This window comes from Geotrypetes seraphini, chromosome 13 (genome assembly GCF_902459505.1).
Source record: "Geotrypetes seraphini chromosome 13, aGeoSer1.1, whole genome shotgun sequence".
NCBI lineage: Eukaryota > Metazoa > Chordata > Amphibia > Gymnophiona > Dermophiidae > Geotrypetes > Geotrypetes seraphini.
The window spans coordinates 63,274,944-63,389,762 of NC_047096.1; the positions used below are offsets into that span (position 1 = coordinate 63,274,944).

Consider the following 114,819-nt stretch of genomic DNA (forward strand, 5'->3'; position numbering starts at 1 on the left):
GGTTTTTGCTCTTTATCTACATTAGGAAGGCCTGCCATGGACTGGAAACTATATTGGTGATGGGACTGTACGACTATCCGCGCTCTTCAATCTCTCCCTTAGTATGGGTATAGTCCCGTTGGACTGGAAAACGGCTAACGTCATTCCACTCTACAAAAAAGGTTGCAGAATGGAGGCTGCGAACTACAGACCTGTGAGTCTCACATCAATAGTGAGCAAGCTGATGGAAACTCTAATCAAACGTCAATTGGATACGATCCTGAACGAGGAGAATCTACGGGATCCCCGTCAACATGGATTTACTATGGGGAGATCCTGCCAATCCAACCTGATCAGCTTCTTTGACTGGGTGACGCGGAAGCTGGATGTTGGGGAGCCCCTGGACATCGTATACTTAGACTTCAGCAAAGCTTTCGATAGTGTACCACACCGCAGGTTGTTGAGCAAAATGAGTTCTATAGGATTGGGTGTCACTTTGACAAAATGGGTTGAGAACTGGCTTGGAGGTAGGCTTCAGCGGGTGGTGGTGAACGGCACCCTCTCTGAAACAACGGAGGTGATCAGTGGAGTGCCGTAGGGCTCGGTCTTGGGCCCGATCCTGTTCAACATCTTTATAAGAGACTTGGCTGAAGGGCTTCGAGGTCAAATAACGTTATTCGCAGATGACGCCAAACTATGCAATGTAGTAGAAAGGAGTGCAACGGTCAATAACTCAATGTCCGACAATATGACGCACGACCTACTCCTACTGGAGCGCTGGTCTAGGATCTGGCAACTAGGATTCAATGCCAAAAATTGCAAAGTCATGCACCTTGGCAGCCAAAATCCATGCAAAAGTTACACCCTTAATGGTGAGATCCTAGCAAGGACTGTAGCAGAACGGGACTTAGGGGTGATCATCAGTGAAGACATGAAGACTGCCAATCAAGAGGAGCAGGCTTCATCTAAGGCTAGACAAATCATAGGATGTATACGAAGGGGTTTCGTCAATCGTAAGCCTGAAGTCATTATGCCATTGTATAGATCCATGATGAGACCCCATCTGGAATACTGTGTACAATTCTGGAGGCCTCATTACCGCAAAGATGTGCTGAGACTGAAGTCGGTCCAGCAAATGGCCACCTGGATGGTCTCGGGACTCAGGGACCTCCCGTACGAGGAACGGCTGGATAAGTTGCGGCTATACTCACTCGAGGAACGCAGAGAGAGGGGAGACATGATCGAGACGTTCAAATATCTCACAGGCCGTATCGAGGTGGAAGAAGATATCTTCTGTTTTAAAGGTCCCATGGCTACAAGAGGGCATCCGTGGAAAATCAGGGGAGGGAAGCTGCACGGTGACACCAGAAAGTACTTTTTCACCGAGAGAGTGGTTGATCGCTGGAATAGTCTTCCACTTCAGGTGATCGAGGCCAGCAGAGTGCCTGATTTTAAGACAAAATGGGATCGTCACGTGTGATCTCTTCACAGAGAAAGGTAGGGGAGGGCCATTAAGGTGGGCAGACTAGATGGGCCGTGGCCCTTATCTGCCGTCTATTTCTATGTTTCTATGTTTCTATGACTATTAGCTCTATTTCGTGTATTTACTCCTTGTATCCCTGCTTGTTTCTTTATTTTCTTGTTCATTTGCATTTTGTTCTTTGGCTTTCCTTTAATAAAAATCGTTTGAAACAAAATTTATACTTCAAATGTCACGTTAGAAGAACAAGTGATTTTGATGTAATGGAGAGTTGGGCACAGAACGGCAAACCCGATGTGAAGACTTCTAAGTCAAGTTTCAGTTCTAGTTTGCTTGCTGTTTGTGATTGCATATAATGGGACTCTTCATATTGAATTTTTGGACTGAAACAACACGTGTGCATGGATTTGTTTTTCTTGGAGTAACAGTGGCGGGGTTTTTTGTTGTTTTTTTTTTTAAATAACCAATGAAAGAAAATAGAGCTGCTCTAGCTTGGTTCAGAGCATTGCTGTTGTTCACTGAGGTCTTTTTTTCTTCACTTATTGTTGAATAGTTCTAACCTTATTTTAAGGTTCATTCTTTGCACACTTTGTTTCAAACCAAGGAGAATGCATGATAATATTTATTCTTATGTTTCCCTATGTCTATCTCAATAGCAGACTAGGGGCTTTTTCTTTAGGAACTATTTCATTCCTTTTTTAAATCCAGAAATGCTAACCACAACCTCCGGCAACGAGTTCCAGAGCTCAACTATTTGTTGAGTGAAGAAACATTTGTTAGTCTTTAACAACATAAACAGCACAGATGCCGGGTCAACTTATAGATTAACCACTGAAGTGCACAGTTACCCACAAAAGCTGATGCAGGAATGACTCAGGCCCGCTTCTCATGCCATAAAGCTATCTGGTCACCTTCTGTGCAATTCCACAAACAATTGCATCCTTCTCTGTGCCTTGCAGCTAAGACACATTGGGATTGTGTAGCTTTGCGGTTCAACCCGCTATTGTTTTCACACCAAACACTGCAGCTTTCCTTGCCATAGAGATCTCTCATTGGAGTTGTATACAGTGTACACAGAGGCCTGGAAGATGGTGACAGACACAAGCCGTGATACCAGTCTTTGTTGCTATACAAACATGGAGAGAGGACACACCAGACTCCTAAGCATAGACTGCTGCCTACAGCACCCTGATTACATAACAGCACAGAGCTGGATCAGCCCCAGAACACTGAGGAAACACAGAAACACCATCTTACACCAAATCTTTCTCCAGATTCAGTTAAGAGATCCAGTGTTTAAAAAAGCCCAATGCTCCTCACTCCTGCCTATTTAATATGAAGAACTCTCCCCACACACAGCTCTGCTAGTACAACTCACTCATACCCTGTCATTCCAGGACTGTAACCAACACACAACTCTGACCCCTCTCAGTAGGCCTATAAAATGTATTTCTGGAGATTCATAATTTCTCCAGGCGCAGCTGTACACGTCATCCCAGGAAGCTGTTACTCTTCCAGAAGATTATTATACCAATTCTAAGCCAAATAAAGGATTCTTCACAAAGCCTGGTGTAACCCATGCTCACCACTTGAACCTCAAAACCTGGGGGTTCATTTTCCTGGTACCTGGTACTTTAGCAAAAGCCTTGGGGCTCTGGTCAACGCCAAACACCTTTCTCTTTCCTGCTCTTGTCTCTGTTTTCACAACAAATATATACAAGTTTCAAGAATATGAGCTAGCTGCATTTACTGCCATATCTTGCTGTGTTTGTAGACAACAGAGTGTAATGAAAGGGGGTGTGCAGAGCTCATAGCACAGAAAAAAGAAAGTTTAGCCAGAAACAGTCTGCAATTGAATCAGAGATACCAAGACAGGGTGGGGACTTGGTAGCAGCTGGCTAGGGCTCTTACTGTAGTGTAGAGTTACCATATAGCTCCAGAAAAAAAGATGGATTAAGACATCCAGGTTTTACTTCCAGTGCTTTCAATGGAAGTAAAACCCGGATGGCTCAATCCATCCTCCATACTTCCATTGCTTTCAATGGAAGTAAAACCCAAATGTCTCTCAATCTATCCTCCTTTTACTGCATTGACTCATTTGCCAACTTACCCACTTCCTGGATTTAAATTCTGACAACCCCATCATAATGCATTAAGGGGCTTGCAGCACTGATATCAATGGACAGAAAAGGACTACATATCCCACACTACTTTGGGATATAAGGTCAAAACAGGACTGGCCAAAACGTCTCTAGCTTAGAAAGGGATAATTTGGCAATTCTGCAGACTTGAAGTAATCATGAGCCTCTAAGCCAGGGGTGTCAAAGTCCCTCCTCGAGGGCCGCAATCCAGTCGGGTTTTCAGGATTTCCTCAATGAATATGCATGAGATCTATTTGCATACACTGCTTTCAATGCATATTCATTGGGGAAATCCTGAAAACCCGACTGGATTGCGGCCCTCAAGAAGGGACTTTGACACCTCTGCTCTAAGCTCTTAACCTCTGTTCATCTGGTCCCCTCCATCACTGCATACAGGCCATGTTTGGCAAATGTTACGAATAAGCTCACACTTGGTGTATGCAGTGTTTGATGTCACCTCGGAGCTGAGGGCAGAATATTTAAGCTGTCTAAGTAATTTGCAGGTCTCTATCTGCTGGATGAGCCTTACAGATAGGCCTTCCCTTTGAAAACTCAGGCTGGCGCAGAACATGGTTAGGCTTTGCACCAGTTTTACCACAAACAGAATGTTATATGAATTTATACTTTAGTTTTAACCAGTGGTTCTCAACCCAGTTCTCAAGGCACACTAAGCCACTTGGGTTTACTGGATATCCACTGCCTCCCTGGTATACAAATCTATTTCATATATATTCATTGTGGATATCCTGAAAGCTTGACTGACTGGGCTGCATTGAGCACCATTGTTCTTTATGAATTAATTTGAAAACACTTCTGACAGTGTACAAATGACAACAAACTTTGTCACACTGAGTCAGTGGTTCCCAAACCTGGTCCTGAAAGCACCCCAGCTATTCAGATTCTCAGGATATCCACAACAAATATTCACAATGACGTAGTAAGGGGGGTGTGGGGAGTTCGGACTGCCCCAGGCGCCAGGTTGGTGTGGGCACTGGCACCTCTCCACCCTGCCCTGCCACACCATCCCACCCTTGCACCATCCCTCTCCCCACCCTATACTGCTGTATTATCTTCACTTGCGTGAGCAACTTCTGCATGTTGCTTGCGGCAGCCTGGTTCCCCTCTGAATCACTTCCAGGTCATGGGGCCAGGAAGTGACGTCAGAGGGAATCCAACACTGGTGCAAGGAGCATGCTTACAGAAGCCACTTGCGCTGGTGAAGATTAGGTACGGGGGGAGGGAAAGTGCAAATGTGGAATGGGGGGTTGCGGAAGGAGCAGGGTATGGAGAGGAGGGTGCGGGGGTGCAGGGGGCGCCTCCTACCCTTACTGCGCCACTGAATATTCATGACAGCAATTTGCTTGCAGTGGAGGCAATGCAGACAAATCTCTCTCATGAATACTCATTGTGGATATCCTAAAAACCTGATTGGCTAGGGTGCCACCAAGACCAGGTTTGGGAATCACTGCTGTGAGTGGAAAGCAGGACTTCACTACTTTAGGAGAAAAAGTAGACATCTAGTAATAGGCCTTAATGTGGAGCAGGACAGTAAAACAGACCAGAATACAAGGATATGCTCAGGCTGGGGCGATAACCTGCTAACTCTGGCTCTTTCTTCCTCCTACTGTTAGGAGCTCAGAAGGTGTGCAGAGAAGCAAAGAACAGTAGTCAGAGCTAGGCAGGTGTAGGGCTGCATTTCACAGAATTTCAGCTTGTCCCCATATAAGGCATTTATCAGTACAGGGCGTAGTTTTGGGCTCCTGTCCTTTTAAAAGCCCAAAAATGTTACATACAGAAAATCTACTAAGCTAACAAAGATGGATGGAGGAGGCAGTGTTCCACCAAGGCTATCACTAAGGCCTAGATGCACTAAGAGGATTGGTAAGACCGTGTGGGTCTGCACTGATCCGATTTTTGGCCGATCCAGAAAGATCTATTAATACATTAAAAGGCCTGCATGCAAATGATTTGCGCAAATGTTCGTTGTAATCCCCAAGTCTGCCGTCTGATGATCACTGCGACAGTGACTCTCACCCATGTGTACAGCCAGCAGGGGAAGCCTGAAAGCTGAAAGGCAGGAGAAGCCCCCAAAAGCAGCCTTCTGTCACTCAACTGTTCGGGGCAGGAGACCATTTTTTTCTCTTTTTTTTTTTTAAATAATGGGCACAATGCTGTGTGTGTTATACAAGCACAATATCTGTCCCATAAAAAAAAAAAAAAACAACCATCCCCCCTGCCAATGACAGCTCTCCCTGCCAAACCGGCACCACAAACTGGCCCCCCTGCGTCAGCAAAAATGGCAGGAGGAATGCCCACTTCCTCCCACCATGCCAATTTCACCCATCCGCACAGGAAAATTAGCAGGAGGGATGCCCACTCCCTCCTGCATGCCTGCCACCCCCTACCACGGCAGTGAAACAGCAGGAGGGTGCTCACTCCATCCTGCTACCAAAGGCCCACTCCCATGCCACGTGCCCCCCAAACATCCCCTACCCTCCCCTTTCCCCCTGGAAAAAATGTTAGGAGGAATACCCACTCCTTCCTGCCAGCGGAGGTCCCCCAAAACCCACCCTCTGAAAAAAGCCCGTATCTTTTTAGAGAAGTTGGAGAAGGAGGCAGTGGGCATACTGCCTGCCTTTTTGGGGGGAGTGAATAGCAGGGGGGTGGAAAGGGGAAGGGTAGGGAATATTTGGGGGGGCACCTGGTGTGGGAGTGGGCATCCCTCCCACACCAGGCATTTCACTGCCATGGGGGGAAAGAGTCACCATGGCAAGAGGGAGTGGGCATCTCTTCTGCCATTTTTTCTCATGTGGGGAGGTGGGGTCTGCATGGCAGTAAGAAGTGGGTATTCCTCATGCTGTTTTTGCTGGTATTGGGGGGGTCAGTTCCCAGTGCTGGTTCTATGGGGAGGGCCGTCATCAGCTGGGGGTAGCTTTTTTTCTTTTCTTTTCTTTTCTATTGGGGTAGATATTGTGCAAGTGTAACATGCACATCTGTACCCATTTTTAAAAAAAAGGTTAGACAGGTAAGCGACTGGTCTTGACCAGTCGCTTTTTTTTGGATCGCTAAAAGCATCACTTTTTTTACTGCATCAGGAAGCTATGTTAGAGCATCAATCACTCTACTAGTTTACATAACATTATAATATTAATCAGCTTATTTGCATGGTCGGATTGGGGAATGAGTGATCAAGCAGAAAACCAGGCGGTGAGCCATTTTCTGTATTGGGTCGGCAAATACAATCGTCACTAAAGCTGTTAAAACAGGTTTAGCAATAATCGCTGGCTTTAGTGCATTTGGACCTAAGACTACTGTATTTATTTATTTGGATTTATTAACCGCCTTTTTCATGAAGAGATTCACCCAAAGTGGTTTACAGTACACTGCATAATAATCAGGTACACTTCTTCCTCCGTATTCACAGGGCTTAGGGGCAGAGCCGGCCTGCGAATATGGAAAATTCACAAATAACTTTTGGGCTGACTCTGATTCACCCCCAGACCTTACCTGGTGGTCTAGTGGTGATGCGGGGCAGGAACGATCTTCCTAAACTCCTGCCCCGTGCTGTGCACTCGTGCTGCGAGTTCCTGTGGTCTCATGAGACTACAACAGGAGTTCCCGTTGTAGTCTCGTGAGACCACGGGAACTCACAGCACGGCTCTGCACCGCTAGACCACCGTGCATGAAGTTGCCACCGGAGTTGCGTCCACGGCTGAGGGCTGTGCGCCTGCTCGCTTCCAATTGCCTCCTCCTCCTCGCCCTGAACAAATCCTGGTCGATGCGGGTTGTCTCCAAGCGATTCTGTAGGGGGGGGGGGGCCCGAGCATAAAATCGAAAATATTCGAAACCGCGAATAGGGAGGGAGAAGTGTATCCATAAGCATTTTCCCTAGGTATGCAGAGCAACTGTTTTGGATGTCAATTTAGAGTGAATGCCAATCACTCTTTTAAGGATGAGTCTGCAATCCAGTAAAGCTAATAAAAGAATGGAAGATCACTATTTACCTTGGGTGCTGCGGGCCTGCATCCACCCAATAAAAAGATTCTCAGACTTGAGGCTATTAAATTAAAAAAAGACATTTAGAGGGAGATTTCATTCTCCTATATAAATACATTAAAGCAGTGGTATTCAACCCAGTCCTTAGGAACCACCTAGCCAGTTGGGTTTTCAGGATATCCACAATGAATATGGATGACTGAGACTTTGAAAACCCGACAAGCCAGGTGGTTCCTAAGGACTGGGTTGAATACCACTGCATTAAAAGACCCTAGCGGGATCTCACAGGCCATCTTTTCACCTGCTATAAACTAATCAAGATTAAGGGTGATCCGTTTCACCTCCAGAGTGGGGTAAGGAATCCATAAGAACTGCCACTGCTGGGTCAGACCAGTGGTCCATCGTGCCCAGCAGTCCGCTCTCGCGGCTACCTCTAGGTCAAGGACCAGTGCCCTGAGACCAGCCCTACCTGTGTACGCTCCAGTTCAGCAGGAACTTGTCTAACTTTGCCCTGAATCCCTGGAGGGTGTTTCCCCCTATAACAGCCTCCGGAAGAGCATTCCAGTTTTCCACCACTCTGAGTGAAGAAGAACTTCCTTACGTTTGTATGGAATCTATCTCTATAATAAGTTAGCCAAGTTTTCAGAGGAATAACTACAGGTAGGTGTGGCAAAAGAGCTACACACTTAGAAGTGTCAGACCAGTGCATGGATGTTCACTGGCTAGCCTTTGCTAGCAGCCTCTATTTCAGTGTCAATCAAATTGTGTGCCCCAAAGAGATTACAGAATTTTACTTTATTTTTAAAAATTCTCTTCATACGTATACACTAGAATAGATGACATGCACATCACGTACGCAAGAGTCTGTCAATATTATGAGTGTCGGTGTGCATAAGAATACAACCGCCCAAACATCATTCTTTGATGTGATTGGACCTTGAAAACAAAGGCAAGTAATTTTAGTTTTATTTTTTTATGCAGTTGTTATCCTAACTTGAGCAACAAAGCAATCGTGGCTTTGTTACAGCTTGGAGCTTCTTATCTTTACCATCTTTGATTTTCAGCTCTGACAGAAATTAAATTAAAAAAAAAAAAAAAAAGAGAACGACTGCAGATGGTGGATGATGAAATGCATGTTTGCTTGTTGACTATCGAGCTGCATTTTGAGTTAATTTGCACTCAAAACCAAGAACATCCATCGCATCGATTAGCAATTCTATTCTATCGACTTTAGTTTCATCATTGTTACATTACCCATACATATATTAAAGAACTTTAAATAAATAACTCTCAGATTTAATTTCTTGTTGATTTGCAATTTTATAATTTCAGCCATATTGTGCAACGCAAAAACATTCGCTCCATTTAGTGTGCCAGAGCTAAAAAGGTTTGAGAGACACTACTCTATTGATTAAGAATGTCCCCCTGTCTTTCACTTGTTGAACTGTACCTGCAGGTTCTTCAGTTTTGTCTGTGATTAGGAAATGTGACCTTGCGTCCCACCTTTACAGGAGATCATCTTTCAGAAGTACAACAGCCAATCCGGAAGCATCACCTCTGTCTGTGTCCAGCCCTTCATCTGAGAACAGGTGAGCTGATGGTATAAAAATGAAAGTGGCACTGTCTGTGCACTTTTAGCCTCAAAGATAGGGAAACTGGGAGCTTAATGAGAGGACTACACCATCAGCCTCAGACAGTAGTGAAGATTGCCTAGACAAGGGATCTACTCCAGCAGTGGTGTGTGACTTTTGTTCTGATTGGAACAACCCTTCAGCCTGGGGTTCTTGCAACATGCTTTTTTGGCACAGCCAACCAGAGCACTACTGGCCTTCCCCGTCTGAGCACTACCAGGGTCCCACAAGCAGCATTTTCAGGTAACAGCTCTGCCTCTTTTATTCAAGTAGTACAATGCTTTTAGAAGATTTCTAGCATGAGAGAATCATTTGTTAAAAAATCTATCTTGCCATCAGTTTATGTTTGCATCAGAGCCTACGAGAGCCAAGAGGCTGGAAGTCCAACTGAGAAAACATAGTAACATAGTAGATGACGGCAGATAACGACCCGAATGGTCCATCCAGTCTGCCCAACCTGATTCAATTTAAATTTTTAAATTTTTTCTTCTTAGCTATTTCTGGGCAAGAATCCAAAGCTTTACTCTGTACTGTGCTTGGGTTCAAACTGCCGAAATCTCTGTTCAGACTTACTCCAGCCCATCTACACCCTTCCAGCCATTGAAGCCCTCCCCAGCCCATCCTCCACCAAACGGCCATGTACAGACACAAACCGTGCAAGTCTGCCCAGTACTGGCCTTAGTTCAATATTTAATATTGTTTTCTGATTCTAAATCCTCTGTGTTCATCCCACGCTTCTTTGAACTCAGTCACAGTTTTACTCTCCACCACCTCTCTCGGGAGCACATTCCAGGCATCCACTACCCTCTCCGTAAAGTATAATTTCCTAACATTGCCCCTGAATCTACCACCCCTCAACCTCAAATTATGTCCTCTGGTTTTACCATTTTCCTTTCTCTGGAAAAGATTTTGTTCTACGTTAATACCCTTCAAGTATTTGAACGTCTGAATCAAAGATCCAGGATAATTATATGTACCTGAAGATGAATCTCTGCCCCCTCCAAGGAGCTCACAGAACATTAAAGGGTGTCTTGCTCCCTCTTTTGCTGGAATTCCTTTCATGGATGAGGAGTGATGTGTCTGTGCTGGGGAGAATGGGAGTGCCAGTCATAGGAGTAAGGTCTTTGGGTACTTCAGCACCGCCAATATTGGGGGGAAAAAACCCCTTCACTATGTCCATGGAGGGGTTTTCCAATCATTTTGAAAAGTTGGCTTTAAGGTGCCAGTGATTGGGGCAGGGGGCCCAAGTGCTAGTGAGTGCTATTGCAGGTGGCAGATACTCACCCCCTCTGTACCCATCAATGTGTCTCAAGCTTGCTTGGCTAGGGAGGTTCCTTTCTGGGGCTGTGCATGGGCTGAGGTGGATTATTCTGGTTCCTGCTGCAAAAAGGATCAAAGTGAGCTTTGCTATCTGTCAGCCAAATCTAATTGCCACTTGGCAGGTAGTCTGAAAGTCAGGGGTGAGCTGTTGTTTTACTATAAACACAAGATTATCTTGTAATGAGGTATAAGGTAAAATGAATCATGTACCATGGCACTACTTTTGCTAACAGGCAGTGATGTAGCAGCGCTGTTTTGGTGGGAACGCCGGGACCCATCCTCCTTCACCCCACCCCATACCTGCACGCACGCCACTTTCCTATTTCTTTAACGGCATGAGCAGTAACCCCAACCTGCAGCTCATGCCAGCGTCGGCTCTTCCTCTGATGTCACTTCCTGGACCCGTGCCTAGGAAGTGACTTCAGAGGAAGAGCCGACGCTGGCATGAGCTGCAGGTTGGGGTTGCTGCTCATGCCAGGAACGTTAAATCCTAATCCTAATCCTATCCTTGGGCTTACATACCGATCTGGTTCACAAAATTAACCAAAGAGGCAAAGAAAACAATGATAGGACAAAAAATTCATCTGTTGCAGTCCCTTATTTATCAGTTACGAATTTCTGAAAAAGATACGTCTTCAAAGTTTTTCTAGAAAGTGTCAAAGAAGAAAGGAGTCTAATTTCTGAAGGAAGGTCATTCCAAGTTTTTACCAAAGCAAATGCCATACTTAAGATTTGAATACCCCTAGTGGAAGGGAATACTAATTTAAATTTGTGTATTCCTCTAGAAGAAAGGGGTTGTTGAGAATTAAAAGAAAGAATAAGTAATGGGGAAAAGATCCCATATAAATAGCACTGGCACATATTAATTTGGCAGCCGTGTTCTGAACAAGCTGCAGTCTCTTTAAATTGTACTTATTTAAACTGATATAAAGAGAGTTAACATAATCCAGATGAGCCAATATAATAGCCTGGACCAACATGGTAAAATGTTGCTGATGGAAAAAACGACGGACCCTCCTCAACATCCGAAGACTAAAGAAGCATTTTTTCAATATATTGTTAATTTGATTAGTCAAAGAAAGAGTAGAATCCAAAACAAACCTGAGGATTTGGGGGGAAGGATGTGCACGTGGCAGGAGGAGGAGGGGAAGAAGTGGATGGGGGTGGGAGGGTGCCACCACCCCAGGTGCCTTTCACCCTGGCTATGCCACTGTTAATAGGGAATCTTGGTGTGGAGGAGTAACCTAATGGTTAGTGCAATGTACTGAGAACCAGAGAAACTGGGTTTAATTCCCATCTCAGCTCCTTGTGACACTTAATCCTCTATTGCCCAGGTACAAAATAAGTACCTGTATATACTGGTAATATGTAAACAGCTTTGATTGTAACCATAGAATGGTGGTATATCAAGTCTCAACTAGAGTTCTGCACGGGAACGGGGATTGCGGGAATCCCGCGGGTCCCGTGGGACTCCCGCAGGGATCCCCCCAGGTCTACAGGACTCCCACGGGGATCCCCCCAGGCTCATGGGACTCCCATGGGGATGGAACCGGGGTTCCTGAGGTCTGGAAAGAGAATTAGTAGAAGATAGACAAAAGCAGAAATTGGGACTAAGATGATGAAAAAACAAAATGTTCTACCAGCTTCAGCAAGGGAGATGTTCATTTTGAGGGGGGTTAAGCTCAAAGTGGGAGGTCCAGCCCCCTGTCATGGTTATGCCACCAATGGTGTTTAGTACAAAATGAAGTACTTACCGAGTTTGTTTTGGCACATTTTTCTTATGCAACCATAGTCCTCAAAAGTGTGTCTCGCAATTCTGCTTTAAATGATTTTGATACTGTATTGTTTGATTCTTTACTCATTTCTGAATTAAAAAACATTTGTGGATCTTGGAAGGACCGCTCACAAGTTACCTAAACCAGATGGTGGAACCAGATTTGTTTGATATACAGATATGAGCTTTATATTGCCAAAAAATTCAACTCTTTATTTCTTTTAACAAGAAATGATTGACCCTACAGTCACATGACCTAATGTCTATTCTAATTCTTTCCGGTGATGTATGCATCTCTTATTTCTCTTCACTGTTATTTGTTTATATTGTACTAGTGTTTAAACCCGTTACATTAACGGGTGCTAGAATATATGTGTAGACTTAGGCATTTCTTTCTTTCTTTCTTTATGCCTTTCTTTCTCTCTTCCTGCCCCCTTTCTTTCTGTCCCTCTCCCTGGCCCCCTGTCTGTCTGTCTTTCTTTATTTCTGTCTCCTTGGCCGCTGTCTGTCTGTCTTTCTTTCTTTCTCTCTCCTTGGCCACTGCCTATGTGACTGTCTTTCTTTCTTTCTTTCTCCTTGGCCGCTGTCTGTCTTTCTTTCTGTCTCTCTCCTTGACCATTGCCTATCTGTCTGTCTTTCTGTCTTTCTCCTTGGCCGCTGTCTGTCTGTCTTTCTTTCTGTCTCTCTCCCTGGCCGCTGTTTGTCTTTCTTTCTCCTTAGCCGCTTTCTTTCTTTCTGTCTCTCTCCTTAGCCGTCTGTCTGTCTTTCTTTCTGTCTCTCTCCTTGGCCACTGTCTGTGTGCCTTTCTGTCTCTCTTCCTGGCCACTGTCTGTCTGTGTGTCTTTCTTTCTTTCTGTCTGTCTGTCTGTCTCTCTCTCCTTAGCCACTGTCTGTGTGCCTTTCTGTCTCTCTCCTTGGCTATCTGTCTTTCTTTTTTTCTGTCTCTCTCTCTCTCCCTGGCCACTGTCTGTGTGCCTTTCTTTCTGTCTCTCTCCTTGGCCTCTGTCTGTCTTTCTTTCTATTTCCCTGGCCGCTGTCTGTCTTTTTTTCTTTGTCTCTCTCCCTGGCCGCTGTCTGTCTGTGTGTCTTTCTTTCTTTCTGTCTGTCTGTCTCTCTCTCCTTGGCCACTGTCTGTGTGCCTTTCTTTCTGTCTCTCACCTTGGCCACTGTCTATCTTTCTTTCTCTCTCTCTCTCTCTCTCCATGGCTGCTGTCTGTCCCTCTCCTTGGCCGCTGTCTTTCTTTCTTTCTGTCTCTCTCCTTGGCCGCTGTCTGTCTGTCTTTCTTTCTATCTCCCTGGCCGCTGTCTTTCTTTCTTTCTGTCTCTCTCCCTGGCTGCTGTCTGTCTGTGTGTCTTTCTTTCATTTTTTCTGTCTGTCTCTCTCTCTTTCCTTGGCCACTGTCTGTGTACCTTTCTTTCTATCTCTCTCCTTGGCCGCTGTCTGTCTTTCTTTCTCTCTCTCCTTGGCCACTGTCTGTCTCTCTCCTTGGCTGCTGTCTTTCTTTCTTTCTGTCTCTCACCATGGCCCCCTGTCTTTCTGTGTGTGTGTCTCTTTCTTTCTGTCTGTCTCTCTCCCCATAATAACCTATCATACTGCCCTCCTTCTCCCCCATCTCAAATTACAAAAACACTTTATTATGCCACTCGGTCACTCTGGTGCTAACTGAGTGCCCTGATGCCGGTAAGCAGCGCTGTTGCCTGCAGGGCCCCTAAAGTTTTAGTGGCTTTCCTACCAATGTCGTACACATTGAGGACCACAGGCTGGTTGGCCATCCTCCTTCCCCGTGGCTCCTTGGTTCAGTGCACAGTCCTCATCAGCGGATACCTTTAGTATTAGATGGAGTGAGGGCGGGAGCTACGGATCATGGACGCAGGGATCATGGAGTCTGAAGTGCACATGCGCGCTAAGGGTTTTATTATGATAGATTTTATTGTTGGTTTAAACAAACTAAGACTTAAAAAAAAATCAAAACTGTCAGAAGTAATTGCTGCTTTTTATGGGGACAGGGGTCGGGCAGGGACAGGGGTCGGGCGGGGAAGGAGGGGATTCCTCGCGGGGTCGGGCAGGGACAAAGGGGATTCTGGTGGGGACAGAGGGGATACTGGTGGGGACGGGTGAGGACAGGTGGGATTTCTGTCCCCGCGCAACTCTCTAGTCCCAACCCTTTGACACAGATTCCTTGCACATCTGGCACTCTCACAGATTCTTGGCACTGCTTTCACTATTGGGAGTCATTACATATATTGACTCTGCTTTCACTATCAAGGGGGTTCCTGGCACACCATGGCGCTACTTTTGCATTCATGGCACTGCTATCACTATCAGAGGGATTCTTGGCAACCCTGTCACTGCTTTTGCTATCAGGGGGTTCCTTGAACGCTATAGCACTCTTTCTACTGGTGGGGAAGGGGAGGAATGTTCCTGGCAAATGTTAGCACTGCTTTCACTATTGGGGGAGGGAGAGGTCCTTGCACTGCTTCTACTATCAGGAGGAGGTGGGAGAGGGAATGTTCCTGGCAAACCCTGGCACTGGTTTCACTGTCGGGGAAGTCCTGGCACACTCTGGTGTTGATTTTGCTCTTAGGTGTTCATGGCACTTCTTGGCAACTCTTATCTTAACTGTTTTTCAAGTTTATTAGGTGTTTATATACTGCCTATCAAGGTTTATCTAAGCAGTTTTACAATTAGGTACTCAAGTGTTTTCCATATCTGTCCCGGTGGGCTCACAATCTATCTAACATACCTGGGGCTATGGAGGATTGAGGGTCACAAGGAGCAGTGCGGGATTTGAACCCACAACCCCAGGGTGCTGAGGCTGTAGATCCAACCACTGCGACTTGCATACACTCTGCCAAGGCTTTCAGACAGACAGACAGAGGCCAAGGAGACAGACCAGCGGCCAAGAAAATAGATAGCAAGAGACAGACAGCAAAAAAAGAAAGACAGACAGCGGCCAAGGAGACAGACCAAAATAAAGAAAGACAGACAGTGGCGAAGGAGACAGACAGCAAAAAATAGAGACAGACAGCAGCCAAGGAGACAGACAGCAAAAAAAGACAGACAGACAGCGGCCAAGGAGACAGACATACAGCAGCCAAGGAGACAGACAGACAGCAGCCAAGGAGACAGACAGCAAAAAAGAGAGACAGACAGAGGCCAAGGAGACAGACCAAAATAAAGAAAGACAGACAGCGGCCAAGAAAATAGATAGCAAGAGACAGACAGCAGCCAAGGAGACAGACAGCAAAAAAAGAAAGACAGACAGCAGCCAAGGAGACAGACAGCAAAAAAAGACAGACAGACATACAGCAGCCAAAGAGACAGACAGACATACAGCAGCAAAAAGGAGAGCGAGAGAGACAGAAAGAAAGACAGACAGACACATCTATTCTAGCACCTGTTAATATAACGGGCTTAAAGACTAGTGTAATATAAGTAATGCTGGACTGAAAACCTGGGATTTTAACTGTTTCTACTTCAGTTCCAACGTACATCCCTAATGAAAATACGAGGGTAAATCAAAAAGTAAAGGCAAAATAAATTTAATGGCTTTAATAGAAGTAACTGTGAGCAACTGAACATATCACTTTTCCACATAGTTTCCATGCATGACAAAGTATTTGCTGTATCGTTCAACTAGCTTCTGAATTCCTGCAGAGGTTTTTCGGCTGCTCCCGATGCCAGGTGCTTCCTTTACTTCATCATGCTTTGTCTTTTGCTCTCTGGGTCACAGTGATGCACCCATGTCTCGTCGCCGGTGACAGTTCTCTCCAGAATACTCGGAACTTCTTCATACTGTCTCAGGAACCGGGTCACAACCTCCACACACTGTTGCTTGTGCAGCTCAATAAGCTGTTTGGGAACCCATCGTGCGCAGACTTTCACGTATCCCTAGTCAAGATGCATTATGGCATATGCAGATCCATAGCTGACATCCAAATTTTCAGCCAGTTGAGACACCATTATCTGTCAATCTTTTTTAATCAAGGCGTCCACCCTGTTAATGTGATGTTAATGGGCAACCAAAACGACCTTCATCAGTTACACCTGTTCTTCCCACTTTAAATTTTTTTACCCACTCATAAACCTTTTGTAGATTCATGGTGCTATGTCCATACTGAGTCAATATCAGATGATTAATTTCCATAGGTTTCACTCCCTCTGCCCAAAGAAAGCGCACTACTGCATGTTGTTTTTTGATGGTGCAATCTAGCAATGGAGCGTCCATGTTTCTGATCTCGTGGCTGCCGCACGACTAAAGGCCGAGCGCTGCACTGTGCGTGGACGAATTATCCAACAGGCAAAATCCGAGTATATATCTTGCATTTCACTAGCTCTGTTCCAGTTACTGTGTAATTTAACAATTGCCTTTAATTTCTGATTCACCCTCGCATGTTCCGAGATGAAGCCATGCAGGAAAAGGCTCAACAAGTTACAACTGTTTCAAAGAGTGGCATGATTAGTGGTAGGCAACAGTGCAGCAAAGAGTGCATTTTAAAGTCTGGCCAATAATACATTAGATTTTGTACCATGTATCTCCTGCTATTTTGAAAGAATTTTTTAAAATCTATCAACCAATATGCTTGGCTGGGAGGATGGTAGTTTCTCATTCCAGAATCGGTGTGGCTGTTATCAGTGGGAGGAGCAAAACTTTGCTAGGTGTTCTGCGATTTTGCACGGCCAGATTGGGTTTTAAGAAAATGTTGAAGAGACAATTGTTTGTAAGTGCCTTTTTGTATTGAGATTTTACATAATGTAAGTACCTGCTAATGTGTTACCTGATTAATGATCAAATTTTATGGTATAGTCTTCTGTAACTATTTAAGATGTCTGTTTGTTAACTTTTATAACTGTGATTATGTAAACCATATACAGTATATAAATTTTTAAATAAAATCCATCTAGCTGAATATGCAGGAGTAAGCCATTTAAATAGAATGGGTCATTTTCTTTCATTTTTACCTACTTTTCAAGGACTGGTGTAATGCTCGCTCACTGTTTACAACTTGAAATCACATGTGGCCGACCATCTGAATTACAAATGCAGACATGTGGCTCCTGGTACAGAACAACAAAGCTTTCAGGCTCTGGCCCACTGTGGTACAACTTTCTCTTTCAGGGAATCTTTGCCAGTGCCATTTTTAAAGCAGGAGGAACAAAGTGTTTCTGCGACCCCCGAGTTGCACTGCCCCACGTTTCAGTGTGTCTTATGTGCTGCCACGTCACCAGCCATAAAACTTCAGGATGAGACCCTGACGTATTTGAACCAAGGTAAGAGTCTTCTATCCCCCATCCAAACCGAGGATATGTTATCACACAGATACTCCCAGCTATGGCTATGGACCTTTACCAGAGTCAGCCCAACCATTAGGCAGAACTAGGCGACCTACCTAGGGTAGCAGCCTCTCAGGGACAGCAAAGAGCAGCAGCAGTCAAAGCAAAACTATAGATCCAGACAGCTACATAAACTCAAAAGAACCATCAATGCATACCTTTCCCTACATTTTTGTTATGACCATGATTGTTGAGTTTAAATGATCAAATTTTATTGGAGGGAGGTGGGGGGGGGGGGGAATGGCAACCTAGGAGCCTGAAAGTTAATGGTGGGGAGGAGGTGTAAGGCTGAAGGTTTGTCTAGGACACCTACCCTTGCACTGCCTCTGGTCATTACTAACTCCTCTTCCTTCTAGCTTAAACTCAAGTCAGAAGCAATGGCTACCACCATGTATCTCAAAGTTAGGGGCCATTTACCATATGAGGGGCTATGTCTAGTACCAGTGGTCTCCAAAGCACAGCCCCAGGACCACATGTGGCTTCCAAATTTCACCATTGTGGCCCTCAACAGTTGGCCAGATCCTGTAAATACATTAATTTCAATCTTGCCTACTTGATATAGTAACTGCAAACAATCTCTGAAGTGTATTACGCAGGTGTTTCATGTATGGAATTTTCTACTGTTGACAATCCAAAATAAAGCGAGTTTTTAAAATACAGCCTTACTAAGCTGTAGAATCAATATTAGTATTCCTTTTTAATGTTTAATACCCAGTCTGAACAAGCAGGTCAAGGTGGTTTACAAAATTAGTAGAATGTGTAAGGATGAAATCTTTTGGTGGCCCTCAAGAGCTTTCTCATATTCACTGCAGCCCTTTACATGGAAAAGGTTGGAGACCACTGTCTTGTACCATATACACACCTCAGCCACTGATCGGGGGGGGGGGGGGTCACTGCTAAACCCCCTACATTTAGGGGCCTACAGCTACTCTCTCACACCTTAGTGTAGGGTTATCAGATTTTCCAGAACGAAAATCCAGATTCATGGCCCTGCCCCCAGACTCACCTGAGTCACACTCTGTTCCGCACCCCCCTCCTTCAACCTGTTTGCTTATCGGGAAGACATCTGCACATGTGCTGGTGTGATGCGATAACATCGCACGTATGCGCATGACGTCACCACGTTGCATCTGTCGCTGGAAGCTTTTCAAAATCCGGACAAAGTGCCGTGTTTTGAAAAGCTGTCCAGACCCCTGGACATGTTCGGGGAAATCCAGACGTCTGGTAACCCAACCTTAGTGGAAGCAGTGATGTGTGTAAAATGCTTTGCAGATGTGTGTGACCCCTCCCTATATGAAAACAGGTCATAGGTGCCTTTGGCAAAAATGTTCTTGAGTCACATGGGAGAGATTTAAGCAGTCTTGTCATGCCCTCTTATGTGGGATATCTTGTATTTTCAGGGCAGTCCTATGAGATCCGGATGCTGAGCAACTGGAGGCAGAGTGGAGAGTCAGTGGGATGCAAAAAGCTACTGAAGGTGAGAGGTTGCTAGACAGTGGTGGAGCTCGACAGCAATGTCACGATTACATTACCATAATTAATAGCCATTTTTAATTATGGGAGTGCTGGACAAATCTATTGATTCTGGGTTTACATTTTTTTTGGGGGGGGGATAATATCAATAGTGCCCCCCCTTGCTTTCTTCTCTACATTTGGAGTTCATCCCCCTTCATCGTGTCTTGTCTAACTGTGCTTTCACCACTGTTTTTTCTTCATTTGAATTGTTGGCTCGGCTATTGGGTGGGATAGAAAGTTCAAAATAAATTTGAAAACACATGAACTTTCAAATAACATGAAACCAAGGAAATGTAATTTCAAATGAATGCAGAGCCCTAGTTCTTATCAAGAAATAGATCATGAAAATCTAAGGTCTGATGTGTATTTTTGTTTTTTTGCTGTTACTGTGGTGTCAGGGATTTCATTAGAACTGAAATTGTCACGTTTGCCTGTTGCTTTTGCCTTTTTACCTAGCTCTCACACACTGCCCCCTTTAAAAGATATTTTCTGTCATTTTGAACACAACTGTAGCAGGAAAGGCTCCAGATAAGGCCATGACACTATGTGGAGGATTAGGCCTTAATACATATAAGGGTGAATCTGAGCTGTGCACAAATCAGTGACTGGTGTGTCAAAGTTTTGTTATCAGTAATATTCTGGAAGACTGTCGGTAAAACCATTAGCATAAATTTGGAGCCCTGGTTAGGGAGGATGGGCTAATTGACTGTGCTTCTGCTGCTCCTTCCCTTAGAGTATGATCAGAGTGGGCTTCCATGACAGGCGACTTCAATATACAGAGCGACAGCAGCTGGAGGGTTGGCAATGGAGCCGTCCTGGAGACCGCATATTGGACATTGGTGAGTCTCCACATGCTCTTCAGAGATGATACAGTAAAAGCTAGTTAAGCTATGAACTACAAGTCGGTGGCTAGGAGTTGTATACTCTGTTCAACCTTGGGCTAATCACGTCTCCCTCTCAGGCTATCCCTTCTGTAGTCATATAGTTTTAAAAAGTCACCATGTCTAATGCTGGACACTTCTGTGTAGCCTGGCCATGCACCTTAGAGGAGGCTGCATGTCTCTGAGGCTACTGGAGTCCTATTATGATGAATAGCTCTTTGGAAATGCCAGTAATGATCCCTTTCTTTACCTTGCATGCTTTGGTGCAATGTTTCAGACATCCCATTATCTGTGGGGGTGATGGAACCCCACATACACCCCACCATGCTGAATACTGCTGAGTTTCTCTGGGATCCCACCAGGAGGACGTCTGTCTTTATCCAGGTGAGCATAACAATAAAGACACGAGTAAGAGTCCGAGGCCCTTCAAAGCTGAATATCATGTGTGCAAGAAGTAGCCCTGGACCCCTGAACTGAAAGTAGGGTATGTTTAGGAGGATGCCCAAGCCCCGTTCCCCCAGAACCAAGTTCTAAATGTGTTCAGGAGGCCCCCTTTTCATGATAGGGTGCAAAATAGCTTCATTTTGCTTTTCTGTCTAGTCCTTCACTACCCCAGCAAGCTCAGGAAACACCTGTACATCCCAGTGTGTGTTAGAGCCTGACAAAGTTTCGCCATGTCCCTCTGCAAGAAAGTACACTCGACACATGAGATAAGGTACTTATGCTAGACAATCTAGACAACCTGATTAAGTGACCTGCTGCACTACAGGGTGGACATAAGCATTGCCATACTGGGACAGATCCATCAACCCAGTATCCTATTTCTAACGGTGACCAATCCAGGTCACAAATACTCATTCTCAAATTGGAAATATCTTAAAACAATTTTTGAAATATTATAAAGCTTTTTATTCTCCTGAGCTTTATTCAAATAAAGAATTTGAAGGCCACATCTTTAAAATGGAGCGTATGATAGCCGTGCAGCAGGGGCATTTCAAAAAATGTAGGGATGTTTGGGAGCCATTAACAAAACATTGTAATGATTGAATGTGACTTTTTCCCTTTGCACATACACATCCAAGTGGGTGGGGTGGGGAGGGATATTTGATGTAAAATAGACTTTGATAGAATATTGTGATGTTTAAAGTGTAAATTGATTTTATCTTATATTGCACTTATTGAAAGTTTAGAAATGAATAAAGAATTAAAAAAAAAAAAAAACCAAATATCTTGCAAGATCCCAAAAGTAGGCCAAGACCAATCTTTTGAGGTAAATAATACTGTAGTTTTAATAATACAGAGTTAAAGAGAATCACTGTCATACATGTGTCCACTGTTGGCCCTCCTTCCTTGGCTATCCTGCTCTTGTAGAGAGAAGGACCACTCCTTCTGCATCTAATACCACACCCCATCTTGGCTACTTTGCTCCCACTGCTAACCTCTATTCTCTGCTGCCAGGTTCACTGCATCAGCACAGAATTTACCCTACGGAAAAATGGCGGAGAGAAGGGCGTCCCCTTCCGCATCCAGATTGACACATTCAAAGCGGATGAGAGTGGAGTTCACACAGAACCCCTGTATTCTGCCAGCTGCCAAATCAAAGTATTCAAGGTGATTCCTCTGCCTTCCATCTCTGCCTTGCAGTGCTCTGCTTGTCCAAACTTCTGCATCTTATCCCACTTACCCAGCCATCACTTCACTCCTATTCCCAGCCTGTCCTCTAAGACTCCTGTAATGCTCTGCCCTAAACCTGTCTCAAGCCCTTTTCCCTACTTTCATCTAAATGCCCTGATTTCTCCCCTCCCCTATAAGTGCATACCTTGTTTCTTAACTGACAATTGCCCTAGACTTGCTTACCTTGACTCATCTGCTCCCTGCTTGGCTCTTAGCTGCAAACATCACCCAATTCCTCATGAGAATTTATTTCAGCCTAAAGGAGCTGACAGAAAGCAAAAAACAGACCGGGAAAAGATTGAGAAACGGTCTCTGCAAGAGAGAGAGAAATACCAGCTTTCATATGAAACCACGCTACTGACAGGGGTAAGTGGGGGGAAGGAATGGAATACAAGACCTTTCTAAGCCCACAGTCCTGAGCAGGAAAAGTACACTGATGGAGGGATGAGTACACTGGTTTTGAGTGGTGCATATGGAGGAGATGATGGTCTGTTTTCTGGTGGGGGAGATGACGCTTGCTGGTTGATGCCATGTGTACCATCCTTGTTGTTTTTCTCTTGCTCCTTTGCAGAAGGGTTGTAATGACTTTCTTTTCCTTTTCAGTGTGCCCCATGGCCAGACTCTGAGGTCTCCAGCAGCCAACACAGCCCCCCCAGCACCCCTGGACTCAATTCTTCAACTCCAGAAAGGTGAGTATACGAGAAACAAGGACGGAAAACATTGCAGCTTTGGTGCAGGACTCTCCTAGTGCCACACAATACAGTAGAAGGGCTCCAGTAAAAGCAGTGTCAGTGAGTACAGCATTGCAGATGTTGTCTTTGTCCCAGCCTCCTTCAGCATGTCACCTATCTGCCCTTGTCTTCTCAGGATCTGCCCATCCCCAGCCTGTCCATCTGCCAGCTCTCCAGAGAGCACTGTGGAGGTAAGACACCAGCATATTCCCACCTTAGGGATAGAGGGGCACAGAAGTCTTTTATGCTACCAGCAAAAAATTATAGCTATTTTGTAGACCGTGAAATCAAAGAATTATTCTTTCTGAAAATTCCTTTGGCTCTTATGGTCTCAATATTATGATTCTAAATAAATTGGGATATGGCTGCGGTGATTTAATTGAGGAATATAATCCCAAGAGGAGCTAATATTCAAAAGGATTTGTGCTGTTAAAACTGAAGTTAACTGCATACTAAAATTCAGAGACAATACACAACTTTTGTTTGGGAGGAGCTCTTGGGGAGGGGATTTTGCCAATATTAAGGACATAAGAAGGTGCCTCCGCTGAGGCAGACCAAAGGTCCATCCTGCCCAGCGGTCCGCTCTCGCAGCGGCCCATCAGGACTAATTGCCTGAACAGTGTCCCTGACTAATTTTGTAACTGCCTCTAATCCTATCCCTAATACCTACCTCTACTCCTATCTGTACCCCTCAATTCAGTTGCTATCCAGATAACCTCCAATTTTCTAGGGCTATGACTGCTGACTTATTCATTTATATGTAACACCATATATTCTAAGGGAGGGGAGGAGTGGCTAGAGCTGCTGCCTCAGAATCCTGAGGTTGTGAGTTCAATCCCTGCGACTCTGGGCAAGTCACTTAACCCTCCACCGCCCCAGGTACCACAGTCAGATTATGAGCCTGCCAGGACAGGGAAAATACTTACAAGTACCTGATTACTATTCAATGCATTGTAAACCACTTCATGGTTATAAATCACAATAAATAAATAAGGACCTACTTAGACAGGGCCACTGAATATCTGAAATAAAATAAATAAAAAGGATAAGGGCACAAGTCAGCTCCTGAACATTACTCCCCACCCCAAGCAGCAGTAAGTCAGGTGTTATCCAAATTAGTATGGTAGGACAGTGCCCTCTGTGGTCAAAGCAGGACAATGTACGATTCATTTAATTTCTTGAATGCTTGCATGATCTATTGTTTGAAACAGATACAAATAAACTGTGTGACAGGCCTGCCCTGGTCTTGGGCCCCTAGGGCTAAGTTACACTCTAGGAGAGAGTTAAGACTGCCAGCCCTGGCTTGAAAAGCATTTTGGTACTTGTAATTGTATTCCGTCTCTGTTACTATGCAAATCCCCATTCATTCAAACTTCTCACTCTCTAAGGAACCAGTGTGATCCCATACATTTTTTTTTTTTTTTTTGCCCAAATAAGGTAGGGATTTTTAGAATCAATAATAAAAGAAGAAGCTGGCACACAGCAAAATGCTGGAGTAATATTTGATTCCAGAGTTCTGCTGCTATGACCAAGCGGCAATGTGGGGAGCCATGGACTGGAGGGAGGTCAGGTGTGGTAGATATGTCTAGAAAAGGATTGTGATGGTTCTCCTCCTCCCCAGCAGGCCCTCACTCTCTCTGCAACCCTTCAGGACACCCAGCAGTGGCTTATCAAGAATCGCTTCTCTAGTTACTGCAGAACACTGGGAAATTTCACAGGTAATGCTACCAAGCCTACACTAGGTTTCACTGTATGTGGGGATGGGGGTTTTAATGCCTCTTCTAGAGATGATGCTGATCAGCCCCTGCCTAAAGGACTGTTTCCTGGTGGTGGTGGAACAGGATTATGGTGCTTCTCCAGAGACTATTCCCAGGAGAAGGGTCATGGTGCCTGCCTTTTTAAGACAATGGAGGGAAGGCTCACAGTAGTAACAATCGTGCTCTTCAGATTGCCCCTTTGTAGAAAATTCATCTGAAAAGGGCACTTTGTATCCTGTCCATAGGAGCAGACCTGATGAAACTGTCCCGCTCTGACCTTATTCAGATCTGTGGTGCAGCTGATGGAATCCGCCTCTCCAATGTGCTGAAGGCCAGGTACAGTTTGAGGGGATGGTAGCAGGCATAGGTTCCTTTGCAGTGGTGGTAGCATGCAAATGAAAAAGCTTGTGATTGAACTACACATTCTTTAGCGGTGGTCAGTGAAACGCCTACAATCTGAGCACATAATCATGCAGGACATTTCTCTACTTCAGGTCTGTGAGACCACGCCTCACTCTCTACATCTGCATAGAGTCCACAGAGCAAGATGATGAAACCTCCGAGAATGCACAGACAGGTAAAGGAAAGGCCTTCACCCCCCACCATAATCCAGATTAGGGGCCCACAATGTGCTCAGCCCCATTTTTAATCCACTTCTATTAAGGGCACTCCTTCCAGTTCTAAGGATGCCCAACTCTTGCTTCTCCTTTCACTGCAGGCCCAGACTCAGAGCACCTAGCTCTTCTTTGATACCAGTGCTGACAGTGTTCATTGCTGAGCTGAAGTAGGTTACTGTTACATCTGCTAATACCAAATTTTTTCCCATCTTTTCAGCACTTTACCGGGAAATTCACCTCCAGGAGCTCACGGCCATTGAACTGACTACACAACTAGCGGATGCCACCAGTTTGCCAGCCAATCAGATCCACTGGGTTTCCAGGCAAGGGCCCAGCGGGATCCAGATTCTCATCAGTGATGCGGTAGGGCTCCTGGATTCAGCAATCCTAGGGACCAGTAGAGAGGGGAGGACTCAGGCTGATACCAAAAGGAAAGAGCCTCCATCTAACCTCTTCACTATGAATTACAAGAGAGGGTTATATTGCCAGCCTGGTAGCGCCCCCACATTAGCAGGGCAAGCGGCAGCAGTACTGAAGCCAGAAACATAAATTTATTTTATAAGCGTAACATACACTTTCAAAGTTTTTGCTAGGAAGTTCAGCTTCCTTAACTCTGCACCAATATGTTCCTCTCTGCCCTGCAGATGGTGAAAAACCTGCCTGATGAATCCTCATTCAGGGCAACCATTAAGAAAGGTGAGTGTTCTCCATGAAAGACTTCCAAAAACCATCCCCAAAAAGATGGCTTATGTGAAAGAAAGAGGGTGGGACAGACATTCCAGTACGACAAAGTATAGTTGGGGCACGCTGAAGTTGGGCAAACGTATGTTTGGGATTTGGCTGGATGATGGGTTGTGAAAGCAAAATAACTGTCCATCCAAAATTTCAGCTGCTACTCACCTAGAAGCTTTGGCAGTAGTCATGGAGGCAGCTGCAGCCTTAAGCTCCTGCCCTATTTGACCCATATGTTAGAGAAAACAGGAAACAGAGAAAGGCCCCTGCCCGCCCCTTCTGCATGTAAGAGGAATGATAAAACAAATCCTGCTTCTGTTTGTATATCCCAGTCCAGAACCCTGACGGACACCACATCATGCTAAGATAAGATTTGAGTGCAGCTAGTCCTTGGACAGAAGAGATGTACGATCACCTTCCACATCCAAAAGGGCTGGACCTTCTACTGAGCAACGTGCAAGGAGATGACAAGTGTCAGAATGTTCCAACCTTTCTCAAACTCAATCCAGCAGTATTACTGAGGAGGCCTCAGCAAAGGCAAGCTGGCATGGTGTGAACAGAACCTCAACCAACAGTGGTCATAAGAGAACAATGTGGTTCAAACTCAAATAAACTGCTTGCACTCTTAACACCACCTTCTTCCCTCAGGCTGGACCAGGACGGGGAGCAAAGACATTCATTCACTGTAAATCTGCAAAGAGACGTATTTCTTCTTTCTTTACAGGACCTACACAGCCTCTCACAATACATAGCCATCGCTCTAGGGCAAAAAGCCAGGCTTTTCACTTATGCATCTGTATGCACTTCCTCTCATATTGGGTTCTTTATATTCTAAGAACACCCCTGCTTTGCTATCTGCTTGGCCCCATTTAAACAAGGGGGCCACAGACCAGGAATAACCTAACCCAGGCAACTAGCTTGAAAGAGAGAGCGCTAAAAACACCAACTTCTACAAGGTACAAGAAGAATGAGCAGTGGCTTGCAACCAACCAGAAAGTGGTACTCTTGCCAGATGAGAGAGATACATAGCTACGGCCGATCCTTCCATACTATTGCATCATGACCAGCACCTCCGGAGGTCTTTTTTTTTTTTTTTAAGCCAATTTTGTTTTCAGTTTTTCAATAAATTTGGAGTTGCCACTTTAGCTAAGCTTAATCTGAATGCCACTAGCTACAGTCAACTGGAGTTCTAACAAACATTGCACCAGCCTATTCCCAATCACGCACTGGGCTGTCAGTTTAGGCCACAGCCATGTAAAATACTCAACAGCATTTTCTATGGGCAACTGCTATGTGTTTCTTCTAGACTTTTAAGGCTGTCATCATCTTTATATACACTCTGTATGAAGATGGACTGTTCAATAAAGTGGTTGTGTTTGGTGTTGAATTTTTCTCCTTTTTAATAACTAGCATCCATTTCTCAGGGTGGGAGGGAATTAATTTCTTCATATCAAGAGCTAAAAAGGAGGATACATAAGGTGCCTTTCTGTACTTTAATCAGCTAAATAATGACAGCAAGTCCCCCCCCCCCCCCCAGGAAACACAGTGTTATGCTGCTCTTGTATCTGGCACTCTGCTATTAGGAATACCCAAATTAGGGCCCTGTGCCAGCCTCATATCAGACATATAGCACAGCTTAGAGGCAGACAGGAGAATAAACCACATGATACAATGGAGAGCAGTGATCAATCCACTTGGAAGAAAAAGTGAAGACACAAATCCAGGAGGTGGATTGTGCTGAAGTTTATCTACATGGAATCTGGGGCCCTCTAGTGGAGCAGTTCAAGAAGTGTTAGTATCACACCTAGATATTAAAAGTACCAGGCTGAGAACAAGGGAAGCCAGTGTTCCAAGCCCCATTGTTCCTACTGACACTTGGCCCAAGCATTTCATGCTCCATTGCCTCTGCCAGATTGTAAGCCCTCTGGGGAAGGAAGCAATGTACTTGAATGTAACTTGCCTTGAGCTTTGCTTTGAAAGGTGAGAAATTAAAGTGCAAAATCCACATCCAAACTCAATAAAGCTCAGCCACATCTTGGTTTTTTTCTCATATTAGGAGTCACTGTGAACAAGGCAGTGAAATCGTCAACTTGCAGTGCAGTCAGGAATTATTAGGAAAGGAATGGAGATTAAAAGTTTATGACTCCATGGTGCAACCATGTTATATATTATGTGCGATTCAGGTCATCTCTGAAAAAATATACATGAATTAGAAAAGATACAGGGAGGGGCAATCAAAATGATTCAGAGGATGGACTGGCTTCCCTGTGGCTAAACAGTCTAGGGCTCTTCAGCTGGAAGCTGGCTGAGATAGCATAGGATAGAAGTCTATAAAATCACGAGTGGGATGGAATACCTGAATAGGGATCAGTTTTTTACCCTTTCAAATACTACTAAGACAAAGGGACACTCCATGAAACTGATAGTAGATTTAGAACATAAAATATGTTTTCACTCAACATACAATTAAGCTGTGGAATTTGTTCCTGGAAGATATGGTCAAGCTACTTAGCACAGCTGGGTTAAAAAGGGGGGTTATAAAAGTTCCTGAAGGAAAGGTCCATAATCCAATGTTAGCCATATAGATGGGGAATCCACCACTTATTTCTGGGTATAAACAATAAGGAATAAACATACTTTGTGGAATTCTGCCAGGTATTTGGATTGGTCACTGGAGGTGACAAGATGCTTGATGCAGTTGTGGTCTGGCCCAGTACTGCACATCGTATGTTCATCTAGGGCAGGGGTGTCAGTCCCTCCTGGAGGGCCGCAATCCAGTCGGGTTTTCAGGATTTCCCCAATGAATATGCATGAGATCTATTTGCATGCACTGCTTTCATTGTATGCTAATAGATCTCATGCATATTCATTGAGGAAATCCTGAAAACCCGACTGGATTGCGGCCCTCGAGGAAGGACTTTGACACCCCTGATCTAGGGATTTCTAATTGCTCTAGAAAACACAAAACTTGGATGGGTCTGATAGGTGCTTTCAAGACCATGCAGGATAGCTGAATAAAAGACCTACCTGGTCTCCAAAGCTTGTGCAGTACCTTATTTTATCGAAGTCCACTAGAAGGTTTTGTTTAGACCAGTGGTTCCCAACCCTGTCCTGGAGGACCACCAGGGCAATCGGGTTTTCAGGCTAGCCCTAATATGCATTGAGCGGATTTGCATGTCTGTCACTTCCATTATATGCAAAACTCTCTCATGCATATTCATTAGGGCTAGCCTGAAAACCCGATTGGCCTGGTGGTCCTCTAGGACAGGATTGGGAACCACTGGTTTAGACCATCAAGGGTGGAAGGCTATAGTCCAGCGGAGAATCAAGACAGAAGGTAAATGGGATACAGTGTAAGAAAGAAAGTGGGTGTTTATTCTTAAGTACTGATTATTTATACAAAACACCTTCATATATTGAAGGCATCCCCATCAAACCTCAATCTTCCCCACATTTCAAGATTCAAGCAGAAGAGAAGATTTACCTCTTACTTTCATGTGTAAGTAATTCATACTAGGCCATGCAAAGGGTCAGTTCACCCTTAGTAGGCTATGTTCCACCCTCTGATCACCCAGTCCCCACCAAGGGTCACATACTGTCAACAGAGGAGCACAGAGATTAATTTGAGTGCTTGAAATCTGAGATGTCTTTAATAAAGTTGGTGTTTTCGAAGGCTGACATGTGCATGTAATTGCTACATTGATGAAGTTTGCTGCTGTAGCCCTGGTTAGTCCAAACTCAGCCTGCTTGTGTAGAATACTGGCATGTCACCTCATTCATTCAAACAAGGCCAAGCTGCTTCATGGCATGGCCCCAGAGGTGTGGCATGCTCACAAAGATTTACCCTCCCCCTACAAAAAAAAATCAAAATAAAAAAAGACCCCTTCAACAGAAAAATGCCTCATTATAAATCAATAAAGAACACTTTCAATAAATGAATAAAGTGCTTCACACATAGAGGGAATAGGAATGCTTAAGGGCAGCGCCAGGACTGAGCAAGGAGAAAACACCAATGCAAAAGCTAAGAGAACGCAAAGGGTTCAAGCTGTGGGGTCATTTCCAGTTCCACAAGCCCTACACATCCGCTAGTCTCAGTTGTTGTCAGGGTTCCAAGCTCTGCCTGACCTCTAGCCCCCAAGCCTTCATCTGTCAGCAGGAGTATTTACTATCATCTTACACTTATTTTTAATCTGGGGGGTGGATTAGAGGTCATAGGCCCAACTCATTGGAATACTAGACTAACAGTCCACTATTCTAGAAACTAGGAAGAGAATGAAGAGCTTGACTCACACAGGCAGGCAGAAAACAGAGGGTAGGAGTATTGATTGCAGTTTAGTTTCTCTCTTTAGTGTACATCCTTGACCACAGTGGGATTTCCAGCCCTCCCTGGAAGTAAGAAGCCTGGGTGGCGAGGTGCCCATGAAGCAGATATCCCTTTGGATTTACTTACACAAAGTCCTTTCTCCACGAGTCTGCTGCAGCTTCATACCAGCTCCTAATACATAAACACATCCAGTTCCACAATTCCTTTGGCTCTAGCCCTGTTATTTCTATGGAACGGGACTAGCAGTAGCAGAATGCACTGGGTTCGGATTAAAGACAAATCAGGCTTGAATCCATAATCCAGGGAGATGTAGCAGCAAGTTCGTACCACACTGTGTCTTTCACAGTTGGCCAGTGCTGAGCTGTGAGGGACAGGAGACAGGCTGCACCCCAAATGAACAGATCACACGTGTACATACAAATTTCAAGTGGCTATGCCCTACCTCCCCACAGCAATAAAATGGGACATCTGTAGATTCCTCCACTTTCCTCTGAGGAGGAGGTGTGGATGCCTGACAGACTGAATGGTAGCTCTGAAAATTCAACAGTCTCAAAAAAAAAAAAGTGCAAGTTACATATTTGAAGAAAGTAAATTTAAATAAAAAAAATTGATAAAGCAAATCTGGGCTGTTACAAAACACTATCATTACAAGGATGTAGAAATTGGTGAGCACAAGTACCAGGGAAACATAGACAAGGAGGGGGAGAGCCTTCCAGAGGAGCACAGCACAGGACTGCTCATTTCCTGCCCCTCCATTACACAGTGTTTATTCACAGCGCCTGCCCTCCCCCCCTTTCCCCATCAGCAGAACAACCCAGCAAGGGGGCTCACTGCGCTTTTAAAGGACAGTAACAGTGTAAGGGCTGCAGTTCACACATCCTGCAGCCCTCACCCAAGTGCTGTCTTCTGAGCATGCTCGGTAGGAATGGTTCAGCGTTTAGACCAATCCACTTGCAGAAAAAAAGTCAATTCACACCAGCCTCCCCCCCCTCCCCCATCACTTACACAATTCTCCAGGATTGGCTTGAACATATGTGTCTGTGTATGTCTGGGGTATCCAAGGAGGGGCAAGTGAGGGCAGAAACATCATCATGCCCCTCCTCCCAATCTTTAACTGGTGCTTACGAATGACACTGGGGTGATGGGCGTGTCAGCTGTGGTCCAAGCAGCCATCTGACAGACTCCGAGTGCAAGAAGGTGAGTGGGTCCCAAGGTCATAGAATGATGCAGCACCGGCAAAAACGCTGCCTGCTACCACCAACAGAGGGTGGCGGAGTCACAGGAGCAAAGTAGGCATGCACTTTAATATTAGGTAAGTGGGTCTGAAAGACAAAAGGTAATTTAACTGTCAACAATCAGGACAGAGCAGGTAACCTTCTTCTATCATACAGTTCAGTTTAACCCTTTAATTGGCAGATGGTGAAACAGCTGCTTTATGTAACGAGGGCAACAGTGCTAAGTAAACACGCATTTGGAGATGCAGATCTCCCATAAGAACCACAGAAGACACATGTTGCTTCTGAACAGCAATGTCAAATAAAGGGTTAAGAGTATAGTGCACATATACAAAACAAACACTATAAGATAAGCAGAAAGTCCACAGCCAGCTTCCTCACACAACCTTCATTAAGCAGAAGAGAGGAACACAGTTCTACAACACCTTATAGAAACTGGGAGGAACATCTGGTTCTCACGCATACAGGCCTCTGATCATTAATTAAATTCATCAGTATTCTAGCTTTTGACAGACAGTGTAAGCAAATATACTTTGGCTTAGAAGGTAGTTGGGAATATCCTAGACCCTCCAGAATGCTCATCTCACTCCTTACCCGCAGTCTCTTGATCCCAGCGCGAGTGATCTGCTGGCAGTCATACAGTTCTATCCTTTCCAGGCTATGACAGCTCTTCAAATGCTCTAAGGAGGCATCTGTGATCAGGGGGCAGTTATCAAGTTCAATCACTTCCAGACGGTCATGGGCACAGGCGCCATTTCCTAGGTGACGGATCCCATCATCTGTAATCAGCTCACAGTGTGATAAACTCTGCAGCCAAACATAAGCAGTACTAAGGCAGTGCAGGGCACAGGCCAAAATTTGGAGGACAGGGTGAGGGGACATCGGTAACTTCTGCTTGCATCAATATGGGAGATGGAGGAGGAAGGGTATGAGGTTAAAGATCAGGTGAAAATTATCGGTGCTGCCCACCCTTATGACAGAGAAGAACAGTAGCCCAGAGGAGACACAACTCACCAAAACCTGCAGGTGTGGACAGTGTATGGAGAGCTGGATGAGGGTGCTATCTGTGATCTGCAAGAAAAGGAACCAGACTGGATAAATAGAAAGAAAGCATCAATTTCTTCGCACTTTAATCTGCAAGAGCAGGTAGAGAAAGTGACAGCTTACGGTCTATTCAGTTTGCCCATCCACACCAACTGCTCGGCTCCACTATCCCTTACACTTTCTCAGTGTTCATCCCATGCTTTCTTGAATTCAGACACAGTCCTCCTCGCCACTATTTTCACTTAGAGGCTCTTCCATGCATCCACCACCCTTTCCTTAAAGAAATATTTCTTTAGATTAGTGCTTTTCAACCCTATACTCAGGGCATACCCAACCAGTTGGATTTTCAGGATATTCACAAGGAATATGCACGAGACGGATTTGTATACAGGAGGCAATGTATTCCTTGCAGATATCCTGAAAATCTGACTGGCTGGGTGTGCCCAAAAGACAACGTTGAGAACCACTGCCTGGAATTACTCCTACCCCTTTTTACCTTCATCCCATGTCCCTCGTTCTAGAACCTCCTTTCAACTGAAAAAGACTCATTTTCTGTGCGTTTATAACATGGAGGTCTCTATCATGTCTCCTTGCTCTTGTCTTTTTTCCAAAGTACAGTGGTGCCTCACATAACGAACGCCTCGCACAACGAACGCTGCACACAACGAACTTCATGTCTTGATTCACACAACGAACTTCGTTTCACACAACGAACTTCACACAACGAACTTCGTTTCACACAACGAACTTCGTTTCACACAACGAAGTCGCCCGAGCTGCCGATGTATGGCATCCTTCCGCGCAGGCACTGCAGGCAGTCGTTAGTCACTGCGCTTAACTGCCCTCTCTCACTGTATACAGTCGTCCTTTTAAGATAAACTCAATATTTTTTATATATCATGGCTTCTAAAAAAAGCAGGAAGGTGATTTCTGTTGAAATGAAACGGGAAATAATTAGAAGGAGTGAATGTGGGGTAAAACAGTGTGACCTCGTCACAGAGTTTGGCCTCAGCAAGACCACCATTTTCACCATTTTGACAAATTTATCTTTTTTTATGTCATCTTAGCATATTTTATGCTGCAGAACGAATTATTTTTTTTAACATGTATTGTTATGGGAAAACGCGTTTCACATAACGAACTTTTCGCATAACAAACTTGCTCCTGGAACCAATTAAGTTCGTTGTGTGAGGCACCACTGTATATATATTTAGATCTTGAAATCTAAATATTTGTCTCCATATGCTTTTTGATGAAGAACACTGACCATTTTAGGATGGAGTCGGCTCAGAACGCAGCCTTTGAAGGTGTGATCTCCAGAACTGCACTGTACTCCATATAACGTCTTACCCACTGGCCTAGCTGGGACTCAGTGAGGCCCTGGGCGGGAAGACCGAGATGGATCTCTCCCTCACATCCCCTTCACACTCAGCTACTTACTCATCCATGGGGGATCTCCACAGCTAAAGCATCAGAGAGAGTAGTAAAAGTTGCCTCTTTGGTCAGTAGTACCTTTCCTCAGCCACATCCTGCCCATTGGAAGCTACATTAGTGTGGCAAAATTCAGCAGAGGAAAAGGCCAGCCAGCTAGAGAGGCAGCCTTTAGTGGTCTCTGACGCTGTACCTGTGGAGGACCTAAGTAAGTAGCTGAGTCCAAGTGTGAGGGGGAAGAGGTGTTGGACCTTGGCACACTTAAGGGAGAGTCCAGCTGCAGGCAGCCCATACCATGAGGCAGCCCTGAGCTTATGCTAGGCTCACTCAATGGTAACTATGCCCCTGATCTCACCAGAGACTTGTAGAGAGGCACTATTGCCATCTTCTTCCTGCTGGCCATTCCTCTCCCTGTGCACACAAGTATCCTTTCTGGCTTTTGCCAACACCTTTTCTATCTGTTTGGTCATCTTAAGATCATCAGATATGATCACCCCTGGTCCCATTCTTTTTTTTTTATTTACTGAAGAAATTTACCCCCTACATCACCACCTCTTTGACCTATTAGACATTCCTCACTTGTTATTCCTGTTTCCAGCTCATTTATAAGTAAATATGATAAGAAGCAGCTGGTCCCAACAGATATCACTGGGGAACCCCACTGTCTAGCCTTCTATTTTCTATCTTTAAACCAGTTCTTAATTCACAGTAGGCCACTGCCCCTATCCTATGACGGTCTAATTTCCTCAGGAGGTGTTGAAGAGATATTTAGGCATCTGCAAAAAAGCAAACCTTTCCCTTTTGCTGTATTGGTTACAAAAATATTGAAAAGAATCAAACCAAAGAGCGATCCCTGTGGCTCACCACTAGTAATGTCCCTTTTCTCAGAGTGAACTCCGTTTACCATTTCATATACATGGGATGAAACAGGATGCAATGAAATGTAGATGGCAATTTAGAGAATTCTCACTGACAGGATCATGCAAACAGACATCAGGTGTGCTTACACACCTGCAAACACTCCTCCAAGTCCATCTTCTGCAGCTCATGACAGTTCTGTGAAGGGGAAGAGCAGAGGGGAACTGGTAAGCACTGAATACTGTCAGCTAAAGGGCAGTAACTTACAACTTAAACACCACAGGACTAGAAACAGAAGCCTCACTGCCTGTATGCTCAGGATCTGGACGCCCAGCAAAGTGCAGGAGATGTTATTGTCCAATCTGAGATTCCTCAATCAGCTTGAAGATTTCAACAACATGTAAGGCTGTTTTGCACCAAAGCGAGTACTGGCATGTATTCTGCTCATTATAGAAACATGATGGTAGATAAAGACCAAATGGCCTATCCAGTCTGCCCATCTACAGTAACCATTATCTCTTCCTCTCCCAGGCTATCTTGAATTCAGGCACAGTCTCTGTCTCCATCACCTCTTCCAGGAGACTGTTTCATGCATCTATCACCCTTTCTGTAAAAAAGTATTTCCTTAAATTATGTGGCAAATAGACATTTCTAACTTATTCTACGGAATATGTCTGGCATATGTAAGACCTGTACAGCTGGAAACAAAAAATAAAGGTTTTCTTCAGTCTTCCAACTGATGTTTCAACATAGAATTTTTTTTTTGAGACTTTCAGTTAACCTTAGACAAAGCAATAAAGGCTGGTGATGAAGTGAGCTGAAATACTCACTCTGGCCAGGGTGGTGAAACCCACATCTGTAAGCTGTGAACATCGGGCAACCTCTAATATCCTGAATGAGAAAGAAAGGGAGAGGGAGAAGCAGATTAGGGCTGGGATGGTCGGGCTAGCCATGGCTCCTCTGGGCTATTAGCAGGAAATCACAAGACTAGAAAGTGGATATACTCCTACAACGCGTGACCTCCAGGAACTACCCATTAAGACGAAAGGTACACACAGTTTCTTGAATCATCAAAGGACAGAATAACCAAACGGGCAACACTCCTGCTGGTTTTCAAAACAAAGATAGAGAAACAGGCTATTTTGAAGTTATATTTTGTGAAAAAGCAAGATCTGTTTTGTGACCAACGGGTAATAATTTTCCCTGTCTCTAGACAGACTCAGTTCAAGAGGAGGCAGTTCCTATTGCTTAAGCCAAAAGTCTTAGCAGTGGGTGTGACCCTTTTCTTAAAATTTCCTTTCAAGTGTCTTATCACATAAGCAAATGATATATGTGTTCTTAGATTCGGCCCAGATGGAAGATTTTATTAAAGATAAACCTTTGTTGAAAGTTTACAGCTTTTATTTTTTTCATTGTAGGAGGGAGTTTAGTGACAAAGTAAAGTAAGCCACAAATTATGCCTGCCAATGATGGTAATAATAGATTTAAATTTCCTAGACTGGGGCCTGGCAATCAGAGTGTGGCGCAGTGGTTAAAGCTACAGCCTCAGCACCCTCAAACCAACGCTGCTCCTTGTGACCCTGGGCAAGTCACTTAATCCCCCCATTGTCCCAGGTATATTAGACAGATTGTGAGCCCACCGGGACAGACAATGAAAACTGCTTGAGTACCTGAATAAATGCATGTAAACCGTTCTGAGCTCTCCAGGGAGAACGGTATAGAAAATTGAATAAATAAATAGATCATTGATGATGGTTATTTTTCCTTATTTGCTTTAAGTGTATTTGCTGTAAGTGTATTTGTTGATATTCATGAATATTTGTTATTTAATTGTAACAAATAAGATAAATAAAGAATTTAAAGAAGAAAGGTACAAAGATACACCTTTTCTATACTCCAGGAGGTAAGTTTCACATCCTTGTGGCTATACTCAAAAGAGCCTTAAGAACATAAGAACTGCCGCTGCTGGGTCAGACTGGTGGTCCATCCCGCCCAGCAGTCCGCTCACACGGCAGCCCTAAGTAAAAGACTGCCATCACTGTCACAGCATTAATGGCCTAGTATCTGAGCAGGATACTCCGCTCTCCCCTCATATTCTTTTTTTTTTTTTACTCTCTTGGGTCTACCAGCAGATACGCACAAACATAGACTGAAGACCTCACCTGAGCCGTGGACAGTTCTGTCCCAGGGCATTCAAGATTGCATCAGTTATGTTAGAGCACCCAGATGCACAGAGGGATTGTAATTTGTGACATCCTCGGCATATTGTGATCAGACCATCATCCGTTATTTGCTGCAGAAACAAAGCCCACCATAACAAATTAAGAAACAGCACAGTGGAGGAAAACACACATGATGACAGAGACCCTCTGGAATCACAGAATCTGAGAGATTCTTTACAACAGTGCACATGTGTTGGGATGCAGTACCTCAGTGGTTAGTGCTGCATAAACAAATCATGGGGGGGGGGGGCAGACAGAAATTAGCACCACTACTAACTGAGTCCAGAGATTCCCCAGGAAGGTGACAGGGCAAAGGGCAGGAAGTCTCATGGATACATCTACAAAGTTAAGCGGAAGCTAAACGTATACTGCAAAATGCAGCTGGAAACCAGAAATCCCCTACAACAGACTGACCAGCAATTACTAGAACAGGCCTGCGCATAAGAAGGTACTAGCTTAGAACTCACCGAGCAAGTCTGAAGGTTTAATGTCACTAATTCAGGGCACTGTCCTCCAATGTACTTTAGTGCATCATCCTCCAGCTAAGAGAGAGATAAAACAGCCACATGTAGTAATAAACAAAGGCACAGGAAGGAAGGAAAAACTGCATGGAGGAAAAGGACCAACACTGTATGTGACCATAATTTTTTTTTTTTTTCAGAGCTTAGGGAGACAAAAGCTGGAGTTGTGCAGTGAACAGGTTAAGACTAACACATCAAGCCCATGTAGGAATAAGCAGCAGTTGCTTTAGTAATTTCAAAGCTAAAAAAAAAAACTTGAAGAATTTCCAATGAGGGCAAAAGGTCATGAGGCATGACATTGCAAAGAGCTGAGTGAAACAATAATGTGAGAGATCTCAGTGGTCCCAGCTCCCTCTGGCACTGCCAGAAACTCATCTCATACACTCCTTGGCAAGGCAGCTGGCATTTAAAATACAACTGACTGTAATTCATAAAATTAATGCTGACAGGAGGAGAGAGGCAAGGGGCAGCAGGTGCCTCCTGGTGTACACAGTGCTTAATTTCAGCAAAATATGCACCTAATGAAATAAAAGAATTCTGCTGATGGGCCTAAATCAGAAGCCAGAGCTGTTCCTGGAATTCCTCTCACCTTAGGATCCAAATCAGTGCACTGCATGTAGGAGCAGACATCATTGCTCATCCTACATGGGAGCACTGGGAAAAACAGCTGGCAAGGAGCTAGCTGGCCATGTGTTCCAGTCAATAGTGCTTCATGTACATACAAAGCAAGGGTAGCATGGGTTGGAAAAGAGAGGAGTTGGCTTTAAACCCTGGTATTTCACTCTGGGTACCTACCTTTCTGTTGCTATCTTCTCTGTTATCTTTCATATATTAAGGTATCCTTCCATACAGCATCTGGATGAGGATCCCACTGGGGACTGCAACAGGCAATTTCCCTTTCATCCCCCATTTTATTTCTTTATTGGAGAAGTTTATAAAAAGGCAGAAGTCACCAGGAACTCTCCTGGTTTGGTCAGCAAGAGGGTACAAGAGTTATTCTCACATTCTTTTTTTTTTTTTTCATACCTGTGTGCATCCTTTAAGGAAGAGAGCTTTCAGCCCCCCACAGCCCTTCACCAGTGCTTGGATGCCATCCTTTGTCACTTGGTCACACCAGGAGATATTCAGCTGTTCCAGCAGCGGACAACCCTCACTGCCAGGATGAAATGAAAAAGAATGTGGACAATGAATCAAAATGTCTTCTGCAAGAGGAAGAATTCAGTCCATAGGTCACTCTGCTGCTCTCCTGTTAGAGAGGCCAGAGGATACTGGCCCAGTGCAAAGATAATGGGGGAAAAGCATCAATTATCATATTTACTTCTTACCTGCACCTTCATTTCTCATACATGGCCCCCTCCTGATACCTTCTCAATCATGTTACAGTCTTTCCAACACAACATATGCATGTGGGTTGTGTCAGTCACAGCATATTCCTACCTCAGGGCTTTCAAGGACAGGTTGGTAATGGATGTGCAGGAAGCCAGGTCCAGTTGCCGAAGCTTGGAGCAAAACTTACTGAGACTGGCACATGTCCTGAAAGGGAGGAGAATGACAATGATATGTAATGAACTGTAGTGTGGCACAGTACTCAATCCACAAAACCAAAAGCATATTCCTGCTCCAGGCTGTGCAGTGAAACAACACTAAATCGCCAACACTCACAAAGTAAAATCAGAAGCCATCCAGTGCCATGAATTGAAGCTTGAGGGCTCACGGATTTTGGCCAGGATTTGATGTTTCTCAGAATGCATTTTGCACAATTTCAATGTTACTCTGTAATGTTACTGCAGTCACCCACCTGCAGCCAAATCACCGTGCAATGAATTATTCATTCGCTATTTATTTGTATTGTTTTTATGATTGTTTGGGGTTTGTTTGTTTTTTTAGGATTCTGTAGGATTTCAGCTCCATTACGTTTTTAGTTTCATTTGTTCAACTCATTTCTGATGTTTGTTGTTCCCAGCTTAATATTTTATAACTTTCTCAATTGTTGTGCTTATAAGTAAGCACAGCTTACTTATAAGCACAACAATTGAGTGATTTCTGCATTTCAATACACGTCTCTTTATCGCTCATTCTTGTGAATTGTTTCAAGCGCTACCCCTTGTTTATATAAGATTTTATAACAGCATAGGATATAAAGGTTTTTTAAAACAAAACTACTGGTACTTTGGAACTACGCATATTGTCCTATTCCAAAACACTTCCACAGTATAATGATATTGAAGGTGCCTTAAGACATGCAGCATTCTCTCAGTTGTTCGTTCTTACTTCGGGTTTCCATAGCACTGAATCATTACACAGCCATTACCCTACATCTTTATGAGCAATCAGACTTCCACAGAATTACCACAGCCACATTTAGAAATGTTCTCAGATGCCCTTCAATTATTTATTCCTATTGGATTCATCCAACCCATCACTGCAGGGTCAAACAATTAGCAACAATCCCATAACTAAAGATGCATATCCAGTGTGCACAGTAAGTACTTAGAACCCAGGCATTCACACCAGAGGACTATCAAATAGTACAATTTTGCTCCTAGGCTAGGTACATGCTTTGCTGCCTTCTTTGCCTACTCCTGCCCATACAGCAGCCAACTTACTCGTTAGTGATCTTGGTACAACCATTGAGGCTCAGCACTTCAATGTTCCTGCAGTTCTGTGCAAAGGTTCTTCGTGATGAGTGCACAAGAAAGAGAGAAAAAGACAACAGAAAGATTACAGCAAGGCCAAAAGATGAACCATGCAAGCGGTGTGTAAAGGCATGCAACCCACCAGCCATACCTTAGAGCACTGTCTCCCACACCAAGGCATCCACGCAGGCTCAGCTTCCTTAGGAAGCCCCCACATCGCTTAGAAATATTTTCCACCACTCGGCCCTGGGGAAAGAAGAAAAAAAGACTTTCTTAAACGGATATCCTGCTCTCTCAGTCAAGCACTGGGTTCTCCCAGCAGTAATTGGTATTTGTCCCCAGTTCTTTCAAATAATATTTAGAATTTTGCCTCATGTGTTACAAAATTTTTATACACTGAGATTCATGTTCTATTCCTACAATCGCTTTTCATGCCAAGATGGCTGCTGGGAATGGTACACATGAAATGATTTCACACAGTGTATGCCTGAAGAGACTTCAAAGTGATCCAGGCTGGAAATATTCAAAGCTTTGGGCTCTGCTTTTCACAGAACACACTGAAATGTTTCTAAGAGAAAAAGAGAGGCTTAACATGTCACAAAGGGAGAACAAGACTCATTGATCTCAATGTGGTATGTGACATGGAGACTCATTTTCAAAGTACTTAGACACACAAAGTACCATTAGCATCCAATGACAGTTCTTTGAAAATAAGCCCCATAATTAACCCACCTCATTCATGGAAGACTCATAAAAACATGACACAGGCTCCATATTCTCCTGGGTGAGGCAGCTCTAGCTGAGCAATTTCTCTCTACCAGGCTGCAATTATATTTTTACAAGATAAACAGGTCTGTGTGTCACCTATCATACCTCGATGTCCCGTTGGAAATCAAATAGGTCAATCCTCTGCCAGTTACTGCCATCCAGAGCCAGAACGTTCCAGGCCTTCACAGGAGTAAAGAAAGCAATGAGTTTCAGTGGAAGTGATGTGAGCCCACTCCAGCCTTAGCCCTGGATATAAGCACTAAGAAACCAAAACACAGTGGAGAGAGAGCAAGCAGGTCCAGGGGTTTCTATCCCAGCCCTTCTGGTTGACTCCATGAGAATACAATCAATATCAATGTGATTTTAGAATAGAGGAAACCACTAATGCTTTAGGGCAGGGGTGTCCAATGTCGGTCCTCGAGGGCCGCAATCCAGTCGGGTTTTCAGGATTTCCCCAATGAATATGCATGAGATCTATTTGCATGCACTGCTTTCATTGTATGCTAATAGATCTCATACATATTCATTGGGGAAATCCTGAAAACCCGACTGGATTGCGGCCCTCGAGGACCGACATTGAACACCCCTGCTTTAGGGGAACTGAATGAATTAAGCACCCTAATCCCCCCCCAACAAGCCATGGTCTTTACCCTGGAGACTTGAGCGCATCGGCATAGAGTAACCACATCCAGGAAGGAGAAGATTCTGTGAAAACACAAAACACACATGAGAAATACACTGTGCTTCATGAAGCCATAGACTGTGGGGCTTGGGAGGACTTCCAAGCGTAGAAGATTCATGATGAGATAGCTGGCCCCATAGTGAGCATCACTTCTACTTTCTACACCACCGACAATACAAACCCTGCCCTGGCAGGGGCATTACCCATGCCCACCAGACTTCTGCATCAGCTGTTCAGCTAGGATCAAAACTCACTGCCATTTGTAAAATTGAGCAAACTCTACACCTGCCCTTGCGTTGTTCTTGTGCACAGAAGGGCAATCTGGAACAAAATGACCATAAATTTACTTCCAGCACTAAGTCTGAAGAAAGAGGTGAAGCACAGCGAACGCACTGCAGATAATAAAGGTGGGAAATGGAGAAGATGGGCATTGGAACCTTAGTACCAATATTACCTCTGCATTGAGGGAAAGAGGGTAGGTGGTGTATGTTGACGAAGGCACCCTCTTCCTCCCAGGCCAGCTGTGCTCCTCCTCTGCGAGCAACTTCCCTGGCATCCCACCTTCCCCCTTACTCAGTGTATTTCCTTACCTGAGCAGCAATTCCTTAGGAAGTTTTTTGTTGATCAGAGCCTCATCATTGTTTGAGAACATCTGCAAAACAACAGAAAAGAGGAAAGCTTTGACCTTCCTGTCCATATGTATTGTGTCTCATTTATAAAACAAGAAATTGGGGGAACCACAGGGATGACAGCCAAACATAGTGGAGTCAGCTTTCAGCTGTGCAGGAACCAAATCAAATCCATCCTAAATACCAGATTTTACCACAATAGTAGTTTCTGCCAAATGTGGTCTCTGAATTCTGTCCCAACCAGTCCATTGTTTTGTCTGTTTTCTTTCAAAAACCACATGCTCATCCTGGAGAGTCAACTTTCCACACCCTGGACTGTAAAAGAGCTCTTGCCTGCTACCTAAATTTCACCAAATCACATAGTACTACAGTATAATCTCGTTATAACAGACTTCAAGGGACCTGGAAAAACGGTCCGTTATATCCAGAATTGCATTTTAAAAAAACTTAATAACGTAAGAATTGCCGCTGCTGGGTCAGACCAGTGGTCCATCCTGCCGGGCAGTCTGCTCACACAGCGGCCCCCAGGTCAAAGACCAGTGCTCTAAATGAGTCCAGCCTCACCTGCGTACATTTCAGTTTAGCAGGAACTTGTCCAACATTATCTTGAAACCCTGGAGGGTGTTTTCCCCTATAACAGATTCTGGAAGAGCGTTCCAGTTTTCCACCACTCTCTGGGGTGAAGAAGAATTTCCTTATATTTGTACGGAATCTATCCCCTTTCAATTTTAGAGAGTGCCCTCTTGTTCTCCCTTCCTTGAAGAGGGTGAACAACCTGTCTTTATCTACTAAGTCTATTCCCTTTAGTATTTTGAACGTTTCGATCAAGTCCCCTCTCAGTCTCCTCTTTTCAAGGGAGAAGAGGCCCAGTTAACATAGAAACATAGAAATAGACAGCAGATAAGGGCCACGGCCCATCAAGTCTGCGCACTCCAATGACCCTCCCTATCTATCTTTGCGGATAGATCCCACATGTCTGTCCCATCTGGCCTTAAAATCTGACATGCTGCTGGCCTCAATAACCTGAAGTGGAAGACTATTCCAGCGATCAACCACCCTTTCGGTGAAGAAGAACTTCCTAGTGTCACCGTGCAGTTTCCCGCCCCTGATTTTCCACTGATGCCCCCTTGTTGCCGCGGGACCCTTGAAAAAGAAGATATCCTCTTCCACCTCGATGCGACCTGTGAGGTACTTGAATGTCTTGATCATATCTCCCCTCTCTCTACGTTCCTCGAGTGAATAGAGCTGCAACTTCCCTAACCGCTCCTCGTATGGGAGCTCCTTGAGTCCCGAGACCATCCTGGTGGCCATTCTCTCATTGTATGGCAATTCCTCCAGCCCCTTAACCATTTTAGTCGCTCTTCTCTGGACCCTTTCGAGTAGTACCGTGTCCTTCTTCATGGATGGCGACCAGTGCCGGACGAGGTACTCCAGGTGAGGGCACACCATGGCCCAGTATAGTGGCATGATAACCCTCTCCGATCTGTTCGTGATCCCCTATTTAGGTCAACTTGAAACAACGTTCAATCAATGAACAAAAGTCACTGCACAACCATATCAGCAACATCAAGAACAAAACTCAGCAAAACATTGGTATGGCACGAAATGATTGCAAAACCAGAACACTAAAAGATGTTCTAAAGCAGTGGTTCCCAACCCTGTCCCGGAGGACCACCAGGTCAATCAGGTTTTCAGGATAGCCCTAATGATTATGCATGAAGCAGATTTGCATACCTGTTACTTCTATTATATGCAAATCTCTGATGCATATTCATTAGGGGTATCCTGAAAACCCAATTGGCCTGGTGGTCCTCCAGGACAGGGTTGGGAACCACTGCTTTAGAACATCTTTTAGTGTTCTGGTTTTACAGCATTACATCATACTGTACTGGAAAGAAAAATACTCTTGTCATTTTCTTCTGGGCTGCATTTTGATACTATATCACCTGTATGCCACACGCCTTGTAGGTGGAGCCTGCATATCCGTTACAGCTGAAGAAAATTACAGCTAAAAGAGGCTCTCGGGACCAAAATAGTTGTCCGTTATATCCGAAAGTCTGTTATATGCGAGTCCGCTATATCCAATGATTTTCTGTATTTTATAATGGCCTCGTCCGCTATAGGCAAGGTTCCGTTATAAGCGAGTCCGTTAAAACAAGATTATATTGTACAACTCAACCATTTGTCTCCTTTGTCCCTAAGCAGACTATCTGTTGCTGACTAATGGACTGTATATTCTTTGCATATTCTCAGGCTAGGCTGATGCTGGATGGCCATGTCACTGCTCATGTACGAGCTATGGCCACTTCTATTGCCCATTTGCACACCCCACTTCCACTGCAGGACATCTGCAAAGTGGCCACTTGGTCCTCATTCAACACATTTATTTATTTATTATTATTGCTTAGATCAGCATTCAAGAAAGGACAGTCAGTTTGGTCAGGCAATTTGTGAATATTTGTATTTTTCCCTCTCCCCCTTTTTGTCTCTGGTCATTGTTTCTTTTTGTTTATGCATTCCTGTAATGATTCTTTTTTTTTTTTTTTTTTTTTGTTCCCTGTTTTAATAAATATGCTTTTTGTAAATTTATTGTAAACCACTTAGACCTTATGATAGGCGGCATATCAAATAAATAAATAAACTTGAAACCACTGAAGGATAGTTTCTAATGCGAGGACACAGCCAAGGAGGCACTTTTGAAGACTAAAACAGATCAAGCCCTTGAGATGTGGAGGTGTCTCTGCTAGGCAGAATTATGGCCTCATTCAATACTACAGTCAGCACTAAAACCTAGTTATACGTTAATAAATGTAGCACAACACTGTTAGTAAGTAAACATTTCTAATGAATGCTCTCATGTAAAAACAATAGGTTAGAAAGTGACACAGATTATTTAATTACTTTTACAGCTCTGTGAAGATTCAAGCAAGGTCATATTAGCCCTGAAGAAACGGCTTAGTGCTGTGCAAAGTTGGCATTTTAACAGACTGCTTTAAACACTCACAGTGGTTTCAGTTGCAAAATATCTCAGCCCTCAATTATTTTAAACTTCAACAGCGAGTTGTCACTCTATGGAAGTTTTTTAGCCAATGATGTGGAGGTGCTGGTTTGAGCTTGAGCTCTGCCAATAAAACCTGAGGCTTTTTCTTCCATTTGAGCAGACTCTCTGCTACCTTTAAGTGGAGGGTTGGTTTTGTGGTGTGTTTTTTTTGCACTACTTTATTTATATTTCCTCATTCACCTTTTGCAATATTGTAGTTAGCTCCTTTAACCCTGCCACCAGCAGGGGAGAAGGAGCAAATTCCTGCTAATGCAGCAAGTAGCATGTTGATACGTTTTCTTAAGTAAGGGACATTGGGGACTTGTATACCGCCTTTTGTGGCTTTGACATTCAAAGCGGTAGGCACTGGAGGATTAAGTGACTTGTCCAGGGTCACAAGGACCAGCACTGGGATTTGATCTCACAACCTCTGGGTGCAGAGGCAGCAGCTCTACCAGTGAGCCACACCTTCAGTCTGTCTTAGTATTGCAATTCTTATATTCTTATGTGAGCCAAGCATACACCAATCAAGCCATTGTGACATCACTGATGAAGCTGGCTCTTAGGCATTGGTGGAATGAGGCATTATGACATCACAGTCTTAGCTCTGGAATGTTGCTACTCTTTGGGTTTCTGCCAGGTACTTGTGGCCTGGGTTGGCCACAGAATACTGGGCTTGATGAAAGGGAATGGGGATTTGTATACTGCCTTTTTGTGGCTTTGGCATTTCAAAGCTGACATTCAAAGTGGTGGGCACTGGAGGATTAAGTGACTTGCCCAGGGTGACAAGGAGCATTTGATCTCACAACCTCTGGGGCAGAGGCAGCAGCTCTACCAGTGAGCCACGCCTTCCTCATGGCTGACACCTTGGAGTTCTTATTGCATGTTGTCCAATGCCTATACTCGCATCAAATCTAGGCTAAATGGCTACTTTTTTGGAGGACTGCTTTTAACTCTAAACCAGGGATAGGGAACTCCGGTCCTTGAGAGCCGTATTCCAGTCGGGTTTTCAGGATTTCCCCAATGAATATGCATGAGATCTATTTGCATGCACTTCTTTCAATGCATATTCATTGGGGAAATCCTGAAAACCCGACTGGAATACAGCTCTCGAGGACCGGAGTTCCCTACCCCTGCTCTAAACCCTTTATTCACCTGCTGAATACCTACATTCTTTTAATTATTCCCATAATAAATTTAATTCCCTATGTGTCCTGTTTGCCTGTCTTATATAGATTGTAAACTCTCTCAAGGACTGTCTTTTATATGTTTGTGTACAGTGCTGCATATATCTAAAGACATTATTGAAATGGATTCCTTGGGCATGTTTCTAGACTGCTATGGTAAGACATAATGGGTACTTTCTTTTTCATCCATGATAGACTGACCAGATGTATACGAGCAATCTTTCCTTAGCAACAGCAGCAGATTAATCCAGAGACCAATGGGATAGCACATATCTACCAGCAGGTGGAGATAGAGAAACTGATTAACAGGTGGTCCTATTGGATGGCACTCCTCCTGTATTTCCAGTATGCTCTATCTCCCAGCAGGTGATAGTCGCTATTCGAAGAAATCCACTGTGGTAGCTAGGATTGCGTTTTGGCCCCAGGTCCAATCTAGTGTCATGAAAAGGGATGAAGATAACTGTTCAAAATATATTTTTCAGTGGAACTGACCTATACTCCACCCAGGAATCTGCTTGCCCTCTGGTCAAATGTGCCTTTTGGCATAGAGAGCTGCATGAGAATAGGGGTGGTATAAATTAATTTCTTAATTCTTGAATAAAAAACCCAAAAATAGTCTTAGAGATATTTGGAGCACTGAGATAAAGCAGTATATTTCTGCATCTCGATGGCCACGAATTTGGACTTGGAGGTTGAAATGTACAGCTTCAGCATCTATGAGACAAACCTGGTTTATCTTGTTGCATAGGATTTTTTGGACCCCCTGTTCGTTTGCAAAAGTTAGACAGTTCTAAATCTAATAGATGCTGGCATTGTCATCTTGATATAGGGACATTGGATCATCTGTTATTCTATTGTCCTTTGATACTTAATTTTTGGAAGTCGATATGGGATCAAATTAATGTTGTACTTGAGTCATCAATCCCATTGATTTATGAAGTCATAATATGTGGAACACTACTATGTTAAACCCCCTATAGACCATTATAAATGCCGGCTTTTCTTAATTATGACGGGAATAGCCATACAGATGATAACATGTAATTGGAAGAACTATGATCGACTTAACTTTCCTTTCTGGTGGGTGAACTTATGCTCCAGCTACAAATATGAAAAAATGAATGCTGAAATTTTGGAGTATTGTAATGTATTTAACTTGGTGTGGGGCCCATTGTCATATTTTATTGCTTCTATATAGTTATCATTTCTCTTTTATTTTTATCTGTTTTCCTTACACATCCAGGGTGGGAGGGAGGGGGCTAGGAATGGGGTATTATTTTAAATAAGAATGGGTTATTGGAAGAAAAATTGCATTTTTATTATTGATTAAATAAAGGGGTGGGGGAAAATATTACTTTCAATTATATGTAAGTTCAAAGTGCTTTTCTTGATTTGTTATATGTTGAGCTTCATATGTAATGCACTGTTACTACTTGAAAATCAATAAAGATTTATTTAAAAAAAAAAAAAGGAGTTGCGAGAATCCCACGAAATCTGAAGGATTACCATGGGGATGGAAGACATTGCCCTGGGATACCCATGAGAGTGTAGTCAACATCTCTGGTGACACCAGAATGAGGCTTGGAATGCACTTACAAAGGCATTTGGAGCAACAGAATGAAGCTTGGAATGCTCATAGAAGAAGCCAGAACAGCAGACTGAGGCTTGGTTAAATAGTGAATACCACTCAAAACATCACGAGAGTCTGTTGAGGTCAGGATGAAATGGAGAACTGCAAGAGAGCAAGTAATACCGTATATACTCAAATATAAACTGAGATTTTGGGCCCAAAAATGGGAGCCTTGGTTTATATTCGAGCTTCCTTTTTGATGATAGTGCTTTTTTTCCTCCCCTCCCCCTCCCCACCCAATGACTAACGATGCTATTTCCACCCCACCCCACCCTCTGATGACTGGCACTGCAGTCTCCCACCCCCCTCCGATGACCGGTACAGTTATCCCCCCTGATGACTGGCATTGCTAGCTTCCTTCCTGACCAACACTCCTATCCTCCACTACTTGTTTCCCCCACCCCAGACCAACATCGCACTTAAAGTTCTGGGACTGAGGAAGCCGACGCTCTGTGCTAATGAAGGGCCTCGAACATCTGTGCATGCTCAAGGCTTGCTGGACTCCCTTTGAGAATCCCAGATAGGGCTGGAGACAGCAGGCCTTGAGCATGAGCAGACATTCAAGGCCTTTCGTCAGCTTCCTGAGTCCCGGAACGGTCTGAGACAGGGGGAAGCGGATAGTGCAGGACAATAATGCCTAAGCCACTGTTCCTCAATTCTCCAGCGCTGCCCTTGCCTTCTCTGTACTGTTCTTTTGCCACAGTCCACCCCCTTTTGAACCAACTTCCTGTTTCCGCTTGGGCAGACTGCAGCAAAGGAACAGTGCAGAGGAGGCCGCGAGCATGCAGTTTTCGTGGTGAGGGGAGCTTTGGAACCGGGTGGGGAGAATATTTGGTGGAACCTGGGGTAGGGAGGAAGAAGGGAGAGATGCTCAATGGGAGGGGCAGATGGGAGAGGAAGGAGATGGTGCCACATGGATGGAGGGAAGAGATGGTGTACATGGATGGAGGAGAGGGGAAGAACTGGAAAGATAGATTTGAGATGCAGGCAGAAAAATGAAAAGAAAAAATCCTCCTGAATATGAAAATCAGTGCCAAAGATGGGTGTAGTGCAAGATGTGAAGAAGGAGAGGAAAGAAACAGCAAATGCATAAGGAGGACTTGGAAACAGAATTAAGAGCAACGAGGGAGCAAGATGATCAGAAAAATAAAATCACCAGATAACAAAGGTAAGAAAAATGTTTTTTATTTTCAATTTATGATTGAAATAATCAATTTTGAAAATTTACATCTGTTTTTATAATTTGAACTGTTCAGGAAGAAATGCATTTCTTGCTATTTCTTTTGTGGTGTACTGTGTGCAGAGTCTGACTTATTAGGGTTTCATTTGTGTACAATAGTACTTTTAATTTGTGCTTTTGTATTTGAAAAGGGTTTTTCTGTTTTCTGCATGTGTGACTGAGGCCAGGTGTTCTGGTGGGGATAGAAGTTCAGAAACCTTGGTTGGTGTCATGGCCTCAAGTAGAAAGTTATTTGTTGGTTCTCCGTCAGCTTTTTTGGACTTGAAAACAGCCCCAACTGAAAAATTAGTGATTACTTACGACACTCACATACCCAGATTTCTAATCTTGATTTATATTAGAGTCAACCTTTTTTTTTTCTCATTTTGGGAGAAAAAGGTTACCTCGGTTTATATTTGGATCAGTTTATATTTGAGTATATACGGCAGTGTTGAGTCTTGCAGCAAGTATAGCATGGCATAGAGGGAGATATACAAAGATGGATAGGCAAATGGCTAGAAAACCGAAAGCAGAGAGTGGGCATAAATGGGAAGTTCTCCGACTGGGAGAGAGTGACTAGTGGTGTGCCCCAGGGCTCGGTACTTGGGCCGATCCTTTTTAATATTTATATCAATGACCTGGAAAACGGAACATCCAGTGAGATCATCAAGTTTGCAGACGACACAAAACTCTGCCGGGCAATCAGATCGCAGGAGGACAGTGAGGAACTCCAGAGCGATTTGTGTCGGTTAGAAAAATGGGCGGAGAAATGGCAGATGAAGTTCAACGTGGAGAAATGCAAGGTAATGCATTTAGGCAGTAAAAATAAGGAATACGAGTACAGAATGTCAGGTGCAACTCTGGGGAAAAGTGAACAAGAAAGAGATCTGGGTGTACTGATAGATAGGACCCTGAAGCCGTCGGCACAATGCGTGGCAGCGGCAAATAAGGCAAATAGAATGTTGGGCATGATAAAGAAAGGAATCTCGAGTAGATCGGAGAAAGTTATAATGCCGCTTTATAGGGCAATGGTCAGACCCCACTTGGAATACTGCGTCCAACATTGGTCTCCCTACCTAAAGAAGGATATAAAACTGCTGGAGAGGGTGCAGAGACGAGCAACTAAACTAGTGAAGGGTATGGAGAAACTGGAATATGAGGATCGACTTAAAACACTGGGATTGTTCTCCCTTGAGAAAAGGAGACTGCGTGGGGATATGATCGAGACCTTCAAAATACTGAAAGGAATTGACAAAATAGAGCAGAGAAGATTATTTACAATGTCCAATTTGACACGGACAAGAGGACATGAAATGAAGCTAAGGGGGGGCAAGTTCAGGACTAATGTCAGGAAGTTCTGCTTCACACAGAGAGTGGTTGACATCTGGAATACTCTCCCAGGGGAGATTATTGCGGAATTGACAGTCCTAGGTTTCAAAAGCAAACTAGATGCATATCTCCTTGAGATAGGCATATAAAGATATGGTTGGCTATAAAATAAGCCAGGTGAATACCTAGCAGGGCCTCCGCGTGTGCGGATCGCCGGACTTGATGGACCGAAGGTCTGATCCGGAGATGGCGCTTCTTATGTTCTTATGTTCTTATGTTATAGGTGGGAATGGAGGAGGATAATTGTGGGGATAGAATAGATCTTAGCAAGGACAGGTGTGTATGGGTTAAATTCCAGTGGGGATGGACAGGGATGGGTGAAATTTCTGTCCCTGAGCAATTTTTGACTTTGGAGTAGAACATCCATCTGGCCAATGTGGCTTTCAAAAGACAGTCAGATATCTGTGGAGTGTCCTACCAATATCCATAAAGTGTAGCATCATGTTAATCTGTTCATTCTTGTGCTTCATGGGACTAGTCAACTCAGTTGTCTAGCTGAGATAAAAAAGTGAAAATACTTTTGGCAAGAAAGATGGTACCATGAGCAACATCACCTTATCCTTAGCCATTGTTAGATAAGGCTCTCTAATGGCAAAGGTCTGGAGTTCCAATATTCTCCTAATTGATGTAATAGCTAACATTAAGACAGCCTCTCTAAAGCCATATCCCAGAGATGCTGCCCTGAAGGGCTTGAAATGAGGCTTTCCTACAGCACTGAGGACCAAATTCTTCAGTGGCATCACCCAATTCAGAAGAGACCTGATATGCTTGGCCCCCAGAAAATTCATCACCTGCTTGTGCTGAGAAAGGCCACCATGTCGTAGACTAAGATTTTCTAGCTATTGGTCCAGCACTGCGAATTCTCCAACATTATGAAAGGTCTATTAGCAGCCAAGTGAACTTTGATCAGTGGCTCTGCAGCCAGACATGAATTTGACATTTGTGTGTCTGGAAAAATGCACTTCTCCATATTCCTTTATGGGCTGGCTCATGAAAGAGCAAGGCTAAGTGCTACCAGACGCATATAGTGCTGTACATCAACACACAAGAGACAGTCCCTGCTCGAGAGAGCTTACAATTGTGACAGACAAACTGGACAAAAAGGGTGAATCTACATATACATGCTGCTCAGGTAGGCAATTAGAGGAAATGATAAGGCAGATAAGGTAGGGAACTATAGAGGGAATGCCAATATATATGGATGCTTTACAAGTGGATTGGAGTTAGGACTTAAAAGCAGCTTCAAAAAAACTAGGCTTTTAGCATGGATTTGAATACTGCTAGAGAAGGAGTCCGACATACTCATTCAGACAGTTTGTTCCAGGCATATGGTGCAGCAAAGTTGAAAGGACGGCGTCAGGAGTTGGCAGTAGAGGAGAAGGGCACAGACAAAAGAGACTAACCCAATGAATGGAGTCCCCAGGAAAGGATATAGGGAAAGACAAGAGAGTAGAGATACTGAGGAGCTGCAAAGTGAATATACTTGTAGGTCTAGACACTGAATGAGTCGGATGACACGCTGCACCTCGGGAGACCCTTGACACAATGCCTGTATGGTGCGAAACATGTTGGGTTAAACTCCCCGGCGTTGGCTGGATTTAGCTATGCTACTTAAAGCTAAGTACAATTAAGTACACTTGATTCTTACAGCTAAGATGGTTTTATAGGTACACATAAAAAAGATATATATAAAAAAAGAATTAAAAAACAAGACTAGCAGATTTAAAATGACTATGAGCGGCCAATGATGAAGTGCCACATAAATCTCGCCGCAGTTAAGAGCTAGCACAGCGGTGGAGTGGTGGGGCTGAGGCATACTCATAATTCATTGAAACCATTTGAAAATACTCCATACCGGTTTCTTTATATGATTATAGTACATTTAGAGATTTGATCCCGGTAAATTAATATAAGAAGATAGCCATTTTCTCAGAGGCTAATATTAATAATAATAACATAATAACTTTATTTTTCTATACCGCCAACACCCAAAGAGTTCTAGGCGGTTCACAAAATAAGAGAACTGAACAATTCAGTGATGAAATACAGAACATATGAGAAGCAACAGTTTTATACAGTTTTATACTATTATAGCGTGAATACTATGATGTAGTCACTAATCAAGTAACAAATTTCTTGAACAAACAGGTCTTTACTAATTTCCTGAAAGTGCACTAGGATGCAGTTTGTTCTGCTTCACGCAACGAGTGGTGGACACCTCGAATGCTCTCCCAGAGGAGGTTATTGTGGAATCCACCGTTCTAGGATTTAAAAGCAAACTAGATGCACATCTCCTTACGAGAGGCATAGAGGGATATGGGTGACTAAAAGCGGAATTTAAGAAACAAGCTCATATTTTAAGTGAAAAGTTTCAGTCTCGTGGTTATCCATCTACTTGCATTAAGAAAGCATACATGAGAGCTCTGCACAACCGAAGAGACCTACTTTTAGAGTATAAAACACCTGAATTGGAAGCAGAAAAATTGGTGTGTTAAGGCACTCCCAACAATCCAGACATTTTTCTAAAATTGTAAAAAAACATTGGAATTGTTTGTCTATCCACCCATGCTTTCAAAATATCCAAGTAACGACTGCTTACTCTAGAAATAGAAATTTGCAAGAGCTGATAAGTCCCACCAGTAAGGGGGCTGTTCAATATCAGATAGAGAGATCATCTCAAGGCAGTCAAGTTGGGCACCTGAAATGTGGGCATTGCTCAGTATGTGACAATATGCAAGAGGGTCGATCTTTTATCAATCCTTATGATAAAAGGGAATATCTGTTGACTTCAATGACATCGTGTGATACTAGTGGGATTGTTTATGCCATTAGTTGCCCTTGTAACCTACTATATATAGGTCAGACTTCTAGACAGTTCAGAACCAGAATCATCGAGCACAGGTCTTGTTTGACCTGTTGCAAAACAGAGGCACCGATGGTGCAGCACTGCTTAGAGACCAATCATAAATTTTCTGAAATGCGTTGCTGGGTTATAGAAAAGCTATATCCCTCAAATAAAGGGGGTGATTTCAAATTATACCTGAGACAAAAAGAACAAAAATGGGTATTTAGACTAAAGACCTATACTCCATATGGCTTAAATGTCAGGATTGAATGGCGCGCGTTTTTTTAAGAGAAACCCGGAAGTCATGGTGATTGGCTGTGTGTCCGTGTTTCTCAGTTGCTGATTGGTGTGGTGCTGTCCCTTATTTTTCTTTATAAACCCGGTAGTTTCGCTGGGAGAAAATCATTGAATTAGTAGCTCATAATGAAAAGTAGGTAGCCTTGAAATTAAGGCAGTTTTTATGAGAAATATGTATGTGTGTAAACTAACAGTACATTTTGTTTTATAGATAATCCCCTGATGCAGCCGTAGGGCGAAACAGGGCCTGTTGGGATATTTCTGAATTGATCAAATTTGAAACTGTTTATGAGCGGCATACTGATACCGCTAAAACTGCAGCTGCGGTGATTTTGTGCTATCAGAAAGAAACAAGATAAGTGCTTACTTCTTTATAAAACTATAAAAGCTAGTAAAAAGTATAAAAGCCAGTAAAAAGTTATAAAGCTAAAAATAAGAGTAAGTGTAACGGTAGAATATAAGACCAAGGATGTATTTCTCTATGTCAATATTATTATTGGCATAGTTAGTTTCACAGGTTTTATCCTGGGAAACACTGAGGTCTTTACCGTTTTCACAAACTAAATAGTTTATAGCACTTGGTTTCTGACAGCATTAGTATATGAATATCATTTAGTGTGGCTATTAATTTTGAAGATATTCTACTTGTATCGTGCATAGTAATTGTGACTAAAATTACACCAGGTGCACACCTGGCTGGGCCTCCACATGTGCGGATCGCCGGACTTGATGGACCGAAGGTCTGATCCGGAGAGGGCAGTTCTTATGAATCATATCATCTAACCAAGCTTGGACTTTACTTGCTTGATAGACCAAGGTTCTATCAAAAAACTTTTTGGGATTGGGAAAAGTAAATAAACTAGAACAAGAAGACTTAATCGGACTATACAATTCGAAGTGAGAAAAAAGATAGACTGGAGATAATCCAGATAACAATTTATAGCAAATGCAAGCGAATTTGAAAAGTATTCTAGATTCTATTGGTAACCAGTGCAATTGTCGGCAATAAGGGCTGATGTGTTCCTGTTTTTTCAACCCGAAGATTAAACGGACAGCTGCATTTTGAATTAACCTTAGTCTTATTATTAATGATAACAGTATTTATATTCAGAATCTATGGGGCTCTGAGACCACACTGACCATTGCCATAAGGCGGCCCAGATTCTGTATCTCAGGCCAGCGATTTTATGCAGAATACTGCAACCCGGTGGTCTAACTTCAGGTGCATATATACTGGAGGGTCCTGCAGCAGATTAGAATGCAGAGGAGAGATCTCCAGCTGTGAATAAAGGTTCAAAAATAAGTTCTCAAGAACAGGTCAAAGAATAAAATAAATAGGACAGCATAATTTCTCCTGAAGAAGCCTAGTGTACAAACTCTGATCCTTTTGCTTACACTGCATTTATTAAGTGATGCTGTACTTGTGCTTTTAAGAGCACATAAGCCTTCTTCAAAAGATTCCAAGGGCTATTTGGATGGTCTGGAAATTGCCCTCTTCCGCCAAACTTCCATGTGTGCTTTTAGCTAGGTTAAAAAGAGGCGGGGCGGAGGGGGGGTTGAATTGGTGCAGGATCAGGTGTTGGGGTGTACTTGGGCAAAGAGAAAGAGTAGCAGATGCTGGAATAGGGAGGGGGAGAGTTGCAGTACCATGGGGAAGGGCAGGGGAGAGAGCAGATAGAAACTGGTCCTGGGGTGGAGGGTACAGGAGAAAGGGTAAAGAAGGAAGAGAAGCTGGGCGGGCGTGGAATATGGGGACAGAGATAGAAGAATGGCCTTGAAGGGAAGAGAAGAAAGGATAGATACGAATAGGGCTGGGACTGAAAGGTTGATGAGATGCAGTGGCGAATAGATGAGGACCAAGGAAATGGTGAAAGATGGGGGTGGGAGTGGGATTGGTGAGAGGCAAGGGCAGGGTCATGTGTCCTCTTTTATTGTCTTCACAAATATGGTAACCCTACTCTTAGAACACCCTACTGAACACCCCCACCCCCAGCTCTCAAATGGCCAAAACAATAAACAGTACGCATATGACTGCTGGGCACGATGGACCACTGGTCTAACCCAGCAGTGGCAATTCTAATGTAGAGAATGACACGGTGGCAGTTGGCTACCCGCCGAAACAGTGAGGGGGAAAAAGTGCTCAATGCGGGCACAGGGACAAGGTCATCCACCGCCCCATGGAGCGGTGAATGGCCTTGTCCCCGCAGTTAAGGGAGGGGAAGGCGCACAGTCACCGATCGCACGCGGCCCCCTCCCTACCTCTGGCTAAATCTATCTCCCTCCCCTTTACCTTCGCGGTGCTTTAGAAAAGAAACTGAAGCCGGCGAAGCCTGCCTGTGCCGCCCTGCAGTCGTGTGTGTATGGGCGGAAGCTTCTCCTCTGACACAACGTCTGGTTGCGTCAGAGAAAAAGCTTCCACCCACACACGCGCGACCGCAAGGCGGCACAGACAGGCTTCGCCGGCTTCAGTTTCTTTTCTAAAGCGCCGGAAAGGTAAGGGGAAGGGAGGGAGATAGATTTGGCCGGAGGTAGGGAAGTGACCGCGCGCCTTCCCTCACTTAAATTTCTTTACGCCGCGAAGGTGGAGGGAGATTCTCAGGCCGCTGAAGGGCGGTGAGGTGGCGAGAGGAAAGGGTGGATGCTGCGGGGACGGGGTGGTGAAGGAGACGGCGGGTTGGGGGACGGGGTGGTGGAGGGGACGGCGGGGACGGGGCGGTGAAAGGGATGGTGGTCTGGTGACAGGGCAGTGACGGGGACAGATTTTTTCCCTGTGTCATTCTCTATTCTTATGTTCTTATGCATTCATTCATGCAAACCCCATCCTGGTTATATTCTACCATGAAACGTTATATCATTTACTAGGCTCTTTACCTCAACCCTCTAAGAATGTCAGTACAAGACAGCAGATATAGAGCAACTGATCTAAATCTACAATGTTAGGTACATGAGCCTATAGATTTCCATCATCCTGTTCTCCACCATGCTTTACCCCCCGTCTTTCGCCCTCTTCCTAGCACTGTCTCAGCATGTCTGAATTCTGTTACAGTGACAGAATCCATCTCCTCCAATGACATATTACTGCTATATTCATTTTATGGCTTTTACTAGACCCATCTTGCATCTAATACTCAGGCTCCTTCCTATGTCTTATCCTGAAGTTTTATAATAATCCACATAGCCATGAACAGAGTAGCAGCAGAAAGCTGAGGTTCAAGGCCACTGATGCTCTTGTGACCTTGAGCAAGCCATGTATCCTCCTTTGCCTCAGGTATAAAACCAGATTGTAAATCCACTGGGGACAGAGAAATGTTTACCACACCTGAATATAACGTGCCTTGACATATCAATAAAAAAGGCATGAGCTAAACTGAAAAAGTCAAAATTGCCTGCTTACTAGCTAAACAAACCAAACCAAACCAGACTACAGTAAAAACACACACAACATATAATACATTTCAACTGAGCAGGATGATTAAAGTCTAATGGAATCTCCTTAACCTAATTCCAATAGCATATGGCCTTGATGAAGCCAATCAGGCTAAATATTCAGCTAGCCCAGGCTTACTGGTGCCAGATTTCTGACTGCTTCATGCCGGTTACTCCAGTTTAGGGAAGTCTGAATGTGAAGAATGGCAGAATAAGAGTAACTGGGTCTTCTAGACTGTCCATTCTTCCTGTGTCTGTTAGGGATACAGTAATGTAATGTAATGTAATTTATTTCTTATATACCGCTAAACTCCGTTAGTATTCTAAGCGGTTTACAGAAAAATAGACAATACTGGAAGCCCTTATGAACATTCAAATATTAAGGAGGGAGGGGAGGAGAGACTAAGGGGAAAAAATGGCTATATTTACACTGTATATCCTAGCTGCTAGCTATAAAGCCTGATTGTCTGTAGATCTCTCTCCTAACAAAGACGTTTTTTAACATCTGACTTTGTACTTTACCTTCATGGGTCGGTAATTATGGAAACATTCCTGGCTAGTTCATGCCCAGTACACATTCCTTCCCACACAATAACAGTAAACAACAGCAGATAAAGAGCAACATGGTCCGTCTGGGTCTGCCAGCTGAGATTCATCCACAGGTGTAGACTAATGGTTACAATGGTAGAACAGACAGGGAAAAATGCTTGAGTACCTGAATAAATTCATATAAACCATTCTGGGCTCCCCTGGGAGAATTGAATAAATAAATAGGCTAAAAACTCAATGGCCATGCACTGGCCCAGCTAACCTGCACTTATATCTGTCAAAGGTAATCTGGCAGAAATCAATGACATTCTGAGTAAACTACAGTGGTGCCTCACACAACGAACTTAATTGGTTCCAGGAGCAAGTTTGTTATGCGAAAAGTTCGTTATGTGAAACGCGTTTTCCCATAACAATACATGTTAAAAAAAATAATTCGTTCTGTAGCATAAAATATGCTAAGATGACATAAAAAAAGATAAATTTTTGGTTATTATTTTTATTTAGATACATCTAAAAACATAATTGTTTTTTAAAACAACACACATTTTTTAAATTTAAAGACAGACTAAGTAGTCTAATTTTACAGTGAGAGAGGGCAGAGTCTCAGCGGCAAAAACTGGGACTGTTCATTTTTTTTTTTTTTTTTCTAGCATCGGGGAAGCGGCGAGAGTAGCTCCGCCCCCCCCAACGCATCAGCAGTAGGCGCCGGGCCCCTGCGAGCCGACGGTCCGCCACTGCACAGGGAGCCAGGCGGAGAGAGGGCAGTTAAGCGCAGTGCCTGCGCGGAAGGATGCAGCTCGGGCGACTTCGTTGTGTGAAACGAAGTTCGTTGTAGGAAGCAAGACATGAAGTTCGTTGTGCGCAGCGTTCGCTGTGCGAGGCGTTCGTTATGCGAGGCACCACTGTACCAAAATACTTATCCATGCTCTTAGCACCTCGCGCTTAGACTACTGCAACTTGCTACTCTCAGGCCTTCCGCTTAGACATCTCGCTCCCCTCCAATCCATCCAGAATTTGGCTGCATGACTCATATTCTGGGAGAGCCGCTTTACTCACGTTACCCCTCTCCTAAAGTCACTTCATTAGTTTCCCATCCGTTTCCAAATACAATTCAAATTCTGCTTTCTGACCTACAAATACACTCTCAGCTGCCCCTCTTTACTTATCTTCCCCTATGATTCCCCCCCTCCGTGAGCACCACTCAGCTGGTAAATCTCTCCTATCTGTGCCCTTCGCTTCAACTGCCAGCTCCAGACTCTGTCCCTTCTACTGTGCTGCGCCATATGTTTGGAACAAGAGAACAAGCTGCCCGAATCCTTACAATGGGCTCCGTCTCTGAAAGTGTTCAAGGCCCGTTTAAAAGCCCACCGATTTGACAGTGCTTTTAACTCCTAACGCATAAGAACATAAGCATAGCCTTATTGGGTCAGACCAATGGTCCATCAAACCCAGTAGCCCGTTCTCACGGTGGCCAATCTAGGTCACTAGTACCTGGCCAAAACCCATGGAGTAGCAATTCCATGCTACCGATACAGGGCAAGCAGTGGCTTCCCCATGTCTTTCTCAATAACAGACTATGGACTTTTCCTCCAGGAACTTGTCCAATCCTTTCTTAAAACCAGCTATGCTATCTGGTCTTACCACAACCTCTGGCAATACATTCCAGAGCTTAACTATTCTCTGAGTGAAAAAATATTTCCTCCTATTGGTTTTAAAAGTATTTCCCTGTAACTTCGAGTGTCCCCCTAGTCTTTGTAATTTTTGACGGAGTGAAAAATTGATCCACTTGTACCCGTTCTACTCCACTCAGGATTTTGTAGACTTCAATCATATCTCCTCTCAGCCGTCTCTTTTCCAAGCTGAAGAGCCCTAACCGTTTTAGTCTTTCCTCACCTTGGGTTCTGCACCCCCCACCTCTATGTCATGTCCAAGTTAGATTGTAAGTTCTTCTGAGCAGGGACCGTCTAAAAATGTCAAAATGTACAGCGCTATGTACGCCTTTCAGTGATAAGTAGTAGTAGTAGGTGTTAAGCGTTTGGCTTTCAGGCTTTCCTGTTCAGTTACCCTCTGTATTACTGTATGTTACAAGCCTAGCAGAGCTCTTATCAATACCACAAACTCTTCTAATACTGTAACATTATCCACACAGATAAGAAATGCTCATTCTTCACAGCTGGGATTTTGTTGCTGGGTGATTAGCTGTCTCAATCCTTGGAAATAATAATAATAATAGTTTATTTTTATATACCGCCAAACCATCAGTTCTTGGCGGTTTACACAATAGTAATTAAAACAAGTAATTAAAATACAGATCCAGATAACAATGTCTTATAAAAGAAATTAACACAACTCAATAAAAGATACAGATTAACAAAATGTGACCCTAATTTACTCACAATACAAGTTATTTTTTCTAAAATAGATAAGAAACTGTAAACATTGTTCCATAAAAATAATAAGAAATCCGCTTATCAAGATAATTTTGAAATCGATTAAATATTGTATTGTTTAAATAAATAGATTTTAAGATCTTTCCGAAATTGATAATAAGTGAGGGCTGGAGTAATAAGAGCATTCAAACATGAAATCATTACTCCTGCTTAAAACACCAGAGTCCTATCTAGGAATTTCTTAACACGGCACAATTTCGCTGAAGGAAAATAAAACCAACCGGATCTACGTATATTTTTTTTACATGTAAAAATTCTAAAATGAGCAACAAGATAAGATGGAGCTAACCCAAATAAAACTTTATAGCAAATACATCCAAATTTAAACAACACTCTAGCCTCGAACGGCAGCCAGTGAAGTTTTTGATAATATGATTTAATGTGATCATGTTTTTTTTAAGTTAAAAATCAGACGAATCTGAATTAATCTTAATCGACTGGTTGTTTTTTTTATGAGCATCCAGATAAATAACATTGCAATAATCTAATATTGAAAGAATTGATGATTGAACCAGTATTTTAAATGATATAAAATCAAAATATTTTCTAATAGTGCGCAACTTCCAAAGAGTAATAAAACATCTTTTGACCAATAAATCTGTATGAGCCTTAAATGATAAAGTACGATCTAATGTAACTCCTAATATTTTTAAAGTAGGGACAGGAAGAGGAATTTAATTTCCAGAGGCAAAGGACAGCAGCTGGAGGAAACTAACTCCTGGCACTTTCCACTCAGGCTATTTTTATACAGAGAAGCTTTTGCTTTCTTTTTTTTTTAAATTGTTTTCAGCCTGCAGCCAACGTCAAATGATCCAAATGAAAGCGGCTTTCCTGCCAGCAATAACTTATAAACTATGTCGGGTCAATATTCATTCCAGCACCACACGTTGAGGAAAGAGAAGAAAAGCTCAAAGCCAGGCTTCTTATACATCTGATCTAGTCCCCTCTCACTTTAAATGCTTTTTATCTACACCCCAGAGCTGAGCCCTCCCCAATATTACAGCCTCATGAGTCCCATGCTGATGATGCCCATGAGCTGAGCCCTCTGTAGTAATACAACCTCACAGGTGACTAATTTTGGGAGAAGTGTGGGACTTTAAAGCTGGAGTGCTGTGTAAGACTAACCAAATGGTCATAAAGTTTATGGCTGAATCCTGAAACTAAATTTGTTACACAGACTTACCAAGTGGCACAGATTGCATCAAGGATCCCAAAACTAATCCAATCACAATAATATGCAATCAGTGTCCGTTCCAGGCAAGCAACCAGTGTTGCCACAGATCTCTTGAATTTGCCAGGAATTTAAAAATTCATATTTCTTAAGCACCTAATCTTAACAAACTCAAAACAATTTACAATTGTCCTAAAAACACAATAAAACCCTGTGAACAGTGGGCAAGCTTATCTTCTTATCTTACTGAAACAACTTTACTTTTTTTTTTAGTCAAGGTTTGTTTATTAAAGTTTTCAAAAATACAGAATAAGGATGGACATTTCCAATACATGAAGAATATGTGGTACAATAAACAAATGAGTAAACAATCAAAGTCAAACCTATGAAGAAAAACTCCGGCAGGCAACAATTTAAAACTAACACAAGAGCGTACCACCTAGCTAATATTGGCATCCTGATATATACAAACAAGCAGGAATCTGATTAAAATAATATAAATAAGGGAAAAATATCAGTGGATACTGAGTTGATGAAAAGATACAGCAAAACAAAACATGAGTAAAGCAATGCAATTGAATATGACAAATGAATATGACAAAAGTGAAAGATGAAAAATGAAAGTGAAAAAGAAGAAAGAGAGAAAGAAAAAGAAAGAGGAGAAAAACAATAAGAAAAGTAGAGAAGGAGAAAAAGAAGAAAGAGTGGAAGCAAAGAAATCAAGACAGATTAAGTTGCAAGTACAGGTGTAGGGAATTCCATTTAGTTTGAAAAAGAAGAAACCTGTTAGAGGATTTAGCTAAATATACCTCGGTCCTGTAGATGGAACACACCAGGTTCCACCATTGGGAATGTGAAGCCTTAGATAAATCTTTCCATGAGGACAATAGAACCTTGAGAGCTAGAGAAAGTAAGAGGTCCATGAGAAAATAATCAGAGTCAAGTAACTTATCAATTAGGGAAAAGGACCTTAGTAAAAGCATCTGATATGTCAAGGGGATATTAATATGAAAGATAGAGCATATTGTGCCCCATACAGAAGTCCAATAAGAGTTAATAGAAGGGCAGGAATAAAGAAGGTGTTTCAATGTACCCTCAGATAAATCACAAGTCCAGCAATTCTTAGAAAAGGAAGGATTGATGCGATGAGATTTTACAGGGGTCCAGGGGGCTCTATGAAGTAGGGAGAATAAGTGTTGGAGAATGGAGGCAGATCTGGAGGTATGAAAGGTAGATTTGAAGATGGAAGTCCAGGCTTCCTCAGAAATAGAGATCTCTAAGTCAGCCTCCCAAGCGGACTGCAGGGGAGATAGTGGAGAGGGTGAGAGGGTTTTTAAGATATTTGTAGAAGTGAGAAGCAGTATGTCCCAGTGCTAGATATTGTTTGGCAAGCGTGGCAAGGTTAGGAGTAGGGGAGAGCACAGTTGACGTGAGTCCTGATTTTTTAACTGAAGATTTCAACTGTAACCATCAGTAAAAGTTCGATTGAGTGATTGCATAAGAATCCATGAGTTCACTAAAAGTAAGGAAAGTCCCATTTGGATGACATATGGACCCAATATCCCAAAGTCGGTGGGAGTACCAAAAGGGCCATGAGATAGAATTTCCATCAATCCGGATAAATTTATTATACCAAAGGGGACAATAAGCAGATTTATTCCATGGAATTTCTAACCAACGGTCAAGTTCAGTGAGAACTTTATAAGTAGTCCATAGGATGGGATTCTCAGACATATGAGGTGGGTTCGTTGTACCTATTAATCGCATAAGAGGAAGGGGAGATACAAGAGAAGATTCTAATTGTAGCCAATTGGGCAGGTCTATGGAAGAAGAGGAGGAGATCCATTCTGCTCCTTGGCGGAGAAGAAATGCTTTGTGGTAGTAGAGGAGGTCGGGGAAATTGACACCCCCTGATTGGGAGGGAGCCTTCAATTTTTGGAGCGAGATCCTATGGGGTTTGTCGTTCCAGAGAAAGCGTGTTAAGGTAGATTCAACTTGTTTATAGAAGGTAGGAGGGAACAGAAGGGGGAACATATTAAGAATATATGTTATTTTGGGAACAACCATCATTTTAATACTATCAAGCCTACCCCACCAAGACAAATGAAGCGGAGACCATGCTGCAAGGGTGGATTTAATCTGGGTAAGAAGTTTAGAAGTGATTAGCTGTGTGGAGGATCTGAGATCCCTATCAAATGTTAAGCCCAAATATTTAATGCCCGCAGATACCCAGGTAATGGGTTGTGAAGGTATGGAAAAAGGAATACATAGGTCATTGAGAGGCATGATTTCAGTCTTATCCCAATTGATTTTATATCCCGAAAGCGTAGAGAAATTATTGATTAGTTGAATTAGGGAAAGCAAAGAGGATTCTGGATTAGAGAGATACAGCAAGACATCGTCTGCATAGGCCGAAATTTTGAATTCAATGTTTGCTATTGTGATGCCTCTGATGTCTGAAGAATGCCTAATAGCTGCAAGCAGGGGTTCGAGGGCCAAGTTAAATAATAACGGGGAAATGGGACACCCCTGCCGCGTGCCTCTATGTAAAGTGAATGGAGATGAAGTGTCATCATTCACTATGAGTCTAGCAGTGGGAGACTGGTATAGTATGGAGACCATATGAATGAAAGGTTTTGGGAAACCAAATTTGGAAAGTACAGCAAATAAATAGGACCATTCCACCCTGTCGAACGCCTTTTCCGCATCTAAGGAAACCAGCGCCGATGAGTTAGCGGTCGACAGGGTGGAATGCAGTACATGGCATAATAATCTGGTATTATCAGCACCATACCGACCCTTTAGAAAGCCAACCTGATCCCTGTGTATAAGTTTAGACATAACAAGTTCCATTCGAAAAACTAGAATTTTTGCATAAATTTTGTAATCCAAATTCAGTAATGAAATAGGGCGATAGTTCTTTACAAGTTGAGGATCTCTATTTGGTTTTGGTAAAACCACAATGTTCGCTTCTAGGAAACGGTGCAGGTTGGTCGAATTCGCCAGGAGACTTTGATAGTATGAATGAAGATGAGGAATTAAAAGAGGGGAAAATGACTTGTAGAATTCCGATGATAGACCATCAGGACCAGGGGATTTAGCAGGCGGAAGTGAGGTGATGGCTCGGGCAATTTCTTCAGTAGAGACAGGTTGAGCTAACGACTTTTGCTGAAGTTCTGTGAGAGTGGGTGAGTCGAAAGAATGAAGAAAATTGTTAATGTCAGTGTCCGTCGAGGAGGTCTCAGAAGTGTACAGATCTGCATAGAAGGATCGAAATTCGTCTAGTATGTCTTTAGTGGAGGTGCGCAGATGACCATTGCTGGATTTAATGTGTGTGATTCGGTGTTTGGAGCGACGTCCTTTAAGATAAGTTGCCAGTAAGTGTCCGGCCTTGTTGGATGAGGCATAGTAGGTAGTTGAACGACGAAAGATTGTAGCAGATGCCATGGAACTGAAGATTTCGTTATATTGGAATTTGAGTCTTTGTAGTTGCTTATATAGCAAAGGATCATGACTGGCATACAGACGAGTCTCATGAGAGTGGATGTCTAGTTCCAATTGATGAAGCGTAGCTTTTTTCTTCTTGAGTTGATATGCTGAGTAACTTATAATCTCGCCTCGGAGCCATGCTTTATAAGATTCCCAGACTATGGAGAAGTCCATATCTGGTGTGATATTTGTATCAAAGAAGATGCGAGATTCATTGTTGATATGGGAGAGAAAGGATTCATCTTGAAGAAGAAAATTATTTAATTTCCAGTGCCTAGGTTTAGTCAGTGGAGACCAGTTGAGGAAACATGAGACCGCCGCGTGGTCTGAGATTGTGATGTCGTGTATTTTAGATGCAGAAACACAATTAACTATATCTTTGGAGCTCAGAATATAGTCTATCCTGGAGAAGGAATGGTGAGGCGCTGAGTAGAAAGTGAAGTCTTTATCTGTGGGGTGGAAAATTCTCCATATGTCTGACCATCCATATGTCTCCATCAAACGAAAAATCTCTGTCCGGACTCTGAGTTTGGATGGACGACAGGAGGAGGATCTGTCTATGAAGGGATCCAGCGGAAAATTGAAGTCCCCCGCAATTATTGTATCAGATGTTAAGGAAGAGGTGCAGACAGTCCGGAAGTGTTGAAAGAAAGCAGGGTCGTCAGCATTAGGAGCATATATATTGAGGAGCTTCAGAGGCTTCCCGGAAATGGAGCCCTCAAGTAGTGACCATCGGCCATTAGGATCAAAGTGATGTGAAGAAAGTTGGAAATTTAGTGATTTTTTCATTAGAGTTAGGACCCCATTTTTCTTGTTTAGGGCAGGGGCTGCAAAACAATGTTGGACCCAACCTCCGGACATTTTCTGAGCTTCCTCCAGATTGAGATGAGTCTCTTGAAGCAGGCATATATCAGCATTGAGATGCTTAAGGTAATGCAGAATTTTTTTTCTTTTGATAGGACTATTGATTCCTTTGACATTCAGAGTTACCAGATGTATGTTAATCATGAAGATGTGTGCGCAGGCTCAGGACGATGGTTGAGAGAAGAGCGAAGGAGTAGCAGCCAGAACATTTACAAAGATAAGCTTCCAAAATATGACAAGCTGATGAAAAATGGAGAAAAAGAAAAAAAAAGAAAAGAAGACTCATGCTTGGAATGTGAGCGAACAAGATAACAAACAAAGAACCATAGATGGGATCCCGTGCTGTTAAGAGGATCTCAGCTTCTTCCTCTCTGGAGCCCATAGGACTGTAACATGAAGTTGAATGCAGCTCCCAGGAGAGACGGAGGAAAAGGGATGTGAAGTATGTCAATTCAGGTCATAGCTCCCACTGTATCATCCAGAAAGCGTTGTAGGTCAGATGGTTTGTCGAAGTTTTTAATGGTATTGTGGTATGTTACCCGCATTCTGGCTGGGTAAAATAATCTGTATTGCGCCCCTATGTTCTTAAGTTGGGGTCGCATGGCCAGGAAGGCTTTCCTTTTTTGTGCTGTGGTTTTAGAGACATCAGGCACGAATAAGATGCGATTACCGTCCACCGTCAGGCCAGAGGATGATTTGGCAGCTTGTAGGATTTGTATAGCTTGCGGGTACCTTAAGAGTTTCATTACTATGGTTCTCGGTGGTTTGGCTGGGGCCGGGGGACCCGAAGGGACCCTGTGAGCTCTCTCAATTTCTAGCTCTGGAAGGAACTGAAGTTTTAGTGTGGAAGGAATAAATGCATGTAAAAAAGCCAGCATATCTGACCCTTCCTTAGATTCTGGAAGTCCAATAAGTCTCACATTGCTTCTGCGCATCCTGTTAGATATATCTTCAATATCTTTTTGTAGTGCAGTTACTTTGAGCAGGTCACGGCGAACTTCCAAGTATTGTGAATCATGTGCAGCGAGACGTTCTTCGGTGAGGTCGATTCGCGCGTTTTGCTGCTTGATTTGGGTCATTATGTTGCTGATTTCATTTTTAATATCAGCCGTTGCTGCAAGATTTTCTTGCATAAGATCTCTTAAGATTTGAAGATCCTGTGTGATGGAAGCGCCGTTTTCGATGGCGGTTGTTTGAGAGGCCTTTGCTGGGGAATGCGGCTTGTGTTTCGAGCGCTTAGGCACCGGATGCGCGGTTGCCGTGCTCGTGGACGGAGCGGCGTCCGACCTGAGCGGTTTAGTGGCCATTTCAATAGCGGGTTATGGGGTTTGCTGACCTGAGTGGGTCCTCTCCGGGGCTTTAAAAATATTTTTAGCGTCGGGCTGCAGCGGAGGAAGCGTGCTAAGCGGCCATCTTAGACTTGGGCACATGACGCCCCCGAAACAACTTTACTTTTAAATGGTCAATCTTATTCGATATCTCCTACGCTAAAACTTTTAGGGGTTATTTTAGATTGGTCCTTATCTTTTAAAGTCCATACAGATTCACTGGTTAAGAGATGTTTTATTGTCCTCTGGAAGCTGCGTACTATTAGGAAATATTTTGATTTTATATCATTTAAAATCCTGGTCCAATCTTCAATCCTTTCAATATTTGATTATTGTAATGTTATTTATTTAGGATCGTATAAAATAACCACTAGCCAATTAAAAATCATACAAAATTCAGCTATTCGTTTGATTTTTAATTTGAAAAAACACGATCATATCAGTGTATATTATCAAAAGTTTCACTGGCTTCCGTTTGAGGCTAGAGTGTTATTTAAATTTGGATGCATTTGTTTTAAAGTTTTATTTGGCTTAGCACAGGCTTACCTTGTTTCTCATTATAGTTTTTTTTATTTTTAAGAAAAATATTCATAGATCTTTTTATTTTATTTTATTTTATCCATAGATGGTTTTATTTTCCTTCAGCAAATGCATGGCGTTACAAAAAAATTTGGGATAGGACCCTAGCATTCCAAGCAGGATTAATGAATTCATGTTTGAATCTTCTTGTTTCTCCATTTCTTACTATCAATTTCAAAAAGATTTTAAAACCCATTTATTTAAACGATATAATATACATTATTGATTTTCATATTATCATGTAGTTATAATGTACTTTTTATCTTTTTATTTGTACTTATTTTAGTCAATATTATGTTATTCTTATTCATTAGTTTAAATGCTTGTATTAGTTACTCTGATTTTATTATGTATGATGTTATTATGTTGTATGCTGAGTACCTAATTGTGTAAACCGCTATGAACTTCTGGTTAGGCGGTATTTAAAAATAAATTATTATTATCTTAATTAAAGCTTGATATACCACTGGGTAGCCTATATGGCATATGTGGAGCAAGTTTAGTATCCACGTGCCTAATTTGCGCATCAGTATTTACACCTGGTTTTAGTTGGTGTTTCCATGTGCTCTTTATAGAATACAGTTTAGCAATGATTTTTTGGCGCCATATGCTGAATCTAGCTCAACAGGCATCTCAGATACCTGAAAGGAAATTCACCAACAGAACACTCTGATATCGGGGTATAAATTCTATCAAAATGACAGGGTGGATCAAATTGGTAGAGGAGTAGCATTATTCGTTCCCTTTCTAATTTACTGGAAGCTGCCGCATTGAAAACTTTAATTCATTCATTGGTTATTTCGTGTTTAGATTACTGTAATGCCCTCTATAAGGGAATCACAAAAAAGGAGATCAGGCGATTACAGATCATTCAAAATACCGCTATTAAAATCATTAGCGGGGCAAAGAAATATGATCATGTCACCCCTCTTTTAGTCGATGCTCATTGGCTGCCAATCGAATACAGAATCAATTATAAAATTATACTTTTAACATTTACCACTAAAATGAATAACCAACCTGATTTCATTAAGTCTTTTAATCCCGTATGTAACAATTAAATCCCTTCGTTCCACTTCTCAAAATCTTTTAGTTATACCATCATTAAAATCAATAAATACTTTACGTACCAACAACTTTGCTGTCACTGCCCCTTCACTTTGGAATCTACTGCCTATAAATCTCCGCAACGAATTAGATATAAAACAATTTAAAATAGCATTAAAAACATTTCTATTCCGAGACGCCTTTTGTTAAATTGCCACTTTTCTTTCTTTTCCTTTTTTGACAATTTTTTACCTAACCTACTGTTTTAGCCTTTATGACTTAACTATCCTATACTTATTGTAATTTTAATATGTTTAATTTGTTTTTGTGTAATTTTATTATGTTAACCGCTTAGAAGTTGGATTAAGCGGTCAAACAAATTTTTAATAAACTTGAAACTTGATGTTAAGGATGGAACAGAGTCAAATGTAATAAAGTTCTGCAAAAAACAAAATGAGATGTGAAATATGTATGTATAGAAATTCCATTTGTAATGGGGAGGAGAATACTTGAGAAAACAGGATGAAGAGAAAGAGTATTAACAGACATTAGGAAGACTAACAGATCTGAAAATACAATAATAATAATAGACTTCAAATACCCCAAAACTGATCAGGGAATGCTAGAAAAGTAGTGTTTCTAGATGTCACAGATAACTTCTTCATGGAGAAGTTGGTCCAGGACCAACTAGATGGGAAAGTATATTAGATCCAGCCATTGTTGATGTGGAGGAGCTGGTACAAGGGATAATAGTGGTGGGAGAATAGGAGCAGACACACAGAGGGGGAATGCTGGATGGAGAGGGGATGGGGATACAGAAGGGCAATTCTGATTACAGGGGTATAAGGGGACAAGGACACAGAGGGTAGATGCTGGACAGAATAAAATTGTGGAACACATAGACAAACATGATTTAAGGGGGCAGAGCCAGCTTGAGTTCAGCCAAGGGAGATCTTGCCTCACCAACTGGCTTGACTTCTTTGAAGGTGCGAATAAACATGTGGATAAAGGTGAGCTGGTTGATGTAGTGTATCTAGATTTTCAGAAAGCTTTCGACAAAGTTTCACATGAGAGGCTCATGAGAAAATTAAAGTGTCATGGGATAGTGGCAAAGTTCAGTTGTGGATTAGGAATTGGTTATCAGAAAACAGAAGGAAGGGTTAAATAGTCATTTTTCTCAATGGAGAACAGTGAACTGGGACTGGTGCTATTTCATTTATTTATAAATGATCTGGAAATTGGAACAACGAATGAGGTGATTAAATTTGCAGATGACACTAAACTGTTCAAAGTGCATGGAGATTATGAAAAACTGCAGGTAGACTTTAGGAAATTGGAAGACTGGGCATCCAAGTGGCAGATGAAATTTAATGTGGACAAATGCAAAGTGATGCACATTGGGAAAAATAACCCAAATCACGGTTACCGGATGCTAGGGTCCACCTTGGGGGTTAGCACACAAGAAAAGGATCTGAGTGTCACTGTAGACAATTTGATGAAACATTCTGGCAATGTGTGGCGGCAGCCAAAAAAGCAAACAAGATGCTGACCCAGTAAGGCTATTCTTATGTTATGATAAGAATGTAGACGGAACATAAGAATAATCTTACTGGGTCAGACCAATGGTCCCTCAAGCCCAGTAGACCGTTCTCACGGTGGCCAATCCAGATCCCTAGTACCTACTCAGTACCACTCAGCGGCTGAAGCCGGAACTCATGGCAGCGACTGACTGACCGGGTTAGCAGCGGGACAGGAGCGCAGAAAGCTTGCTCCTGCCCACTACATCTCTAGACCACCAAGGATTCCAGTGGCAGATGAGGTACGATGGACAGGGCAGGGAGGGGGGCAGGGTGCAGAGCCTGGCAGGACAGGGCACTTGAAAATTAAGCCACCCAACTTATATTCGAGTCAACCCTTTTTCCTCCTTTTGGGGGGAAAATGGGGGTCTCAACTTATATTCAGATCGACTTATATTTGAGTTTTATAAGTATGTGTTACCTGCAGCCATAAGGTCTATTGGGGTTGTAGAAAGGTATGTATAATGTGTTTTGGGGGGCTCACCATATCCTAATAAGGGAGTTCTGGTGAGATGTTTATGTGGCATCCTTTTTGTGAAGTTTACAGCAGTGCTCTGTAAGGTGCCCCACTGCTCTGTTGACATGTCTGGGTTGCCAGTCCATCACAATGCTGGCCCCTCCCTTTTCCAAGTGGTCTTGTTCTGGGCGTTTGGGACTCAAGACGAATTTTGGGTTAAAAATGTGGTATAAAGATAGACGTATTGGCGATCTAGAAGATCAGATAGACGATTTTCAAAAAATATTCTAAACATATTTTTTGAGAAAGGACATTTTACCAGTGCCGAATTTGGGCGTCTAGCACCAAAATTGGATTAAACGTTTTTTAAAATTATGCCCCTCCACATTTATAGAGAAGACAAGGTCAATTGTTTTGATGAAAGACTTTTGTTGATATTTTTGAAATGAGGTAAGCTGCAATAGTGCTATCTGATAAGTTTGTCTCGATGAACAGTTTAAAAACTTTAATATACAGAAGAAATAAATTAATCAAGATGTGAATTTTGGATTTTTTTGAATGAAAATAAAAAGGAGGATGGAGGTTTTTATGCCAATGGCCAGACTGAGGGTTATATTAAATTTGTGCAGCAGGGGAAGCAAGGACCCTATCCAAGTGAAGTAGAGGACAGGAAACGAGCAGGAGGGGAGTCGCAAGTCCTGAATAGAAGAAAGGAACACCTCCTGAGAACATACTAGGCAACATAAGAACGAGTAGGACTAATCCGCGCAGCACGTGCAATCGGAACACCGCATGCCAGCTACTCCAAAATACGACTGCCCTCAAAGGAAAAATTCTTAGTCAGTCTTGTAAGTCAATTTCATTTTACATTTCAAGGTTCATGTGCAATTGTAGAATAGGTCAAAGCGGCCCAGGGAAAGCAAAAGAGCGGACACCCCAGCAGTAGACCCTGGTATGCTAGAAATAGATAAAGACAGTCGTGCTCGCAGGAAACCGAGAAGAGTCCAATGCCCCCAGAACTGCTCCAAATGTGCAGTAAGCAGGTCTAAAGCGCAACAGACACATTCAGCGCAGCAGGAATGGCCCCAATATGCAGGGAACATCCCAACCTAAACAGGCTCACCCTTAGGAGACACCTAGCTAGATTAGGAGAGACCCGAATGAAGCACTGGGAACTCTCCTGCGAGCTACCTAAATTGTACCATGTATCGCCTGCCGCCAACCCAGTACGGAGGCAAGCCGAAACAGGGTGGTTAAGTACAGAGCAGATTTCCCTTCTAAGTGCCTGCAGAGACTCCCCCCGGAGAGAACGCTATCACGGCAGGTCAAACAACCCGGGAGACCTCCACACATAGCTCTAATATCCCAGTAAGGCCAAAAACTGTTAGCACTACCGACGCATCTCCCTCCGAAGGCACAGAAAGCTGCGGCAGATGCCAATAACAGCTAGCTAAAAAAGCAAGGCACCGAACGCTGGGACGCCCCCACCAGCGCAGGAGCGTGATCCTCTCGCTCGCTGTAAGACAGCGACTCCCAGCCCACGGTAAAACAACTAACCAGCCGTATAAAAAACCCCAGCCGCGGCCACTTGAACTCATGGCCCTTCCGTGGATAACATCATCCACGCTGCGGCGATCTCGGCAGTGCCAGAGAACAAGCATGTGCCTGTTGCGCCGGCCCCTTCATCCGTGTGGAAACCACAGGGAGGCTGCGGAAGGCGCAGAGAAAAGAAGCTGCCGAAACAGACTCCAAGAAATCCGCGGCGCGCCCACCAGCATCAGAGTACAAGCGCGAGCTGCCTGCTCGCAGAAAGGCACTGGTTCCACAAACAGCGACCAACTTGGTGACGCAAACACAGCCGCGACACCCGCCGTGCAAAGGGCTGTCCACCACCACCCCTTGCCTGCTCCCCCTGTCCAGCAGTAGCCCTTCTCTCTTCCTTTTACCTCCCCCGTGTCCAGCAGCACCCCTTCCCTGCTCCCCCTGTGCAGCAGCCCTTCTCCCCTCGTTTTATCTCCCCCCTGTCCAGCAGTACCCCTTACCTGTTCCCCCTGTCCAGCATCTGGCTTCTGCCCTCCTCTTCAAAGCAGACTGGTGAGGATCGCGGTCGGCTGTAGTGAACCTTACAGGCCACTCTCCACGTCGGTAGCATGTTCCCTCTGACGCGATCCCGTGCATCAGAGGGAACGTGCTACCGAGGTGCAGAGCGGCCTGCGAGGTTCGCTCGCTACAGCTGGCCGTGATCCTCACCAGGCTGCTTTGAAGAGGAGGGCAGACAGAAGAGCAGTAGCAGCATGCTCCCTGGTTGCTTAGGAGAGATCTGCTGCTTCAGTGGACTGGATGGAGGACTGCCGCTTCGATGGCTGGAGGAGCTGGAGAGCAGGGAGGCCCGTGCTTTACAATTTCTCTGCCGGCCACTGGCACAGCTAAGCACGCATGTGCACTCCTGCCGGCTATGGACCTACAGATCACACAGGTAGGAGTGCGCATGCGCGCTTAGCGTTTTATTATGATAGATTACAATTGCTGAGTAATCTTAAGTCTTATTTGTCTGGTGCTAATTTTAAGTGTGTTCTACAATCTGGGGTGTTGTCCAGTTTGGACTATTGTAACTTGGTGCTGCTAGGTGTTCCCAAGAGTGCGATTCAGGCATTACAAGTTTATTCACGTTCTGTTCAGTATTGGGAAATTTGACCATGTGTCTGAATTTTATGTGAAACTTTAATCTTAGGATACGATATAAATTGCTGCTATTAGTCTATCTTTGCCTTCATGGAATGGCGCAAGATATTTAATCAACTGTATATCTGAGTATGTACCATTATGTAGTTTACATTTAGTACAAGCTGGAGAACTATATGTTCCTACTTTAAAGCAGGCAACATTCAGCTCAGATAGAAATTCCTGAAACTGGTTTAGTGCATGAGGCCTAATGAAGTTAACAGAGGACACCACAACTTTCATGACAAAGTTCTACTTCAGTGATTTACAACACAGCGCTTGTTGGTGCATGAGGCAGTGTATGGCTATTGGACGCGAATGGTTGTGTTTGTCCATCTCTTAGTTAATGCATGCAACCACTCCTTTCATAGACCTCACCATGCTTGGAGTACCATCAGTTGTCACACTGGCTAGTTTAGCCCAGTCCAGCTCCAAATCATTCACAGTTTGGCAAACTTTTTCATAGATATCCTCTCCTGTTGTTCCTTTGATGCTTTGCAGTGCAGCAAATTCCTCCATAACTTTGAAATAATCATTTGTCCCACGAATTAAAATTAGAAGTTGTGCAGAATCATGAACATCATTGCTTTTGTCAAGTGCCAATGAAAAATAGAAAAGTTTTTTTTGAGGAGTTTTGAAAATGCTGATGCAAATTGTCCCCCATTTCTTCAATCCCTTGTGTAATTGTAGGTCCTGAAAGACTCACTGTACTAACCACGGAGAGTCAAGATGGCGGCAGTATGAGAAGGAAGCTGCGGGGAACTCTGACTTGACAGTCTTTGTCATTTCTCTTCATAAAAAAAAAAAGAATCAGGAGCCGCTGCCTTGCAGCATTGTCAGTTATTCCTTCTGAGCCTGGGAGGTATTCTGGGCTTGTTTTTCTATTTGGAGTGTGATGGCATCTCTAAAAATTATGCCGCACATGAAGAGGAAAGGGGTGGTTAGAGCTGCACCCCTGCCAGTACTTACCTCCAACCCAGTACAGCAGACTGTTGACCGCTTTTCGCGGCTTTACCAACAGCAGCGTGTTGTTCTGGAGAGGTGGACCCAACTTTGGGGAGTGGTATTGGAGAGCCTTTCTCCCCCAAGAGGAATGGAAACATCTTTGTCTCCTCCGGTGCCATTTGAGTCCCCGTGTCCAGCTACTACAAACACGCTGGATCAGGAGACCTGTGAACCCGGAAGGACTTCTAAGGGGTCTCCTAGCAGGGGCACAGTGGCTGAAGTTGTAGTGCTGGGAAGTTCAGCTAATGGAGCAGGAGGAATACCTGTATTCACGGAGGCTTCGTTGAAAGACATCTGGCTACTCCTTCAACTGATGGAAATTTCTTCAACAAAATCTACTCTGGAGGTATCAAAAATTTCATCTCAATAAGGTACTTTGACTAAATCAGTAGATTCGATGAAAAAAGACTCCTCTGACCAAGCCAAGCAAACTCAGGAGGACATACAAAGTTTACAACAGTTTAAATTGGCAACCATTAAGGACAGTATTTCCATTCATAGAAAATTTGAATATATTGAGAATTTTAATCGTAGGTTGAACCTTCGTCTCTTGGATTTTCCTGTTGTTTCAGGTACTATGCCTATTGATCTTTTTAAGAGATATCTTATTGAAAATTTAAATATTTCTTCAAATAATATTCTACCTATTAATAGGATATACAGTATTACTTGCCAAACAAAAAGATTTCCTCTGAATAGACATAAAATGCCAAACAGATAGACCCTGGTAACATAACTACATTATTTGAACAAACTATTAAAGCTGAAATGGAAAGAACCACTCGTGTGATATCCTTTGTTTTTGAGCAGGACATTAATATGATTCTAAAGTTATACTTTAAAAATGCTCAAAAACTATTCAGAGATCAAAAAGTTTGGATATATCCTGATGTCTCAAAAACAATTCAAGAGCAAAAGAAAGATTTCCTTTCTTTACGACAAGATACAATTAAATTGGATGCTACGTTCCTCTTAGCGTACCCCTGTAAATGCTTGGTAAGGTACTTGGGAATTATACTTTATTTTCCCCGGAACAACTTAAGGAATTTCTGGATGTCAAGAAAATCAAGGACTGATTAGGAAGGGTTTTCGATTATTATTAGCAGCTATCATCATATTAGGCCTTTTCTTCAAAATTATTGCCTTCACTTTCTTCAAATTTAAAAGTTGACTCTCTCTCTTTGTGTGGTGGTCTAAGAAAGGTTATTTTTCTTTATTAGGGAGGTTGAGTTTTCTCTCTTATTGTCTGAGTGTTTTTCTTTCCTGTTTTTCTGCAGCAAGATGTATTCTTGTGATGTAATCTGAAAACTTTATAAATAAAGAAATAAAAAGAAAGACTTACTGTACTAAATAAAACTGCCTTCTCTGGACACATCTCTTTGGCAATGGAAAGAAGACATTATTTAACAAATTCTCCCTCTACGAATGGTCTGCCAGTGCACGCTATTAGCTTGGCAACTTGAAAACTTGCTAGCAGTGATGAAATATTTAGCTGCTTCTGCTCCACAAAAGCATATTCCTGAGTTGTCAATCCATTTTTCAGTTTTAATATTTTGTCTTTTCTCACTTGTCCGACCAAACAATCATTTTTGTCTTTATGTCGAGTTTCGTAGTGTTGACGCTAATTGTATTCCTTGAACACAGCCACTGAATCCTGGCATCCCAGCTCTCTCCTTGTACTGCATGAAAAAGTAATCTTGGGTCTACTGTTCTTTGAATATCCTGCATTCGGAGTCAATTTTTCTTTTCTTTGACATAATTGTTTCACAATGGCTATTACTTCTTTGGGATGGGTGCAAGTAGCTATCACGTCTGCTGCTGGCCTGTGCTTCTGGGTACTGGGTGGCAGGTGGTAATGAATCCATACACATTTTGTTGGTGCTGTGGGTCTCCGGTCAGGCCCAGGGTGAGGGAAACTGACCAATTTTGGCCTGCTGGCCTAAGCTCAGGGCCTGACTGGCAGCATTGCTGGCCTGCTGTTGTGTAGGCAGCTAGTAACTAAGGGAAAGTAAGGAACCCTGCTCTGGGCCTGGCTTCTACCTGTCTGTCTTAGCATAATGACAGTGGCTTGGCATGTCCTCGGCCCCAGTGCGTCACTCACTGCGTCTCCCCGGCCAATGATAATGATGCTGGAGGCAGTGCCGCCCATGGTGGCGGGGGTCGGGTAAATGACCTTGGAGGGCTGTATCTGGCCCACATCGTAGCTTGAGGACCCTTGCTCTTAGGATTTAGACATTTTTATATCAAAATGTTATTTCACAGAAGGTTTCCACTCCACTCCATGTAATATATAATTTTGCTTTATTGAGACAAAATGCACCAAGCAAATACTAAGGCAGTGCTCATCAATCCTTTGTGGCCATGACCCTAAGATAGTGGCCAAATTACCCCCCCCCCCCAAGGTGTGAAATAATAAGGCATGTATGGAAAGCCCACTCAGGTCATGACTCCAAATGTGGTTTTTGTGACCCTATTTGGGGCCCTGACCCACAGTCTGGGAAGTTTTGTACTAGAGGGCATTTAAAACATCCTGAGACTTGTTCTCAAAACCTTGCAATACATTGTTTTTAATTTTGTAACAAAATTCATCCTGTGACCTTGTTAGTGTCAGAGCCTTCACTAGTTCACCAGGGCTTGACACACAAAAGCAAGACTACATTATGAAAAGTCATTTATAGTTTACAAAAGGACAGAAAAAAATGCCTCGACATGAAAAAGTCTGAGGTGTTTGCCCCCTCCTATAATAACGTGTCCAGTTTTAATTTTAAAGCTTCATCTGAAGCTAAATTTGAAGACATGTCAAAGTGAGCTTTCAACTAGAGAATGACACGGGGAAAAAATTTGTCCCCATCACTGCCCTGTCCCCACGACCACCATCCCTGTCACTCCCCAATCCCCATGACTACTGTCCCCACAGTATCCATACAAGCCTCAGTACTGCAATAATATTTAGCTTATTCCTTCCTTATAAATCAAAGTTCTGATTGCTGAACTAGAGAAAGAGATGTTCAGCTGGCAGGGCGTCGATTATAAATTTTTACTTAGTAACATAGTAGATGACGGCAGATAAAGACCCAAATGGTCCATCCAGTGTGCCCAATCTGATTCATTTTATTTTTTCTTCTTAGCTACCTGGTATTGTGCTTGGGTTCCAACTGCCGAAATCTCCATCACAACCTATTCCAGCCCATCTACACCCTCCCAGCCACTGAAGCCCTCTCCAGCCCTTCCTCCCTCAAACGGCCAAATACAGACACAGACTGTGCAAGTCTGCCCAGTACTGGCCTTAATTCAATATTTAATATTATTTTCTGATTCTAGATCCTCTGTGTTCATCCCACGCTTCTTTGAACTCAGTCACCGTTTCCCTCTCCACCACTTCTCTCGGGAGCGCATTCCAGGTATCCACCACCCTCTCCGTAAAGTAGAATTTCCTAACATTGCTCTTAAATCTACCACCCCTTAATCTCAAATTATGTCCTCTGATTTCACCATTTTCCTTTCTCTGGAAAATATTTTGTTCTACGTTAATACCCTTCAAGTATTTGAACGTCTGAATCAAATCTCCCCTGTCCCTCCTTTCCTCTAGGGTATACATATTCAGGGTTTCCAGTTTCTCCTCATACATCTTCTGGCACAAGCCTCCTATCATTTTAGTTGCCCTCCTCTGGACCGCTTCAAGTCTTCTTACATCCTTCACCAGATACAGTCTCCAAAACTGAACACAATACTCCAAGTGGGGCCTCACCAACAACCTGTACAGGGGCATCAACACCTTCTTCCTTCTACTGGCTACGTCTCTCTTTATACAGCTCAGTATCCTTCTGGCAGCAGCCACCGCCTTGTCAAATTGTTTTTTCACCTTTAGATCTTCGGACACTATCACCCCAAGGTCCTTCTCCCTGTCCGTGCACATCAGCTTCTCAACTCCCAGCATACATGGTTCCTTCCGATTATTAATCCCCAAATGCATTACTCTGCATTTCTTTGCATTGAATTTTAGTTGCCAGGCATTAGACCATTCCTCTAACTTTTGCAGATCCTTTTTCATATTTTCCACTCCCTCTTCGGTGTCTATATTCTATTACAAATCTTGGTATCATCAGCAAAAAGGCAAACTTTTCCTTCTAACCCTTCAGCAATGTCACTCACAAACATATTGAACAGGATTGGCCTCAGCACCGAACCCTGAGGGACTCCACTACTTACCTTTCCTTCCTCCGAGTAACTTCCATTAACCACCACCCTCTGGCGTCTGTCCAACAGCCAGTTTCTAACCCAGTTCACCACTTTGGGTCCAACCTTCAGCCCATCAAATTTGTCCAAGAGCCTCCTATAAGGAACTGTATCAAAGGCTTTGCTGAAATCTAAGTAAATTACATCTAGCATATGTCCTTGATCCAGCTCTCCGGTCACCCAATCAAAAAATTCAAACAGGTTCGTTTGGCATGATTTACCTTTTGTAAAGCCATGTTGCCTCGGATCCTGTAACCCATTAGATTCAAGGAAGTACACTATCCTTACTTTCAGCAACACTTCCATTATTTTTCTAACAACCAAAATGAGGCTCACCAGCCTGTAGTTTCCAGCTTCATCTCTGTGACCACTTTTGTGAATAGGGACCACATCCACTCTCCTTCAATCACCAGGAACCACTCCTGTCTCCAGAGATTTGTTGAACAAATCTTTAATAGGACTCGCCAGAACCTCTCTGAGCTCCCTCAATATCCTGGGATGGATTCCATCCGGTCCCATCGCTTTGTCCACCTTCAGTTTTCAAGTTGCTCATAAACACTCTCCTCCGTGAACGGCCCAGAATCTACTCCATTTTCTCATGTTACTTTGCCAGACAATCTCGGTCCTTCTCCAGGATTTTCTTCTGTGAACACAGAACAGAAGTATTTGTTTAGCACATTTGCTTTTTCCTCATCACTCTCCACATATCAGTTCCCAGCATCTTTTAATTTAGCAATTCCATTTTTCATCTTCCTCCTTTCACTAATATATCTGCAAAAAATTTTGTCTCCCTTTTTCACATTTTTAGCCATTTGTTCTTCCACCTGTGCTTTTGTCAGACATATCTCTCTCTGTGCTTTCATCAGACATATCTCTCTCTTGGCTTCTTTCAGTTTCACCCTGTAGTCTTTTCTGCACTCCTCTTCTTGGGTATTTTTATATTTCACGAATGCCAACTCTTTCGCCTTTATTTTCTCCATCACTAGTTTGGAGGTTCCTAGAGGATAAAGGAATTGAGGGGTACAGATAGGAGTAGCGGTAGGTTATAGGGATAGTCTGGGACCATTGCTCAGGCAATGGGCCTGATGGGCCACCGCGGGAGCAGACCGCTGGGCGAGATGGACCTCTGGTCTGCCTCAGCGGAGGCAACTTCTTATGTTCTTATGTTCCTTTTTCTCTTGTTTTTATTTATTTTCTTCACATAAAGGTCTGTAGCCATTTTTATCACTCCTTTCAGCTTAGACCACTGTCTTTCCATTTCTCTTATGTCCTTCCATCCTAACAGCTCTTTCTTCAGGTACTCTCCCATTTCATTAAAGTCCGTACGTTTGAAATCTAGGACTTTAAGTATCGTGCGGCCGCTCTCCACTTTAGCCGTTATATCAAACCAAACTGTTTGATGATCGCTACTTCCAAGGTGAGCACCTATTCGAACATTAGAGATACTCTCTCCATTTGTGAGGACCAGATCCAATATTGCTTTTTCCCACATGGGTTTTGTCACCATTTGTCTGAGCAGAGCCTCTTGAAAGGCATCCACAATCTCCCTACTTCTTTCCGATTTCGCAGATGGAACATTCCAGTCTGCATCCGGCAGGTTGAAATTTCCCAACAGCAGCACCTCCTCTTTCCTTCCAAACTTTTGGATATCCACAATCAGATCCTTATCAATTTGTTGCGATTGAGTCAGAGGTCTGTAGATTACACCCACGTAGATAGAAGTTCAACACAACTAATATACTACTTTATCCTAAAGCAAAAAGAAAATAAATAGAAATTTTTTTTCTACCGTTCTACTCTGGTTTCTGCTTTCCTCATCTTCTCATTCAATGCCTTCCATCCACTGTCTGTCTTCTCTCTGCGTCTTCCATTTGCTCTGTTACTGTGCCTCTCCCTTCACCCCCCCCCCAATTGGTCTAGCACCCATCTTCTTCCCTCTGCTTCCCCCATAGTCTGGCATCTCTGTCTTCTTCCCTTCCCTTCCCCACTCTCTGTTCCCCATTTCCCTTCAGCATCTTCTCCCCACTCTGTCTTCCCCATTTCCCTTCAGCATCTTCTCCCCACTCTCTGTTCCCCATTTCCCTTTAGCGTCTTCTCCCCACTCTGTCTTCCACATTTCCCTTCAGCGTCTGTTCCTCTCTGTAAAGTTCAGAGAGACCATAATTCTCTCCACCGCCCTTCAGCACCCCTCGTGTGGTCCGACCATCTCCCTCCCTCCCTCTTACCTTCGTGGCGCGTTACAATGTAATTTGTGCAAGCCGCCAGAGCCTGCGACCTTGATCCCTGTCCTGTCCCCACAAACCATCTGCACAAACCATCTCGCTTCTGTGTTCCTATTTTCCACATTTCTAATATCTCTCCTCTGTATCTGGCATTGCCCTCCTGTGTCCATATACCATCCCCATGTATGTCCCCTTTATGTCTCTGTCCCTATGCCCCATACACAATTTCCCCTCTGTTTCTGTTACCTTCCTGTGTCTCTTCTCTCCAATCCCATCTAGCTCCTTTCCCTCTTTCTCCCCCTCCCCCTGCTTCCAGCATCTGGCTCACCTGTCTGTCCTCCCCTTTCTTTCCTGCTGTGGGTTTAATATTTATCTCCCTCTTCATCCCCCTGGCCCAGCATCTCTTTCCCTTTCACTCCCTCCTTCCTAGTGTGAGGGAACACGCGCAATCACAGATCGCACGGTCCAGATGCCCCCTCCCACCTGATCGCCGTGTCCCACCATCTCCCTCCCTCCATCTCACCTTAGGTACCAAATTTAATTCTTCTTCTCCCAGCGGCACGTTTTCAATAAGTCACGCGTGCAGCTGCTTGAATTGTTGAATCTTCTGTTCTGACACAACCAGAAACAGGAAGTTGGATCAGAGGAGAAGATTCAACTCGAGCAGCCGCCCGTGCATGACTTTTGAAAGCGTGCCACTAGGAGAAGAATAATTAAATTTGTCACCTAAGGTGAGGTGGAGGGAGGGAGATGGCAGGACGCGGGATGCAGCGATTGAGTGGGGATGCTGGACCGAGTGATCCATGCTTACTTCACTGCGGAGACAAAACCATTCACCGTTGTATGGGGCGGTGAATGGCCTTGTCCCCGTCCCTGCAGCAACCACTATTTTTTCTCTCCCCGTTTCGGCGGGTTACCCGCAGCTAGCCGCGGGTAACAACCACCATGTCATTCTCTACTTTGAACATTCAACTTAATAATAAATTGTATATTTATATTGCTCCAACCAAGAGCTCAGTGCAGTTTACAAAAATAAATATAAAACAACAGAATAATATTCCCATACATCAAAAAGCCTAACTAAAGTATAAAATAATTAAGTTTTTAACATCCTTCTCAAACTATAATAGTCATTTTCAGAATGTGGTTCCAACGGCAGCATATTCCATATACCTAGAACTGAGACTAGAAATAACTGTTTTCTGAACTCTGGTATCTAATGCTTTGGGCAGAAGGGCTTTGGACCTAATCAGTACACAGGAAATGAGACATGATGAGCCATTCTTCCAGTGAATTGCCCCATTTCTAGTTCTAATTCTCCTGCACTCATTATTCCTTTGAAATGAGCCAGCTTTGTGGGTGCTTGAGCATCCCCAATATTGGACAAACTTCCTGGCTATGTCCAGGGAGAGGTCATTTCCATTGGGTTTAGCACCCTCAATAATTTTGAAAAATTGGTTTCTATGACTCCTTCTAATCCAATGGAAGTTGAAAACAACTAATTGGTTCGACGCTGACCTACTCGCCCTCAAACGAGAAGTACGCAAACTGGAAAGAACCTGGTGCAAATCAGGCACAAACACTGACAGACACTCCTGGCGAATTAAAGTTACAGAATACAAAAAATGATCAAAGAAAAGCGCCACAAACACTACTCCCAATCTATCAACACCCCATCCCTGAACACCAATAAACTATTCAGACTAGTTAACTCCTTATTTGACACCGCCCCACATAAAAGCTCCCACAGATCTACCACCCTCCCCGACAAATCTAGCCGACCACTTCGCCAACAAAATTCTTAACTTGAAAACAACGCTCACAACAACTAGCACCTACCCATATATCCACCTACCTTCACCAGAAAACGATGGCTCACCTGCTGACATGACCTGGTCTCACTTCAAAAACCCAGAATGGAACCTATTTCTCAAGCTATACTCAAAATATTCCAAATCAAATTGCCTACTAGATAACTGCTCTCCATCCATCATGAAAACTGCCCCCCTCCCCTTCAAAGCTGAACTCTTCAACTGGGTCACTCTCTGCCTGTCTACTGGCCACTTCCCAAAGGAACTTGGCCACATCCTCGTATCTCCAATAATCAAAAACCCCAAAGAATCTCCCTCTGTAGCCTCCAACTACAGACCCATCGCCAATATTCCTCTTTTCCTTAAAATCATGGAAGGACTTGTCAATTACAATCTCATGTAATGTAATGTAATGTAATTTATTTCTTATATACCGCTACATCCGTTAGGTTCTAAGCGGTTTACAGAAAATATACATTTATCATGTCATACCTAGAGAAATTTAACATCCTCCACGACTCCCAGTCTGGATTCCGCACTAACTACAGTACGGAAACCGTTCTTGCCTCACTAACCAATCACCTCCTCCAACTATTCTCACTGGGAAACAGCGCACTGTTACTCCAGTTTGACCTCAGCAGTGCTTTCGACCTAGTAGACCATGACATTCTGATTAGTTGCCTCGACTCCATTGGCATTTCCGGACAAGTACTAACCTGGCTCACAGGCTTCCTAAAAAACCAAACCTACCAAGTCCATAACGACGGAACCTTCTCCCATACCTGGAGCAACCCCTGCGGAGTTCCCCAAGGCTCCCCCCTATCCCCGTCACTATTCAACGTCTATATGGCATCACTGGGATACTTGTTATCGAACCATAACCTGAAATCCTACATCTACGCAGATGACATTACAATCATCATAACTATCACCTCACTGTCACATGAGACAGAACAATACATCTCAACCGTCCTCACAATGGTAGAAAACTGGACCACACGCTTCAAACTGAAACTAAACCCAGAAAAAAAAAAGTTCTTCCTTGCAAGTCCCAACCACAAACTTACGACCACCACCCTGCATCTCAATGGTTTAATGTATCCAATCAATTCCACTATAAAAATTCTCGGAGTCATCTTGGACCGATGCCTCACTTTGGAAGATCACACCAATGCCCAGGTCAAAAAATGCTTTTCCACCCTTTGTAAACTCCGTTCTATCAAACATTACTTTGATTTCCCCACCTTCAGTTTGCTGGTCCAATCCCTAATCCTAAATACCCTGGATTACTGTAACATCATATACCTGGGCTCCTACAAGAAAACCATTAAACGACTAAGATTCATCCAGAACACCGCCGTCTGCCTCATCTATGGGCTTAAAAAATCAGACCACATCAGCCCTTTCTACAGAAAACTTCATTGGTTACCGTTTGAAGCAAGGGTCATCTTCAAATTCGCCTGCCTCTGCTTCAAAACCCTATCTGGCTCAGCCCCGATATACCTGTCACACCACTTCGTCTTCCCAGGCTCTAACCGAACACGCAATGTCCACATATTTGCCTATCCCTCCCCAAAAGGATGCATCTACAAAAGATTCTTGGACAAAACCCTCTCTTTCCAAGCTGGCAAATGGAATGACTGCTTGACCACCCTCATCTCTCTTGCCCCAACTTACCTATCTTTCAGGAAATCTCTCAAATCATACCTATTTGATAAATTCCTCTAACTCCCTCCCTCCCAACCAAACTACTAATCTCAACCTTGCCTCCCTCCCTATCCTTCCTCCCCCTCTTCCACGGTTATTGTTCGCACCCAGTTATCGGATCATTTTGTAATGGCCACTGGTTTATACCATACACTTGATAACTAATTCTCTGTACCTTCATTGCATAAATACAGTTCTATCTCCTGTAAACTACTCTGAATTGTTTTCTGATACTCTGTAACTTCGCTGTATATGTACAGTCTCTTCTCCTGTAAACCGCTCTGAACTGTTTTGTGGTATTGCGATATACAATAATAAAGTTATTATTATTATTATTAACTATATATAATGGGTTGAGAATGTTTAACAATCTGTCTATTTGGGGGCAAAATAACTCTCCAAAAATGTACTAGAACAGAATCAATCTGGCACCTGGGGAGGGGGTGATGAAAAGAGTTTAAAAATGGGCCAGATTGGTCTGGGTTCCAGAGAAATAAGCCTTATCAAAAAAATAGCTCAATCCATTTCTATGGGAGAAGCATACCAGCTACTGTTAACAACATAATGTAACCAAGGTTATAAATAAAAAAAAAAAAAAAGATATTCCTGTAGGTTTAAGAATTTTGAGCTGTACGTGTCTGGACAGGCTCTCTCCAGGAAGTGAGCAGTGTCAGAGAGAGTTCTAAAACTGCCAAGGAGAGCAATTGGAGAGTTGGGTTGGTTTGTTGGCAGAGACAGGTGTCTGTGATATGTTGTCGCTGTAAAATTGATTTTAAAAAATTTATTGGCTATTGGATATTTATAGATCCTGTAAAGAAATTGTATTGATTTTTCATTAAACCTAAGTGGTTGGGATTAGAAAGTTGCGCGGGGACAGAAATCCCACCCGTCCCCGCCAAAGTCTCACCTGTCCCCACCCGTCCCCATGAGGAACCCCCACTCGTCCCCGTGAGGAATCCCTCCGTCCCCACCCATCCCCGCGAGGAATCCCCTCCGTCCCTGCCCGTCCCTATAAACTTCAGAAATAGTTATTTCATTTAATTATGCTACTGAATTAAAGGCTCTGGTAGAAACCCATTTACAAATAAGCAAAAAGACTTTATTAATTTGGAAATATTAATTGGGAAGAATACATACTTTGTAAACAGGTTTCTACCAGAGCCTCTTTTGTTTATAAATTTTTATCAACACAACTAATATACTACTTTATCCTGAAGCAAAAAAAAAAAAAGAAATAGAATTCTTTTCCTACCTTTGTTGCCTGGTTTCTGCTTTCCTCAGGTTCTCATTCAGTTCCTTCCATCCACTGTCTCTCTTCCTTCTGCGTCTTCCATTTGCTCTGTTACTGTGCCTCTCCCTTTCTCCCCCCTTCCAAATTGGTTTGGCACCCATCTTCCCTCCGCTCCCCCCATAGTCTGGCATCTCTGTCTTCTTCCCTGCCAGCGTCTTCTCCCCACTCTCTCTTCCCCATTTCCTTTCAGCGTCCTTCTCCCCCCATCTTCCCCATGTCCTTTCAGTGTCCTTCTCCCCCCTTCTGTCTTCCACAAATGCTTTCAGTGTCCTTCCCCCATCTTCCCCATGTCCTTTCAGTGTCCTTCTCCCCCCTCTGTCTTCCCCATGTCCTTTCAGTGTCCTTCTCCCCCCTCTGTCTTCCCCATGTCCTTTCAGCGCCTTCTCCCTCTCTGTCTTCCCCATGGCCTTTCAGTGTCCTTCTCCACACACTCCCGTCTTCCCCATGACCTTTCAGCGTCCTTCTCCACCCCCCGTCTTCCCCATGTCCTTTCATCGTCCTTCTCCATCCCCTTTGTCTTCCCCATGTGCTTTCAGCGTCCTTCTCCCCCCCGTCTTCCCCATGTCCTTTCAGTGTCCTTCTCCCCCTTCTGTCTTCCACAAATTCTTTCAGTGTCCTTCCCCCCCCATCTTCCCCATGACCTTTCAGCGTCCCTCTCCACCCCTTTGTCTTCCCCAGTGCTTTCAGCGTCCTTCTCCCCCCTCCTTCTCTCCCGCCTCGGGTGCAGCACAGCTGGCCAGGTCCCCTTACTTTTGTGGCGCTTCCCCGACCGAACGACCGACAACAGCCCCGGTCTGACAAACCTCCCTGCCCTTAACCGCGAATCTAAATTTCCTTCTTACAGCTGCTGTAAGAAGGTAATTTAGATTCGCGGCTAAGGGCAGGGAAGTTTGTCGGACCAGGGCTGTTGTCGGTCGGTCGGGGAAGCGCCACAAAAGTAAGGGGACCTGGCCGGCTGTGCTGCACCCGGGGCAGGGCGGACCGCCCCCCCCCCCTTGGTAGCCACTCGAGCCGCGAGGCTACTCCTCCTTACCTACCCTGCCTGTAGCACAGAGCCGAACGGAAGTCTTCCCGACTTCAGCGCTGACGTCGGAGGGAGGGAGGGCTTGGTTTAAGCCCTCCCTCCCCTCCAACGTCAGTGTTGACGTCGGGAAGACTTCCGTTCGGCTCTGTGCTGCAAGCAGAGCAGGTAGGGAGAAAAGCCGCGCGACTTAGTACATCCAGCCCCGCAGGAACCCCGCTACCCTCAGAGGCATCCCCACGGGATCCCCGCGACCCTAGGGAGCGTCCCCATGGGATTCCCACGACCCTAGGAGGCTTCCCCATGGGATCCCCGCGACTCAAAGGGGGAACCCGCGGGATGCCCATGGGTCCCGCGGGATGCCCGTCATCCCCGTGCAGCTTTCTAGTTGGGATTAGAAATAGGGAAATTTCAATTATTCTTTGATTCATTTGGGTAGTTAGTGGCCACAGTGTTTATTTTTTATTTTTGTCACCAAATAGGGATATAGGGTTTTGCTTCCTTTGGTTTTAATATCTAAGGAGTAGGTATCGTGGAGGAAGCTGTTCTGGGCCAGGAGAGGAAGAAAGGTACCCAACGGAGACATTAAAGGACTGGATACTCATCTGTTTTGCTGCTGAAAAATCCTGTCTGTGGAAATTAGTGAGGAAAATTTTGGGACAAGTTTTGATTGCATCTGAAAGTATTGATTCCTTTAGTTATCTAGAAAATTAAGAATACAATATTTTCTGGATACTAAATAAACTATTATTTTAATATTTATTTTATTTCACCTGTTGTTTTTGTCTATTTGGGTGAAGTTTATTTTAAAATGTAAATCTGTTACTTCCTTAAAGAAAACATAATTGAACCCTTGACCAAAACGACAACATTGTGGAGAATTACAGTTTGAGAAAGTATCAGGTTACAAAAAAAAAAGCCTTACTGGGTCAGACCAATGGTCCATCAAGCCCTACTGGGCCCTCACGGTGGCCAATCCAGATCACTAGTACCTGACTAAAACCCAAAGAGTAGCAACATTCCATTATCTCAGAGTAAGCAACATTCCAGAACCCCAAATAGTAGCACTATTCTAGAATCCCAAAGTGCAGCAACATTCCATGCTACCTATCCAGGGAAAACAGTGGCTTGCCCCATGTCTTTCTCAATAACGGACTCTGGACTTTTCCTCCAGGAAATTGTCCAAATCCTTATTAAAACCAGTGTAGACTTTAAATCCTTCCAAAAATTGTTAAAGCCCATTAGTGAGAGCTTTTCTTACCTGACCATTCTGAAATCAGTGGATAACAGAGCACTGCTATGTGATCTGGATATAAGATGATGGCTCTTAATAAATTTTTTATTTGATAATGTATTAATGGATTTGTAAAGTTTTGTCACTTTTTATGTATGTATCAACTGTTACCCACTTAGTAGATAAGTGGGATAGAAAATTTTTAAATAAATAAATACATACTCCAGAGGTGTATAATACTTACATGCAAAGAAACGTAACAGAAATGGCTCCTTTCAAACTCTGCCTTGTTTTCTACTCCTCCCAGCCCATGAAACTACCCCTTCTTTCCAGAATATTAGGAATTATTAGAAAAAGGAATACAGAATAAAACCTAATGCCTCTGCATCTTTCCATGGCATAATTACACCTTGAATACTGTGTATACTTCTGGTAGTCCCATTACAAAAACTATACAGTGGAACTGGAAAAGATGAATGTTAATTCCCTATAGTTCCACACGTACACTTAGATCATCTTCCCAAAACCTATTAGTTGTTCCCTCCTTAAAAATAATAGGTACTCGAAGATTAGATATGTTCTCTGTAGTTGGCCCCCAATGGTGGAATTCATTGCCTCAATACATAAAAATTGAAAAAGACATTTTATCCTTCAAGAAATCCTTGAAAACATTTCTTTTTAAACAGGCTTTTAATATCTAAAATTTATTTTAGTTTAACAATTTTGCTTTTAAAATCCCCTTATTACCCAATGTTTTTTTCCTTAAATGTATTTCTCAACACAATAGATGTAACTTTAACCCCCCTTCCCTCCCAATTGTTGTTGGTCATGTTGGATTTCTATTGTTTATATATACTGTATGTTTTTTAACTCAATTGTATTTTATTATTATGTACATCGCTTTGTATAAAGATATAGCGATTCATCAAATATTTAATAAACCTTGAAACCTTGAATGAAGAGTGGGTAACCAAAATGATAAAAGGGATGGAACAACTTCCCTATGACGAATGGCAAAGAGGTTATGGCTGGTCAGCTTGGAGGGCAGAGGTCTATAAAATCATGACTGGAGTAGAATGGACAAATGCAAATTGATTATTTACTCTTTCAAAGAGGACAAACACTAGAGGACATGCCATAAACTGACAAAGTAGTACATTTAAAACCAAATAGAAGAAACTTTTCTTTCACTCAATGCATAATTAAGCTTTGGAATTTGTTGCCACATAGAATGTGGTAAAGCAGTTAGTACACCTAGGGCTCCTTTTATCAAGGTGCGCTACGGGGGTTAGCGCATCGGATATTTCATCATGCGCTAAGCCCCGCGGCAGCCTAAAATCCTAACGCCTCGTCAATGGAGGCGTTAGGTACTAGCGCGGTATTCCAGGCGTTAAACCGCTACCGCGCCTTTGTAAAAGGACCCCCCAGTTTCAAAAATGATTTGAACAAATTCCTGGAGGGAAGTCCATAAACTGTTATTAATGTAGACTTCAAAAAAAGATACCAGTACTTCTTATTGCTGGGGATAAGCAGCATAGAGTCTTGTGACTGTAGGATCCTAACAGATACTTGTAACCTGTATTTGCCACTGTTGAAACAGGATACTGAGCTTCATCAACTAGTGAAACAATATTTAAGTACTGTACATAAGTAACCCCCCCCCCAACAACAACTGCCAAACTCCATCCCAAAAATTACTCTTCCCAAATCTACCAACTCCCCCAATTATTCTTCCCCCTGCCAAACTATTCTATCTAAACCAGTGGTCTCAAACTCAAACCCTTAGTGGGGCCACATTTTGGATTTGTAGGTACTTGGAGGGCCGCAGAAAAAATAGTTAATGTCTTATTAAAGAAATGACAACTATGCATGAGGTAAAACTCTTTATAGTTTATAAATCTAGCGATTGGCTGGCCCGGAACTTCCTCCCCGACATTAGAATTTACGTCGGGTGGCGAGAAGTGGTCGGCTCCGTGCTGGGGAAGATAAGCAGGGAGAGTTAAGACCTTGGCGCTGGCCTGTTCCCCGATTGTGGCGGTGGGAAGGGAAGCAGATTGGGGACCCCTGCTTTAGGCGAGGACAGATCGCGGGCCACAAAATAGTCCCTGGGGACCGCATGTGGTCCGCGGGCCGCATGTTTGAGACCGCTGATCTAAACCAGTGTTTTTCAACCGCTGTTCCGCGGCACACTAGTGTGCCGCGAGATGTTGCCTGGTGTGCCGTACGGTCAGGGCCGCCATCAGGGCAGTACCACCAGTCTAGGGAGAGGGGCGGTCCGCCCCACGTGGACAGGAGAGAGCTGGACGGGGGACCCGCAGAGTTCAATACATCTCGAGCCGCGAGGCTCGTCTTCTGTTCCTGCCTGCCCTGCAGTTAACATATAGCCGATCGCAAGCGTTCCCCGATGTCAGCGCTGACGTCGGAGGGAGGGCTTAAGCAAAGCCTGCCCTCCGACGTCAGCGCTGACGTCGGAGAATACTTCCGTTCGGCTATTTGTGTGCGGCAGGGCAGACAGGAAGCAGAAGACAAGCCTCGCGGCTTGAGCTTCATTTTGCTGAGAAAGTTGCAAAGATGGGCTGGGAGGCAAACACGGAACACAAAAGGGGGGAGGGAGTGCATTTTGGACACAAGGCATGATCTTGGGAGAGAGGAAGGGAGGGAAAGAGATGCTGAGGTGGGGGAGGGAATGGGTTTTTGGACACAGAAGGCATGGACTTGGGAGAGAGGAAGGGAGGGAGAGAGGAAGGGAGGGAAAGAGATGCTGAGGTGGGGGAGGGAATGCGTTTTTGGACACAGAAGAAATGGACTTGGGAGAGAGGAAGGGAGGGAAAGAGATGCTGAGGTGGGGGAGGGAATGCGTTTTTGGACACAGAAGAAATGGACTTGGGAGAGAGGAAGGGAGGGAGAGAGGAAGGGAGGGAAAGAGATGCTGAGGTGGGGGAGGGAATGCGTTTTTGGACACAGAAGAAATGGACTTGGGAGAGAGGAAGAGAGGGAAAGAGATGCTGAGGTGGGGGAGGGAATGAGTGTTTGGACACAGAAGGCATGGACTTTGGAGAGAGGAAGGGAGGGAAAGAGATGGTTGTGTACACGGGGAATAGAAGAAAGGAGAATTTTTGGTCATAGGGAGGGAGGTACAGATAGTGGCATACCAGGGTGGGGGGGGGGGGCGGTCTGCCCCACCCCGGGTTTACGTCCCAAGGGGGTGCACAGCTGGCCACCCTCCAGTGTTGTCCCTAGGCCGGCAAACTGCGGCTCTTTAGCCACTTGAGTGCCACCGCCGCCAACGGTGATGTTGGCGGTGGCAGCATTATAAAATACTTTCTTTGTGTTTATTTGATTCCTATTCAAGAGAATTACTTTATATATAGTCAATATAGGCACAGAGTTAAATTTTTTAACATTTTCTAATGGTGGTGTGCCTCGTGATTTTTTTCATGAAACAAGTGTGCCTTTGCCCAAAAAAGGTTGAAAAACACTGATCTAAACTATACGCATGCCCTGTAACTAAGCCCACAGCTACTGAACCACTCATCTTCCTCCATGAACAAAGTTGACACCCTTCCTCTGAGTCAAAGACACACACACACTGAGGGGTTGGAAAGAATTTCATGTTTTCGCACTGTAACAAAACCTTTTTTAATATGTTTCTCCAAGCTCTTTTTCAATTGCCTTTACAAATGTATTTATTTTTATTATTTAAGATTTGCTATACTGCCTATAAGTTCACGAATCACATCTCCAACCAAGGCCAAGCCAGATAGCATGGGAACGGAGAGCTGCAGTGGTGCGAGAAGAGTTGGAAAAACAAGGCAAAATATGCACAACTCCAATGGGGTCTTCTCCAACCTCCAAAAATAAAAAAACAAAAAATATACCCAATCAAGACCAAGAGTTTTCAGGGCACCTAAAAATACTAGACTGGCAAACAAACGTGGTTTTTAGGGCCATAGCTCCTGCCTTCTTTCAACTCAGTCAGAAACAGTGCTAGGATCCTGGCACCAGGAACTTCATTCACAACTACACTGGCATTTCCCCCTTATTTTAGCAGACATAGCCCCCTCCTCTCACAATTCCTAAGCACTATGGAATGCTCTATCATAGGCTCTAACTGCAGCACCTCAGCCCAAGTCAACCATGGGTACAAAAGAACTGATCTGTGGATCCTCCTAAAATTTTTCCCAGCCCTAATTATAACAATATTGATCCACTGGGAGCTGAACTTAAGCTACCAGTTCATTTTACCAAATGCTTACGTATTTGATTCTTTATACACACTTTTCTGTGATGTAATCAAAGTGGTTTTAAATATTTCAGATCTGAATTAGCAAACTACTCTGTGTCCCCATGCCCATCACCTTAGCCCTCTAGACCAGTGTTCTTCAACTACCGGTCCACAGAATAGTGCCGGTCCACAGAAATTTTCTGCTGGTCCACAGGGCCAGCACGTGCATCAGGTCCACGGTGCGATCGATGTGGCGTTATCTTCGAGCCAGCTCCCTCTTCCTAACTGATTCAGTGCACAAAGCCACAGGCAGTGGCTCCTACGGGCTTCTTGCGCCTGAACCGGAAGCCTTCTCTCTGACGTTGCAACGTCAGAGGGAAGGCTTCTAGATGAGGCACGGGATGTGCAAGGTGCAATTAGTACTATTATGGGGCGGGGTCTGGGGTGGAGATTGGGTAGAGATGGGCGGGGTCTGGCCCACGACTTAGCCCAGTGTTGTTCAACCACCGGTCCACAGACCGATGCCGGTCCACAGAATAATTCTTTTATTTCTACCGGTCCATAGGTGTAAAAAGGTTAAAAAACACTGCTCTAGCCCACATGGGCGAAAATTGCAACCCTGTGCCCATTTCCTGTGTAAATCAGGGCTATGGGGGTGGAGTCAGAATTTGTAAAAATGTATGGATCAGATTCCAGCTTCAAATAAAAATTTACAGCATTATAATATATGATGAATTTATTATTTTATACTTAGATATATATTTTTGTCCTAGATCCAAAGTGCTGGTAAATATGGTATATTTAGATCCAAAACAAAAAATGTAGGGACTCTTTTTTTCTGAAGCTTCGCGTGCGCTAATGGACATTAGTGTGTAATAAATGTTGCAGGTCCTATTTTATACCTACGAGTCAGGTGGCACTTAGTGCACACTAAGGGCTCCTTTTACGAAAATAAGCTAGCGTTTTTAGCACACATACCGGATTAGCGCGCGCTAGCTGAAAATCTACCACCTGCTCAAGGGGAGGCGGTAGCGGATAGCGCGCACGCTATTCTGCACGTTAAGGCCCTAACGCGCCTTCGTAAAAGGAGTCCTAAGTTTTATTAAAAGGGCCTCTTAAAGCCTAGTACCAGTAGGAATGTTGGTTGGGACAGACTCTGTATATCTCTCTGCTCATTCTCCAAGCCTTCCAGTCTCTCCTGTGTAAATATGATTAAGCATTTTCTTTCATTTATCTTCTGTTAACATTTTAAAGGATTCTGCTTATGATGGGAAGATTATCTGAATGTTTACTTCTATTATGTCTGATGACTCCTTGCAATACATATTTCCTGTCAGCCTACAGCTTGGCTGGATAGAACCTGTGCATTTAATTTGAGAACCAGCTTGTCCATAAACCAGGTAAAACTGGGATTCTGACCTTTTTTCTTAGTCTACATTTAGAGACAATGGCTAGATGAGCAGCACTATGTGCTCACTATTTCACAACCAACAGCTGCTCGGTTGAGTCAGCATTCCTCAGCAGGGCAACCTTGGCATCTTATTCATTCCTTGTGCCATATACACACCAAAGCTACTGTAAGGGCAGCAATATATTGAATCTAATTCTCAGTCTTATATACCAAATCATCTCCAAAAAGTAGGAGCTCGATTAGGTTACATGATTACATCACAAAGAAAAAGATCCATTAACATTCATTGGAGCTATAGCCTATAAAGTGATGAAACATAGTGGTTTTTAAGGTTTTGCAAAAGATCTGAAAAGATAACTCTATCTAATTTGAGGAGGTAGTCCATTCCATATCGCAGTTAGAAAGTATGGAAAGGAGTGTGAAATTTTACTAATGGACTTGATTCTTCTTAATGATGTATTCAAATGAGTTGTTCTCGAGCCCGAAGATCTCATGGTGTTTAGAGATAAAAACATCAAAGGAACAAATAGTTTACGTAAAATTTTAAAGACTATAGAGGCGCATTTAAATTGAACTCTCAATTGAAACGGAAGCCAATGTGGAGTTAGGTGGATGATCCAAGATGGCGGCAGGCTAGAAGCGATGAGGGAGCCACTCGGAAGACTTATTCCCCTAAATTTTCTTCCATGGCAATACATACCTATTGAGGATGCTGAAACAAAGGAGCCAGAGCGCCGTTGGTGCCTTGCAACGGCCCGGCAATATTGAGGAGTTACTCCGACGAATGCAGGGAGTCCTGACAATGTCGGAGAGTAGCCCGCCGAGGGCACATGGAGCAAGCTGATCCTCCATGGCTGGAAACAATGCTTAGCCCCAACGTTAGGGCGCTGCCCCTGCAGCCTCAAACTACCAGCTCTCCAAGGGCTGTGGAAGCCCCGGATGTCGTGATGTTTCACTCCCCAGAGGCAAGCATTATTACATCGGGGAGTCTGGAGGTTGGAGCTCTGATCTCAGGGAAGCCAACCAAAGATTTTGAGGCAGAATCAGTGTTGGAGGTGGGATTGAACCAGGGAGGAAAATAACAAAAAAACTTTACAGACTGGTGAGCACTTTGCTACTTCGCAATTTAATATATCTTTGGATAAACCTGCAGAGGTAACCCTAGATTTGTTATGGGATCTTATGGTTGGTCTGGTGAGGACCATAAGTCCCAATCTTCAAACTATTGAAGGGAAATTGACTGAGCATTCTAAGGAACTAAAAGAATTAAAATTTGAACTGGCTGCTTTCAATTCTTCTGTTCAGAAACTTGAACAGGAAATAAAAACTTCTAAACAGTTACAAGAAACATTGGTGAGAGACAATATTAATCTCAGGAGAAAAATGGAGATGCTTGAGAATAACTCTCGTTATACCAACTTACAATTGATTAATTTCCTTAGGCTTACATCGGTAATGCCTAGGGAAATACTTTAAAGATATTTGTTGGAAATCTTGGAAATCGCAGAAGAAACAATGCCACCATTTTCTCAAATACATCATATACCTGATAAAAATCAATCTCAACAAAAAAGGCTCTAGACCAAGAAAAGAGCCAATGAACGTTTCAAAATTGTTTGTCTTCAGATACTGAGGCAGCAGTGGCATCCACTTTGATTATATCTTTAGTTCTTTCAATTAATAAAGTTTGGCTGATGAAACTTTTCTTTAAAAATTGACAGAAAGAGTTCATTGGCAGACGCGCCATTGTGAGTTTCTTTTGATGAAGCCTGGGGGTTATATCTTTGGTGCTACTTTTTATTTACATCACCCCTATAAGTGCATGGAGGGGCATAATTAAAAAAAAAGTCTAAAGTCTCCTTTTGGCCTAAGGCCCTAAACGCTGAAAGTAGCAGCAGGGAAAATGTCCATTCTCAAAATAAACGTCCAAAATGGTTTTGTTTTGTTTTAGAATGGCCTACCTCTAGGTTCAGCAGTTTAAATGCCCAGACCACACCACGTCTAAACTTACAACACATTATCAACCCAAAAAATAGCCTAAGTCCCAAACGCTCAAAACAAGACCTCATCTCCACTGCCGTGATCACCCCCACCCCCGAACTGCCGTAATCCTTGGCAGGAGAGATGCCATGGTTCGTGGCAGTTCAGGGGGGATGGCGATCTCGGAAGGAAAGATGGCCAATCTCTCCTGCCGCAATGGTGATCCACATCCCCCGACACAATATCGGCAGAAGGAGCCCAGGCCTTCCTGCCCATGGAGATTCCCCATCCCCCCTAAAATATGGGCAGGAGAGATCCCAGCCTTCCTGCCCCCGATGCCCTCCCCCCAACCGCCTCCCCGAACCCCTTCCATCCCTTTACTCACAGTAGGTTGGATGGACGGACGGGTCCCAAGCCCATCCACCCGGCAGGCCCGGGTGCGTGGGGTGGTTTGGGGGGAGGGTGTTCGGGGGGCTGGTGGTGGGGGAGGCATCGGGGGCAGGAAGGCCTGGGATCCCTCCTGCCCGTATTTTAAGGGGGGAGGGTTGCGGGACTCACACCTCGGCAGGAGGGGTTGGGCTACCTCCTTCCGGTATTGTGTCGGGGGAGGTGGATCGCGATCATGGCAGGAGAGCTTGGCCATCTCTCCTGCCGCGATCTCGATCCCCGAACTGCCGCAAATTGCAGCAGTTTGGGGGGAGGATCGCGATCGCGGCAGGGGAGATGAGGCATCTCTCCTGCTGCGATCATTGCAGTGGGGGGTGGGCAGGTTGCCGGAGCCGCTGAGCTGATCTTTTACTAAGCTGCGCTAGCGTGTCAAGAACTAACGCCAGCTCAATGCTAAAACCGCTAGCGCAGCTTAGTAAGGAGCCCTTGGTTTAAGTCAAAACGTATAAGTTCCGACTAGGCAACCTGGTAAAGGTTTTAGTTATACTTGCTGTACGAATAAGTCTAGGTCGGCCCACCTCCCGCCCTTTCCCCTCCTCTAAAAACGACTCTCTTTAGGCTCTAGGCGTTTAGAAGCAGGGAAATATGACCACAACACCACTTCTGCAAAAAGCACATTGGCTACCAGTCTCGCACAGAATTACTTACAAAATTGCGCTGTTAACCTTTAAAACCCGACAATCTAATGCACCAATATTTCTGGACCACTTTCTGATACCATATACCCCATTTAGGACACTTAGATCAACAGAACAGCATCTTCTGACTATTCCCTCCTTAAAAGTAATAGGCACTAGGAGATCTACTATTTTTTCGGTTATAGCTCCTCAGCTCTGGAATAATCTTCCAAATTACTTGCTTGGTGAAACCTCGTTAGAAAAATTCAAAGGTTAAAAAAAAAAAAAGTTTCCTGTATAAAGATGCATTTGAGACATAGACAAGATAACCAGTTTACAGTTAAATTTTATATTTCATAACCTAATATCCAGTCTCAATCAGTCCTCATTCATAGAACTCAAAATTTTCCTTCTTTTTTTCCTCTTATTTTCTCTACTTCCTTATCTTCACTTTTGACACCCCCCCTATGTTACCCATAAATGTTTCAAAACCAAAGTGGAATTGTCCAATCAGAATGGTGCACAAAAGAAGTGTCTTTCAACTCATCTGATAAATCCAAATGCCTTTATTCATCCAAAGTTGTGCGAATTCATACAGTGACTCAAAGACTCGACATGTACATGTTTCGGCCTACCCGGCCTGCATCAGGAGTCTGAGGAGTCTTTGGGTGTACAATGAAATACAAGATCTAATGTAAGCCAACCAAAACGTTACTTCTGTACGAATCTTCGTAGCACTACAACACGCTGTGGCCTTGCTGCGAGTAAAAAAAAAAAGAAACATGTACATGTCGAGTCTTTGAGTCACTGTATGAATTCGCACAACTTTGGATGAATAAAGGCATTTGGATTTATCAGATGAGTTGAAAGACACTTCTTTTGTGCACCATTCTGATTGGACAATTCCACTTTGGTTTTGCTCTTTTGAGTTTTGTGGTTTTGTTTCCCCTGTTCTTGTGTACCCATAAATGTTTCTCCATTTTCTTTAATGATTATAGTTCATCCCTCTCTCCTTCTGTATCAGTACTAAATTTGTACGTGTATATTTTATTTTTGTAACAAACTGTCTTATGGTCTGTCCCCTATTTTTTTAACTTGTAATATGCTTTGAAATATTTGACATTGTGTGCATAACAAATTTTAATAAAACCTGAAAGGCCTAAGCTGGTTTTAGATACGTCTAAAACCAGCTTTGATTATCGGTACTTGGATGATCTGGCTTTTTGATCATTCAAGTACCGATTTAGGCCACTTTTTAGACATTTGGGTTTTTTTTTAAATTATGAGCCCCCTAGTGTATTCCATACCGTTAAATATGTTTTCTTCGAGCCCGGTCAGTTGACAGCATTTTTGTCGTTATCCAGCCTGGGAACTGAAAAATCTTGAGCCCAATTGATTTATAATATGAAACTCTATAGCCTATATTATACTTTAAATATATGTTTAAATATTTTCTTAAAGCATTATTAGCTAGTGTACTTTATTTGCTTTTTTTGTTGGGAGCATTAAGCTTTAAAACTTCATTGTAATATGTAATTACTAACTTGCTTTCTGTACAAGTGTATACTTGGTGTTTATGTTTTCAAAAATCAATCAATAAATAATAGAAAAAAGAAACAGAAGCCAATGTAATTTCCTCAACAGAGGTGACAAGTAATCAAATTTTTTCTTTCCAAAAATCAGTCTGGCTGCAGCATTTTGAATCAATTGCAGCCGTTTCTCGTTTCCTTTGCTTAATCCCACATAAATGGAATTACAGTAATCCAGCTGTGCCAAGATAATGGTTTGAACCAATACTGCAAAATGATCTAATTTCCAGATCATTTATAAATAAGTTATATAGCACCTGTCCCAGTACAGACCCCTGTGGCACTCCACTGTTTACTCTCCTCCATTGAGAAAAATGACCATTTAACCCTACCCTCTGTTTTCTATCCGATAACCAATTCCTAATCCATAACTGAACTTTGCCACCTATCCCATGACACTTTAATTTTCTCAGGAGCCTCTCGTGAGGAACTTTATCAAAAGCTTTCTGAAAATCTAGATAAACTATATTAACCGGCTCATCTTTATCCACATGTTTATTCACACCTTCAAATAAGTCAAGCAGATTTGTGAGGCAAGATCTCCCTTAGCTGAATCATTGCTGACTCCGTCTCATTCAATCATGTTTGTCTATGTGTTCCACAACTTTATTTTTTATAATTGTTTCTACCATTTTGCCCATCTGTCTGTTAAGTTATTTATTGTACTAACAATCCCTAGTATTGTCCTGCACCGTTAATTTTAGAATCTGGTTTAACAGTATCTGTTCTGTATATTATTTTTTACACTGCCTAGAAGTCGGATTAGTTGGTATAAGAAATTTTAAATAAACTTGAAACAAAGTTGCTTTAGCAATAATGGGGTTCACATATGCAGAAGTTGGACTTGCACCAAATGCTCCTTACAATTCTTAAATCCAAATAACTATATCACTTTCCTTTATACAGCCTGAAAAGCCAAGCTAGGTTACACAAAGATGAAGAAAGTGAAAGTTATAGGTGATCCCCTTTCATTTACAAATATTTTTGCTTAACTGAAGGCTCATGTTATAAGGACTTATGTTTTACAGGCCTTTGCACACTACAAATGCTGTACACGTGATAGTGAGAACACACTCTTGTGAAAAACAACCATACACAGGCTCCCAAATTACTATTCTGCCAAATGAGAACAGAATTCCAGGATTTATATTATTATTAGACAACAGCAGTAGTAATGAAGTCTTCTCAGTGCATTCATAATTTTGATTAATATACTTTCATTTCATTTATTTAAACTTGATATACTGCCTTAGCTAACTGGAAGAACAAAACAGTTTACATTTTTGAAACAATATCAGAGAGAAGGAAAAGGAACCATAGTAATCAGATAATAATAATAACTTTATTTTTTCTATACTGCCATAATCTTGCGACTTCTAGGCGGTTCACAATGAAGAATAGCTGTACAGTCAGCGAATTACAGTGTACAAATAGAGAAGAGGTCACTGAGCGGTCAGTGATTATATGGTGCAAATTGGCAAGAAGAAAGATATACATAGGTTACAATATAATATTGACATGTTACATTGCAAATGGTTAGAAGTCAGCGAATAACCGAGTACAAATTGTGAGGTAGATTTACATTGGTTACAATATAATTTTGACATATTATATTGCATATGGTTAGAAGTCAGCGCATAACTGAACACAAATTGTGAGGAAGACATTGTACAATCAGAGAATACGGAATAGTGATAATGAGGAGTAATGAATTTAATATGATGAGCGGTAGCTTTGGACCGGGGGGAGAAAGTCTGATTGGGAAATAAATTTGTTAAACAAAGTGGTCTTTAATTCTTTCCGAAAGGTGCCATATGTCAACCTGGCGCCATCAATGAAGTAGCCTAGCCAAGTTTGCTGTCTACCAGCTTGAAACTTGAATGTTCTATCCAGGAAGGTTCGATATCTGGAGCCTGCGATTTTCGGATAGGCAAAGAGGTCGTGGGGGAGTAAAATTCGAAATGAGGTAGTAAATAGTTGGGGGCCATTCCCCACACCAGTTTATAGCAAAAGCAGGAGAATTTGAATAGAATTCTTGCCTCAATTGGTAACCAATGCAGCAATCTGTAAAAAGGACTAACGTGATCACTTTTCTTTAGTTCTTTAAGAAATAAACATTCACTGAAGATCAAATTTTATAGAAAATGTTAAGAAGGAGGGTCCAAGAGACTCTATGGTAGGGTAACCTCAGAGAAGAGGGGTAAAGGAAGTCCCGCGGACCTTGGGAGAAAGGTAACATCAGGCAACTTGTCATGTTTGTCTGTTTTAGATTGCAAGCTCTACTGAGAAGGGCCTGTCTCTTGAATAGTGCTGGGTATGTCTAGCAGCGCTACAGAAATAAGTCGTAATAGTAGTATGGGAAAAAGACTGGGGCGGGATGGACATTTCAACAGCAATCGACTTAGCTTAGCTGGAAAGCTTGCTTATACAACCGTGTTCTCAGATCTCCTCTGAACCCTCTCGAGTAATGCCATATCCTTCTTAAGGTACGGCGACCAATATTGAACGCAGTACTCCAGATGCGGACGCACCATCGCCCGATACAACGGCAGGATAACTTCTTTCATTCTGGTTGTAATACCTTTCTTGATTATACCTAGCATTCTATTTGCTCTCTTAGCGGCCGCTGCGCACTGTGCCGTCGGCTTCATTGTCATGTCCACCATTACCCCCAAGTCCCTTTTTTGAATGAGAGTACCCAAGAAAGGGACTTGGGGGTAATGGTGGATATGACAATGAAGCCGACGGCACAGTACGTAGCGGCCGCTAAGAGAGCGAATAGAATGCTAGGTATAATCAAGAAGGGTATTACAACCAGAACGAAAGAAGTTATCCTGCCGTTGTATCGGGCGATGGTGTGTCCGCCGCATCTGGAGTACTGCGTTCAATATTGGTCGCCGTACCTTAAGAAGGATATGGCGTTACTCGAGAGGGTTCAGAGGAGAGCGACACATCTGATAAAAGGGATGGAAAACCTTTCATACGCTGAGAGATTGGAGAAACTGGGTCTCTTTTCCCTGGAGAAGAGGAGACTCAGAGGGGATATGATAGAGACTTACAAGATCATGAAGGGCATAGAGAGAGTAGAGACAGATTCTTCAAACTTTCGAAAAATAAGAGAACAAGAGGGCATTCGGAAAAGTTGAAAGGGGACAGATTCAAAACAAATGCCAGGAAGTTCTTCTTTACCCAACGTGTGGTGGACACCTGGAATGCGCTTCCAGAGGACGTAATAGAGTAGAGTACGGTACTGGGGTTTAAGAAAGGATTGGACAATTTCCTGCTGGAAAAGGGGATAGAGGGGTATAGATAGAAGATTACTGCGCAGGTCCTGGACCTGTTGGGCTGCCGCGTGAGCGGGCTGCTGGGCACGATGGACCTCAGGTCTGACCCAGCGGAGGTATTGCTTATGTTCTTATGGCTGAAAACAAATACATGCCATGCAATTTTGTCTCAACCCACAGAGCTTTTTGTTTTTTAAATCAGCAAACTATTCATTACACAGATTCTCATTGCTCAGTTCGTATGTGCCTTTGGAGATCAGAAAAGGCTCCATATGGCATTTACGTACCAACATGAGTCTGTTGGATTTGTTTTGTTTTCTAACATTCAGACTGCATTACACTACTACAGTAGAACAAAAGAGGCCAAACTGCCGTGTTCACTGTTTTCTGAGTGAAATTCCAAACTGTGTAAGTCAAACTCTGTCAATAGCTGTGTGACCACTTTGCTCTCCTCCTAACAGCTGTTATAACCAGGCAGCAGTATCTTCTCTCTACCCCAATCAAAGAATTAAAAAAGTTATTTTATTGCATGGATTCAACTGCTTACTCACTACAGAAATGACAGAGAACAGTGGCACCTTATAGACAAACCAATTTGTTGGGGCTTGAGCTTTCGAGGACCAGAAGCCACATCATCAAATGCAGCTGATGAAGTGGACTTTAGTCCTTGAAAGCTCATATCTCAAATGTTGCTGTTTTTCGAGTGGAGGCCAGTGTGCCAAAAAACTTTAATGAGAGAGCCAAAAATACTAATAGATAAACTGGCAGCCACCTTGTCAACCACCACCATCCTGTCTCTACTTCCCTCCTTCAAGTTAGTCCTTCCTTTTCCCCTGCAGGTTTTTTTTAAATTCCCCCCCTATAATTTCTGTGGAGGCTTTCTGTAGCGCCATCTATTGAACAATTATTCTGGTTTGTTCCTGCATCACATAGAGAGCACAATGTAGTTTAAACTCACTGCAATCTAAGGGGATCTTTTACTTAAGATTAGCGTATGTTATTTGTAGCAAGGCCTATAGGAATAAAATGGGTTCTGTGGCAAATAACATGCACTAATCCTTAGTCAAAGACCCTCTAAGTCTTGTGAGTATAGGGTGATTTTGGGCAACATGTAGCTCAAACTCACCTAGAGCGACATGATATAAGAATTAAATAAAATAAGTTATGAGATACTATACACCAGCAGAAAATCTAAGAAAAAGGTAGGAGAGACTGTGTACTGGGGAAAGAGTCAGAAGCCATATAGGGTTGGGGGGGAGCCACTTGCTCAATATTTATTTTTTAGTGCTACTAATCATAAACATAAACAATTCTGTACAATGTTAAATATTCAAGTAGGGGAAAGGGATTAGGACTTGTATACTGCCTTTTTATAGTTACACAACCACACTCAAAGCTGTTTACATATATACAGGTACTTATTTTGTACCTGGGGCAATGGAGGATTATTAGGTGGCTTGCTCAGGGGCACAAGGGATTTGATCCCACAACCTCTGGGTGCAAAAGCAGCATCCCTACCACTAGGCCACTCCTCCCCAGAGTGGCCTACATAACAGGGAGATAAAGTGACTTGTCCAAGGTCACAAGGGGTATCAGTGACAGAACGGATTTGAAATACAGTTTCCTGAGCCTTAGGAAGATAGGTAAAAGCAGCTCCTGTGGCCTTTAAAATGGAAAGCTTTGTATATAGGAGATCCGGAGGAACTGGGTCAGCAAGAATGCAGAGAAGAAAAGACAGAAGCATCCTATGCTTTCCACTTTAAAAGCTGCTGGAGCTGGAACCAGGATTTTTTAAGATGCAAAAGCTTAACAGGATAACTGAGCTTTTACCAAGACCTCTTTCTCTGTCCACAGCTATAACCAAAGGACCACATCCTCCCATTTATTCAGTGTATTCTATAGAAGCTACTTTCTCCTAACCTATGTCCACGAAAAGGGGAGACTGTCTGAGCCTAGGTAGTTGCAACAGGTCTAGGCAGACTTTCTGTTCCTAACTTTGCTTCTTCTGCAAAAAGCTTCATCCTGTCCACAAGTACAATGAAAGGGACCAACCACGATCAGCACCCCCCTATCACCTCGACCCGGATAAGCCTTCAAAACAGCACACACACTGGTTCTTTCTACTTAGTGTCTTCAATCCAGAGATACCAAGTCACACCCATCAGGCGTGTGACACACATTTGACCACCCTCACAAGCAATAAAGGAGCCCCACCCCCATCCTGCATTTCCCCTTCTCCTCCCTGTCCGCAATCCGACTCCTCTCCCTCCCCTCCCCCATCCCACGGTCTGGCATCTCTCCCTCTCTCCGCGTTCTAGCTTCCCCCCTCCCCTCGCAGTCCGGTATCTCTCCGTCATTTTCAAGCCCCTTCACTACGTCCTACCTTTAAACTGGCTGCTGAGGTCGCCGGCAGCGACAGCGATCTACACAAGCTGCCTGCCACCGGCCCCGGGGCCTTCCCTCTGCCGCGTCCCGCCCCGCCGGAAACAGGAAGTTGCGTTGGAAGGGGCGGGAACCGGCAGAGGGGAGGCCCCGGGGCCGGTAGAAATTGCCGGCGACTTCGGCGATCAGGGGAGGTAGGACGGCGGATTGAGAGAAAGTGAGACAGGTGTCGCACCGGGGAGGGTAGGAATGGGGTTGATGGGGAAGAACGAGATGAATAGAGAGAGGCGGAGGTTAAGAGAGAGAAAATGATCGGGGGTTGAGCCTTTGCTGACGTTCCTACCTTGGGCCGACTTCGTCCTAGGTGAGGTCCCCGTGTCGGGGCTGTCCGGGAGCTACGCTGGAGCCGAAATCCATAAGGAGAGAGTTCCTGTCCTGTCTTTAGCCGCAGTTTCTGATAGACCTTGCGTGTAGAGCTCATCGCCAACCTGCAAAGTGTCTCCTAGGCTCAAGCAATGCCACCCAAGTTAATGCACACAGACCTGGATTGACTTGTGCATACTCTGCTTCCTCCACTTCCCACCTTTGCATCGATAACTGCTCTGTAGCTTTATTTCACTATTAAAATTTTGAAAAATATTTTTCCCTGTTCACCACTTTGACGATAATGTCATAACGTGTTTTCTGCTTGTATGTGAATCATGTTCTTCATAAAATGGGGGTGTACGAGGGCTGTTCAAAAAGTATCAGACCTTTATTCATAAAAAATACTAGTATTCAGATACAACAATCATACTAATCTCCTTCCAAGTAGTTCCTTGAGCTGCCACACTTCTTCCAACGATTCTGCCACGGGCGGAAGCAGCGCTGGAACGCCTCTTTTGAGATTGCTCACAACTGGTCTGTCGCATTCTGCATGATGTCTTCTCTTGCCTGAAATCTGGTCTCTTTCAGGAGCATTTTTAGCTTGGGGAAAAGCCAGAAGTCACACAGAGCCATGTTGGAAGAGTAGGGAGCCTGAAGAATCACAGGTGTGTTGTGTTTGGCCAGGAAACTCCGTATCAAATGTGAAGAATGGGCAGGTGCGTTATCGTGATGGAGCTGCCAATTGCCCGCTGACCATCGGTCCAGCCGTTTGCATCTCACAGTGTTACAAAGGCGATGCAGAACCCATTCATAGAACCCCTTGGTGATTCGACAATCCTACATCACCAGGGTCCTCACTTAGTCAATGATGATCTCAATCTGGATGTTGAGGGCCTACCAGAACGTGCTTCACGCTCCACTGATGTGCGGCCATCTCTGAAACGGTTGAACCACTCCTTTATCTGTGTGATGCCCATTGCTTCATCCCCGAAGGCCTGTTGAATCTTGCGGATCGTTTCCACATAGGGATTGCCAAGCTTTACACAAAATTTAATGCAGTAGCGGTGTTCAACTTTTTCTGTAATTTTGTCAAAAATGAAAATCAAGATGGTGCTCACTTACACTTCCTCACTCATCAGTGGTCTGCTGGTGACTGACAGCTTTTGTAGGTGGGAAAAAATTCAAACATGCACATTAGGGTCACCTACTTAAGGTTTGATACTTTTTGAACAGTCCTTGTATACCTATTGTTTCCTAGGAAATTAAACACTCAGGGGAATCTAAGGAAGAAAGTAGCTCCCACATCCCAAACCCTAGGCTTGAGCCATAGGAACTGTTTCCTCCAAGATTGTGTCTGCTTGGCCACATCTGGAAACACTTGCAATTGCTGACCACAAAACATAGCCTGCTTCTTAGCAAAATACAATTTAAGAATAGCCTGTTTTTTAGTTCTGTCTTAAATGTAACCCAAAGTATAGCTTGTTTTGCAATATAATCCTTAGAGGATTCCAAAAATTGAGATATATTTAAACTATCAGGAGACACCAATTGGTCTATTTCACCCTCCTCTGCCACATTTTTGGAGCTCATGGGGATGTAAAACATTGTCAGGTGTGAAATAATTCATCTGTGAGTATTGAAGAACATCTTTTAAATACATCCTGAGGAACTCCAATGGTGCCCTAGTGGGAGATTGGAAAATTAAGAAACCTAAGGTTTCTAGTTCTCATCCAGTTTTCCATCTTCTCTAATTGAAAATGTAATGACACACTGTCCTTAATATTTAACTTCACAGAAGATTGTAAAGTGGACATCGAAGTATCTAATCTATTTTCAATCAGATTCAATTGATCATGTTCAGTTACTTTCATAGTCATTTCAGATGAAAACTGGCAAAGCTAAGAAGCAGTGCCTTGTAAAAGAGGTTTCAATTTGATTCACCACCAGCCAAACATCTTGTAAATTGTTTTAACCTTTGGGAAGAAATCTATGCTTGGCTCTGATTCCATCTCAACAGGAACCAAGCATTAAACTAAACTAAATCTTGGGTTTATATACCGCGCCATCTTCGCATTTGTGGAGCTCGGCATGGTTTACAGGAATTATAAAGAGAAAGGAATTCCAAGGAAGGGTTGGGTGAAGATCGGAGAAGGAAGAGTGTTAGCGAGCTAGGATGTCGGAGGTGGGGATAGTTAGGTTTTTGAGAAAAGCCAGGTTTTCAGATGCTTGCGGAAGGGTTGGAGAGCACTCAGGTTCCGGAGAGGGGAGGCAAGGCCGTTCCAGAGCTCGATGAATCAGAAGAGGAGGGAAGTCCCCAGTTTTCCAGGGTGGGAAATGTCTTTTAGCATTGCACACTAGATGTCACTATGCTTTGCCTTAACGGCTCCATAATTGGGACCACAACCATGATTGTAAAGGGGGTGATTCTATCCCATCTTTGGAGATTGAATCTCAACTTCCCTCTGATCTTAGGTTGAAGAGGTGGTGAGGGTTCCCCTGATAAGGAAACAGATTGAACAGATAAATTTACCTTTTCTCCAAATGATATTGCTGAGGAGGGGTGAAGATAACGATCCATAGATCCAACAGCAGAGGAAATTATTTTTGCTTTTCTTTATCCATTCCTCAAAAAAGAAAAAATACTAAACTAAAAGGAGAAAATGCCAAATATATAACTAGCTAAAAGAAAAAAAATATTAGTAACCTGCCCCCTGCTCCTCAGGGCTCATAAGGAGTGTGTCCTGCCCCTTAGGACTCTCATCTGTGGCATGAAGATCTTAAGAGGCCAACTTAAGATCTCTTTCCCAGCACTGGTATCAGAAGCTGGCCATGGGGGTACCTGTCCCCAAACATGGGTGTCTTCCGGTTCAGCAACAGCCCTCCATGCAGCGCAGCATGAAATAGAGAGTTGCGCGGGGACAGAAATCCCACTTATCCCCACAAAGAATCCCCTCCATCCCCCATAAAAGTTACCTGTCCCCTTAGTACTTATTTGTATCTGGGACAGTGGAGAATTAAGTGACTTTCCCAGAGTCAAAAGGAGATGCAGTGGGAATCAAACCTAGTTCCCTTGGATCTCAGGCCTTTGCACTATTAGGCTACTCTTTCACCTGTCTAACACTATTTGGACATATTGTTTAAGCTCTTAAAGAAGTTGACTAAGAAACCTACAAAAGCTTTTTTTTTTTTTTTTTTTGCCTTTGGCATCTGTTGTCATTTGATTTTTGTACACCCTTTTGGCAAGGTTGCATCATTTGAATATTTTAAAAAGTAACCATTCTATTTTGTAAAATAATAATTACACCAACAAAATGATAGACCATTCAATAAAGAATGCTTAACATGGCAAATGAGGTTTAACATGGATAAGTGTAAGGTGATGCATGTCGTTAACAAAAATCTCATGCACAAATACAGGATGTCCAGGGCGGTACTTGGAGAGACCTCCCAGGAAAGGCACTTGGGAGTTCTGATCGACAAATCGATGAAGCCGTCCACGCAATGTGTGGCGGTGGTGAAAAGGGCGAACAGAATGCTAGGAATGATAAAGAAGGGAATCACAAACAGATCGGAGAAGGTTATCATGCTGCTGTACCGGACCATGGTGCGCCCTCACCTGGAGTACTGCGTACAGCACTGGTTGCAGTTCATGAAATAGGATACGGTACTACTCGAAAGGATCCAGAGAAGAGCGACTAGGATGGTTAAGGAGTTGGAGAAACTGACGTACAGCGAAAGATTAGAGAAACTGGGCCTCTTCTCCCTCGAACAGAGGAGATTGAGAGGGGACATGATCTAAACATTCAAGGTACTGAAGGGAATAGACTTGGTAGATAAGGACAGGTTGTTCACCCTCTCCAAGGTAGGGAGAACGAGAGGACACTCTCTAAAGTTGAAAGGGGATAGATTCTGTACAAACGTAAGGAAGTTCTTCTTCATCCAGAGAGTGGTAGAAAACTGGAACAATCTTCCGGAGTCGTCATAGGGGAAAACACCCTCCACGGATTTAAGACAAAGTTAGACAAGTTCCTGCTGAACAAGGACATACGCTGATAGGGCTAGTCTCAGCTGTGGCGCTGATCTTAGACCAGAGGGCCACTGTGTGAGTGGACTGATGGGCATGATGGACCACTGGTCTGACCCAGCAGTGGCAATTCTTATGTTCTTATATTGTTGGATCATTATTCAGCCTGTTGATGCACCCATACGGACCCAGCTAATGTTGACACTTGCAGAGAAACAGTGGCGCAACTGAGGAAAATGCATTTTCTTACTGCTTGCTCTCCGTATTGTTAAGTGCTTTCTGTTTAGTCACTGTTATTACTAGTCCTTCACGGAGGAGATGATACTCACTCCATATCTCGAGATGGAAAGTCCTGATTCAGATTACTTCTGTATCTTGTTCTCGAGCATGTGGAACAAGTCCACTAACAGAACACACATAGCCTTGTGTTTCCTGCACAGATTAATACTGGATTATAAATCATTGTCACATTACGTAGACCATACCTAGATGCCGGAATTTATCAGACCACCCTTTACTGGCCTGAAAGTCCATAAATTGCAACAATTCCCCTTCCCTTTTCTTCAAGTTATCATACAAATATTTTGCCCTTCCTCTTATCAACAGAGTCTAAAGGAATTCTCTTCTTATAGCAATCCTGCACCCAAATAAATGTTGCAGTTTTCATACCAGAGAGTTTGCTATCTTGCACATGTAATGCCTTTATATCCAGGGCCGCCATCAGGGCAGTACTACCAGTCCTGCATTCAGGGGCCCGGCGCTGACAGGAGGCCCAGGCTCCCCAGGGTCGCAAGCATAGTCTCCTCTCCTTCTCCTTACCTGCCCTGCCGCAGCACACAGCCCAACGGAGGTCTTCCCGATGTCAGCGCTGACGTCGGAAGAAGAGCTTAAGCAAAGCGTTTGACAAGGTACCACACGAAAGACTGCTAAAGAAGCTATGGAACCACGGGGTGCAAGGGGAGGTCCACCGATGGATCAAAAACTGGCTGGTGGACAGGAAACAGAGGGTTGGAGTAAAGGGCCATTAATCAGACTGGCAATGGGTCACGAGCGGAGTTCCACAGGGGTCGGTGCTGGGACCACTCCTGTTCAATATATTTATTAACGACCTGGAGGCAGGAACAAATTGTGAGGTTATTAAATTTGTGGATGACACCAAACTATACAGCAGGGTTAATAACATGGAGGACTGCGAAGATCTCCAAAAAGATCTGACAACGCTGGAAGAGTGGGCCAAAAAGTGGCAAATGAGCTTCAACATAGGGAAATGCAAGGTCATGCATGTAGGGAAAAAAAACCTGATGTTCACTTACAAAATGGGGGGATCACCGCTAGGGGTGAGCAACCTTGAAAGAGACCTGGGAGTGATGGTAGACACAACCTTGAAGGTGTCGGCACAGTGTGCGACAGCCTCAAAGAAAGCAAACAAAATGTTGGGTATCATTAAGAAAGGTATCACGACCAGGACGAAGGAAATCCTGCCACTGTATCGTGCAATGGTGCGCCCGCACCTGGAGTATTGTGTCCAGTACTGGTCGCCGTACCTCAAGAAGGACATGGCGGTACTTGAGAGAGTCCAGAGAAGAGCAACTAAGCTAATAAAGGGTATGGAGGACCTCTCATATACTGACAGACTGAAAAGGCTGGGGTTTTTCTCCCTGGAAAAGCGGAGACTTAGAGGAGACATTCATAGAAACCTTCAAGATCATGAAGGGTGTAGAAAAAATAGACAGGGACAGATTTTTCAAATTATGGGAAACTACAAGTACAAGGGGGCACTCAGAGAAATTAAAAGGGGAAAGGTTTAGAACAAATGCCAGGAAGTTCTTCTTCACCCAAAGGGTGGTGGATACATGGAACACGCTACCAGAGGAAGTGATAAGCAGGAGCACGCTACAGGGCTTCAAAGAAGGATTGGACAGGTACCTGGAGGACAAAGGGATTGAGGGGTACAGATAGGAGTAGAGGTAGGTTATAGGGACAGGATTAGAGGAAAGTTACAAAAGTAGTCTGGGACCACTGTTCAGGCAATAGGCCTGATGGGCCGCCGCGGGAGCGGACCGCTGGGCAGGATGGACCTCTGGTCTGTCTCAGCGGAGGCACCTTCTTATGTTCTTATTAATGCTTTCATTCTTCTTCACAGTACATTGGTACAGCTGTCCTTGTATCCCTTCACATTACCCCAATAACTAATGTTCCTTTAAGGAGGGTGGTGCAGGTTTTTGTACCAAGTGCAGCCTAGTAGTGGGGGTGGGGTGGTGACTGTGTATACAGGCATTCCCTGAGTTAGAATCTGCTGCTTTTTATTCCATTCCCCAATTAACATCTTTCTCTGGCAGCCTTGTAAATAGTTTAAAACCTCATTACCCTAAAGAGAGTCAAAGAAATATCTCTCTCATAGGTTTTCCTATTAAATAACATCTGGAAGGTCCACGATCTCATTCCTGTGAAGCTGGTTCCACCTACCATTTCAGTGTCATACATCCCATGCCTTTCTTATTCACTCATGAATCTGTCTATCATACCATCACTCCATCGTTCATTCATCTCTCTCCATCAGTATGCAGCTTGCTGCTAATGTCTTATCAAGGGCTTCTGGCCAGCTTTTCTCCATTATCACTCTTTGCTGTCATAAAAAAAAAGTTAAACGAGAGACACTAACAAGGAATTCCTTTCCTGCAGTCTGTCTCCCTTTTACACCATCATCATTACTTACTATAACATGTGTTATCCAGGGACAGCAGGCAGATATTCTCACATGTGGGTGACATCATCCACAGAGACCTGGTACGGACAGCTTTAAAAGTGCATCACCACTTTAGGATTTTAGAAACTTTGCGATTGCCCGCACTGCGCATGCGTAAGTGCCCTCCCACCCAACGAAGGCTCGCGGTACCTCAGTTCCTTAAGCCAGCTAAGCCAACCAGAGGAGGTGGGTAGAGTATGAGAATATCTGCCTGCTGTCCCTGGATAACACCTATTACAGTAAGTAACTGTGCTTTATCCAAGGACAAGCAGGAAGCATATTCACACATGTGGGACTCCCTAGCTTATTAGAATGGGATGGAGGGATTATTGGCCATTAAGAAAAAAAAATTTGCAATACTGCTTGGCCGAAGTGACCATCTCTTCTGGAATAAGATTCCAGACAGTAGTGAGGTGTGAATCAATAGGGGTGGAATGTAAGAAAGCCACTGAAGCTGCCATAGCTTGGACATTGTGTGCTGTAACATGATCCCCCAGTTGCAGGCCAGCCTAAGAATAACAGAAGGCAATACAAGCCGCCAACCATGTAGAAACAATTCTCTTGGTTGTCCCAATTTATTAGGATCAAATGAGACTAACAGTTGAGGAGATGTTCTATGAGACTGAGTCCTTTGCAAGTAGTAAGTCAAGCTCGTTTGCAGTCCAACGTGTGAAGAGCCACTTCTCCAGGACGAGAGTGAGGCTTTGGAAAAAAGCACCGGAAACACAATTGATTGAGATGAAATTCAGTGACTACTTTTGGAAGAAACTTTGGATGTGTACGAAGTGCTACTTTGTCATGGTGGAACACTGTGAAAGACGGGTCTGCCACCAATGCTCACCCGATGAGCAGATGTAAGGGAGATGAGGAAGACCACTTTCCAAGTGAGATATTTAAGATGAGCCAAAGACATTGGTTCAAAGGGAGGCTTCATGAGTCTAGCATGATCTACATTAAGATCACAAACCATAAATCTGCCTACGAGGAGATGAGCAGTGAGAAGTTTACCCTCGACTGGTCTGTGAAAAGCTTTGATAGCACTGAAATGAACTCTAATAGAAGTGGACTTAAGGCTGAGTTGGATAAATGTAGAAGATAATCCAATACTAAGGATATAGAGGTGGAAGCAGCTTCATGATAATGAAGAGTACACCACATGACAAACTGTGACCACTTCTGTTGGTAGCACTGCTGTATAGATTGTTTTCTTGGCTAATGAGGACCCATCTCCCTACTGTACAAGGTAGCATTCAACTTCAGCCCTCTCAAACCTGTGCCTGCTGCCCAAATAGCAGTTTTGGGGGCTTCTCAGCTCTCATCCTTCTAAAATTTGTTGCTATGTTATGTGCAATCTTATATTCCACTGAATCTTCATTGGTTAAGAACTATAGGCAGGTTATAAACAGCATATTTTTATATAGAATCTATATAGAGTTAAATATGCTGCATGAAATTATATTACCTCAGATTGCATGTTTAATTTGATATAAAAAATAGTAGCTGAACAATAACATTGTCTGTTTCAGGTTACTTGTATTGTTAAGCTGAAAGGGATTTCTTGATAAACCATGTGGATACTGTGGTTGTGTAAAATTTCAATGGGGAGGAATACCACACTTTTGCTATTTGAATGATTTGTTATGAGATGTCTTGTATTTTATATCTTTCAGTGTTGGGAATGATAAGTTACATTGGTCAGCAGATCTACCTAATAATAGTTCAGGAAATCTGGGGAACCTATTAGGGACATTACCATATAACATTTTAAATGCTAAGCAGTATAGTTTGAATTCAGTTCTATTTTCTATCAGTAGTCAGTGTAGTTCTATAAGCACTGGTGTGTGACATGGTCAAATCTTGATTTGTAGTATGAGTTTTGCATCAGTGTCACAGAGATACCTGAGAGTAGAGCATTGCAGTAGTCTAGTAGTAATGTATTGTTGTGCGCACTCTTGGGGAGAACCCTCAGAACTACCCTCTCCTCCCTCAATACTACCAGACTGAAAACTGTGGCAGGTTGAAGATAGAACTAGGTCTTATGGTAAGGGAATTTACTCACCATTCTTCTTTACTTTATGGCTTTTTTTTTTTTTTTTTTGGGGGGGGGGCCTGTTACTGGCTGCTTTCATCCAGGCACCGAGGAAGGGAATCTGAGGCATGAGGTCCTCAGACTGTTCCTAGGATCTCCACTGGATCCCTACCATTAAGTGGCCTACCTATAATAACCAGACTTTTACTTATGTTTTCCATCTGCTGGAGACTGTACAGAGTAGTTACAGGTTTACTCAGAAGTCAGTAGCATTTTGTCTCAAAGTTTGCTTTTTTGTGGATGACTCAGATTTGTAACCAACTGGACATGGCCAAGGGAAGACGAAGTGATCTATAAAATTTAGAATGTTGCATTAAGTCTTAACTGCCAAACATTATACCAAAAGAAGTGCAGTAATGCACTTTGGGGTGTAAAAATCCAAATGAGCTTTATGTGATAGGAGGTGAGAGGCTGATATGCATGGACAAGGACAAAGACCTTAGAGTGACAGTGTCTGAGGCTTATCAACATGGGAAAAGGCAGTGACCACAGCTAGAAGGATGCTAGGCTGCAAATACACAAACATAACCAAAATAAACGTAGTGTCAGTACTAGAGAATGAGACAGGGACAAATTTTTCCCCATACCTGTGGGAACTCATTTTTCCATCCCGTCCTGGATAGTTCTTTTTCTGTTCCTGCCCCATTCCTGCAAGCTCTGTCATCTGCACAAGCCTCAAACACTTTAAAATCATAAGTGTGTGGGGCTTGCCCATGCAGTGAGCAGGGAAGCTGTTTTTTTCCTGAGCTCCGTAGCTCTCCCTCCTAACTGCTCATTTTGATCGAAATTCTGCAGATCTCAACCCATTCTGTTACTTTATTGCTCTACCTCCTCATATGGACAAGTTTGTTCAGAAAAACTGATTAGATATGGCCACGAAGGGTGGAAAAAAGGAAAGGACCAGAGGTAAGGCCCAGGCATCTGCAGATGGGAAAATGGCGAGCCCTGTCGAGGAGCCGGATGCAGTTAACGACATGCTGGTGGTGAAGATCAGAGGCTGTGGTTCTGGCTCTTGGATCGCGGTTGGATAAGGTGTACGAGACTTTGTCTACTTTATCTACTACGGTGACTGAGTTTGCCTCCCGGGTTACCGAGGTGGAGAATCGGGTGAGCTCAGCGGAAGACTACCTGCTACTGTGCATGCAGAACTTGCAAAGCTGCAGCACAAACTTTTCACCTGTGAAAACAAGCTTGAGGATTTTGAAAACCGTTCTCAGCAGAACAACCTTCGAATAGTGAGTATACCCGAGGTTGTGCCGGACACTCTGGCTGCTATTTTGGAGAAGTGGCTCTCAGCTGAGCTTCTTGTTACTTCCACCCTGGGTCCTGCAGATCGAGCAGGTTCATAGGCTGGGCAGGAAACAGACTGGAGCAGCTCGACTGCGAATTGTGATCCTGTGAATTCTCAATTTCGCTATTAAGGACTTAATTATGAAAACGTATTGGCAGAGGAAAGACTTAACCTTTCAGAATCAGAAGATACTTGTCTTTCAGGATTATTCTGCGCAGGTGGCCTCTCTTAGGCGGGGATTTTCGCTGATCTGCAAGCAGCTAGTGGAAAAAAACTTGCACTTTACTCTGCAGTTCCCGGCTAAGTTGCGGGTGCTCTATAATGGTCAACCTTTTGTGTTTGATACGAGTGATGATGCCCAAGCTGAACTGCACCAGTGGTTTCCAGCCCCAGAGGTGCCCATCTGAACTGTTTGCTTGTGCAATCTATTCTGAGTGATTATCTTGTTTGCTAGTCAGGGGACTTTGGACTATGGAGCCGGTGCTGTCTTTTGAGAACCTTTTTTTCTTTGGGCTCTTTCCCCTTGGATTTAACTTTGTTGGTGTGCATCCCAATGCACCCAGAGATTGAGCATGGCTTGGTCCCAGTTGTGCTTGTTTCGGCTATATGAATGAGCCTCTCTGTTTTGAGGCAGTGGACTTGCTGACATGTTCTTTTTCCTGT

General features: G+C 43.5%; 2 protein-coding genes across 4 annotated transcripts; one reads left to right on the forward strand and one right to left on the reverse strand.

The window, feature by feature from the left end:
• Window positions 1-9,243: 9,243 nt before the first annotated feature.
• On the forward strand, window positions 9,244-26,950 carry LOC117347012 (transcription factor CP2-like protein 1). 2 transcript variants are annotated; one of them, XM_033917290.1, is made up of 15 exons: window positions 9,244-9,470; window positions 17,442-17,593; window positions 19,057-19,133; window positions 19,905-20,010; window positions 20,330-20,436; window positions 21,511-21,663; window positions 21,982-22,092; window positions 22,330-22,415; window positions 22,594-22,648; window positions 24,079-24,175; window positions 24,460-24,550; window positions 24,709-24,791; window positions 25,049-25,194; window positions 25,476-25,527; window positions 25,896-26,950. In XM_033917290.1, exons 1-15 carry the CDS (start codon window positions 9,388-9,390, stop codon window positions 25,931-25,933), a joined length of 1,437 nt encoding a protein of 478 aa, XP_033773181.1. In that variant the 5' UTR covers window positions 9,244-9,387; the 3' UTR covers window positions 25,934-26,950. The 2 variants fall into 2 exon arrangements, with proteins under 2 accessions (XP_033773181.1, XP_033773182.1); XM_033917291.1 differs by having other exon boundaries at window positions 24,082-24,175.
• A 2,235-nt stretch (window positions 26,951-29,185) lies between these two features.
• On the reverse strand, window positions 29,186-104,225 carry FBXL20 (F-box and leucine rich repeat protein 20). Of its 2 annotated transcripts, none has more exons than XM_033919024.1 (15): window positions 103,984-104,225; window positions 41,875-41,936; window positions 41,253-41,307; window positions 40,708-40,782; window positions 39,986-40,080; window positions 39,805-39,873; window positions 38,636-38,731; window positions 38,225-38,351; window positions 37,145-37,219; window positions 36,618-36,748; window positions 35,286-35,346; window positions 34,609-34,653; window positions 32,137-32,193; window positions 31,717-31,929; window positions 29,186-31,209 (listed from the first exon to the last, which is right to left on the reverse strand). In XM_033919024.1, exons 1-15 carry the CDS (start codon window positions 104,119-104,121, stop codon window positions 31,102-31,104), a joined length of 1,407 nt encoding a protein of 468 aa, XP_033774915.1. In that variant the 5' UTR covers window positions 104,122-104,225; the 3' UTR covers window positions 29,186-31,101. The 2 variants fall into 2 exon arrangements, with proteins under 2 accessions (XP_033774915.1, XP_033774916.1); XM_033919025.1 differs by lacking the exon at window positions 103,984-104,225 and adding an exon at window positions 103,642-103,765.
• Window positions 104,226-114,819: the final 10,594 nt, after the last annotated feature.

Excerpts from the sequence above, each read along its gene's own strand:
- LOC117347012 (XM_033917290.1), top strand. The coding sequence starts at position 9,388 with ATGCTTTTTTGGCACAGCCAACCAGAGCACTACTGGCCTTCCCCGTCT. Across the intron at positions 9,471-17,441 it reads CCCACAAGCAGCATTTTCAG|GGAATCTTTGCCAGTGCCAT; the intron begins GTAACAGCTCTG and ends TTTCTCTTTCAG. Across the intron at positions 22,416-22,593 it reads AATTCTTCAACTCCAGAAAG|GATCTGCCCATCCCCAGCCT; the intron begins GTGAGTATACGA and ends TTGTCTTCTCAG.
- FBXL20 (XM_033919024.1), bottom strand. The coding sequence starts at position 104,121 with ATGAGCTCTACACGCAAGGTCTATCAGAAACTGCGGCTAAAGACAGGA. Across the intron at positions 40,081-40,707 it reads ATTTCCAACGGGACATCGAG|GGCCGAGTGGTGGAAAATAT; the intron begins GTATGATAGGTG and ends TTCTTTCCCCAG. Across the intron at positions 35,347-36,617 it reads CAGAACTGTCCACGGCTCAG|GATATTAGAGGTTGCCCGAT; the intron begins GTGAGGTCTTCA and ends TTTCTCATTCAG.